The 116070-nt window shown below is 38.9% G+C and overlaps 1 protein-coding gene and 1 pseudogene across 3 annotated transcripts; one reads left to right on the forward strand and one right to left on the reverse strand.

Annotated features, from left to right (window-relative positions):
- Positions 1-54995: 54995 nt before the first annotated feature.
- On the reverse strand, positions 54996-57146 carry LOC101334432 (centrosomal protein of 72 kDa-like; annotated as a pseudogene).
- FREM3 (FRAS1 related extracellular matrix 3) lies at positions 56906-114781 on the forward strand. 3 transcript variants are annotated; one of them, XR_002174657.3, is made up of 6 exons: positions 56919-57113; positions 91135-91261; positions 101127-101378; positions 109716-109850; positions 112968-113290; positions 113992-114781. XR_002174657.3 is itself a non-coding variant. In XM_019926525.3 (5 exons), the coding sequence occupies exons 3-5, from the start codon at positions 101312-101314 to the stop codon at positions 113207-113209; spliced, it is 444 nt and encodes a 147-aa protein (XP_019782084.1). In that variant the 5' UTR covers positions 56919-57113; positions 91135-91261; positions 101127-101311; the 3' UTR covers positions 113210-114781. The 3 variants fall into 3 exon arrangements, 1 of the variants encoding a protein (XP_019782084.1); XR_012332154.1 differs by lacking the exon at positions 91135-91261 and having other exon boundaries at positions 56906-57113; XM_019926525.3 differs by having other exon boundaries at positions 112968-114781.
- Positions 114782-116070: the final 1289 nt, after the last annotated feature.

The raw sequence follows: 116070 nt of genomic DNA on the forward strand, positions 1-116070 counted from the left end.
GGGGGCGGGAGGGAAGCTGATTAGAAAACGTCATCCTTCAGGCCTGGGTGTTTGTTTGCCTAAGTGTGAGCAAAGGATCTACAGTAGGGAGAAAATGAATGGAGAAAAGGGAGAGATGCTTGAAGGCAGAACATGGGGAGGCGAGGAATGACGTGGTTAAAGGGTTATTGTAATGATACCCATAATAGTAATTGAGGGAGAGCCTTCCGATTTATTCTAAGCATTATCAAATTTTGCAAATTTCATACAAGAAACTCCTAAGAGCCAAATGTCACTTAAACAAAAATCAGTACAAAATTCTGCCCAGTATCATGCATAAGCCCCTTATTATGTCAACATAGTTCTAATGAATCTGTGCCCTCAGCTCTATTTAGCTGGACTATGTCTACTGGCAACTGATAAAAGATTTTCAGCCTCTAGCTTTAAACAAGTGCTCTGAATTCTCATGTGTTGCTTGTACTATTATTTGGGTTCCATCCCCTACTTAACTGGGTGTCATTGAAAGCAGGGACTTTTCATTCGTTTTTGTAATTCCTGTGAGGCTTGATAAAACTCGCTGCTTATTTCATGACGCTTTTCTTAATATTTAAAATGCCATTATACATAGTGATATCTTGAAAGTTTCACATGGCATGATATGGAAAGAGAATCGATCTTAGAGCCAGAGTTTGAACCCTTGCTTATTTATTCACATAATTTCTGTTTCCTTATCTGTAATGTGAGGATGAGAATAACCACCTTGCAAAAATGTCTTGAGATTTACTCAAAATGAAGTGCAAAGGGTGGTCAGCACCAAGGGAGCGCTTGTGTCCTCTGAACACTACGGAAGTCTGACTCTCACTTGGGAATCTAAACAATAGATGCCCCAGTCCTGCTCCGACAGTGCAGCCAGGACAGGTAGTGATGCTGGGGACGACAAGCATTCCTAAATTTGGTGGGGAGGGGCCAACGGGAAAAAGACTTTCCTATGGGCTTTCTATGGGTTCTGGGTTGTGCGGGACTGTTGGGCATATCAGACATGAATTCCTAGAGGAGGGACTAGCTTTAAATAGAAAGTAGAAGTGCTGCCAGATACCTTAGGACTGAAGAAGATGGAGACAACCAACTGAGACAAAGATGGATTTACAGAAGCCAAGAGAATAGTAGGTGAGCGGTCCCCAGTGATGGGAACGTTTTGCAGAACCCACAAAAGCACCTACAAAAGAAAGATTTGAATGGAAATCTCTGCCAAGAGTAGAAAGCTGGGCCGCTGTGAAGATATTGGTCTAGTCAGAACTTTCCTACCCCCTTACCCAATTTTTCCCTTACTGTGTTCGTATGAGAGAGGGGTCAGAAACTTTGGGTAGCAAGATGCAGGAAGAGGAGTGAAAGCTCTAGGTGGGGTGAGGGAAGGAATTTGACCATCTCTTTCCTGATCTTAGGTGGGAGAAGGAGTAAAAATATTAATTTAAAATCAGAATGGAAATTTTGATTATTGCATTGGTATAAATTTAAAAAAATTTTTTTTAGTTTTTGTACAATTTTTAAAGGTTACCCTCCATTTACAGTTGTTAGAAAATACTGGCTGTACTCCTCATGCTGTACAATATATCCCTGTAGCCTATCTTACACCCAATAGTTAGTATCTCCCACTCCCCCACCCTTATATTGCCCCTCCCCCACACTGATAACCACTATTTTCTTCTCTCTATCTGTGAGTCTGCTTCTCTTTTTTTGGTGTATTCACTAGTCTGTTGTATTTTTTAGATTCCACATATAAGTGATATCATATAGTATCTGTCTTTCTCTGTCCAACTTATTTCCAAGGCCATCCATGTTGCTGCAAATGGCAAAATTTTGTTCTTTCTTATGGCTGAATAGTGTTCCATTGTATATATACACCACATCTTCTTTATCCATTCATCTACTGATGGACACTTAGTTCACTTCCATATCTTAGTGATTGTAAATAATGTTGCTATGAACACTGGGGTGCATATATCTTTTTGAATTAGTGTTTCTGGTTTTTTCGGTTATATACCTAGTAGCGGAATTGCTGGGTCATATGGTATAGATATCTTAATTACTAACTGGAGGACTATTTGTATTACTTAATAGTGACCAGAATAGTAATGGAGTCTACCCAGGTTTTGACAGAAGAACAGTGGAAGAACCAGTTCCACAGAATACATTTTAAATGACACAGGAGACATAACTAAAGTTATTTTTAATTTTCTTCTGTGAGTCTTATTCATTCAATTTAAGCATTATACTGATAGAATTATTAACATAGGAAAACCATTTGTTGATGAAAATAGATAAGGCATAAGGATAAGAACACATACATTATCAGTATAACTCTCTAAATTGACTCAGAAACAGTAGAAAAATGTATCCCCAAATTTACAAATTTGCCCATACATTTTGGCTCAGTATTTCCATTTTGAAGAAGGTACTCCAGTAAAAAATAGAAGAGCAATTTGTAATTTATTATCTTGTAATTTATTACAAAATAACATATACTCATAGCAATGGCTAATAACATGAATAAAGAAAATAGCACAAATGTCCAACAACTCAGTACTGTCTGTATGTCAGTCATATTTTTCTTGTTAGTATCTTAACAAAATAGACTGTTCCATAGCCATGAAAAGTTACAAGTATGTTGACTCTGTTTCCATGTGAAAATGTGTGTATAAATTACTTTTTAAGTGAAAAGGTAGAAAACATAGCCTGTTTACTCTGAACAAATCAGAAGTACAGGTGCATAAATGAACAAGTTCAGAAAAAAATGGGCAACAATATTCAATAGTTTCTTTCTTCCTGTTGTTGTTTAAGAACTAGTGCCACTAGTTTAAAAGTAAAATGCTACCAGTGTTTGTGGGTTCTTGCTGAATATCTTTAAGCGAGAGCTCTATTTCAAAACTGAACACCAGAGACATTTTGGCATACCATTACCCGTATCTCATGAAACATGTTTTTGGGTGTGATTGAAATGTGTGGTGACTCTGCAAAAATAGTTCTTGAAAGTTGAAAGAGAAATATTTCAAAAAAGGGTGAAACAGAAAGATTTTGTTTCCTAGTTCATCAATAAGATAACTTAGTCTGTACACCTTAGGAGGAATGTGATCCTATTTTTTTAATGTGCTGTAGTCTTAAAAACTATTTTTTTCATATTAAGATGTATATCTGTTTGTTGTAATGTTAGCAACCAGTGTGTATATGATATTTCAACAACTTAACAAATTTTACCTCATTCAAATCCTAGTTTAAAAGAATCAAATGAAATAATGTCATCTGCAGCAACATGGATAGACCTAGAGATTATTATACTAGGTGAGGTAAGTCAGAAAGAGAAAGACAAATATCACTTATATGTGGAATCTAAAATATGATACAAATCAACATATCTATGAAACAGAAACAGACTCACAGATATAGAGAATAGACTTGTGGTTGCCAAGGGGAAGGGTCTAGGGGAGGGAAGGATGGGAGTTTGGGATTAGCAGAGGCAAAATATTATATATAGGATGGATAAATAACAAGGTCTTACTGATATATTCGATATCTTGTGACAAATCATAATGGAAAAGAACATGAAAAAGAATATACATGTATGTATAACTGAGTCACTTTGCTGTACAGCAGTAATTAACAAAACACTATAAATCAACTATACTTCAATAAATGTTTTAAAAATTAAAAAAAAGAGAAGAATCAGGCTACTTTTTCCTCTTAGAAATCCAAAGAAACAACAGCAATGTCACTCCAGCAACAGAAGGCAGAAAACTGTGTCTGTTTCCCCTTCCAACAAGTCAACTCCAGAACAGTGTTTATTTCTAGTTATCTAATGGCCACCTCACATAGCAGTAACCATGGTTCCCACAGAGGCTTACAAAGAAAACACAAAAGGAAAGCAAATGAACCCCTCATCTCTCTCACTGGGATCATGCGACCAAAAGATATAGGAGTTTGTGTTCCCCATTGCTCCTGACATGTAATAGTTCTTGTTCACTTCTAAAGCTAAACACAATCCTCTAAGAAATGATAACCTGTAATAATTTCAAAACCCTTTAATAATTTGTTTTGATTTACTTACCGCGAGGTTTTCACAAAACTTCCAGTATATTGGAGGTAAAAGTTCCCAGCGTTCTTCCTCATTCCTATTTAATACAGCTACACAGCATGAACTTCTAGCATCATGTGATTTGCCTATTCTTTCTTCCATGAGAGTCTCAAGGCAACGACAGAGCATCTTCCCATCCTAACTTCTTCACTGTTCCTAGAACAGAGCCCACCAAAATGGTACATTATTACATAGATGACTCGTAACTCTTTTTGAAATCGCAACTAAGACAGACCAGGAGTTCATGTACTTTTTTCTCAAATATTCTATAGGTAGATAGGGAAATACAACTAGTACTGTGTTTCCTTGTAGTTTAAAAAATTTCTTAAAGCAAAGTGATTGATACTTTATTCATATTCTTTTCCATTCTGGTCTAGTACAAGATATTGAATATAGTTCCCTTTTCTACACAATAGGACCTTGTTCTGTACCTATTTTATATATAGTGCTGTGTATATGTTAATCCCAAACTCCTAATTTATCCCTCCCCACCTTTCCCCTTTGGTAACTGTAAGTTCGTCTTCTATGACTGTGAGTCTATTTCTGTTTTGTAAGTCTGTTTTCATTTGTATCATATTTTAGATTCCACATAAAAGTGATATCATATGATATTTGTCCTTCTCTGTCTGACTTACTTCAAAAAGTGGTCAATATTGATTTAAAAAATGGTTTATGAAATCCTGGCTTGGGGTCTCTTCCCTCTGCTGTCACTGAACTTCCCCAGAGCCCGAGGGGAGGGCGGCCTCACTGAGGCTGCTGGCTCTGGAGGTGTCCCAGCAGCCAAAGCCGTGACACTCCTGGGGACAGCGGGCCGGTTGTTTCAACAAGTAACTTAAAGACAAAAATGGAAAAACAAGGAGGTTTGTGCCTGAGATCATGTTGATGTGAACCCAGGGATGGCCACCTTGTGCCAGACGTCAGGGCTGTGCCTCTGAGGTGGGAGAGCCAAGTTCAGGACACTGGTCCACCAGAGACCTCCCAGCTCCACGTAATATCAAACGGCAAAAATCTCCCAGAGATCTCCATCTCAACACCAAGACCCAGCTTCACTCAATGACCAGCAAGCTACAGTGCTGGACACCCTATACCAAACAACTAGCAAGACAGGAATACAACCCCACCCATTAGCAGAGAGGCTGCATAAAATCATAATAAGGTCACAGACACTGCAAAACACACCACCAGATGTGGACCTGCCCACCAGAATGACAAGATCCAGCCTCATCCATCATAACACAGGCACTAGTCCCCTCAACCAGGAAGCCCACACAACCCACTGAATCAAACTTAGCCACTGGGGACAGACACCAAAAACAACGGGAACTACGAACAGGCAGCCTGCAAAAAGGAGACCCCAAACACAGTAAGATAAGCAAAATGAGAAGACAAAGAAACACACAGCAGATGAAGGAGCAAGGTAAAAACCCACCAGACCTAACAAATGAAGAGGAAATAGGCAGTCTACCTGAAAAAGAATTCAGAATAATGATAGTAAAGATGATCCAAAATCTTGGAAATAGAAGAGAGAAAATGCAAGAAACACTTAACGAGGACCTAGAAGAATTAAAGAGCAAACAAACAATCATGAACAACACAATAAATGAAATTAAAAATTCTCTAGAAGGGATCAATAGCAGAATAACTGAGGCAGAAGAACAGATAAGTGACCTGGAAGATAAAATAGTGGAAATAACTACTGCAGAACAGAAAAAAGAAAAAAGAATGAAAAGAATTGAAGACAGTCTCAGAGACCTCTGGGACAATATTAAATGGACCAACATTCTAATTATAGGGGTTCCAGAAGAAGAAGAGAAAAAGAAAGGGACTGAGAAGTTATTTGAAGAGATTATAATTGAAAACTTCCCTAATATGGGAAAGGAAACAGTTAATCAAGTCCAGGAAGCACAGAGAGTCTCATACAGGATAAATCCAAGGAGAAACACACCAAGACACATATTAATCAAACTATCAAAAATTAAATACAAAGAAAACATATTAAAAGCAGCAAGGGAAAAACAACAAATAACATAGAAGGGAATCCCATTATGGTTAACAGCTGATCTTTCAGCAGAACTCTGCAAGCCAGAAGGGACTGGCAGGACATATTTAAAGTGATGAAAGGGAAAAACCTACAGCAAAGATTACTCTACACAGCAAAGATTTCATTCAGATTACATGGAGAAATTGAAACCTTTACAGACAAGCAAAAGCTAAGAGAATTCAGCACCACCAAACCAGCTTTACAACAAATGCCAAAGGAACCTCTCTAGGCAGGAAGCACAAGAGAAGGAAAAGACCTACAATAACAAACCCAAAACAGTTTAGAAAATGGTAATAGGAACATACATATTGATAATTACCTTAAATGTAAATGGATTAAATGCTCCAACCAAAAGACATAGACTGGCTGAATGGATGCAAACACAAGACCGTATATATGCTGTCTATAAGAGACCCACTTCAGACCTAGGGACACATACAGACTGAAAGTGAGGGGATGGAAATGGAAATTCCATTTCCATGCAAATGGAAATCAAAAGAAAGCTGGAGTAGCAATTCTCATATCAGACAAAATAGACTTTAAAACAAAGAATATTACAAGAGACAAAGAAGGACACTACATAGTGATCAAGGGATCAATCCAAGAAGAGGATATAACAATTGTAAATATTTATGCACTCAACATAGGAGCACCTCAATACATAAGGCAAATGCTAACAGCCATAAAAGGGGAAATCGACAGTAACACAAGCATAGTAGCGGGCTTTAACACCCCACTTTCACCAATGGACCAATCATCCAAAATGAAAATAAATAGGGAAACACAAGCTTTAAATGATACATTAAACAAGATGGACTTAATTGATATTTATATGACATTTCATCCAGAAACAACAGAATACATTTTCTCCTCAAGTGCTCATGGAACATTCTCCAGGATAGATCATATCTTGGGTCACAAATCAAGCCTTGTTAAAGTTAAGAATATTGAAATTGTATAAGTATCTTTTCTTACAACAATGCTATGAGACTAGATATCAATTAGAGGGAACAATCTGTAAAAAATACAAACACATGGAGGCTAAACAATACATTACTTAATAACCAAGAGATCACTGAAGAAATCAAAGAGGAATACAAAAAATACCTAGAGACAAATGACAATGAAAACACGATGACCCAAAACCTATGTGATGCAGCAAAAGCAGTTCTAAGAGGGAAGTTTATAGCAATACAATCCTACCTTAAGAAACAAGAAACATCTCAAATAAACACCCTAACTTACATCTAAAGCAACTAGAGAAAGAAGAACCAAAAAACCCCAAAGGTAGCAGAAGGAAAGAAATCATAAAGATCAGATCAGAAATAAATGAAAAAGAAATGAAGGAAATGATAGCAAAGATCAATAAAGCTAAAAGATGGTTCTTTGAGCAGATAAACAAAATTGATAAACCATTAGCCAGACTCATCAAGAAAAAAAAGGGAGAAGACTCAAATAAATAGAATTAGAAATGAAAAAAGGGAAGTAACAACTGACACTGCAGAAATACAAAAGATTATGAGAGATTACTACAAGCAACTATACACCAATAAAATGGATAACCTGGAGAAGTGGACAAATTCTTAGAAATGCACAACCTTCCAACACTGAACCAGGAAGAAATAGAAAATATGAACAGACCAATTACAAGCACTGCAATTGAAACTATGATTAAAAATCTTCCAACAAACAAAAGACCAGGACCACATGGCTTCACAGGCGAATTCTATCAAACATTTAGAGAAGAGCTAACACCTATCCTTCTCAAAGTCTTCCAAAATATAGCAGAGAGAGGGACACTCCCAAACTCATTCTACGAGGCCACCATCACCCTGATACCAAAACCAGACAAAGATGTCACAAAAAAAGAAAACTACAGACCAATATCACTGATGAACATCATAGATGCAAAAATCCTCAACAAAATACTAGCAAACAGAATCCAACAGCACACTAAAAGAATCATACACTATGATCAAGTGGGGTTTATCCCAGGAATGCAAGGATTCCTCAATATATGCAAATCAATCAATGTGATACACCATATTAACAAACTGAAGGAGAAAAACCATATGATCATCTCAATAGATGCAGAAAAAGCTTTTGACAAAATTCAACACCCATTTATGATAAAAACCCTCCAGAAAGTAGGCATAGAGGGAACTTTCCTCAACATTATAAAGGCCATATATGACAAACCCACAGCCAACATCATCCTCAATGGTGAAAAACTGAAACCATTTCCACTAAGATCAGGAACAAGACAAGGTTGCCTACTCTCAACACTATTATTCAACATAATTTTGGAAGTTTTAGCCACAGCATTCAGAGAATAAAAAGAAGTAAAAGGAATCCAAATGGGAAAAGAAGAATTAAAGCTGTTACTGCAGATGACAAGATACTATATGTAGAGAATCCTAAAGATGCTACCAGAAAACTGCTAGACCTAATCAATGAATTTGGTAAAGTAGCAGGATACAATATTAATGCACAGAACTCTCTCGCATTCTTATACACTAATGATGAAAAATCTGAAAGTGAAATTAAGAAAACACTCCCATTTACCATTGCAACAGAAAGAATAAAATACCTAGGAATAAACCTACCCAAGGAGACAAAAGACCTGTATGCAGAAAAGTATATGACATTGATGAAAGAAATTAAAGAGGATACAAATAGATGGAGAGATATACAAGAGTGTTCTTGGACTGGAAGAATGAACATAGTGAAAATGACTATACTACCCAAAGCAATCTACAGATTCAATGTAATCCCTATCAAACTACCAGTGGCATTTTTCACAGAACTAGAACAAAAATTTTCACAATTTGTATGGAAAAACAAAAACCCCCGAATATCTAAAGAAATCTTGAGAAAGAAAAAAGGAGCTGGAGGAATCAGGCTCCTGGACTTCAGACTATACTACAAAGCTACAGTAATCAAGACAGTATGGTATGGGTGCAAAAATAGAAATATAGATAAATGGAACAGGATAGAAAGCCCAGAGATAAACCCATGCACATATGGTCACCTTATCTTTGATAAAGGAGGCAAGAATTTACAATGGAGAAAAGACAGTTCTTCAATAAGTGGTGGTGGGAAAATTGGAGAGCTACATGTAAAAGAATGAAATTGGAACACTCCCTAACACCATACACAAAAATAAGCTCAAAATGGATTAAAGACCTAAATGTAAGGCCAGACACTATCAAACTCTTAGAGGAAAACATAGGGAGAACACTCTATGACATAAATCACAGCATGATCCTTTGTGACCCACCTCCTAGAGAAAAGGAAATAAAAACAAAAATAAACAAATGGGACCTAATGAAACTTCAAAGCTTTTGCACAGCAAAGGAAACCATAAACAAGACGAAAAGACAACCCTCAGAATGGGAGAAAATATTTGCAAATGAAGCAACTGACAAAGGATTACTCTCCAAAATTTACAAGCAGCTCATGCAGCTCAATAACAAAAAAACAAACTACCCAATCCAAAAATGGGCAGAAGACCTTAATAGACATTTCTCCAAAGAAGATATACAGATTGCCAACAAACACATGAAAGAATGCTCAACATCATTAATCATTAGAGAAATGCAATTCAAATCTCACACCAGTCAGAATGGCCATCATCAAAAAATCTACAAACAATAAGTGCTGGAGAGGGTGTGGAGAAAAGTGAACCCTCATACACTGTTGGTGGGAATGTAAATTGATACAGTCACTATGGAGAACAGTATGGAGGTTCCTTAAAAACTACAAATAGAACTACCATATGACCCAGCAATCTCACTACTGGGTATATACCCTGAGAAAACCATAATTGAAAAAGAGTCATGTACCACAATGTTCGTTGCAGCTCTATTTACAATAGCCAGGACAAGGAAGCAACCTAAGTGTCCATTGGCAGATGAATGGATAAAGAAGAGGTGGCACATATATACAATGAATACTACTCAGCCATAAAAAGAAACAAAATTGAGTTATTTGTAGTGAGGTGGATGGACCTAGTCTGTCATACAGAGTGAAGTCAGAAAGAGAAAAACAAATACCATATGCTAACATGTATATACAGAATCTAAAAAAGAAAAAATAAGGTCATGAAGCACCTAGGGGCACGACGGGAATAAAGACGCAGACCTACTAGAGAATGGACTTGAGGACATGGGGAGGGGGAAGCGTAGCTCGGACAAAGTGAGAGAGTGGTAGAGTATATATGGACATATATACACTACCAAATGTAAAATAGACAGCTAGTGGGAAGCAGTCGCATAGCACAGGGAGATCAGCTCAGTTCTTTGTGACCAGCTAGAAGGGTGGGATAGGGAGGGTTGGAGGGAGGGAGACACAAGAGGGAAGAGATATGGGGATATATGTACATGTATAACTGATTCACTTTGTTATAAAGTAGAAACCAACACACCACTGTAAAGCAATTATACTCTAATAAAAATGTTAAGAAAAAAAAAGGCTTATCCCATAATTCCTCTACCAGGTTTGGAAAATGAACTTCAATCCTAACTCTTTTGTCTGGTTTCTGACCACTTGGATAGCCCTCGTCTTGTGAGTAGATATTTCTCTGTATCCTCAGGCCCTGATGACATTGTGGGCCCAAACCTACTTAGTCTGTTTGCTGTCACCCATTTGAGTTGGTGTATTTTCACTGCTTGAGATTACTGCTAAAATATCCCATGGACTTGATTGTATATGGTATTAATTAGGGCAGCTTAAAACCCAACTTATAACGGTGCTAACACAAAAGTTGATTTCTTGCTCAGGTAATGGTACAGAAATATTCCAGGTCAGCAGGGAATAGAGATTATCTTTCATGTAGCCATTCATGCATCTAAGCCAATGGCACCTCTGCCATCTTCAACACATGGTTTCCAAAGTTACCCTGGGCATCATTATTCCAGTCAAGAGGGAAATAGTAAGAAGGAATACACATGGGAGGCTTAATCACTAAGAACTAAAAGGGAGTGGAGGGGGAAGTGGGGGAGAGGATATATCATCTTCACTCACATTCTGTTGATTAGTACTCAGTCTCATTCTTCACTTAACTGCAATGGAGTCTGGGAAAAATCAAGCCCTATGCCCAGTACTAAGGGTAGAATGGATTTTAGTGGACAGTTGACAGTCCCTGCCATGACCTCATGCTTCTGGTCATGAGATACTCGTGTACTTCCCTATTCTCACACAAAAATCACACTCTCCTCCTCTCCCCTCTAGCACTGCATGTAGCTGAAAGCCTAGGATCTCTTGGTGGTGAACGGTTTTCTCATGAGGTTAAAATGTAGTTCCTCATGGTCAAACAATCAAGAAACTAAGAAGACAAGCTATCTGTCCCTGCCACCCCCCATACACAATGGTGGAGCTGGGCTAGGATGTTAGCAGTAAAAATTTCCATGCAAAAAAAGAGATGAATGTGAAACACACGTCAGTCATTGGTGCAGAGCAATGAGAGAATCTTATGGACAAGAACTGTGAAGCCCAGGATGGAGAAGATGTGTCTATTGTTCTCCACAGCACTTGGCTTTGCACTTTGAAAGGCTCTTCCTGGTGATTAAATATCACAGTCACATTGAAGTGAGTTTTGAGCAGGGGGCCCTCCTTGAAAACTGTACACATTTTGCAACACATTTTCTAATGGTGCCAGGGTTGTTTTAGATAAGAAATAGGCAAAGGCCTTTTCAAGCCAGGCTCAGGGTTACTTTGGTAACACAAATCCCTTAGAAACTTAAGTGACTTCTAGTCAATTTGCTTTCAATCAGCTCCATCTGCCTGTAACTACACCCAAAGTTAGTTCTGAGACACAATTCCAAATCTCTTAATTTCTCTGTGTACTTGCATTAATCCTTGCCTCTAACTTAATGATAGCTCCTTCGAGACATCTTAAATAATGGGCTAAGATGAAAAGCAATATTCTTGATATAATCTTAGCCATAGGGATGGATTCTTTTGGTTAATGAGAAGCACTGATACATCTTTTTCCTCTAAGTTTTTTTCAGTCTTATCTTCTACTGTTTTAGGTCCAGAAGCGTTTGGTTTCTCCAGCATTCTGAGATCCTTCATTTCTTCTTAAAAATAAAAGCCAATTCTTTCCTGAACTAATTATTTTCTTAAAATATATTGCTAAAGGCAGTGTTTAAGGAAGGAGGGAATGAAAAGTGTCCACCAAGCTAAGAAGACATCTTGAGACCAAAACATGAGGCAGGCAGCTCCATATAATCAATAGATCAATTTATTATTGGGCAACTAACTCACAGGGTGGGATTGGGCAGACAATGATCCAGAAGCATTCGCAGCTGCACTCTGCACCAGTGAGGGGCCATAGGGACAATTTTACAGTTAACCGAGGTATGGGGTAGGTGCTTGGAAACAGGACAAGTATTCCTAAGTCAAGATTCATGAAAGGGTAACTAGTCTCATGGGATCCTGGAATACATCAGCAAAGGTTTTCATCATCATTTGGGGACTAACAGAGCATAGAGGCCACCTGATTCTGATTATTGTTAAACAATATCTATTAACTACAAAGCCCTTGATGACAGAGAAGTGATTTACTGCACAGTACAGTTCTGGGTAGAGTCAACGGAAGAAAAGGAAAAACTGTAAGTGCCCAAGATAGTGTCAGTTATGATAACAGCCATACAAGCAGTAAAAATTAACAAACACCAAAATTTGGGCTCTCTCTAACCACTCTCCTAAACTACAGATGCAGAAGGCACATTCCTTCTAAGTTATTGTAGATAACACTCACCAAATAATAATATCTAATTCTTTGTCTCCTGACACCAAAATACTAACCCAATGCCATATATTTCAGGGGGTCGCTATGGTAGCATCCCTATTTCTGTATTAGATAGGTTAAATGCTATAACAAAGAGGCCCCAACTTTAAGGGCTCAGCACAATTAAAGTTGGTAATTTTGCTCATATAAGTGTGCAGTGTGAATCTGGGTGGGGAGGAGAGAGATTTCTGCTCCACACAGTCATTCAGGGATCTAGGCTTAGTGCCTCTTCAATCTGCAAAGTTACCTAGCCAGGAGAAAGAATGGAGAAATGCTCAGATGAAGTTTTCTGGGCCAGACTGGCAAATGGAACAAGTGGTAACCTTCACTCACATGCAATTGGCCAGACTTAGATGCACAACCACAACTAAATGCCATGGAGGCTAAGACAGGTTGTTTTAGCCACTATGTCCAGTAATACATTATATAATGGCAGTGACAGTTGGCATCCTTCTTGCTCCTTTTCTTAAAGGGAGTATGTCTGAACTAAAGTTTCTTCATTAAGAATGATGTTTCCTAAAAGTTTTCAGTCTATAACCATTATTGTTTAAGAAGCTCATTCCTAGTTGTTAGGGGATTTTTTTTTTCATTGTAAGTAGTTATTAAACCCTACCAAGTGCTTTTTTTCCCACAGCTCTTGAGAACTTGTAAATTTAAATCTTCCTTTGTCTTGTAATTATTATTTGAACACAACTGCACCTGGTTTCAAGCCCAGGTTTCTTCCACTCCAAAAGCATCTGCCAACTACTCATAAGAAGCTTCTGTGCAATGTAGAAAGGAAATTATGAATAGGCATGATTATAATAAAGAGAAAACATGATGCACATCACTAGTGAAGTACCACAAGTGTTCCAGGAATTGAGATGGGGGAGAAAGATTATCTTCATCTGTGGGTTATACAATAAAAGTCATTAATGTTTTCAAAGTTAAAAAAAAAAATCATGACAAGACAGGTGCTAGAGCACATTTCCCTAATGGATAGACTGCATTAATCTGCATGGGGTTTTACTTATAACTGATAAAAACGGTCATCCAAATCTATGAGTTCTTTAACTCTGTTGCATGTCTAATATGTTTCAGAGACTGTTTAGCTGTGTCTTACTGAGAACTTAAGAGTAAGTTTAAATTAGACACAAGAATTTCATTTCCACAGTGGAGATCCAAAAAGTTCTTCAGTACAGATGGGTTTGGGAATAGAACTTGAGATGATGAACATCTGTTGAGTGGTTCCTATTTTCTTGAGTTTGGCCTTGAACTTATCTGCCCCTTAGAGTCATTCTTAGAATTGATCTCATGGCCAGGTCAATCATTTCACAATGAACATTATACAATTTCTCAAACTTCCCTTTTTCCAAGTTCTACGACTAGACTTCAACCTGAGTTCACATTATCAGTTAAAGAACATCACTCAGTGGAGCTTGTTAACTAGGGTTGTTGTCTCAGTTTGGGTCTCTTCCAAATGTTTTTGCCAGATGCTATCAGTGCATCATATATTAGGAGAATGTGTTATTTCAGCCTCTATTTAAGTTACTCATAGGATGCCCTTGACCCGTCTCATGGCTCTTTTCTCTTGTGGATGGTATTATTTGTAATAAGATGTGCTCTGAGGAAAGCTAATAAAGTAATTTTTAGACCTTCTGTTTTAACTGGAGTTGAGTAATTGTTTCAAATATTGCCAACTATATGAAAATTATTTCCATTCTCAATTGAAAGGTATCATCTTTAAATCGAAAGTAATCAGTTTAATGTAAGTCTTACTTAACCTAAATCAATGAACTTCATTCTAGGCCCACTCAAGCATAAAAGTGCTGAATATTTTAATTTCCTCAGGTCAAAGTACCCCTATCCCTAGGTATTTTGAAATTAAGAAAAGGGAGGGCACTGAAAAGTGACGAATATCATTTATTCCTACTGAAAAGAATAGGTGAGATTATCTGTATCAGCCCCACGTTTTGTCTTCCAGCCTCTACTCATGTTTCTTACACTCTCTCTGTCACAAAGCAATGAGAGTAATTTTTCTAGAATGTAAGTTAGATCATGTACTTCCCCTACTTAAAACGTTTAGTGGGCTTCCCATTACACCAGAGTAAACCCCACTCCTTAGCGTGCTCTTCAAGGATCTGACCAGCCTTATCTTCCCTGCCCCATCCCTCTCCAACCCTCTCCTTGTTCACCGGTCTCCAGCCAAACCCTTTCCCTGAAACGCCAACACAGTTCACTTGCTCCTTTCTCAGGAATTGTATTCTTTTTTTTTCTCCTTTTTACCTCATACCTTTGCTGGGCTGCCTCCTTCACATCATTCCTGCCTCACACCTTCAAAGAAGATTGTTGATTTTATTTTTTTGTCTACTTTGCTTACTACTATACCCCCAAACCTGGGAACAGTGAATGGAATACAGAAAAATTCAATAAAATGTTGTCGAATGAACTAGGTCTCCCCAGCCACGCCAAGGCAAAGCAGCTTCTTCTCTCCTCCTTCCATTCAATTCTACCTCTTTTCTTTCCTTTACTTTCTTCATAGCACTCAGTCCCTAGGACTATCCTCTTTATTTGTAAACTGGTTATTGAGAAGTCTCATTTCTTTAGAGTAAAAAAATTCAATCTTTTATTCACTTAGGCTATATGGAATATACCTTTCTTATTCCTTAGAGACATCTTGGAGAGTTAATAAACTTTCCAGTCCCTTTTGTTATTAAAATGATTCCAATTTCAAAATGCTAATCTCGTATCTAATTCAAAGCTCCATGGCTACCCTCTTCCTTCTAGGCTTTAGCTCCCCTCGGTTGGAAGCAGAGAACAAAAAGCAGAGAACGGACATCTTTTAATCTAACTGTATGTGGTTGTGGTCATTTGCTTAATGGTTGTAGCTGCTGACCTGGCTTACACAATCCAGCCGCCGGTGGACTCTGGGAGTCAAAGTTCAGTGCTGGATTATTAAAGAACATATATGAAACAAAAAATAAAATAAGATTAAAAAACAAATTTTGTTTGTTGGAAAGTTTACAAAAAAGGTCAGGGACTTCCCTAGTGGTCCAGTGGTAAAGAATCCACCTTCCAATGCAGAGGACGGGGGTTTTGATCCCTGGTTGGGATCAAACATAAGATCCCACATGCCTCAGGGCAACTAAGTCCACGTGCCACAACTACTGAGCTCGCACGCCTCAATGAGAGAGCCCACGTACCACAAACTACAGAGCCCACATGTCCTGGAACCCGCACGGCACAACTATAGAGAGACAACCCGCACACCACAACTAGAGAGAAGCCCACGTGCCACAACGAAGAGCCCGCATGCCGCAACAAAAAAAGATCCTGCATGCCACAACTAAGACCTGACACAGCCAAAAAAATAAAGAAAAATTTAAAATAAATATTTTAAAAAAATTTCAATGCTGGATTTCTCAAAGTCATAGAGGTAATCTCAGAGGGCTTTGCCATAACATGGGGATTCATGCCAGCTCTGCCTCTTCCATTCTTGTTCAATTCCCATCACCAAGTTCTTATCCCAAGGTTCTTACTGTTAGTGTCTCCTGGCTTAGGGGGCAGGCTTCTTGTGTAAGATACCAACAGGGTAATTCTTCAGCCACTTTCCACTTGATCCCTTGGCTATTCTGGCATCTTTACACACCAAATGGATGGTGCTCAGCCACTCAACCCCTGCCCTTCTCTGAGCCCTCTTGTCCAGCCCCAATTCTCTCCCCGCTACTCATGTAGCAATAGGAGCATCCTGGCAAAATGCTGCCCAAACAGCCTTCCAATATTAAACAGAATGTTAGTCTTGCCCACCTCTTCTGCAAGCATCACCAGTCTTTATAAGCTTTTCTTTCAGAGCTTCCTTCTGCCTTTTCCCACTTAGATTCTGGGAATGGGGTGGAGTGGGCCTCACCCTTTACCACACCAAGTCACTGACAGTGAAGCCCCAGTGAATCTCTTCTGTCTACTTTCCTCTTATATAGACTAGTCCAGTAGAAGGTCTGGTTCTATAAACTTTAAGAAAGCCCTGTGAGGAGGTCTGGCACCAGCAGTGAGACCACCGCAGTGCTTCCCTTTAGAAAGGGGTGGTTTTCAGTCATTCTTGTTTTCAGTTATGGATCTTAGTGGGCAATTCCAAGAGAATAGAATAGTCTCACAACATCCTGTAGCATTGGTTTCCCCACTTATTATATGCCACCTACATCCCTACAGACGCCAGCATGTAAGTTTCTCGAGGGCAATGACTGGGGGGACCTCTCTGTGCCTAGAATAGTGAGTAGAAAAGAGATATCATTACAAAAATTATTTGTGGAATCACTGATGGACTGACTAGAAAGTTTCAGACACTTCGGACAGGTAAAATTTGCTAGAGCAATTATCACATCTTATGAAAATATTTAACACTTCAATGTTGTTTTTCAAAACATCTAACTTGTTCCAAACTCATTCTACCTTCTGACCAATAAACTTTTATTCAACTTTTTAGGCACGCATATTTCAAAATTGCATTAATTTATTTTCAGCCTTGCTAATGTTTTAAAATGCAAATTAAAACAATAGGAAACTGCTTGATATCTATGAAACTGAAAGTGTTATTTTTAATATAATACCACATATGCAGAGGCTCTCATTGTTATAGTAAAGTAATTTGGAGCAGTCTTTTAGAAAAATGTTTAGAAATATCTTCCAGCATCTCCAAAATACCCATTAATTTTCCCCCTTTATAAACTCTGATAAGTATTAAAACTTTATAGGGCAGACATATGCTGTTGTATACTGATTACTTCTTCCTGTCTCACACCCTACACACACACCCATATGAAGTTTTTCATATAAGATTGATACATTTCCTCTATTTTTATACTAGTAGCTACAAGAGAACTGCCAACAAGCTGGAAATGAATTTACACATACAAAAGCAAGGAAAACATTTGGATAGGTCGATGGCAAATAAAAGAAAATAAATGCTGCTGTAACTATAAAGAAAAGTTACTAAGAGCAAAATGACTAAGAGATGAGTAGCAAGACCTCAGCTTTTGCCTGTATCAAAGCAATGTATGGGAGATGGAGATGGAGTTACAGGGCAAATAGAGGGGACTGCATGGTGCATACACTGGCCCCAGGCAGGAAAACATCATCCCAACATATCTATCCTCCTCAGATAACACAAAATGTTTAGTGATTTATTCTACCATCTTCAAGTATGAAAAAAAAAAGGCAATTAGTGTGTTTATATATCAGGTACATGGGGCTGCTTGCAAGAGGCAACCACAACTCTTTTTTTAAAAAGGGCTACTTCTATGTCCCTGTTTCTATCTTGTAAATAAATTCATTTGTAGTATTTTTTAGATTTCACATATAAGTGATATCATATAATATTTGTCTTTGTCTGACCTATTTCACTTAGTATGATGTTGTCTATGTCCATCCATGTTGCTGCAAATGGACTATATAAAATAAACAACAAAGATTTAATGTATAGCACAGGTCACTATATTCAATATCTTGTAATAACCTATAATGGAAAAGAATCTGAAAATATATGCATATAACTGAATCACTATGCTGTACACCTGAAACTAACACAATGTTATAAATCAACTGCACTTCAATTTTTTTTTAAAAAAGCTTTTTGCAGTTTAGTGTAAGGAGGGGAATAACAATTTTTATACCATTTTAGTTGTTTGTGGTAAATACCAAGGCAAGTGCCATGAGCTTGTAAGAAGCCAAAATAATTGCACAAAAGGTAAAAATCACAGTCCATTTTTGTACTAGTTCCCATTGACTTCCAACAAAACAGTTGTTTCCAATCCCAAATTCACTATTAACATCACCCCCTAATGAAAAAGGATAAAATAACAAATCATTTGGAAACCCCAAACATTAGCAGACTAATTAAAAACAGATGAAGAAAAAGAAAAATTTTAAGTAGTTCTGTAAAAAGCTGAACATGTCTAGAGAAGTTAGCAGTTTAAGAAAACACTCACAAAGTCCTTCTATTTGAAATGTGCTTGAATGAACCAAAAGAATAAAGAAAACTGTAGAATAAAAACGAATATTGTTCAAAATTAGGAAATAACCCCAACTTCATACTAGAAGCTCTGTAGACTATTTGCCTTGGACCAAACAGAGAGAGGGCACTGGCGTTGGCATAACATTTCTACCTGAGGGCACAGAGCAGAGCTTCAAGAAATAAACAGAGGAAATTGGAAGGACCCTACTTCTATTTTTCATTTATGTGTGCTGATTAAGAAAGAAGCACGACCCTATGAAAAAAGCTGTGAAACTACTGAGGAAGCTAGAAGAGAACTAGAATAATGGAAAGGCCATGTTTGGTTCTTTGAAAGGAGGTTGCAATGTCCCAAAGAGATCACTTCTGCCCCCAGATCAATTAATCCCCCAAATCAATGCAATTAAAATATCAATGATATATGATATCATGTATATGTAGAATCTAAATTATGATACAAACGAACTTAAATTTAGAAAACAGAAAAGACTTACAGACATAGAAAACAACCTTACGGTTACCAAAGGGGGGAGGAGGGGAGGGATAAATTAGAATATACATACTCCTATATTTAAAATAGACAAATAACAAGGTCCTACTGTATAGCACAGGGAACAATATTCAGTATCTTGTAATAACCTATAATGGAAAATAATCTGAAAAAGAATTATATATAATATATAATGTATATATATTTCATATTATAATGTATATATAAAATATATATGCATTATATATATATAAAACAATCACTTTGCTGTACACCAGAAACTAACACAACGCTGTAAGTCAACTATACTTCAATTAAAAAAATAAGATTACAAGAAAACCATAGCTAAAAAAATAAATAAAATAAAATATCAAAGATATATTTTGGAAAGTGAAAAACTGTAAGTTGATGTTTATTGAAAACTTACGACATTCCAGGCACTATATTCTGTGCATTTTATAAAAACAACTCAATTAATTCTCACTATAACCTGTCAGGTATATTAATTCCCATTTTACAGATGACAAAACCGAGACACACAGAGCCTGAGTAATTTTCCAAGAGTGTGAGTATGTAGCAGAGTCAGGGTTCAAGCCCAGGCAGCCTGACTCCACAGCCTGCACAGATAACCACTGTGTTCTGCTGTTCCTCTGACAAAATTATTACTAAGTTTAGTAGGCGGTGGTTCTCATACAGGCCAACTTCCCCCCTGGAGACATTTGGCAATGTCTGGAGACATTCTTGGCTGTCCCAACTGGTGGGGTGGGGCTACTGGCATCTAGTGGGTAAAGGTCAGGGATGCCATGAAACATCTACAATGCACAGGTCAGACACCCACAACAAAGAATCATCCAGCCCAAAATGTCAATAATGCTGAGGGTGAGAAATCCTGACCTAGAAGAATTAAAGTGTGCTAATAGCCAGGAAAATCCTGACACTAAAGAACAATGAATGGGAAATTCTCCAGGTGTGTATTATAACATAACATAAAGCTATGTTCATTAAATGTCAACTAAAAGAACATAGTGTAGGTAAAGAAATAGATATTCTGATAAATAGAATGTAACAGAGACTATAGCTCATGTATAGACACAAATGTACATAATAATTTAATGTGAAAGGAAAGTTGTTTTCAGATCAATAAAAAAGGTAGATTGTTCTTTGTATTAAGAAAACTTGTTAGAATCCTCAAGAAGAAAAAAAATGGATGTCTATTAATTATTCTTTACCACATTATACATTTAGCACGATTAAGTTGAAGATGCAAAAATAAAACCAGAAAAATACTAAAAGAAAATACGGATTGAGTCTTTTAGCATAAGCAGTTAAGGATACCCTTTGGCAGACACACAGAAATTCTCAATAAGTATTACAAACCTACTTTTACTCATGGGGGAGACCAGGGATGAAGGATGTTGCTGATATCTAGTGGCTTAGATTTTAACGTAATTTTATACAAATAAATAAATACATTTTATTGGTTGAATATAAATATCTATTTACTACAGTTTTGGGAAAAGTCACACATTGTTTAAAAGAAAAATCTTTCAAACTAACGACACAGAGGGGTTGAAAGTAAAGGGAATGAAAAAGATGTACACAGAAAATATCAACTGAAAAAAATGCTGGTGACTCTCTGGGATGCTTAGAAAAGTTCTCTCTCTTGATCCACGTGGTGTGTACATGGCTGTGTACTTAAGAAAAATTTCATCGAGCTCAACCCTTAAGATTAGCGCCCTCCATGCTCTTTGCTGTATGTGTATTAAATCTCAATAAGAACGTAAAGAAACTATAAAAATATAGAAAGCTGGTGCAGCTATATCAACATCAGATAAAATAGACTTATGGATAAAGCATTTTCAGAGATAAATAGGACCATCACATGATGAGAAAAAAATAATTTTCTAGTAAGTCATAACAATTATTAAATAGCTTACCAAAATATAAAGCAAAAAATAGGAAAACATTAAGCATTTTAAACCATTCAATACATCATTTAGAAAGACTAAAAGTTAACTAAATATGTTAACATATTTAGAAAAAGAACAACAGAATAACCAAAAGAAAGGAGAGGGAAGGAAATAATAAAGAGCAGAAGTTAATAAAACAGAAGGTGAACTGCCTGGATCAAACAGCTGGAGGGAAGACGGAGAAACAGGGGCGAGATTTATTCTCCTGCATGAAACAATGATACTAAATAAACAAGCTAACAAACAAAATATATGAAACAATGATTTTCAGACACTGGACATCAGGCAGCAGCAGGACAGTGACTCCCAAGAGAGGGGAAACAAACTCTTACAGCCTTACAGATGCATCTCCCAAGAGAGGGGAAACAAACTCTTACAGCCTTACGGATGCATTTCCAGAACCCCTGCTGGGACTCCACAAGATGAGGAGACAGCTGAGTCCAGGAAAAGCTGAAGCAGCTGCAGTTCACAGGGCAGGGGATCCCAGAGGAAAATCCTGCACAGAGAGCTCTAGAAATGTGCAGAGGTTCCCCTGAAGTCTTCAGTTGAGCACTGAATAGCACAAGCATTTGAGAACACTATGCATATGTTTCAAAACTTTTCTGACATCACAATGACCAATTGAAAAGTCTAGAGCCTCCTCTGGGTCTTAATTTTCTCATTTAGAATATACGGTAAGGGTGGAGTGACTGTCAGCACTAAAATGCTATGACCTTCCTGTAAGCTATTTCTTTAAATGGATTCCTTTTTGTTCTTTTGGGGGCATACACATTAATATTTTTTGCTCCTAATTCAGGTGAAAGAAAAACTCAGCCTCTCCCAAGATGCCTTTCAGTGTAACCCTACAGCTTTTCTACCTTTCATGTGTAATTCTGGATACAATCAAATTCTTCCAATCGTGAGAGAAAAGTGAGCCTCAGAGCATTAGCAAAGCTTTGTCCCTCCTGGAAACAAGTGTTTAAAGTCAAGAGCAGAAGGCATAAATGAAAGGGCATAGTAAATACAGACACCATTTTCAATGACTTAATAACTGTCTTTTACCCATGTTTTTCACTCAGTTCAATAAACCCAGAGGTCAAAACGCAGATGTTTTCTAAGTATTATTCTCCAGAAATGTTAGAAACTACAGGAACAAAGGAGAAATTTTAGAGGATACTAAGTCATTTTGTCCTTAATTAATTTGGTCACTGTCATTGGTAACAAAAGTGAGACTCTCAAGAATACATAAGAATGTGGATGAATGAAAACTCAGAGTTTCATTTCATTTTTCTGCCTCTGATTTCCAGCCTGTTCTAGAAGTGACCCTATCAAAGGAAAGGAAAAGTTGTACATGGAGATACAGATTTTTATAGATTAAAATTCAAAAAATTGCTGTGAACATGGAAAACAAATGAAATTTTAGAGATATCTCTTGAGCAAGCTGACTTTTTGAGCGCACTATTACATTGTTTAAATTTTAAGTACCACCTCTGAGTCAAGGAATGCAAATGGAAACAGGGAAAGCCGGTGGAATTTCAATTTTCCTGCCCACACTGACATTGCTATTTATAGCTGTGTGTTCTTGGAGCAGTGTCAGCAGATCTGGATTTAACTCCACCCAAAGGAGTTGAAAATTTATATCCACACAAAAACCTGCACTTGGATTTTCATAGCAGCTTCATTCTTAATCGCCAAAACTTGGAAACGACCAAGATGTTCCTCAGTAGGTGAATGGATAGATAAACCAAGGTACATCCAGACAATGGAATATTATTCAGCGCAAAGAAGAAATGAGCTATCAAGCCATAAAAAGACACTGAGAAACCTTAAATGCATATTACTAAGTGAAAGAATCCTTCTGAAAAGGCTACGTACCATACAATTCCAACTACATGACATTCTGGAAAAGGCAAAACTATGGAGACAGTGAAAAGATCAGCGGTTATCAAGGGTTGACGGGGGGAAGAATAGGTGGATCACACGGGATTTTAGGGCAATGAAAATAATCTGTATGAAATTATAATGATGAATACATGTCATTATACATTTTTGCAAACCTACAGAAATGTATAACATCAGGAGTAAAATCTAGGGTAAACCCTGAACTTTAGGTGATTATGATGTGTCAATGTAGGTTCATCAGTTGTAACAAATGTACCACTCTGTTAGGGGATATTGATAGTGGGCAAGATTATGCATGCGTGGAGACAGGAGAAATCTTTATACTTGCCTTCTGATTTTGCTGTGAACCTAAAGATGCTCTAAAAAATTAATTAATTTTAATTAAAATTAATTTTATAAATAAATTTTATTATAATTTTATAATAACATTAATCAATGTTACATTTTGACTTTTTTTGCACACCTGATTTTTGCTTACCAGTGTACTAACTGAGCATACAAGAGAACATCCAAGCATCTACACCTTATGAGGGCTTGTCTTAGTCTGCTCAGGCTGCTGTAAGAAAATACCACAGACTGCATGGCTTCAACAACAGAAATTTATGTTCTCACAGTTTTGGAGGCTGGAAAGTCCATGCTCAAGGTGCAACACAGTTCACTTCTTGGCTTGTATATGGCTGCCTTGTTGTTATGTCCTCATACGGTGGAGAGAGAGAGAGACAGAGCAAGCTCTCTGGTGTCTGTTCTTATAAGGACACTGATCCTATTGGATCAGGGTCCTACCCTTATAACCTCATTTAACCTTAATTACTTCCGTGAAGGCCCTATCTCCAAATAGTCACATTGGGAATTAGGTCTTCACATATGAATTTTGGAAGAACACAAACATTCAGTCCATAACATAGCCCAAGCCTGAAAAAAAAGAATGCATCTAAATATTGAATAATATGCTCTCGAGGAAGGATCTTGGGGGTAACTGAATATACAGCATTCAGTACCCCAAATTCACTCCAGGCGAGGCATGCCACTATCCAGATAGCAGCTAAGGTGTTACACAAGTCCACACATCACAGTAAACTTAGCTGATGTTAGTTAATAAGTCATTTTATCTAAGCCTTGATTTCCTTATCTGAAAAATAGGAATATTATTTACCTCAATATTAATCCTGTAAGGATTAAACAAAATTAGAATATGAATACTAACTAAAGAGCTTGCACATAAACTTGATAAATATTAGTAGAAATGAAGGAATGACAACTGTGTCAGATCACCTCAAAGAATATCCAGTTGCTTCTGTATCTGCTAAGATTTATTAAGGTGTCCTCCAGAGTTCCCACCAAGAACCAAGGAAAGAGCTAGATTTACTCCCCTATGACCATATACTGAACACTTGCTTACTCCACCCCAGGATCTGTACTAGGTGCCAGGTTCACTAAAGCATATTAGCTTAGGTAGAAACGATCAGATTTAAGGTGTTTAATTACAGCTAAAATAGAGTTAGGCATGCACACTGAAGGGCAGTGTCTACTGGTTACAGTCTTTTAGGGCCTTGGAGCTGCAAGTCACTTGTTCTAAGAAGTGAGTCACTCTTTTTAGTGGTTAGTAAACCCAACAACAGTGACCACACGTCCTGAGTGCGTCTCAGTTCTAGAGCTCATTCGCTTTTAGATGCCTCTGGTTAGTTGCTCATACCCGAGAAGGGGAGCTTCAGTAGCTATAAGACTGGAAATACCCCTTTATGACACCATCAGCAACATCATGAAAATTGTAGCTTTCCACTGAGCAATTCCCAAGTAACAGACTCTGAGCTAGGTTCCCTGCTTATGTTATCTCATTTAAGTCTCACAACTACAATCTTGAGAAGGAAAAATGGAGCTGGAGAAATCAAGCTCCCTAACTTCAGACTATACTTCAAAGTTACAGTAATCAAAACAGTATGGTACTCGCACAGAAACAGAAATATAGGTCAATGGAATAGGATAGAAAGCCCAGAAATAAACCCACACACTTATGGTCAATTAATCTACAACAAAGGAGGCAAGAATATACAATGGAGAAAAGACAGTCTCTTCAATAAGTGGTGCTGGGAAAACTGGACAGCTACATGCAAAAGAATAAAATTAGAACATTTTCTAACACCATACACAAAAATAAACTCAAAATGGATTAAAGACCTAAATGTAAAATCAGATACTATAAAACTCACAGGGAAAACATTGGCAGAACACTCTTTGACATAATCTCAACAATATATTTTTGGAACTGAATGGGACCTAAGTCTCACAACTCCATGAGGTTGGCATATTCATTATCCCATTCCATGGGTGAAGAAAAAAGCATGGCTTCAAAAGAGACCTGGTAAATTAAAACCACAAGTAAGGAGATGAGTAAAGTTTCAACCCCAAATATGAGCAATTCCAAAGACCATGAGTAAGTCTACCACAGGTTGGTCTGGGAGGAGCAACCTAAAATCCAGAAAGACTGACAATTTAGAATTCTAAATTGCTGGCAAAGACATCTCCTTTCATAACTTTCATAAAGACTTAGAGCTGGACTATATCATACTACTCCAACTTTGTATCAGAGCTGTGACAGGAATGACATAAAACAACTATTACAGGCAGAGTGTGGAAAAAAAAACGAGAAAATTGACTCTTCAGAGCTATTTATTTTCACCCAGAGATGGAACCAATATTAAACTCTTGTTTATATTGGGTAAGGATTCACACTTATAGTTGAGATCTGTACTTCAGTATAAACAGAATAATTCTGAACCTGATTTAAAAACAAAAGACTTTTTTAAAACTACCTGCAAGGGGAAATTATAATTTTTTTTTGGTCGCTTTCTTCTTTATTGGTGAGCATTTTTGCATTTTCAAAGACATCGAAGTAACTTCTTTAAGGCTCAACTCACAGGTGACTTGTGCTATATCTTTCAATGCTGCCGAAAGGCTGTATGATAACAAAGCCTATCTCCTTTGGTGGGAGGTTGGTCAAAGTAGAATCACTGGGCTTGAAAAGAAGGCAGAATTTTGTGGTGTGCTGAAGATAGCCCATGTTTTTCTCTAGGGAATGTAAAAGTTGTAAAGGTGAAAAATAAATGATTGGGAGAAAAAGGATGAAGGAAGAGTGCTTTTTTTGTTAATATGTAAACATTTAAAAACAAATTCTATCCTGAAATATGAATCATACAAGAAAATTAATGTCGTACTACTAGCAAGATCATCCACTTTATGGCTCACTCTTTTCCATAAAGCTTTCCCAAGTTTGGAGAACAGGAAGAATATTATTTGGAAAAATAGATGAGATAACTTCATAAATACTTTTCAAATATCCCTTTGCCACCAGAATTTAAAACAGATCTGCCTACCATGGCCTCAGCGAAGTTAATGAGCGTTACCCTTTCCCCTTCTAGTGATTCTCACAGACTTCTACATCTTTTTAAACCAAGAAGTCACAATTCATCTGCCTGAACAAAATATATACAGCTATCTCAAAGGCACATCTTCCAAGAAAATGACGTTAAAAATGGAACTCCTTTAAGATAAAAATTTATTGACTTTTTTTTTCTTCAGGCTTTCACCTATGTTCTTCAAGTCCATTTTAACATCCTCTAGGTCTTAGGATAATGGGTACATTAAACCAATAGATTTTGTTCACATATTTAAAGAAAATGTGTAGCCTAAAAAAAAGCAAAGAGAGGATATAAGAGTAAATTTTATGCACAGATGCAGGATAGAGTCAATTTTATGCACTGGTACAGATGTCATCTACAGGAGTAGATATAGCCCTTCTTTCATGACTGCTTTTGATTGTGCGTTATAGGCATCTTATACTCAGTGTAACACAAGGTAGCACTCGTCACTGACAAAAGTGTATTCCAGGACATCTTCATGATGCCAGCTAGAAAAAGGGATCTGGGCTTAGTTCTCTTTGTTCTGTGTAATTATAGCCCTGAGTCTCTCCACCTACCACTTTTCACTTATTTTATTGAAATTTCAGTGTTATGAGCAACTAAATCCTGGCTAAGATAAATATTTCTTCCTTCTTCTTCGACATACCCAGTTCCCAATTTAATCTCAAACTCTGATTAAATTGCACACTGTAAACTTAATTCTTTAAGACTTACAATGTCCTAAACTTTCTTTAATTAGACTTTCAAATCCTAGGGAGACCCAAAGATAATTACTTTTAAAATCTTTATAACTCTCCTCACAGCCATGTGCAAATAGATGCTCTGTTATCAAGAAATAGCTAGATTAATGCCCAGGAGCTGTCAGCCTATCTTTTGAGCAGGGGAAGCAAAGCACCATAGTGATTAGTTTGAGTGGCAAGCTGTCTAATTTATTTCTGCTGAGTGAAATTTATTCATTTGCCAGGAATAATAGTAACACAAAATAAAAAGGCCATGCAAATGCCAAGAAATTAAGCATGGGAATAGAATTACATCATGCTGCTCTGTGGGGTTCAGGTTTCAGTACAAGGATAGGAAATTGATTTTTATTATCTAGATGATCATGTCTTCATATGTCTTATACTACCAAGTTGAAATATTTTGATCTTCTTTGTTTTTTCCTAAGATTAAGGCAGCTGAAGGACACATTCTTTTACATTTACATGTATCGTCTGTCAATGTACAGAAATTTTCTTGTCATCCAGAGATACAACAATAATATAAAACACTGAAGTTTCTCTGCCCTATAGAATTACCTTAAATATTTGACTGATAAGTTTTCAAATTAAAAATCAGACCACCAAGACTCTATTATCTATCCATATTCTAAGCAGAAATTGCAAAACATGTTGTTACAGGGATAAAAAATAGAAAAATAAGGACCCAGTTTACAGAAAATAGTGATTGACTCTATCCTGTTCTTATATCCTTCATACCCTTTAGAATTGTTAGTACTTTTATGGGTGGGAACATGGAGATATTTAGAAATGTGTTCTTTAAGGAAAGCAGCTCAACAGGGCACACATCTCTTAAAAAGGCAATAATATCTTGGTGTCTTGGCCCCAGTTAAAATGATAATTACTCACACATTATATTCTGCTGGGTCTCCTACTCTCCCATCCTCCCACATACCCCCATCCCATAAAATGATAGCCCATCAAGAGGTATTGTGTGTATATGGAATACTTGTCCTCTTTTAATTTTATTTTGCCTTCTAAATAAAAGGTATAAACATTTATGTAGAATTGTATGTGAAAATAGAATATGGAGTTTGTACAACTCTCTTAGTAGCTTCAGTAATGGAGCAACAAAATTTTGCTAAGGAATAAATAAGCAAGTTCCCACAGATCATCGATCCGGTCTAGTGAGAAAATACAATAGGTGATTGCTATGTCTGTGTTCCCTATCCTAGAGAAAAAACAGATTTGATCCCTCATAATGTCATAAACCTAAAGTGCAGAAGTCCATCTTCTCCTTTCTTACCCTTCTACTGTTCACAGAAGGAAAAAAAAAAATGTCCTCACTGGCAAGAAATTTCTAGTGCCAGGATCTAGAGCCTACAAGCCTTAATATTTTCACATTGAGGTATGTCACTTTGCAGACAATGTATTTCATTGTTTGCTTTATTTAGAAAGTGGAGTTTTCTACAGATAGCAATCAATGTGTGTTTCCCAGCTAACCCAGGGATCACCTCCAGTTGTTGTTAACAGGCTACAGCAGGAATGAGAAAAACATTTCTCAGTATTTTACTACTGTTTAGAATAACACTGATTTATTAGATTAATTTGTTTCCTTTTTTTTTTTTCTGAGTGGAAGAAGAGCCGTGTTCATATTTCTTACCTAAGTACTAGTTTAAGGTTAAATGAAGAATCAATACACCAAAGATATCTTTACAGGAGTAAGGGAGGCAGTGTAGAAATTGGAGAACGTGTAATCACATTTTGACACAACCTTATGAATCCAGAATCAACACATTTAAATAGAGCCAGTCCATTAGTTTCATTTGGAAACTTGGGCTTAACTACCTGACTTAGAAGAAATTCAATATTCTATTTTGGCTCTGAAGCAGCATAATATAAACAACAATTTCATTAAAGCAGCTGAGTGTCAAACCATACAATTTTACAAAGCAAGACCTTTCTGTCCCCAAAGTTTTTGCATTAGTCTCAACATTTCCTACCTTCCCACAGAAAAGTTAAAATTGGAAATGGCACAAAATTATTCAGTATTACTTGAAATCAAGCTCCATTTTGTGAGCACTTGAAAATTGAGTGTGTGGCTATTGGGGAAAACGAGTTCCATCGATGTTGGTGTTTTTGTTCCTTGGACAGTATGGTGAGATTTGCCTGGTGGCCCAATACATTGCTCTTTATCAATGTACTTAAACTATCTACATTTTTTCCCTTGGACAAAACTCCACATGTATATATAACTGCTGTTCGCTCAACTGGCTATGGGGCTGACTCATATCATCAGTTTGGTGGGCAACTGGCCCTTATCTCCTTCCCTGAAGTCCCTTTACGTTTTCCTCAATTAGAGTTGAGACAACTTGTGTTTCCTGGGAACTAGAAGATAAGAGAGTCTCAGAATTACTTCCCTAGCAAGGAAATGTTTACTCATCTAGAATGACATTTCCCAATTTATAGGACCCTCCCCTCTGAGCCAGAATCCTCTCCCATTTCCAGCTCTCTCCCACCCAGAATCCCAGAGAATATTGGAGATATCGGACAGTGAAATGACCCACAGTGAACACTCGGATCCACATCAGGGTTGAGTCAGTTCCAAATTAGTATTTTTTTAGAATAGCTCTGACTGGATTAAATATATTTAGTAATGTTTTAAAGAAAACGTGATGCCATTTTCTGAATGCCACCTGTTTATAACTTGATCACTGATGATAATTTTATCACTGATTATAACTAATCACAATTCTTAAGGACAGGAAAGCTGAGTGATGTATGGGAAAAGCACTGGATTAGGAAATTTGGCTTCTCACGCCATTCTTACAAATTGTGTGCTGGGTTTCCGTAGTTAATTATCTTAACTTCTCTGTGCCTCATACCCTCATTGGTAAGCAGAGAATGATGATAACTATCCCACCTACTACATACAGTTCTTAGGAAGATTAAACAAGATAAGAGATTCCAAAGTGATTTGAAAACTATAAAACACTGTGTAAATTCAAAAAATTACTTTTAATAACCTCAGAGACATATAACCTACCAAAATTTTTAAGCCAATGGTAACTAAAGGAAAAACATGCTATTGAGAAGCAGCTACATACTTCTCATTTACTACCTTATAGTTTGTGATTTAAATATGTTTTTCTATGTGGATTGGATATGTGAAAGGAAAAATTGTTTTTTCATCAATCATATCTCCCCTTGGGTTAAAAACATCACAAGCTATTCAAATGACTTCAAAGTCAGCTTTGTGTCCTCTTTCTCCCACAGCCTCCACGTCTAGCCAATCGAGTCGTCAATTCCTCTTGATCCTCTTCCTGAGAGGTCTTTACATCCTCCCCTCACACCCACTGGTACTCTCCATGTCATCAGGCCTATTTTAGCTGCAAGCGGCTTGAGGAGAAAAAGAATGAACTGATTTACCTATCCAAAACTTTCAGAAGGAAACCTAGCTTCAGGCACATTTGGATTCAGGAGATCAGATGATATTGTCCTGACTCTGCTGCCTCCATCAAAGGGCTCTGCTTGCCCCAATGTCACTCACAGGCCCTACACTTGCAAGGGCAAAAAGGCCACCAGCAGCTCGGGCTTATACTCCCAGCTGAGCAACTTCAGTGGAAACACTACCTCTCTCCCAGTAATTTTTTTTTTTTTTTTTTTGGCCACCACGCAGCTTGCAGGATCTCAATTCCCCAACCAGGGATTGAACCTGGGTCACAGGCAATGAAAGCCCAGAATCCTAACCACTAGGCCAGCAGGGAACTTCTCCCAGTAATTTTGATAGAAGTCCAGCACTGACTTTCTTTGTGCTGACTTGGTTCCTTTTCTATCCCAGAACCAAGTCCTCTGACCAGAGAGATGGAACAACTCATTGGTCAGCCTGGATCACATGCCTGCCACAGACACTCACCTCCAAATATCAGGCCCCAGGGGCTGCGTCAGTTCCACCCCCAATCACATGGACTGAGAGTGTACAGGAAGTGGCTTTCCATATAATAAAAATGATAAAATAATCAGAGGAAGAAGAAGAGCAGAGGCTGGTCAAGCAAAACATATGTGCGTTATACTCTCCTAGCCTACGGTCTCATAATATACTATCCACCTGCAGGTTTAATAAAACCGACCTAAGGTTACTCTTTGGTAATATTAATTTTAAAAGAATTTTTAAATATATTTTTTAATTTTCAAAAATATTAAATTTATTTTTTTTAATTTTTAAATCAAAAGAAGCCACATGTATGTATTATCCCCAAAGTTATCTAACCATGCTGCGTCCATCTATATATTGCTACAAAACCACAATCCTGGTTGCATTGTTTCCTTGTGTTTCCTCTCCTCAGGTTCCCAATCAATTCCTCCTTCAGCACTGGATAACCCTAATACAAATTCTTTTTTCTTTTCAAGTGTGTACACATCATATTTTACTTCTGTGGTCAAGATTATGCAAAAGTCCAGACACTTTCCTTTAAAACTTATAGACATTATTTGGAGTTAAACTGACCCATCTGCTTTTTTCTACCGTTTTGCTTCCTTAGGCTCTTTTTTTTGATGCAAGATTGTTTTTTTTCATATTTATGAGTCTATTTGTTCTAAAATATTATTTGAATTTGAACAAATGCATCCATGTTATGTTAAAATTCCCTCGTCCTTCTTCACTTCCTGTGTTGAGTATCTTTTGTTGTCTTACAACCTCTAGGCCTATCATTTTTCTCCAGAGATTGCTATACTAACCAGTTGCAAACAGGTGTAGTCTGACCCCTCATTTCATCTGGGCCCCATTTCTCTTGCTTTCTTCCTGGCGCTTCTCTTCCTCCTCGGTGTACAGTGGCTACAGGAACACACTGAGCCATGCTGGTCTGTACAAAAACCTGAAGGTGTAAGAATTTAATCCCCTTTGGGTCAATACTTGATTAATGAGGGCAAGAGCCAGTGGACATATATTCCCCTCTTGCACACTTTGAGCAAGCAATACCAAGAGACATTTTCCATGGTTCCCCAGAGGAACCCCAGTGGAATTGAACGAACCCCAGTTGTCCACACCAGTAACCCAATTTAGTACATTCCCTTGAATTTGCTTTCCTTCTTTCCCTATTTAACTATTCTCAGTGCCCCGTCTCCAATTTCCCAGTATTACCAAACCCCCCAATAGTCTACCTGCACCCAAATCACTAAACAGTGCTCAATTTGGGGGCTTATGGGAGCATCCCAAGTAAGATACTCCAATTACAGTTCTTATCTCCCCTAACAAATATGAACCCTTGATGCCAGAAATTATACTTTATTCATCCTTATAACTCTGACATTTAATACAATATTTGGAATATAGCAAGTATTCAATAAATATTTGTTTCAACAGTAAATAATCAGTTGAATAAGTATGATCACTTTTACCTGCAATGAAAGTTGCTTGTTGCAGACCATTCTTCATGCCAAGAACAATAAGAAATCCCAACTAAAAAGAACTTTTTTTAAGTTATTTGTTTGAAGGCACTGGAGAGCTGCCAAGGCAGCCAGAACTTGAGATGTCAAGATCCTAGTGAGAAGAGAAGTGCAGAAAGGTGAGATGACAGTTCTAGAAAGATATAGGCTTAGAACTCGATTCTGTTTTTTTGACTATCTAATTCCTCAGTTGGAAACCAGGATGACTGAAGGCTGGTGGGGCAGGTTTTCTGTAGTTGAAGGAATTATACACATGCAGACATTAAATATCTATGCAACACACTGTCTAGAGGCATAAATCAACAGTGATTCACATGAAAATAAAGATTTAGACTTTAAAAAAGAAAAAGAAAGGTGAGATGAATTCTGAATGCTACTTGCACCTCAGGGCATTTGCCAATTCTAGATTTCAGCGGATAGGTTTAGAATGCTTAGCCACTGCTATAAAGTAGATAATGTTAGGGAGTTTTTGGTAATCTCACAAGGCTTGAGAAACAGCAATTGGAGTTTGCTGCTGTCAAGGCAGCCAAGATTTGAGAGTACTGACTGGAGGGAAGAGAGGTGTAAAAAGATAAATATGATACTCAGCTGGTTTTCCTGTCAAGACATTTTCTGAATTAAGCTGATTAGGGCAAGAAACTAAGAAGCCAAACATAAAGCCACTGAAAATAAAAACAGATTAAAAAAAAATCTTTTAGTGTTAAGAAGACATAATTGGAGGCCATGATCCACCAAGGGAGATTCACTCTAGTGACTACTTCATGCACTCATTTGAAAACTTCAGGATGCTGTACCAATCAAGAAGGAGGTTAAATCTTCAGAAGACTGAAATCCAGATTCCGTCTTCCAAGTTCACTTGATTAAGGTGATTTGCCTCCACTAGAGCTACCTAGCAGAGGATAGAGTAAACTCTCTTTAGATAGAGATAACACAATCCAGATCACCTCCAATTCTTCATATGCAGTGCCTGGTAGTTAATAAAAATATACCAGGTATGCAAAACAAAACAACATCACAATAACAAACAGGAACAAGAGAATAGGAATAGGAATAGAATCAGAGATAGGATAGAAAAGAATAGAAAAGAACAGAGAAGAATAGAATAGAATAGAAAAGAATCAGAGATGATTCAGATAAACTTCCTCCCTCTAGGGTTTGCAAATATCCCAAGTCGTGGCCTAGAGTCAGACCTAGGTAGGAATGGGGAGTTTCATACTCCCCATCACACCACCATTGCAACCTCTTGGAAACAAACCAAGGATGTATTGGCAGAGAACCATTGTCATTTTGTTAGTTGGAGGGTTCATTTCTGATTATTTATGTTCCTTCAAACTAATAAAAATCAGTGTCTAACAGTTGACAAACCAACAAGAGAAAGGGCAGGCTGCCCAGGGAATATAATCTAAGAAAGGAGATTGAAATAGTTAAGACATTCCAAATTCAACAGTGGGCAGTTATTAAAGAGAACCCTGGGGCAAAGCACTTATCAGAAATATATCTTAGTCTCTGTCTCAACACTAAAACCCAGCTACAACCAACGGCCAGCAAGCACCAGTGCTGGACGCCCCATGCCAAACAACTAGCAAGACAGGAGCACAACCCCACACATTAGCAGAGAGGCTGCCTAAAATCATATTAAGTTCACAGACACCCCAAAACACACCACCAGACACAGCCCTGCCCCCCAGAAAGACAAGATCCAGCCCCACCAACCATAATACAGGCACCAGTCCCCTCCACCAGGAAGCATACACAAGCCACTGAACCAATCTTACCCACTGGGGGCAGACACCAAAAACAACAGGAACTATGAACTTGCAGCCTGCAAAAAGGAGTCTACAAACACAGTAAGCTAAGCAAAATGGGAAGACAGAGAAATATGCAGCAGATGAAGGAGCAAGGTAAAAACTCACCAGACCAAACAAATGAAGAAATAGGCAGTCTACCTGAAAGAGTATTGAGAGTAATGATAGTAAAGATGATCCAAAATCTTGGAAATAGAATGGAGAAAATACAAGAAACGTTTAAAACGGACCTAGAATAACTAAAGAGCAAACAAACAATCATGAACAACACAATAAATGAAATTAAAAATTCTCTAGAAGGGATCAATAGCAGAATAACTGAGGCAGAAGAACAGATAAGTGACCTGGAAGATAAAATAGTGGAAATAACTACCGCAGAGCAGAATAAAGAAAAAAGAATGCAAAGAATTGAGGAGAGTCTCAGAGACCTCTGGGACAACATTAAATGTACCATCATTCTAATTATAGGGGTTCCAGAAGAAGAAGAGAAAAAGAAAGGGTCTGAGAAAATATTTGAAAAGATTATAGTTGAAAACTTCCCTAACATGGGAAAGGAAATATTCACTCAAGTCCAGGAAGGGCAGAAAGTCCATACAGGATAAATCCAAGGAGGAACACAACAAGACACATATTAATCAAACTATCAAAAATTAAATACAAAGAAAAAATATTAAAAGCAGCAAGGGGAAAGCAACAAATAACATACAAGGGAATCCCCATGAGGTTAACAGCTGATCTTTCAGCAGAAACTCTGCAAGCCAGAAGAGAGTGGCAGGACATATTTAAAGTGATGAAAGGGAAAAACCTACAACCAAGATTACTCGACCCAGCAAGGACCTCATTCAGATTCGACAGAGAAATTAAAACCTTTACAGACAAGCAAAAGCTAAGAGAATTCAGCATCATCAAACCAGCTTAACAACAAATGCAAAAGGAACTTCTTTAGGCAGGAAACACAAAAGAAGGAAAAGACGTACAATAACAAACCCAAAGCAATTAAGAGAATGGTAATAGGAACATACATATCGATAATTACCTTAACTGTAATGGATTAAATGCTCCAACCAAAAGACATAGACTGGCTGAATGGATACAAAAACAAGACCCATATATATGCTGTCTACAAGAGACCCACTTCAGACCTAGGGACACATACGGGCTTAAAGTGAGGGGATGGAAAAAGATATTCCATGCAAATGGAAATCAAAAGAAAGCTGGAGTAGCAATTCTCGTATCAGACAAAATAGACTTTAAAATAAAGACTATTACAAGAGACAAAGGACATACATAATGATCAAGGGATCAATCCAAGAAGAAGATATAACAATTGTAAATATTTATGCACTCAACATAGGAGCACCTCAATACATAAGGCAAATGCTAACAGCCATAAAAAGGGAAATCGACAGTAACACAATCATAGTAGGGGACTTTAACACCCCACTTTCATCAATGGACAGATCATCCAAAATGAAAATAAATAAGGAAACACAAGCTTTAAATGACACATTAAACAAAATGTACTTAATTGACATTTATAGGACATTCCATCCAAAAACAAAAGAATACACTTTCTTCTCAAGTGCTCATGGAACATTCTCCAGGATAGATCATATCTTGGGTCACAAATCAAGCCTTGGTAAATTTAAGAAAGTTGAAATCATATCAAGTATCTTTTCCGCCCACAACACTATGAGACTAGATATCAATTACAGGAAAAAACTGGAAAAAATAAAAACAGATGGAAGCTAAACAATAGGCTACTAAATAAGCAAGAAAGAGAAATCAAAGAGGAAATCAAAAAATGCCTAGAAACAAATGTCAATGAAAACACGATGACCCAAAACCTATGGGATGCAGCAAAAGCAGTTCTAAGAGGGAAGTTTATAGCAATACAATCTTACCTCAAGAAACAAGAAAAATCTCAAAAAACAACCTAATCTTACACCTAAAGCAATTAGAGAAAGAAGAGCAAAAAAAACCCCAAAGTTAGCAGAAGGAAAGAAATCATAAAGATCAGTTCAGAAATAAATGAAAAAGAAATGAAGGAAACGATAGCAAAGATCAATAAAAGTAAAAGCTGGTTCTTTGAGAAGATAATTAATTTGTTGATCACTCCTGACCTGAGAAGTTACCCCTCATACATGTAAACAGCTCCAAGCCCTGCTATTGGCCCTGCACACATCACACTCTTTTTTAGGAATCAAATATCTTAATTTCCCAAGTATAACCCCTGGCTTACAATTACTGGCAACACTACAGGTCAGAAAGACAGACTGCTCTTCTAACCTCAACTTGCAAAATTCCTTTTTGATCTCTATAGCCAGAGGCAATAGAGTTAATAAGTTTCAAACACCATAAGTTCCAGAGATGCTAGTTTTCCTCTTTCTTACTGAGAAAAGCAAGTGTGAGATAAATATAAGTATAAAAATCCTACCATGGAAATAGTTACATTTCTGGCCCAGAATATTTCCAAATACTTAATATTAATAATAATACTTAAATAAAACCAAAGAATTACATTGGCTAGCAAATGAGACCAGGCCCATGTCTTTTGGCTCTTTCCACTGCTGCCTCATTTGACTAGATGTTTTGGTTACTACAAAGATCATTACTATCCTAAATAATTTCTGTAAAAAGTTAATAAACAGAAACCTCAATTAAATTGAATTAGACACTAGAAGAGAGAACTCTCATACTTTGCAATGATACCACAGCCCAACAGGAAAAAGACTCCTCTTGTTTCTTGGCAATAACTCAGCCAATGAAAACCCATGGACTCTTTATTTACTCCAGCCCTTCCAACTTCCTTTTCCCTTGATAAGAGTTCTCCATTCTTCACTGTGCTGGGACTTGCACGTGACTCACCATGGTCACAGACCCCAAATTACAATTCTCTGCTGATCCCAAATAAACCCATTTTTGCTGGAGAAATAACTGGCCACCTATTTATTTTAGGTCAGCTTTTCAAAGTAAGTTTCTTCAATATTGAGATCCTGTAAATTACTATTTAAAATAAAAATTTGGGGGCTTCCCTGGTGGCACAGTGGATAAGAATCCACCTGCCAAAGCAGGGGACACAGGTTCCAGCCCTGGTCCGGGAAGATCCCATATGCCGCAGAACAACTAAGCCCGTGCACCACAACTACTGAGCCTGTGCTCTAGAGCCCACAAGCCACAACTACTGAGCCCATGTGCCACAACTACTGAAGCCCATGTGCCTAGAGCCCGTGCTCTGCAACAAGAGAAGCCACCGCAATGAGAAGCCCGTGCACTGCAACGAAGAGTAGCCCCCACTCGCTGCAACTAGAGAAAAGCCCGCGCAGCAACGAAGAGCCAACGCAGCCAAAAATAAATAAATTAAATAAATAAATTTAAATAAATAAATAAAATAAAAATTTCGGAGGAAAAAAGCATGTTACAAACAGCTTTCAATATGATCTCATATTTGGAATTGGCTTTAAGTCTAACACAATTGACAATTGAACCAATTATATTTCTATTAAGTTGAAGACACTTCACAGTTAATTGACTGAAAACATGATTAAATTCAAACAGAAGGGAAGCCAATAGTCCATTATGATCTTTGAAGAATACGGATAATCAATTGCTTTTTATCAAACATTTTAAATCAACCCATACCAGGCAGATCATTTAAAAGGGCTGCCGAGATCTCACAGTTTGTTTCAAAATTTGCAAGCATCAAGTGTCAATCAAAACTAAAGATGAGGGACTTCCCTGGTGGTCCAGTGGCTAAGACTTCAAGCTCCCAATGCTTGGGAGTGCCCGGGTTCAATCCCTGGTCAGGGAACTAGATCCCACATGCCGCAACTAAAGATCCTACATGCCGCAACTAAAGAGCCCGCATGCCGCAACTAAGACGTGGCACCGCCAAATAAATAAATAAATAAATAAATATTACCAAAAAAACCCTTAAGGTGAAATACTAATGAATGTTGAATTCTCATGCTTTAGGTGTACTTCCTTTTTAGATTTTTTGGTTCTCTGCTATTTCTACCTTACTATTTCATTTAAATTTCCTACACACTAACTTTGTGCGATTGAAATAAAATTGCAGTATATACAAAAAAAAAAAAAGGGCTGCTGAGTAAGAATCACCAAATAATATTCTGAAATTGAACGAGTGGGATTATTGTCTGACAAATTACTATTTAAGTTAATATAACCTTTATCTTTAAAGTAACTGAGAAATTCTAGAACACTTGAAATAAAAAGGTTTTGAAAGAACTTTCAATGTTTAGGCAAAACCACATCTAAACCAAGCTAGTGGTATGTGTTGTTTATTTATTTGGGACAGGGATAGTTAATCACTTGGACCACATAATTCCAATCAATCAGAATGAATGCTGACTGACATAACAGTGCAGGCTAGCTAATTATCAGTCCTAGTTTTAGGTAAAATTAGTAAAATGAGTAAACAATAAGGGGCCGTATGCTTTTTTCCCCTAAATCTTTAATACAAATGCTTAAAAAGGTAAGAAAGCATGTTCTTTAACTGGTTGTACTGAGAAATGTTCTAACATCGATGAGGCAAACCAGTGGGGCATTTCTGGTCTGAGGGCAAGTTTTGCCTGGTTTAATGTGAATTAATTGACAACATTTTGTAATAAGTAGACTTCACATAAAAGGTTTTGGTTTCTCTTGAAATAGCAAAAGTCTATGAATTAACTATCCCACAACCCCTCATGACAACAATGATTAGCTGCTGCTGCCTTCAGAAAGGGCATGCTTCCTACGTGGATGCACTTGCCACCAGCCTTGTTCTACCCTTTTAAGGAACCTGCCTTGTGCCTATAGACAGTTGAGTTTGGAAGCTGTTTAGGGTCAATTAGTCAAACAACAGAGAACAGACTCAAGCTTCCTGTGAATTTAAGTTACCTAAAGTTCCCCTAGCCTATGTTTCCTTCCACAAAGCAAACAAATGGTTGGCATGAGTAAGTACAGTTTCAAAGATAAATAAATGACTTGGGAATTAATATAAATAGTATGAACAGGCTGTCCACAAACAAAGCAGGATAGAGAATATTCTGTGACTTTGCAAAAGAATAGTGTTTCTCTGCGGCTGCTTCCCACTAGCTTCTACCTTACGTTTGGTAGTGTATATATGTCCATGCCCCTCTCTCGCTTTGTCACAGCTTACCCTTCCCCCTCCCCATATCCTCAAGTCCATTCTCTAGTAGCTCTGTGTCTTTATTCCTGTCTTACCCCTAGGTTCTTCATGACATTTTTTTTTCTTAAATTCCATATATATGTGTTAGCATACGGTATTTGTCTTTCTCTTTCTGACTTACTTCACTCTGTATGACAGACTCTAGGTCTATCCACCTCATTACAAATAGCTCAATTTCGTTTCTTTTTATGGCTGAGTAATATTCCATTGTATATATGTGCCACATCTTCTTTATCCATTCATCTGATCATGGACACTTAGGTTGTTTCCATCTCTGGGCTATTGTAAATAGAGCTGCAATGAACATTTTGGTACATGACTCTTTTTGAATTATGGTTTTCTCAGGGTATATGCCCAGTAGTGGGATCGCTGGGTCATGTGGTAGTTCTATCTGTAGTTTTTTAAGGAAACTCCATACTGTTCTCCATAGTGGCTGTACCAATTCACATTCCCACCAGCAGTGCAAGAGTGTTCCCTTTTCTCCACACCCTCTCCAGCATTTATTGTTTCTAGATTTTTTGATGATGGCCATTCTGACTAAGCCATTTATTTTTTCATTGTAGATGGACTCTACAATGTAGATGGATTATTTAAAATTAGTTTAAATTATAATATATCTTCAATAGGGTTTATACGTATCCAGGATTAGAAGAATTCATTTCTGTCTTGTTCCTCTTTCCTCTATTATTCATCCTGAATGGATGTGGGAGGAAAAAGAGCAGGAAAGTAGATGTAGAAGCCATAGTTCTCTTGAGCCAAGCCATCCACAGGTAAAGAGCACTTGGCTTTGATTCTCCACTAGGACAAGCTGCCTGACACAATCATTCTTTGCTCTCACTTTCTGCCTGTGATTTTGTTCTATAGTTTCTGTCCTTTTCAGAAAAAGCAAAACACAAAAGAAATTCCACCAAACCTAGCATCTTTTCACTGTCCACAAGCTGGAGTTCTATGCTCAAGGCACCACTGAAGGTTTTCTCTCAGACATGGACCCCAGAGGACAGGGACTGCATCTAACTCCTCCATCACTGTCTCCCGGTTCTTATTTCATTGTAGACACAAATGCTTCCAAAATTGAAATTTCCCTTTCATGTCTTTTTTTAAACTTTAATTCTCTGCTCTATTTGCTACTGTCCCAAATGAGAACCCTGTGGCCAAAAAACAAATTTTAATTTAATTTTAAAATAAAATAAGTTTTAAACTAAAAGTTATTAAAAAGAAAAGAAAAGAAAGAACCATTAGTGTCAAATAAGATTTTTAAAGCACCTCTATGTGCCAGGAATTCTAAAAAAAAAAGGTGAGTATATGCGAATGCCTGCCTCAGTAACTAGAAGTCACAAGAGTAGCAAAACCAAGAATTTGACCAATGAGTGAAATGGTGGATAGTGGTTGCTGTTCTCGTCTCATCTAGTGAAATTCTGAAGAACTATACTGCGTCCTCGTTCATCAGCATGGTATATACCTATCCTGGACAGATGGCCACAGCTCTAGAAAGCTGGCCAAAGCTTCTTTTTTTTTATTTTTTCCCTTTTTCTTAGCTTTGATGTTTTTCTTTCTTTTTTTGAATTTTTATTTTATATTGGAGTATAGTTGATTTACAATGCTGTGTTAGTTTCAGGGGTACAACAAAGTGATTTAGTTATACATATACATATATCTATTCTTTTTCAGATTCTTTTCCCATATAGGTTATTATAGAGTATTGAGTAGAGTTCCCTGTGCTGTACAGTAGGTCCTTGTTGATTACCTATTTTATATATAGTAGTGTGTATATGTTAATCCCAATTCTGAGACCTCTGACACTACTGTAACCAGATAATATTTTTGAGATTCAACCTATGTTTCCTTTTCTCCCTTCCATTCAAGCATATAGACAGTCATGTATTTCTTGCCTCAGAGGAGTAAACTAGTAGGAAAAAAAAGAGCAGAATTTATCCTAAATTTCTCTAGTCTTTGGATTCCAGGGAAGGAAGACTATATCATGTCAACAAAATATTTTTAAGAAGCAGGAGGGAGAGAGCTAACAGCCCCACCAGAAAGGCTCTCCAGGCTACAGGAAGTGAAAAGATAGGGGTTCACTGCTTGCCTTCTGCACAGACAAGGAAGTGGCAAGATCCCAGGGGGAAAATGGTTCCTGTACACCTTGGAAACAGAACATATCGTAGGTATAGCAGAAGCCAGCGGACCTCGAGGGCTATGCTGAAACACAAAAGGGGTGTCTTAGTGCTCATTTGTGTGGGTGAATCAATAACCAGACATCAATCCCTGAGTTCTTAGCACTGGATAAATTTTTACAACTATGACACAAATATTCTTGGGAGATAAGAAAATCCTCCAAAAGACTAGAGTTTAAATTTCCTGCCTTTCTGAAGGTACAGAGGCCCAAAATAAGACTTATGATGAATTTTAGAAAAATAAAGTTCTTCCTCCCCACCTGCAGTGTTCCCCCAACCAGGGTAGATGGGGATACGTGATTTCACTTTAATCAGCACATTGCCATATAAGGTTGCACCGTATTTCCTGAAGCTTTCAAGAACCTCTTTGCTCCAAATCCGTCCCAGTAGCTCATGGTTCTCCCCATCTCTGCAAAGAACAAAGGCGATTCTACATTTTTCAGCTATTTAACCATGAGGCACCTATTCTACTTGGGATTTGCAAATACTTAACCTATTTTAATGAGAACTTTTAGACACTAATTCCCATCTCAACTGTAGTGTCTTGATTCTTCCTTAGGATATGGTTCCTACAAAATACACATCGAGCTTCCTTACTTTATCCTGTATTTTTTACCCTTCACACTCCAACAGGCTGCACAAATCCCTGTAAGAACTACCTCTGCAGCCTTGAATAGGTGAGGAAAATGTTTTCTACAGCAGCTTCTTCGTAGACACTTTTGTACAGCAACAAGAAATTAGCTTCTGCATGGATTCAACCACATGAGTGAGTGACAACAGCACAAAGAGTATTTATCTCAGTCTGTTTCTATTGTCTGACAGCAAGGCTGGTCAATACCTATTGCAAAGTTTCATGGGTTCAATCAATGTCTCCATCTTTTCCTCCCCCTCTTACAATGGGACCTGATGTTTCACCTTATCAATAACCCAGCAAATGCTGGTGACAAGGAATTTTATTCCAGACCACAGTTGAGAATCCATTTTAGTTTTTTCCCCACTTGAAGATTCAGAGCAAGTGCAGATCATTGTCTCTTGCCAGTGTTGTTGCCTTTTTGATGGCATCTTCACAATGGAAAGTCATCTACCTGCCTGGCACAGACTATGTGCTCCATAAATGTTGATTAATAATAGTAGCTTTTGTTGGTGTGATAGTAATGAAAAGTCAAAGTAAGGACAGAAGGGTTGATCCCAGGGTCTGGCTCAGGACATAGATTGCCTCCATGTGGCCAAAGACAAGATAAGAAGGCATAGAGTCTATAGAAGCAAATGGCAGGATGAAAAGGAAAAACTGGAGAGAGAAAGAAGAAAGAGCCATATACACAAGGACACTACCCCTGGGGGACTATTGCTGCAAAGGGCTGACATCAGGTCGATAGCATTGGAATTGTCTCCAAAACGTACATAACCATAATTAATATTTTCATCCAGTCATTGGCTAAATTTCCAGACCCAAAAGCATACTTTAGCATAATTTAAATGTCCATTTTCATTGTTTTTAAAACATTACATATATTACTAATTCTGATACTGTCTGTTCAGATCTATATTAGACACAAGAATTCTGAAAATACTCAGAGACAAAAGTAGTTTTCTGAAAGCTACATTATAAGTCCTAGGAGCTTGTAATAGAGAAGCTTCCTGTCTTTCTGGCTACTGTGAGGTATGGCCTTGCATCTTGATGGTGTCCTTTTGATATATAATGTGCAAGTCTAGGGGTTATCTGAAATACCTCTCTTATCTACATAAAAGCAATCCATTTTTGGTATAGGGTGAACAGTTTGGAGGATTTCTGCAGTTCTGCTGCTCTAATAAGCCTGAACATTTCTAAAAATAACCACCTTATATTTGGATGTTGTTATGGATTGAAGTGTGTCCCTCCACAATCCCTATGTTAAAGACCTAACCCCCAGTATCTTAGAATATGATTTTACTTGGAAATAAGGTCATTGCAGATATAATTAGTTGAAATAAGGTCATACTGGAGTGCCCTGATCCAATATGACTTGTGTCTTTATAAGATTTGGACACAGGCCTACACAGAGAGAACACCATGTGAAGACTTAAGTAGAGATTCACCAAAGATTGCCAGCAAACCACCAGAAGCTAGGAAAGAGGCATGGAACAGATTGCCCCTCATATGCCTCAGAGTAACCAACCTTGATCTCAGACTGCTAGCCTCTAGAACTGTGAGACAATAGCTATCTGTTGTTTAAGCCACCCAGTCTGTGGTTATTTGTTACAGCAGCTCTAGCATACAAATACAGGTGTCTTTAAGGGGCAAAGATATCTGTTGATGCAAAGGACCTAGAAATCGAGGGGGAGATGTTTCTAAAGGATGAAGTATGGCGAATTACCACATAAACATTTTTTTTCCTAATGTTCCTTTCTTTCATTGTAGTTTCTATCCTTCTTTCCTATTTTTTTCAACATACTTAATTTGCAGCCTCTTTCAGATTACTCTAATATCTGCAGTTCTTAGAGTGCTTTTGTAAGAGGAAATGTTTGTGTACTTGCTGATTCTTCCTCAGGGTGCTTTTTTCACTGTCTCCTTTATGTTTTATTATGAGTTCATGTTCAGTGCGCTTATATTGTTCCCCAAGAATCCTGATTGTCCTGAGATGTGCAAGTTTTCCTACAAAATCTCTCTCCAGAGCCCATCCTGACTTTGAGTTCTTTACTTATGGCATTTAAATATTTCTCTTTCTTTTTGTCAAGTTTGTCCATGATCATTTTTGGTTTTGCTGTTTGTTAGTTTATCCAGTATTTTCAAGTGTTTTCAACAGGTATGAGCCCCTTCTGCATCAGCTTATTCAGCCAATTGCCCAAAATTTCAATTTCATAGACTCCCAAAAACATTTCTATGCAACTAATAATAATAACAACAATAGGAGAATGATCACTTATCTGCCGTTTTATAGTATCTCAAAAATTTTTCTCTTTCTCTCACCTACCAAAATTAAACTGACAGAAGCTCTGTGGTGTTTCACCTGGACTGAGCCTTTTTTGTCTTTTGATACAAAAAACCCAGAAAATTCTAAAGCACGTCCTGAAAATTATTCTAGAAAAATTCATATCTCCAGAAGCTTGCTAAAATGTAAACTTTGCAAGACCAATAAAGAGAAATATAGTAGTCTCAGATGCTTTAAAACACTTGTCATAAAATTCTAGTTCAAACTTCCAAGACTGAAGGAAATTAGAACTGCCTTTCATTTGTCCTACCAAATGTCAGAGATGTTAAAAGCATTATCAGTTTCATTCTCACGAAGTGCCTTTAGATGTTTATCCCCACTAGGCATATGAGGAATCCAAGACTCAGAGAGTTAATTAAGGTTCCTGAGCTACTTCTTAGAGCACGTGGGATGTATGTGCAGCCCCTCCCCTTTCTAGGGGTTTTTGTTTGCGACTGTATCATGCTATTTTTCATTACACAAAATTTTATCCTTTTGGTTGTGTATATATATTATGAGGGGCTTCAGTCCTTCTATTTTTGATGAAAATGCTTCATGTTTTATCTTAGAAATCATTTTAAGTAGAGGATTTAATCTTACTTTATCACAAAAGAAAACCAATCTATTCCTAGTCTAACACCACCAAGCTGGATCAAATGTCATAAAACATTCTAATTTCATGGAATTTGTGTGGATTTTAACCACACTAATTGAAAAGCAGAATGTTAGCCTTTATTCTGAATGCGTACATCAAACTCTTTCAAGATGAAGCACAACTAGTAATAGCCACGTACCTTAATACGGATCCTGCAGGTTTAGGGGAAATAGATGCATTTATAACATGCTATTACAATGAGTTTACTAGGAATCTATTAAGAAGATTAGGGATTGTTATTCTGACAAAGGCTTGTGTTACAGGAACCCCAGTTTGAAATTGGACTCTACTATTGATATCTACTATTGACACAAGGCTGTGCTGACTTTTGGCCTTTGGGATTATCTTTAGTTACATAGAGCAAACTGGAGAGACAGCTGTTTGAAACAATGACATTTGCATAAGTTTATCTGTATAAGGACTTTGCATTTGGATAAAAAGGAGACGACGAAGATTTCAGAAAAGGACTTGAAGTACAAGAAGAGGAAATGAAAGAAGGAGATGCTGTGGGGACTGATTGGAAGGACTCTGTGAGATTCAAGGTATAATCTTTGTTAGGTTCCTAAGCGATAAAGTAAAAAACCCACTTGAGAAGGTGAAACAAGTACCTTATACACCTTGAGGGCTGATGGTTTTGGGAACATCAGACAATAATCTGCATAGCTTTGACACTGTTACTCTAAGGCAAGCATAGGAAGTATGGCAGTAATGAGGCATCATGCAGTTTCATAGAGCATCAGCAAGGGGGTGGAAGCAAAGACTGGGGCAAACAAACCACCTATGGTGACCAAAGCTGGCAGACCAGTTTGTGCTGGAAGACACTCTAGGTGACACTGTATCCCCTCCTTCCAAGTGAGACCTTATTCTCAGACCTGGAGTATGTGCCTATATCTTCCTTTAAAATAAACCCTTTCCATTTTTTTTAATGTTTATTTTTAAAATTGGGGTATAGTTGCTTTACAGTGTTGTGCTAGCTCCTGCTGCACAGCAAGGTGAACCAGCCATAGGTATACACATATCCCCTCACTTTTGGATTTTCCCTCCCATCCAGGTCACCACAGAGCACCGAGTAGAGTTCCCTGTGCTACAGCAGGTCCTCACTACATATCTATTTCATACACAGTGGAGTATATATGTCAATCCCAATCTCCCAATTCATCCCACTCTACTTTCCCCACCCTGCTGTCCACATGTTTATTCTCTACATCTATGCAAATAGGTTCATCTGTACCATTTTTCTAGATTCCACGTATATGTGTTAATATACAATATTTGTTTTTCTCTTTCTGGCTTACTTCACTCTGTATGACAGTCTCTAGGTCCATCCACATCACTACAAATGAAAAAAAAAAAGAACTTGGCAGCTAGATCAGGAATGTGACCAGATAAAGATAAAACTTGGTACTCAAGATGCAAAAGCATGCAAGAGGGTTAGAACAGTAGAACAAGGACGGTGACCCAAGACATAGATATAAATACCATTAAGGAATGGCTTATAGAAATGTTTTTATTTTCTCAGGCATTGCAAAACTGTTGGCAAATCTATAAATGTTTAATAAAAATTATTTAAGAAATAAAAACTAAAATAAACCCTTTCCACATAGGTAGAAAGCTCTTTGACATAAATCGCAGCAATATCTTTTTTGAGCCATCCCCTAGAGTAGCAAAAATAAACAAATGGAACCTAATTAAACTCAAAAGCTTTTGCACATCAAAGGAAGCCATAAACAAAACAAAAAGACCACCCACAGAATGGGAGAAAATATTTACAGACGATGCAACCAACAAGGGATTCGTCTCCAAACTTTACAAACGGCTCATGTGGCTCAATATCAAAAAAACAAACAACCCAATCAAAAAATGGGCAGAAGACCTAAATAGACATTTCTCCAAAGAAGACATATAAATGACCAAGAGGCACATGAAAAGATGCTTGACACTGCTAAGTATTAGAGAAATGCAAATCAAAACTGCAATGAGATATCACCTCACACCAGTCAGAATGGCCATCATCAAAAAAACTACAAACAATAAATGCCAAAGAGGGTGTGGAGAAAAAAGGAATCCTCCTACACTGTTGGTGGGAATGTAAATTGGTGCAGCCACTATGGAGAACAGTGTGGAGGTTCCTTGAAAAACTAAAAATAGAGCTACCATATGATCCAGCAATCCCAGTCCTGGGCATATATCTGGAGAAAACCATAATTCGAAAAGATACATGCACCCCAATGTTCATTGCAGCACTGTTTGCAATAGCCAAGACATGGAAGCAACCTAAATGTCCATTGACAGATGAATGGGTAAAGAAGGTGTGGTACATATATACAATGGAATATTACTCAGCCATTAAAAAGAATGAAATAATGCCATTTGCAGCAACATGGATAGACCTGGAGATTATCATACTACGTGAAGTAAGTCAGACAGAGAAAGACAAATATCATATGATATCGCTTATATGTGGAATCTTAAAAAATGATACAAATAAACTTATTTACAAAACAGAAACAGATTCACAGGCTTAGAGAATGAACTTATGGTTACCAGGTGGGGGCAGGGCTTGGGGTAGAGATAGATTGCGAGCTTGGGATTGACATGGACACACAGCTATATTTAAAATAGATAATCAAAAGGCATCTACTGTTTAGCACAGGGAACTCTGCTCAATACTCTGTAATCACCTAAATGGGAAAAGAATTTGAAAGAGTATAGATACATGTATATGTATAACTGAATCACTTTGCTGTACACCTGAAACTAATACAACATTGTTAATCAACTAGACTCCAATATAAAATAAATTTTTTTAATATAATAAAATAAACCCTTTCCCAGGAGACTTCTCAATCCTTCCTGAAGATTGTAGGCCATCTCCTCCAGGTATGTCTGCATCCTGAGATGAACACAGCTTCAGCCAAGCTGAGACCACACAATTTATATTTAATCTATATTTCCCTATAATTAATGTTCCACATTTTTCGAGATTCTGTTACAAAATTCATATTCAAGAATACCTAGAAATGGGGATCAATGAATTCAGCGATTCTGTTCTAGGCACTGGTAAGCAGTTGGTGGCTCTGGCCATTAGCATTTATGACCCAGCAGGGGATGAGAAAAATCACAGAATTCCTGTGTCTTACTGTTCGCGGAGAAGAAAGATTGTTCTGGGCTTGCTGAGGTCTCCCTTGCCTACTTCTACCTCCGCCCCAGACATTCCTCCTCCCCCCACATTAACCATTTCCAGAAGAACTTTTCCCTAAGCCTCCCAGATCAATCACGCTACACCTCCAGCCCCCCAGCCTTGGCCTTGTACCTAAAAAACTGACAGTATAAGGACCTGCATGGTCTGGGTTAACCTTGCCTTCTTCTGACAGACGAGGCATCTAGGAAAGCCTGGAGAACCATTCAGTTCATTCCAGCCCCTTTCCTTAGCTCCCACTTCCTGAGCTAGTCTGTGGGTAACAAAAAAAAGCAGAGGAGTGTGTCCTCAGTTACTTTCCAAGATGTAAAGATAAGATCCTTACAATTGGGAGATTTTCTTGAGGCTATTGCCTACCTGCAGCCCACATCACCTTCTTCCCCTCTGATTGCTCACCTAGACAGACTTTCCTGTGGCTGCAGGTTTAACACAGGGCATTAGATGGCAGTCCCAAAAGCATCTTTCCTGAGAACAAAAGCTAAAATTTCTTTTCTGCTTCCTTTCTTACCAGGAAGTGTTTGATGTAATATTAAATTTACTGGAGAGCTAGAAGGAGTTAATCAATACTTTCAATAAAATACCAAGGAAATTTTTTTTTTTTTTTTTGGCCTCGCCACCCGGCATGCAGGATCTTAATTCCCAGACCAGGGATCCAACCCACGCTCCCTGCAGTGGAAGCGCGGAGTCCCAACCGCTGGACCACCGGGGAAGTCCCACAAGGAAATTTTTTTTCTTGATGGGGTGACTTTTACTCAGTGAAGAATGTAGTCTATGAAGTTACCTTGGGACTATGTGACATGAATAACTGGAACCAGGCCACGTTTCAACAGCCTAGTGAAAGAAATGAAAATTGTCTCCTGTTGCTGCAGGTAGTTTTGACATGTTAGATTTGGAAGTAAGAGACTGTAAAATAAACCCACAAAAAGCTTCCTGACATTAAACCAAACATGCAAACTCTGTAGTATAAACATGAGATTCTTAACCCTTATAAAATTGTGTAAGCGTAAAGAAATATCCCCCAACTGGAACATTAAATAATATTCTTTACAGAGAGAGTTTTGAATTTTAGGTAAGGAAATGTAAAGAGGGAATCATACATATCACCTGGGTGACTACTATATGACTCATTTTATAATGTCAAAGGTAATTCTGTTTGATATATTGGAGTTGGAGTAAAGTATTATTTTTCTTTTAGTATTCAGATTAAATCTCATTGTACAGAAATGGAGCAAAGCAGCTATCCCTCATGGTTCACAAATGATTACTGTGATTTTCTGAAAGGTTGTACCTACAAAAATTCCTCAAGTGGGGCTTCCCTGGTGGCGCAGTGGTTGAGAGTCCGCCTGCCGATGCAGGGGGCGCGGGTTCGTGCCCCGGTCCGGGAAGATCCCACGTGCCGCGCAGCGGCTGGGCCCGTGAGCCATGGCCGCTGGGCCTGCGCGTCCGGAGACTGCTCCGCAACGGGAGGGGCCGCAGCAGTGAGAGGCCCGCGTACCGCAAAAAAAAAAAAAATTCCTCAAGTAATAAAAAACTAGACTTTCTTGCTTAGGATAAAAGGATGGATTTCGATTTATGTTTCCTAATATTTAAACATCCTCTTTTATGTATCATGAAAATAAACTAAGGATTCTTGGGCCTGTCCTGTAGGTAAAAAATCTTAACAGTGAATACACAGAGGTACACCGTTATCTGTGTACACAGAGGTACACAGTTATCCACAATTTCACAAAATAGATAATAAAATGTAAGTATGTAAAAAAATTTATCTCAAATATGCAATGCTTTTAGCACACCACTCATCACATAACAGAAATTCAATAAATATTCCTTCTTTCTTTTATTTCTATTTTCCTTCCTCAGATGTTTCTGGTACTAGGAAAGGTCAAGGACACCATTTCAACCCAAAGAATTAAAAAAGAAATTCAACAAACAGGATACGGAAATGACCTGTATTTTTTCACTACCTGGAATAGCTTTGTGCAGACCAATCCTCCCACGGAAAACAATTATTAAATCAGATACTCCGTTAGGAATATCCATTTGAAGGCATCAGAGAGCTAATAGGGCAGCAGGACTGAGGGGCCAAGATTCTGGAAAGAAGGCGTGTGCAGAGAGGTGAGCCCAACGTTTAATTTCACTTTTCCTTGAGACATTTTCCAACTCCTAAAATGAAGACACTGAGGAAGTGTTCTAGGAGTTTTATGGGGCTGAGGGATGAAATTGAAGTCAGGCACAATAAAAAGCAGACAAAATAGCCCAGGATGTCAGCTGGAACCCCAAATGGGTTTCATCTTAGGAATAAGAGTGAATCAGAAACCAAATGACTCTCATGAAGATTCAAGCCCTTCTAATCAACTCAATCCCAGGCTGGATTACATTATCTGCCCCTGCCCTTTCAACTAGAAGAAAATAAATCCTCTGGAAGTAACACCGTTTAAAGCCTGAAAGTAGGTCTAAAATTTTTCACACACAATGTCCTGAATTTAATAAAAAATGGCCAGGCATACCAAAAAACAAAACCAAATGATCAAAAACCAAGCAAAAATGTATATATATTCAAATAGAAGAAACACAACCTACAGATCTAGATCATGAAGGAATCGGACAGGGACTTTTAAACTACCGTGATTAGTATGTTCAATAACTTTGCTGATAGTATGAATGATTTCAGGAGAACTGAAAATGTTAGAGAAGAATCAAATGGAAGTTCTGGAACTGAAAATTATAATAACAGCAATTAAGACATCTATAGATGGGATTAACAGCTGAAGAGATTAGAAAATAAATCAGAAAAAAATTTCCTGACTGAAGTACAAGAAGAAAAAAAAGATGAGAAATCACAGAAAAAAAATATTTATATATATATATATAAAATATAGTGAAAAGATCTAAAGTACATGAAATTGTATTCCCAGATGGAGAGGTAATAGGGAATGAAGCAGAAGCAGTATGTGAAGAGATAATAGTGAAAATTTTCCAAAATGGTATGACACCAAGTCACAGATTCATGAAGTACTATAGTGCCCAACTAGGATAACTTCAAAGAAAATCAAATCTTGACACATAAAAGATAAGATGTTGAAAAAGACAAAGAAAAAATCTTAGACTGTTGAGGAAAAAAGAAACTTTTAAAGATGATAGACTTTTGGATAAAATGACAGTGCTTTTATAACTCTTTCTTTACAACTATAAAATCATTTACTTATATTTGTATTTACATAAGACTTTCTAATTAATCAAAACTTTTGGTTATTACCGTGTACAGTACCTATGAATTAGAATCATAGCATCTTATAATGGTAAGGAGTTTTAGTAGACATTGATTTTTACTTTCTATTCAAAGCATGAATACTGTTCACATCACCCTTAAGAGATGATCAGTTTTCACCCTCTATCTAGATGTTTCCAGTGACAAGGAACTTTATACATTTTAAGTTGATCCAATACATTGTTGATAGCTCTAGTTATTAGGAAGTTATGCCCTTTATAGAATCCATGTTAAGGAATTTGAATTTTATCCTAAGAGTGAAAGTAAACTACTAGAAGGATTTATGTTTTAAAATATGCACTGAAGTACAAAGAATGAAATAGAGCTTTTAAAAAAATCAGCTAAGAGGCTGTTACAGATACTCAGGGAAAATTTTTTGATGGTGATCTAGACAAAGCTGGCATAGAAATAAAAATTCTAGAAGTTTTTTAGGAGATAAAAAAATAATAGTAGTTATTTGGATTTAGAGGGAAAGGGAGATGAAAAGAATAACACCCAGGTTTCCGAATGGATAGTGAGAACTTTCAATGAAATAAGAGCTCAGAAAGATGAGCAGATTTGGAGATCATATTGCATTTGTGGTGGGTCTAGGGAAGACAAGAAATCCAGACTCAAAACATATATTTTCAGAATCTTAAGAATAAAAATGTAAATGAATCCATAAAAGTGGATGAGATAGCAATTCAATAATAAAAGGACAAACAACCCAACTTTAAAAAGGGCGAAGAATATGAATATACATTTCTCCAAAGATGAAATACAAATGACCAATAATCACACGAAAAGATGTTCAATATCATTAGCCGTCAGGGAAAAGCAAATCAAAATGACAGAGATACTATTTCACACTCACTAGCATGGTTATAATCAAAAAGACAGATAAGAATAAGTGTTGGCGGGCTTCCCTGGTGGCGCAGTGGTTGAGGGTCCGCCTGCCGATGCAGAGGACACGGGTTCGGGCCCCGGTCCGGGACGATCCCACATGCCGCGGAGCGGCTGGGCCCGTGAGCCATGGCCGCTGAGCCTGCGCGTCCGGAGCCTGTGCTCCTCAACGCGAGAGGCCACAACAGTGAGAGGCCCGCGTACCGCAAAGAAAAAAAAAAAAAAGAAAAGGAGATTTAATTATTCACAGGTAGCTGAGCAATCCTTGTGTATCTTTTCTTAAGAAATTCTGCAAAGCCAATATTAGAACTCTGTAATTTGGTTACCTTGCTTTACAAATTATGTCTCTAATCAATTAATTTTTTAAAATAGATTGAATGATGTCAAGAAATATGCCTACTGCTATCAGTATGTGGCAGAATAGAAATTTGTTAAACCTGCTAAAATCTTTGAAGATGTCAGCTGAATCTTTTCTTTGATAATTTAATCTACATTATATGTGAATTATTATAAATTTAACATGATTCTGTGACTGCTTTCATCTGTTTGTTGAGTGTAAGAAGTGAAAATGTTCCAGAGTAATTTTTTAAGTTTTACCTTAATAAGATTAATTTTAGTAAATATTCCAGGTGTTCAGTGTAAACATTTTAATCCTGATGTACTCTAAGTAAAATGAATCATTTACTCTGGACATGCTAGTCTCTCAGGTAGATAATATAAGATGTTCATATAACAATATCTGTTCAGGAGGGTGAAAACATTCACCTTCTTAGTTGTTGGCACCTCTTTTTGAATTGAATATTAGAAAACATTTTTTGGGTGGAAATATATCTCAGAATTATGTTCTCCTTTACCTGCAGAGTCTGGCTGTAGAAATGTTAGTATTTCCATATATGCCTGGAATAGATATGATTATTTAATGCTATCAAAATCTGTAGTAATGTTTCTGTATGTTAAATATGATCATTTAAATTACTAGTTTCAGTTTAAAAATTTTTCTATGTCCAATTGTTTCTAAACAATTTTTTTTCACAGCACGATACTTATTCTACCAGTATGTAACGCTATAGGATAAGCAACTAGGCAGTGGTCAGTTCACCAAAATTGAAGTTCAAATTATTTAAGTTTAAAGTATTATAAGAAGAGATCTATATTTATACTGGAGTATTTTTAAATCTTGAATATCCTCAGTCTTAAGGTTTGAGGCAGAAGAAAATTACAGTCAGGAAGAGCATCACTTCCTGTCTGTGCTGCTCCAAGCCCACGTCCAGTGGCTGAGAGCTCAGGGCAGGCTGAGGTGTCCCTCTAAGTGCCAAGTGGACAGAGGCTCACACACCCAAGCCCTGGGCCTGCTCAGTCACTGGTGTCATGAACCAAGTTGTAAGGGCACATGGTCCCACTGTGCCCTTCTCATCGTCTGTAGCTGCTTTTGCAGCTACGTTGGTGGTGGGGAGAAGATGGGTCACAGACACCATGGCCCCAAAACCTGTAACAGTCACCGCCTGGTCCTTTACAGGGAAGGCCGCTGGTGCTGGCCCTGCCCGGAGGACACAGTGGGCTCTCTTCTCCCTGCGGTGTTCCTGCACAAGCTGGCACACCCCAACCTGCCCGCCCCCCCAGATGGGGACACCATCGTCACTTGTTCCATACGGCACAGGTTGACAACTCAGCTGTAGTGTGACGTCACCACGAGGCTAGAATGTCCTTAGAACTCTGACCCTGAATAGCTTCCCTGCACTGATTGACTACTGAATGCTCTGAAATCCCCTGGCTCAGGTGTGTGGCCTTTGTCCACAGCCACGTGGAGAGTGCCACCAGTGGTGGCCCCAGGCAGTCCCGGGAGGTGCTTGCCCTGCACCTGGAGATGCTTTTGTTAACTCTCTCTCTGTTCCCCAAACCAAGCCAAAGAACAAAGGAAACACACATAACTCAAACTTGAAAGGGATAATACGCTACTAGTTCGCACTAAGTTTTTTTGGGGAAAGGGAAATAAATGTATGTATAGATGCGATCTATTGTTGCACTTACTGTTAGGGAATGATGAGGGCATCACCTTGTCAGTGCGATGGGACAAGTAGTGCTGATGTCACAGGTGCTCTGACTCAGAACCACACTCACCAGGAACTCTGGGGGTGTCTGTGGGGCTGCGGCACGGTGTCACCCATCAGTCGCTGCCCAGGCCTGGCTTGCAAACGTGTGGCTCTCCTGCAGCAGCTGGGTGAGCTCCTGGATCCTGTAGCGCTCCAGAGGCTGCTTTAGTTCCACCATCTTGCCAGAAAGGCTCTTCACGCTTGTTTGAAGTCCAGTGATCTGCAAGTTCAACAACTGGAGTGTCGGCATTTCTCGCTTCTTTCTTCATGCGGAACAGAAGAGACTTCCAGCTCCTGCTGTCCTCCAGAGGCCTTTCGAGATGCTGCCTCGGGCAATCCATCTTCTTCCCAGTGTCAGCGAGTTCCTATACCACCTCACTCATTATCACGCCATACTGCTGCTGTAGCTCAGCAAGGTGACTGCAAAGATTTCTTTTCCAGAGTCAGGTAGCGAATTTCTTCATTCACAACTGTTGAACAGTCCTGAGTGGCTGTAGATTTGGGGGGGGAGTGGGCAGGAGGTGGTGGTTGGCTGTGTTCCAATAAAGCTTTATTTACAAAACAGGTGGTGGGCTGGATTTGGCAGGTGGCCTATAGTTTGCTGCCCTTTGCCCTAAGTGATATAACAACTCCATGGGACAGAGAGGGATGAGGAAACTGGATAGTTAGGACTAGAAAACGAGCTAATGATTTGATAAACTCTGATAAACCAGAACGTTTTGAATTAGGAATTAGGAGACCAGCTTCCAGAGCCTGCTTGGCCATTAAGTTACTATGTGGCCTTAAATAGGTCTTTTAACCCCTCTGGGTCCAGTTTTCTCCACTGGCAACTTGGGCGTTGGATTGGCTGTAAATTCTTGAACAGATGGCAACACGTGTCTTGCCTGGGCGAGGAACACTTCGTCGCTGTGCAGGGGCCGGCAGCCACTCCAGTACCTGCCCATCAGGTTGAGGAGAGCTGCCAGGAGCCTCACCTCCAGGGCGGCCTTCTTCACGGGCGGGCGGCGCAGCCGGGTACAGGTTGGGACACACCTCGCTCACACCAGGGGGGGGGCCTCTGCTCTCACGCTCCAACGAGCTCCACCGTGGGCCAGGGCGCCTCGCTCCAGCCCTCCAAACCATTCCTCCGGCTCAGACCCTCCTTCAGGCAGCTCAGACACTACTGGTCTGAAGGCACCCGGAACCTCCCGCCTGGCATCCTTCACTTCCTGTACTTTTTTGGGAGCGGGCAAGGGATGTAACACCTTTTGGGTCAACAAATTCGACTCCAAAGAAGGGACTGCGTCCTCAAGGTCGGTGGAGGCTGAGGGAGGGGCGAAGAGCTGGGGGGGGGGGCGGGAGAGGGGGACGCCCGCCAACTCGCTGTCCTGCAGCCCCGGCTCTGCACAAACGGCCCTCGCACGCCCGCACGCTCCTCTTCTTCTCGGGGGCCCTGCCACCGGGAGTCCCCACACTGGTGCTGTACTGCCTGAGGACTCGGCAGGGGCTGCGATTCTTGGGAGCTCTGGAAGCCGGCCTCTCACTCCTTCCAGCTGGAGCTCGCACTCCCCGGAGGGTTGCTCAAGTCCCGCTTGCACTTGGCAATGAGGTTCAGGACCACCTCGTCATCTGCGTCCATGACCGAGCACTTCTTGGCCGAGGGGGCAGTGCACTTGGCTCTGGAGTGGCGCGGTCTTTCGACGCTGAAAACGGCTGGGAAGCTCTGCTTTGAGGCCATTGATTCCTCATCGAAGTAAAATGTAGCCGGGACGCTTACTGCTCGCTCCTCCCTCACAGGGCGGTCGTCCAGCACCAACCCCCGCCCCCAGCCTCGCTCCCGCGCAGCCTATCCCCGGGCGCATGCGCACGACGAAGAGGCGGGAGTCAGACTCGCTCTTCACCGCCGGGTTCAGCCGGAAGTCAAGCAGCAGAGGCGGAACACTTCCACCGGGGAGGAGATACGCTGGTAGCAGAGGTTGAGGCTCTCCGGAGACTCAGGACCTCGATACCCTCCAGACTAACCAAGGAGTTTCGTGAGAGATCTAGAGATTTGAGACCTGTTAAGCTCACCAAAGAATTTCCTAGGTGAGTCATCTTTTCTTGGTAAATTCCAGGAATAGATCATGACCGAAATCAAATGGTGCGCACCTGCCCGCTGCTGCGCCTCTTAGCAAATAATTAACTTATTGGAATGTTCTGGGCCTCTGTTTGTTATTAAATAGTGATTTTTATTACCAGTTTTCTAAACAAATGTAGCAAGTTTATCATACTTGGGGCCAAAGAAATATCAGATTAATTATTTTTACTTCTAACTTAATTTTGGTTTCATATTTTAGTTTGGTTCCTTGTCTTTAGAGTGACAGCTAATGATGCATGTAAGTTCAGAGAAATATGTGGAGGTGACTAAAAGGATTCAGTAAGGAACATTTAGGACAAAATGTGAATTAAGCAGAAATACAGCAGAAGGGCTTATGTGGTTTTATTTTGTCTTGCCTTGTTTTTAAGTGTATTTTTTATTTTGTTTGGGGATGAAAGGGAGGCAGTTATTTATATGGAAGGAAGTTGGATATCTATCCTTTGGGATTGATAAGTATCAGGTTTCAAAAATTGCTGTGTAGAGTTTAGTAGTGATATTTAACTTTGCTTTGAAAATTAGTCTGACAAGGCTTGCGCTTTGGTCATATAAGTGCCCATGCACAAAATTGGCTTAACGGATCTGCGTATTCAAAATATGCAGCCACAAATTTATTCTCTGAGAAATCTTATGGGGAGTTAGCTCTATTATTCCAGGTGCCTTATATTCTCAGACAAGTGCTTTAAAATACTTGGAATTATTTCAAGATGTTTAACGCTAATGTAAGTAAAAACAGCTAAAGGCCATTTTAAATGGCAAATTCTAGTTACATATATAGAATCTTAAAGTCTGTTTGTATCCATAACAGTGTTAGACCAGGATTTGTTTTCTGCCTCCCCAATGTTATAAATGTTCACTTTTGCTTTTATGAACTGTATTACTCTAAAATCAATAGATTTTGCCTAGTTGATTAGATAAATGGAACCACTTAAACAATTAATTTTTTAAAGTGTTAGGGTGAACTCAAAAGTGTGTTTTTGTGGAATTTTCATCTATAGTTGGAACATTTTTATAGAACTATCAAGGATATGTAATACTCTATATTTATTTAGCTTACCAACCTCTTAAAGTACAACAGTATATCTTGGAGAACTATGGGAGGAAAGAAGATCATTTTTTGATCTTACTCCATATTCTTACTTCCAAGCATTTTGAATGGAGATTCACTGAGCCATTGCCGGAAGACTGTGCACAGCTGCTCGCTGTGGCGCTATTGCAGATTTTCAGAGAGATTTGTGTAGAAGTGAATGTAACGGGGAATAAGGGCTGTCACTGTAGCCGTACGTGTATGCAGTGGATGATAGGAACAAAGTAAGATGTTTACGATATTGCCCCCACTCTTTGGTGAGACTTGGGGTGTTTTTGGTGTTGAGATACTCTTACTTCCCATACAGGTTTTGGGATCATGGTACAAGTCAGTAATAGGGTTCCAAATTGCTTCTCTTTATATGGACCATTTAAGAGCTTCTAAATGAAGGTTAAGTCTCAACAGTGTTTTTTAAGTACCCTTCTAGTTTGTTTTCTGTCTTGCTGAGATGCCTGTTACCTTTTTATGTTAAGCAAAAGAAATTGAATGGTTTAGCTAATAATTGAACTGATAGGATACCCAATTTGTAAATATGAAAATGGCTGTTACAAGTGGTGTTCATATACGTTCAGTGGTAGTCCATGGATCACAGTGGATGCTTTAACAAGCAAAATTCAACAATTTTTTTTCCCTCTTTTTACCTTATATGCTTGTCTGCTCTTACCTGACCAGTGGTATATATTTTTTTCTCCTAATCCCATGCTTCCACCATTTTCTGTTGGAAAATCAAAGAGATGTGGTAGTAAATGATCATCTGAGATCAACATGAGTACAAAACTCATCAACTAGGATGTATATAAAACAATGTAAATAAAAATTTGTAAATTAGCGTGAATTTTATCTTACATAGGAGAGTGTGATAAGAGTGTATATCGTTTCTCATTCTCTTTCCTTTGGTAGAAACTTGTGTGCCAGGAAATCATCTAGCTCTTTGGTTTTGGACTAGAAATAGTCAGCAGTGCTGACTGCACAGTGGGATAACAGAGGAACTGGAAATAGGGTTTATCAGTTATGTTAATGACAGTTCTTATTTATATAGTCTTTCAGTGCCTGATATGACTTTAATTCTTTAGTTGGACATTAGTTTTTTTAAGTTTAGATTCTTGGAAGCAGTAAGTTAATACACTGTTATATTAACAGAACTCCATTGTTTGATTCTAAGTCAAAAAGGTTAAAAATATGACTTATTGATTGCAAACTGAAGTCTTGCCCTTTCCTATTTTCAGGGTTATTATTAACCTTTTCCTACCAAAAAAGAAGAAAAAGCCCTGAAATTGTATATATCTCAATGTGACTCTAAACCCCATGTGTATGAGATATGATAAATAATAGCTCTTAGTTCAATTTAAGCATATCTCAGTTGGCTTCTGTAAATAAAGTTGTTCATTATGGATTGTAAAAGATAGAAAAGACATAAGTAATCTTTTAATTACAGCTATTTCCATTTTTGCTCTACTAAAACATTTATCTGAACTTCATTTCAGCTTCATAAATGTGTGTTAATAAGCCTTCCGGATTTAAAGAAAAGAAAGTTTCCCCAAATATTCTGAATTAAAAGTCAGAAACCTCCACTTTTTAAATTACAGACATTTCTTTTAGATTACACACAAGGCCCTGTACCATTTTATGAATTCCTTACTTTATAATGTAAACAAGAATACTATCTAATAGTTTGCTTTTCTGCTTTAAATTGCTTTTAGTAAGCATTTTCTATTACATTCAAAAGTGATACAGACTTAATATTAATCAGTCATTTAGTTGATAGAGAAAGTTAACAATGTTTTATGCTAGGAGGAAAGTTTCGTCATTGGCAGCAACTTGTACCACTCCACAGAAAAGGAGGCAAGTGCTGGTAATTATTATGCACAGAGAAAAAAGAATTAGAAATATTTGGTAAAGCAGCTTTATCTTTATTTTCGAATAGATTTACTCTGATTTTTCTTCTTCAGCCTATTAGATTTTAGAATGGAGTTTGGCTGGGCACATATTAAGAAAATATGTTTTATTTGTTTTGTTTTTGTTTTTTTAAAGAAGACGTTCATTATATTGAACCATTTTTTTCTTTTCTGTTGCATACCACTTTTGTGATTATAATGTTATTTCTTGGTTTTGATATCTTTGGACAGAAAAGTATATCCATTATCTTAAATTAATCTTTTCTTATCTTTGAAGCTCAGTCTATAAATGTGTTATTAAAAAAGAAATTACTTGGGTTTTCATTACTTAAATACTTGAAAACGGAAATTAATAACGTATAAGATGAATTAGATTTTTCTGAACGGATTTTTTTACATGAAAAATTTTCGTTTCTGGATGATCTATAGAAAACCTACAGCTAATGTCATACTTAATAGTGAAATACTGAGTAATTTCTCCCTGAGATAGAAGCAGGGCAGGAATGCCCACTCTTTCTACCTCCACTCCACATTATACTGGTTGTCCTAACCCTTCCAGTAAGGCAAGAAAAAGACATAAATTCATAAACATGCAAAAGGAAGAAATAAAACTCTCTATTTTCAGATTACTTAATTGCTTGCATAAAAAATGATAAGAAATATAAAAATAACTACTAGAATTAATCAATCCTAGCACAGCCCAAGGTACAAGGTTATTTTACAAAAGTCAGCAAAAATGTCCTGTATTATCTGCATAAAGCAGTTATCAGTTTTGCGTTGAAGAGTTTTTAGCAAGCCCCAAGCCTTATTATTAGGTGGATATTATATTCAAATTCACATCATATTCACATATGAACAATTATTCACATATGAACAAAAACACATTATTAATTACGTTTGAGTTTTGAAATAAATGGACAGGTAAGGAAAATCGATAAAGATAAGGTGGCTGGGTCCAGACTGCAATTGCTTAATGCAGAGACGTACTCAGATGCTACCTCTCAGAAATATTTACAATATTTTTTTTTCTTTAGAGTTTTGAAAGTACACTTCAAGAAAGGCCTTCTGATATCTATTCCCAATCCTCACTTAGCTACACTATTACAACCAAAACTGGGAATAGAATTCTACTCTACAGGAAATAAGCTATCCTACAATAAAGATCTTAATAAACTGCACTTCATGATTTTCCTTAGTATTCTAAATAGCAAGTTTACATCTGTGTTACCATGCATGCATCACATGGTTCTTTTATTTTGCTGGTCATGGTGTTGTATTTTATACTCTGTATTTTGGCTGTATTTACCTGAGGCACATTTCTAGCTGATTTCTTATTGAGAGAGAGCACAGCTACCCTTTGGAGCTGGTCTGAACCATTGCTTCCATTTCCTCATCCTGCAAATTAGGGTTCTTTTCTAGAGCTCATGAAAGTCTTAGCTCTTCTGGGAGCCTTGGATTTCAAGGTCAGAGATTTACCCCACTGTCTGAACGGGAAGTGAAGAGATTGTCTGGACCCAGATAGAGTCTGACCTGAATTTGCTCCTCACAGGCTCGTAATTTACACTTGTTCTCCCTGACTTTGCTTTCTCCTGAGTTTTCCATTTATCTAGAAAGAACTTCCTGTGGCCTAACCTATTAAACACTAGATGGGCTGAGGACTATGTGCTCCAATCAAAAGAGGCATTCAATAAATATTTGTTTAATACAGCCTATTCAACAAATTATCTTAGAAGTTCCAACTTCTTACCCCAATGGAGAGTCTAACACTTGAGAAATAACTGCTGCTAGGAAACTTTTAAAAGCAAAGAAGAAACCAAATTCCGTATTAAATTTTAAATGTTTAATATTTAATAATATTTCTTATCCAGGTGCTGTACTGTATAATAATGGCATAGTTCTCCACCACAAGAAATAGGTGGGAAACATAAGATGACTTGATTATCTCAGTTCTCCTTTTATCCTTATAGTTTTATGATTATATAATATTCACCATTTTAATTTCGCATACATTATCACCTCCTTCAATTCTAATCATGAATAAACATATTTCAAGGTGTACCATAGAATGTAGGACAAACTTTAATAGGCTATTATGAGGTGTATATATATATATATATATATATATATATACATACATACATACACACTTGACATTGCATTGTATATCTCTACTTTCAAACTTTTTCATATTAACATTACTTTCTTTTTCTTAGTTAGGGACTATTTTCTTACTATCAACAGAACTCAATGAATTAAGTTCAAGTGAAAGAAAAAAATGTAAGAATGTCTCATAAAACTCAATGGTAGGAGACACAGTCAGGTCTCAAAAAGAACTGGAACCAGGGACTGAAAGTCAGTAAATGAGGTTATTTGCTCCCTCTCTTCTGTTGTTGGAGGGTGGTAGAATTAAAATGGAAAAAAGGGGGGGAATTGAGAGAAATAAATAGGAAATTCCTTTCTATATCAGCTAAATGTTTATCCTCTAAACCAGGGTTTCTCACCCTCAGCACCGTTGGCACTTTGAGCTCAGGAACCCTTTGTAGTGGGAGGCCATCCTGTGCATTGCAGGATGTTTAGCAGCGTCCTGGACCTTTACACTAGATGCCAGTAGCATCCCTCACTCATCCATTCCTCCCCACCCATGTGGCAACTGACAATATCTCCAGACACTACCAAATGTCCCACTGCAGGAAGACTGTCCCTGCTTGAGAACCACTGCTCTAAACTTACCCTGAAAGCACTTTTAAATAAATTATAAATAATTTAAATAGAATCACATATGTGTACGTATGTAAGCAGGCATGTATGTATTAGAATTATCTCAGAGAACCTTAGGCCAGTAGATCTAATAAACTAAACCGGTAGTTCTTAAAATTTTCCCTCAAATTATATTTTATTTATTCGTTTGTTTATTTATATTCCCATCTCTCCCTTCCACAATTAGATCCCCAAATCCCTGTGTCCCATGGTAAATCACAAAAAGATACTCCATTACAACCAATAAACAGCTGGACTATCACCATGACTCTTGTTTTGATCAATTCTAATGTGATAGTAAAAGAAATTATACACACAGTAAGCACAGAAAATATTTTAACTTGTTTTAGTCAGTTGCATCGGTTTCTGCCAGCACCTTAATAAAAGTGTTTTTAAAATTACTAAGTTGAAAGATTTCACATCATGTACTATGAAACTTTGATTGTGATATGCTTCGGGTAGTAAATTCAAAGCTAAAGTATTTGTGAGCTGGGATGTGGGGACCCAAGTGCATGAATAATCAGCCGCTGAATCATACATACAAGCTTCTCTTTCTAGGAAAAGGCAATAAATAAAAGCTAGAGAAACATAACAGTACATTCATAAATATTGTGTACATTCTCTGTGTTCTGTTCTCTTCCCTGTGAATTGTAAAATTTGTTTTCAGGAACCCAGATTGTATGAACATAATCACACCCTTTAGACTAAGAGATTTTTCTATGAGGACATAGAAAAACATTTCAACAGCTCTGGAGAAAAAAATCCAGAAATTTAGGGCTCTGTCCCCTGCCCAGGAAGCTGGCAAACCCCACACAAAAGAGAGGCAGCAAATTGCAAAGAGTAATTCTGCTCCTATAAAATTTGTGCTTGAGTTGACCCTGCTCCGTACCTTCCCCACACCTCTGCCCACTCTGTATGTAACCCCAGCTTGTGATTGAATCCTGCTGTTTATTTTAACTTGGAAATTTCCAATATCAATTTCTTGGTTGACCTGCTTCTCCATTCTTCAGCCCACAACTTTGCTTCTTAGCTCACAGTCATTCTTTCAAGAAGTGCTCTCTATTATCTCAAACGATGGGGATCCAATGAAAAAGGGAAGGATGGTCTACCTGGGAAGGTGAACATTGAATAATTACAATATGGAGTGATGAGTACTGTGAAAAGGAAATTATGGGGGAGTCTTCTGGGTTGAACTATACCCCCAAAAAAGATATATTGAAGTTCTAACCCCCAGTACCTGTGAATGCCACCTTATTTGGAAATAGAGTCTTTGCAGATGCAATCAAGTTAAGTTGAGGTCATGAAGGTGGGCCCTAATCCAATATGATTGGTATCCTTGTAAGAAAAGGAAAATGCCATATGAACACAGAGACACAGAGAGGCCATGTGATGACAGAGGCAGAGATTAGAGTGATGCGGCTACAAGCCAAGGAATGCCAACTATGCTGGCCACTTCCAGAAGCTAGGAAGAGGCCAGGAAGGTTTCTACCCAGAGTCTAGAGAGAGCATGGCCCTGCTGACATCTTGATTTTGGACTTCTAGCCTCCAGAACTGTGAGAAAATAAATTTCTGTTGTTTTAAGTCATGCGGTTTGTCGTACGTGGTTATGGCAGCTCTAGGAAACTGGAACAGGGGGTTATAGGAGCATAGAGCAGTGGGGGTGAATCTAATCTGAAATTCAGGCAAAACTCCCAAGGAATTTGTATTTAAGCTAAAATCTGAAGGTTGAGGAAGAATCTACTAGCAAAGAAGAGGAGGGGGAAACACCTCAGACAAAGGGAATGGTGTATGGAAAGGCCTGAAGGCAAGAAAAACAAGATCTCATTAAACAACTGAAAAAAAATTCAACATGGCTAATGGCCAAGTGTGACTGGAAGGGTGGACAGAAATCAGTCTGGAAATATGCACTGGATCCAAGTCAGGGAAGGCTCTGAATGACATGTTAAGGAATATTCACCCTATCCTGAAGACGATGGAAAGTCATTGAAAATACTTGAGTAGAGAAGCAGTATCCTCAGGAATCATGTTTGATTTAATAGAACACTGCAGCTACAGCATGAAGAATGGACTCGATGGGGGCAAGACTGCAGGAGAGGAGGACAGTTCAAGAGCTGCTGCAGTCATTTATGTGAGATGCTGCTAGCCCTAGCTAGGGTGGTAGCTGTAGGATGGAAATAAATGGACAGGTATAAAGAATTAAGAAGTATTTCGAGAACTGAATCAATAAGGGTTGATGACTGACTGGACATGGAAATGAGGAAAAGGGAAGAGGACTTACTGATGAGTCCAAACTTTCTGCTTGGTTAAGACAGTGGATGGTGGTGCCATTTACTGAGAAAGAATACAAAAGGGGAAGCATAATGTCCTTATTGACTTTGATGTGTCCATAATGGCAGTTAGATGAATTGGGCTCAGGAAAGAGGATTAGGATGGAAATATAGATTTGGGACTCATTAGTACATAGCTGAGGACTGAACCTATGCTATAGGATAAAGTAGACTAGAAAGGAGACATAAAATGAGATGAAAAGAAAACCAAGGATAGACACAGAAGACATCAAATTTTAATGGCATACAAATAAAGAGGAAACTGTGAAAAAGAACTAATAGTGGATAGTCACAGGGTAAGGGGAGAAGAGGTTAGAAAGTGATGTCCTAGAGGACAGAGGAGCACTTCCAGAATGATTCACAGTGTCAAATAAGTAAGATCAAGATTGTCAAAGTCACTAAAATTGTCAACATGGAGCTAGAGAGAGGCAGAGTGGAGGCTAAGATTTCAGTGGGTTAAGGAAAGAATCAGGGAGAAGTGAAATGCACTAATTCTTTTTAAAAACTTGGGAGGGAAAGGAAAGCTACAGATGGAGCTTAGCTCAAGAAAGATGCAGGATTGATGTACATTTTTAATATAAAAGAGACTGTAGAATCTTTGCTGGTAGGAAGGAGAGAACAATACTGAGGGAGCATCAGTGATGCAGGAGATAGAATAGAGAAGTGATGGTTTTTGGAGGAAAGTTTCAGAGAAGAGAGAGTTTGGATTTTAGACCATATACACGAGAGTCATCTCATCATCTGAGGAGAGGAAAGGAGATAAGGGAGGTAAGGGAGTGTTTAGGTGAGGGTTTCCAATATACAATAGGGAGAAATGTCAATTGGGAGAGTTTCAGCTTGATGGCCTTAGTTTTCTCTGTTCAGAGTAGAAGGAACGGCGATTGGAAAACTGAAAAGAGTGGTTGAATTTGGAAATGACAGCTCTATAGAATCAGAAGGTGTCATCGAAGTTACATAAAAAGATGAGAGACTTTGAGAGCAAGTAGTTTTAAAAGTTACCCCAACAGCACCAATAGTAAAATATCCAGACATTACCCTACTAGGAGGAAAAAACTAATGTCTATTGTGTACCTACTACATACTCTGGGATGTTTAGATATTATCTCATGTAATCCTCATAACACTAATTAATTAGGTATTAAATTATTATTCCCACTTTACAACAGAGGAGACAGAATCTCAGAGCCATTAATATTGGATGACAGGTGATCAGGTAAAAAAACATTGCAGGCTAAAAAGTTAGTGACATTTGTTATTCTGTACAAGCAGTTGGTGAAACTGTCATCTACAGTATTTAAGGTGGCATGCCACCCATACCCATGAAAACCGTGCATTCCATGAGAAGAGGTTAGGAAAAGCCAGCAGGTCAGTGTGAGGTTTCTGTTGCTTTCAGAAAGACGCTGTGGGGCTTCCGTGGTGGCGCAGTGGTTGAGAGTCCGCCTGCCGATGCAGGGGACACGGGTTCATGCCCCGGCCCGAGAGGATCCCACATGCCGCGGAGCGGCTGGGCCCGTTAACCATGGACGCTGAGCCTGTGCGTCCGGAGCCTGTGCTCCGCAATGGGAGAGGCTACAACAGTGAGAGGCCCGCGTACCGCAGAAAAAAAAAAAAATTGTGAGTCACTATGTTGTACACCTAAAACTTATGTAATATTGTACATCAACTATACCTCAATTAAATTTTTTTAATTTTTAAAGAAATTTTAAAATAATGATCAAATTGCAGATGATTTGGAAGGAGACTTTTTATAAGTAAATAAACGTATTGTAGACTTTATGATCCACAACAGAGAGCCTCAAAGAAAAATAGCTTGGTCTCTTTATCTTTGAGTATTGCATGAAAGCATTTTTGTTCAAAGTTTCTCCCCATAAAATAAAACACGAGTTTATTTTTTTTACCATAGTTTATTTTTTTAAACCATGCAGTTGCACACATAAAAATAGAAAGCTAGTTTGAGCATGCAATAACCTAAGAAAGTTCTGGTACAAGAAAATAATCACACTTCACAAAGATGATTAATGAAAGGAGAAAACATTTTTGAAAGAAAAGAAATACTATGAATGATGGTCTTTTAATATTCTCTACTAGTAAATCAATACTTGCTATACTTGGGGAGTGTGTGATTTAGATCACATTGTTGTGTATCTCTTGCTTTTCATTTTCCAGTTGCTAAATATCCAGATTTCCACACACATCAATTTAAGAAATGTTTTATTGCTTGAAAAGAGAATTTATTGCTTGAAAGAGTCAAGGCTGTTCTTGTCTTGCATTATGCAAGCAGGCTCTTAAATAATCACTCCAGGGATAAATTTAAAATGAAACTTTATAACCTCAGGATTAAGTCTTAAATTCCATTTACATATATATAGATAATAAGTAGATAATTATAAATAAATAGTTTGTGTGTCTACACACATATATATGTGTGTTTTAGTTTATGATATATAATGTACATAGAACTCAAGAAAGAAAAAGATTTTGACTCATTTGGAATGGCTGGTTACAATGTATCTATATTCTTGAAGATGAGATAAAATACTTCAGTTTCAAATTCAGGTTCTGTGTTTATTGAAAACTCTCTTGTCCCAGGTATCATGCTAGACCTTTAAATACCTTACTTCTCGCATAATCTCCACAATCATGAGATAGATATTATTCCTCATTTTATGGATAAAGAAGGTAAAAACCTTGATGACATTGAGTGAAATGGTTATTATTACTGAAGTTATTAGCACTTGAACATTCAAAGGGAGTCACGTGGAAAGATAAGAAAATCACAAAATCCTAATCCTTCTGGAATTGTCACCATTAAAATTATCCTTAAATGTATTGATCTAGTCTTTGTTCAAAAATTACATGTTTCTCTGGAATGAGAAAACATTTAATTTATAAGAAAAATTACAGGCTAACACCTGGAGGCTGATGTTTATACACAATACAGGCATAAAACAGATCCTTTAGTAAGAGGACGGCAAAGAGCACAAATGCCTGAATGATGCTATTGCCACTTTCAGGACCCAGCGATCACAGTGGGTTGGATGACCTGTCTATAGTCTAGAATGACTGGAGCCACTGAAGACAATATTTTTAATAGAAAAGTTATCTACAGATTGCATTCTGACTGACCTTCAAAGTAATCGAGCTGCTGGGCATTTTGCTCATCATTCTTCATCAGGACCCAGACACACTGGGTTGTCTCCATGTATGACAATGACTCAGACTCTTCTAAAGTGATCTATAGAAAGTAGGAATGAATATGTGTATATCCATCTGCACAGTTTCTGTCAGCCTAAATTGATGAGAAACTGGCAGAGAAATAAAATATATGTAAGAAGCACAGAATGGATATCAAACCCTGGCTTCATTAACCGGAGACCATATAGTAAAATATGCAAAATAGACCTGGTGCTTTAACCTACTCAGGTTTCCAGAGGCCAGTGCCCTTGCAATAGCACAAAACTAGAAAGTCAGTAGCAATGTGATTTCAGCCCACTGATAAAAGCTCAAGCCAACATTAAAGGTAAGGGATAACTGATTAAGTGATCAGGCATCACAGTGTTTTGTCATTAGCTGTGTTATTAAAAGTAGGACATGCAGGTAGAATGTTCTGCTTTTGCTTTTGTTTCTTGACAATCACTTGAGAAAGTGAATACAAGAAGGTATTGTTATGCAGTGCGGCATAATCAGAGGTCTCCTTGGGGCTCCAGATCATTGTTAGTGACACTCTCAGTTTCCAGTTCTTGGGTTTTAACTGTCTTCTTTTTTCTACCTCTCCGTCTATTCTCTATCCTCATTTTCTCCCTCACTTGCTTTTACTTTCTTCAGCCCAGCTGGTAGAATGAGCTCTGGATGTGCATTTTGTTCATTCTGTTCTTGGTTTTGTTCCCTGGTTCTTGGTTCTCTTTCCAGCCCCATCAATACTCCACCTGTGACTTTGTTTACATTACTCAATCCTACTTATGCCTGATTTTCCATTCTGCAAAATGGTTTTTAGGAAATAGAACATCCTTTGGTGTATTTATTAAAAAGTATTTGTATAAAGCTAACAATTCTATAATTAAAGTAATCCTTACATTCTATAATAAACAGCTATCTGACCTTAGCCATATCTATTAAATATGCTGAGGAAGGTGCGCAATTTATTATTTTTAGAAGTAAAAATTCTCTGAAACAATGCGTTGTCATGATGTTTAAAAAAGCCAAGAACATTAGAAAACTCTACTAGAAAATAAAGTCCTAGGAAAGAAAGGAAAATTGAACTCTCTTTGAGATTGGTAGTAAGATGTTTCACTTGCACGGTGCTCTTCAAGCAGCTGGACATCCTGTATTTAGGAATCAAGGAAGACACTAAGCCGTACTCAGGGCAGGCCCTTGGGAGAGCTGGCAGTATTACAGCTGGAAGCTTCTCTGCTCTGGTGTGCCAATTGAGTTACTCAGTTGAAAAAGTGACGGTAGACTGAAAATGGCCTTTGGTCTTTGCTTCCTGTGATGAGAGAAAAGTGGAATATGCACCAGTTGGCAAGGAATTGGGGGAAAAGAAAATGGGTTTCTTGAGACAATGACTTTCTAGGTTTTTTAAATGACTGGATATAACTACTAGAGTTAAATGACTATTTGGGGGAAGACTTGTAACAGATTACCATTAATATTCCATTGCGTGTGTATAAATTGTGTTTTGTTTATCCATTCCCCTGTTGATGGATACTTGGGTTGTTTCCACCTTTTAGCTATTGTGAATAATGCTGTAATGAACACTGGCGTACACGTGTCTGTTCAAATCCCTGCTTTCATTTCCTTTGGGTATATACTTAAGTGTGAAATTGCTGGGTCTCATATGCTTGTTTTATGTTTACTTTTTTTTAACAACTGCCAAACTGTCTTCCATAGCAGCTGCAGAAATTTCTCTTTTAATATTCTGATAATCGCATTACAATATAATTGGTTTTTACCTAATCCTATGTATTTTCTTGTATGCATTTGGAGACATTGTTCTAAGGAGGGCCTCAGAGGTTTCCCCAGACTGCCAAAGGGTCTCTGTGGCCCCAAAATGTCCAGAACCTCTGCACAATGCCTTCTCTTTCATCTAAGGCAAAATAATTTAAATCTATAAAATCCTGGCAGGTGTTCGGTGTCAGGAACTAAAATGAATAATAATTACAAAATTAGTGATTTTGCATTATCTTGCAAGTTCAGTACAGATCATCTAGACAAATAGCATTAAAATATTTTCCTGTTTGGTAACATAATAAGCATCTTTACAAACAAACATATGCTGAGAAAACATAATATGCAATTCAGTGGGTAAATATAAATTCAGGCCTTTAAATATACCAGAGCATAAGGGCCAGTTAAATGAATATACTTTGCAAAGCCAGAAAGTGCCTGAAATGTGGTTGATTTAATCAGTCAGTTCTACTGGAGTTCTAAAAAGAGCGCAAAAAATATGGAGCTTTTCAACAATTTGCATCTCTTGTGTAGAACTGCAGTCAATGTAAAACATTATGAAACATTCATTCGTGATGTGCAACCATCACCCTGTAACCATTAAACAGTATCTTAGTGTTAGCGTTACTGCCTCATCTCTATAGGTTTCATCTAACTTCTGTGTTTAAATGAGAGAACTTCTCTAACCACTTCCTTAATTTCAGTGTTCAGGATTCAGAATATGATTGTCATCAAGTATGGGAAGAAACACGTAGCTAGAACTTGGACTTAAATTTCAGAGCAGGCACGGTCCTGTTCTGACTTGACTATAACATTGTTCATTCAATTAACAAGTTTATTGAGTACCTGCTGTATTCCAGGCACATTGGGATAAGACCAAAAAAAAAAAGACATAGTCCCTGCTTACAAAGAACTTACAGTCTAATGGGGGTAAGTTAAAAGGCTGGGTAAATGCTATATTAAAAGTGAGCTTAGACTATTAACAATAACCAAGACATGGAAAAAACCCAAAGGGCCCATCAACAGATGATTGGTTTAATAAGATGTGGTGTGTGTGTATATATATATATAATGGAATATTACTCAGCCATAAAAAAATAATGAAATACTGCCATTTGCAGCAATATGGATGGACCTAGAGATTATCATACTAAACGAATGTCAGACAAAGACAAATATTATATATCATTTATATGTGTGGAATCTAAAAAACAATACAAATGAATCTATATACGAAACAGGAACAGACTCACAGATACAGAAAACAAACTTATGGTTACCAAGAAGGAGAAGGGGGGGATAAATTAGGAGTTATGAGATTAACAGATAAAAACTACTATACATACAACAGATATGCAACAAAGATTCACTGTATAGCACAGGGAACAATATTCAATATTTGTAATGACCTATAACAGAAAACAATCTGAAATATATACATATATATATATACTCTGTGTGTATATATATAACTGAAAAAAATGTTTAATTTTAAAAAGATAATTTTTTTTTTTTTTAAAAAGAGTCAGCTTAGGGCTTCCCTGGTGGCGCAGTGGTTGAGAGTCTGCCTGCCGATGCAGGGAACACGGGTTCGTGCCCCGGTCTGGGAAGATCCCACATGCCGCGGAGCGGCTGGGCCCGTGAGCCATGCCCACTGAGCCTGCGCGTCCGGAGCCTGTGCTCCGCAATGGGAGAGGCCACAACAGTGAGAGGCCCGCGCACCGAAAAAAAAGAGTCAGCTTAGGCTGACAAGTAGGTGAGGCATCTTATCCAGTGGGAGGGCTCAAGGAAGGCTTCTCAAGAAAGTGACATCTCAGCTGAGCCCTGAATGAGGAGAAGTTAGCCAGGTGAAGGAAAAAGAAAAAGAACAGTGGAGAGGCATAAAGGGAGAAAGAGCTGAGGAAATCTGGAGAGCTTCTGAGTTCACTCTGACCGAATAGACCAGCATACAGAAGCTGCAGCAGGAGCTGAAGCAGTGAGCAGGCTCCAGACCATGAAGGAGGCTCTAAATGTGTCGATGGACTTCATCCTGAGAGCGATGAAGAAAGGGTACAGGTGCAGAGAGGGTGGTGACATGATCACCGTGTGCTCTGCACACCTACCTTTGCAGTGCAGAGACTAAATTGCAGGTAAAGACAAAATTGGAAAGGGGGAGATTGCAGGTAAGTAAGTGAAAAATGATGTTGGTCTAAACTTATGTGGTGGCAATAAAGGTGGAGAGAAGTGGATAGACTTTTTTTTAATTTGTAGGAACAGTTCTTGAATTTGAGGGAATAAAAAGAGGAAGAGTGATGCCCATTAAATCAGACAGAGAAAAACAAATATGTACGATATCACTTATATGTGGAATCTAAAAAATACAACAAACTTGTGAATATAACAAAAAAGAAGCAAACTCACAGAGAACAAACTAGTGGTTACCAGTGGAGAGTGGGAGGGGGGAGAGGTGATTTACAGTAGGGGATTAAGAGATACAACTATAAATAAGCTACAAGGATATATTGTACAACATGGGGAATATAGCCAATATTTTATAATAACTATAAATAGAGTATAACCTTTAAAAATTGTGAACCTTTAAAAATTGTGAATCACTATACTGTACACTTGTAACATATAATATTGTACAGCAACTATCCTTCAAGAAAAATTAAAAAATTTTTTTTAAATAAAAAAATTTCTTAAATTTTAAAAAAAGAGTGATGCCCAGGTTTCTGGCATGGGTAACTGGGTGACATGATGGCAAGGAATAATGAGTTCTTGGAAAATGTTGAACGTGAAGTTCTCATTCCAGACCCAGTGCTTGCCAGCCCTGTGGCTTTGAGAAAATCGTGTAACCATTTTGAGCCTCATTCTGAGATGCTGACTCCTGCCTGGTTCGTAGGGTGTGAGGAGTCTCCAATAAAATTATCTATGTGGAAGCTCTATAAACTGTCAACCATTGTACAACTGAAAAGTACTGTGATTGATATTGGTGCTCCAATAACCGATTAAGACCGTATTCATTATCATCATTGCTATGGTGAATTATCTTCTGGAGACAGGCTTAGTGAGAAAGTGTGAGCCTGGGAATCAGGAAACCTGAGTGTGAGTCCAGCTGTGCTGCCTACCAGCTCTGTGTGGTGCAGGGCTGGTCCTCCACTGATGTATGAATAGGTTGAACGGCTCATCTGGAAAGGCCCTTCCAGCCCTAGAAGTCTAAGAATGCTATCAACCATTCTATGAAATTTTCTTGAATATTTAGCTTGAGCCCAGTAGGTCTAACTGGATTTTTTTTTTTTTTTTGCCGTACGCGGGCCTTTCACTGTTGGGGCCTCTCCCGTTGCGGAGCACAGGCTTCGGACGCACAGGCTCAGCGGCCATGGCTCACGGGCCCAGCCGCTCCGCGGCATGTGGAATCCTCCCGGACCGGGGCACAAACCCGTGTCCCCTGCATTGGCAGGCGGACTCTCAACCACTGCACCACCAGGGAAGCCCTGGATTATTTTTATAAAAACATCTCAAGAAAATTTTCAGTATAAGCCTACTTTATGGAAAAAAGGCTTAAGCTGTTGAGAAACCATTAGTATACAAACAAGTACATAATGTGACTAATATGTTACTTGATAAATGCAAGTGTGTTGCAGAAACAGTATAATTGAGTATAACTAAAGGATGGTATTGAATAAAATGTGATACATTTGCTGCAATGAACTGTCAAAAAGTAGTTCTTGTTCAATTTCATTTGGTGGATGTGACTACATAAAGCTTGGTTTTTCCTTGTGCTTTTAATTGCAGAAAGCAGAAAGTTTGTAAAGCCCTAAACAATTCCCTTCTAGATCATTTTATGTTCTCTATTGTGGAATATAAATAATCAGCCACTCCTGGGGCTTCACCTTCCTCTTAGTTTTTGTTTTGTTTTTTACAAAATCTATTTATTTACAATTACAAATGCAATTTCATGTAATGTTTACAATGTAATGTGTGAAAATGTACAATATTTTAAATCTTATTATATTAAATTATTAATAGCTTACTTATTAATATAGTGCTCATTTATTATTTATATTATAGTAACATATTAATAAATTAATAGGATTTACATAATTAACATATACAACTCAGTGGTTTTTAGTATATTCACAGTATATGCAGCCATCACCACAAATTTTAAAACATTTTCATCCCCCCAGAAAGAAACTCATACCTATTAGCAGTCACTTTCTTTTTTTCCTCTGTTTTGGCCACGCCATGTGGCTTGTGGGATCTTAGTTCCCCGACCAGGGATCAAACCCAGGCCCTCAGCAGTGACAGCTCGGAGTTCTAACCACTCGACCACCTGGGAATTCCCAGCAGTCACTTTCATTTCCTCCTACCCCACCTCCTCACTCTAGGCCCAGGCAACCACTAATCTACTTTCCATCTCTATAAATTTGCCTATTAAGGACCCTTCATATAAACAGAACCATGTACTATGTGGTCTTTATTTGGGCTTCTGCCACTTAACATAGTGTTTTCAAGGCTCTTCCCGGTTGTAGTATGTATCAGTATTTCATTGCCTTTTTTTTTTTTTAATCTTTATTGGGGTATAATTGCTTTACAATGGTGTGTTAGTTTCTGCTTCATAACAAAGTGAATCAGTTATACATATACATATGTTCCCATATCTCTTCCCTCTTGCATCTCCCTCCCTCCCAACCTCCCTATCCCACCCCTCTAGGTGGTCACAAAGCACTGAGCTGATCTCCCTGTGCTATGCGGCTGCTTCCCACTAGCTATCTATTTTACATTTGGTAATATATATGTGTCCATGGCACTCTCTCACTTCGTCCCAGCTTACCCTTCCCCCTCCCCGTGTCCTCAAGTCCATTCTCTAGTAGCTCTGTGTCTTTATTCCTGTCTTACCCCTAGGTTCTTCATGACATTTTTTTTCTTAAATTCCATATATATGTGTTAGCATACAGTATTTGTCTTTCTCTTTCTGATTTACTTCACTCTGTATGACAGACTCTAGGTCTGTCCACCTCATTACAAATAGCTCAATTTCGTTTCTTTTTATGGCTGAGTAATATTCCATTCTATATATGTGCCACATCTTCTTTATCCATTCATTTGTTGATGGACACTTAGGTTGCTTCCATGTCCTGGCTATTGTAAATAGAGCTGCAATGAACATTTTGGTACATGACTCTTTTTGAATTATGGTTTTCTCAGGGTATATGCCCAATAGTGGGATTGCTGGATCGTATGGTAGTTCTATTTGTAGTTTTTTAAGGAACCTCCATACTGTTCTCCATAGTGGCTGTACCAATTCACATTCCCACCAGCAGTGCAAGAGTATTCCCTTTTCTCCAATTGCCTTTATGGACAAATAATGTTCCATTGTACGGATACGCCGCTTTTTATATATCTGTTCATTAGCTGATGGACATTTGGATTGCTTCCACTTTGGGCCTACTATGTATAATACTGTCAGGAACATTCATGAACAAGTTTTCATGTGGTCATATGTTTTCATTTCTCTTGGGTATATACCTAGGAGTGGAAGCCTTCCCCTCAGCTTTGAGAACTCAGGGCTTCTTGATATCTGCTCTCATTGATGCCTTGGGGAACCCTTTTTATTCAGTAGGAAGAATAATAATGATTGTCAACTGATAGGAAAGCAATTGAATTTCTTTTTTTTTTTTTTTTGGCCATGCCGCATGGCATGCAGGATCTTAGCTCCCTGACCAGGGATCGAACCCACGCCTCCTGCATTGGAAGCATGGAGTCTTAACCACTGGACTGCCAGGAAAGTCCCTGAATTTATTTAGAAAACACATCTAGATCTGGGCATTTTCTGAGTATGCACAAATCAGTTATTTTATAATTACAATGGGCTGAGATATTTGTAGTGCAATACATTAGAGAGGTTCGGTTACCTAAGATTGTGATCTTTTTTCTTAAGAGAATTCAAAGCTTCGATAACACTTGTTGCAAGTGATATTGGTCATTAATACAGGGGTTGTGTCCATGAGTGTGGATGTGTGGGAAGACTCAGTAAAGTTGGCACAAATCCACCGAGCAGAGTTTTACTTTTCTTTACATACAAGTGCTTATATTATGAATTAGAATACAAAATTCATAGGGAATTTTGAAAGGTATCTCTGAGACTTCAAAGCTCATAGCCTGTAGCTGTGCCTCAGGTCCCATTCCTTGCACCTCTTCAGGACAGGTTCATTGTCATATGCCCTGAGGGATATTCTGGTTTTGAGAAGCACTGATGGAAAGAATCTATTTTCTTCAGGTAGTTTTGACATGACTTCAAAATAATTTAAATGTTATTTCCTGAATGGAGTCCTGTAGAACTAGTAGTTAAAAGGGGTTACATTAAAGGAAAAAAAGAAATCCTGTGTTTAAATATATTTAAGAAATAATCGGTTTATCAAATGTATAGTTTCTTTAATTTAAAACTTCTCAGACGGCAGAATTCTCTTAGCTCTTGCTCAAAACAAAAGATCTAGAACTACCCGGTACAGTCTTCAAACTGTGATCCCTGTCAGTGGCCCACAAGCCTGTAGAGCACTTCACCAAAGTTACACCCTTGCCTTTTTTTGTTGTTGCTGTTTATAACATTATATATAACATTATGTAAGTTTTATATGTACAATATTGTATTTCTGCTTCTGTATACACTACAATGTGCTCACTACCAAAAGCTTAGTTTCCATTTGCAAATCTCTTCTCCCATTCAGTAGTTTTCTTTTCATTTTACTGATGGTTTCCTTTGCTGTGCGGAAGCTTTTTAGTTTGATGTAGTCTCATTTGTTTATTTTTGCTTTTGCTTCCCCTGCCTGAGGATACATCCAGAAAGATGTAAAACCAATGTCAAAGAATGTACTGCTTATGCTTTCTTCTAGGAGTTTTATGCTTTATGTTCAGGTCTTACATCCAAGTCTTTAATCTATTTTGAGTTGACTTTTTGTGCATGGTATGAGATAGCGGTCTAGTTTCACTTTTTTGCATGTGACTGTCCAGTTTTCCCAACACCATTTATTGAAGAGACTATCCTTTCTACATTGTGTGGTCATTTCTCTTTTGTTGTAAATTAATTGTCCATGTATATGTGGATTTATTTCTGGGCTCTCAGTTCTGTTCCATTGGTCTATGTGTCTGTTTTTCTGCCAATACCATGCTGTTTTGATTACTATAGCTTTTAATATAATGTGAATATATTACATTGTGATACCTCCAACTTTGTTCTTTTTTCTCAGGATTGTTTTGACTATTCAGGGTCTTTTGTCGTTCCATATAAATTTTCGGACTTTTTGTTCTATTTTTGTGAAAAATGTCATTGAGATTTTGATGGAGATTGCATTGAATCTGTAGATTGCTCTAGGTAATATGGACATTTAACAATGTTAATTCTTCCATTCCACAAGCACAGAATATCTTTCCATTTCTTTGTGTCATCTTCAGTGTCTTTCAGCAATGTCTTACAGTTTTCACTGTACAGGTCTTCACCTCCTTGGTTAAATTTATTCCTAGGTATTTTATTCTTTTTTTGCAATTGTAAATGGAGTTGTTTTCTTAATTTACACCTTTGCCTTTTATTTCAAAAGTTAAGTTGACTGAAAAATTAGTTAGAAATCATCCCAAATGTTAATTTGGGTGCACTGAGAAGAGATTCATGGAAAAAGTACTCTCTAGATGTAAAACACTACAATGTTATGAACCTCTGGATACAGTTTTGTTGGTCTGCAGTGTTTCTCTTCTCTCATTTTGTCATTTGTGACAGAGTTGGACTTGGTAATGCCCTTTCCTTTAACTGTTCCACCTGGGCTATTTTCTGATAAAATAGCCTCATGCTGGCAGACACATTTTCTTTGATTCATTAAGCATGAAAGCGTGATATTTTTCTACATAATTTCACCTTTCATGCTGTTCATTGATTTCCCTTTGCAGCTTCGATTTTTCTCTCCCTTGAATTCATTTGTTAAGACGAAGAGTTTTAAGTTCTCCTAAGTTGGAAAGTGCTGGTACATGGTATGATGGGGATATCTGGAAGGGATCTGACAGTCAGATTTCTACAGAGACTGTAGGTCCTAGCCACAGCCTTACACCCCGAGGACTCACTTACCTGCCTGAACCACCTGATGTGGAAATGGAGAGAACAGCTGCACTGTGACTATTCCCTCCAGCCATTGGCTCCTTGTAATCTCTCTCTAACTCTAACCTGTTTCCTTACCCAGCCCAAAATACTCTCTGCACAGTTTACTGCAAAGTAGCATGGCATAGTAGAAAGAACACAGGTTTGGAAATACTGTTTCAAGAGTTATTGTTTGGCAGTTCAGGAAAGTGGAATCTTCCTTTTCTTTGAACAGGAATTCCAAATATCAAGGAAAACGGGGCCAGTCCAGATTAGTGGATGGCATTGCTTTAGTCACAGCTGTTTAGGAAGAACCTGGTGTATACATCATACAGAAAAATCTATGAACCACATTTAATGGGAAGCAAGTATAGCTAGAAGATTGGAAGGAATTAGATTTACTCAAAGTTATCTCTTCCTTTTATCTTCACTAACAACCTGAGGGATCTGATGCTATTTCCCGGTAGATAGTGTCAGAACTGAGTCGAATGTTTGGACACCTAGCTAGGGTCGAAGGATTGCTTGGTGGTGCTGGGAAAAACATACACTGGAATTGGTATCAGAATCATAACAAGCATGCATGGTCTTTACCTCAATCTTTCCAACTCACAAGATCCAAAGGGACTGAATGGGCTTTATTTCTATATTCCATTTCATCTGCCAGCTTCATTTTCTGTTCATTATGGCCTTTAGAACTCTTATGTTTTATTATTTTCTTCTAAAGGCAGAAAAAAAGCACATTTGAATGAATAGCTTAGTTATTTTTAAAATTATGTCTTTAGGGCACACCAGAAAAACCAAATAAACAGGGAGGAAATTGGCAACATTTAAAATTAAGCACAAAATGGTGAGATGCTATACACAGCTGGAGACTTACACAGAAATATAAAACATGGAAAAAATTTAAATTGTTTGTTTCTCAGAGACTAAAAAAAGAAAAAACGTGGCTCCAAGAACTGGTCCATTGAAATGAAAATATTCATGCTATTAAATAAGTACACAATTTCATTCAGCATTCAACTGATTCTTCTGTATGAAAGCAACCTGTGTCATCTTTACCTCTCTCTCCCCCTTCATCCTCTAAGAGGTATAGAGAGAAACTACTTTCTCACAGGTCAAAATATTTTCTGATGTTCTCCTTGGGTAGACACAGTTCCAATTAATGTAGAAGCTAGATCCTGTCAAGGGTCTGATCAACTCGGTAATAAAGTAAACAGATTTATAGCAGTTTATTTGACCACTTTACTAATCAATAACCACTGAAATGAAAGCCAAATTACACCCTGGTAGCAAATGAATCCTAACCACCCCCTACCCCTTCCACTCCCCCCCCCCCACCCCACCCCCCGCCGCAGCATTCCGTTCTGTGCCTCTGCGTTTCCATGTCTCCATCAAGGACATTGGGGTTGCTTACTGGTGAAACTCTGGACTGTCTTATCTGAAGTCACTGAGTATTTGAGAATTAGGATGTTGGTCTTTTGTCATGTATCTCCGCCCATCCTCTGAGCTTTTATTGAATTCATAGGAAACCAAAAGTCTGTACCTTGCTCGATTCATGTACAGCAAGCCAAATGCTTGAAGAGAGTTAGCAAAACAATAATTACAGAAACCATCTAATAGATGAACATTAACTATTTGCTTGTAGAGTCTATGACAATTAGAGCAAAACTAGCAACAGTTTAAAACAGGAAAATGGGATGTATTTTTAAAACCACTCAAGGGATCTGTTGTTTCTTAAGTCCTGGTTTAACAGTGTGGACTTACTTATCTGTGCTCTGGCAAAAACCAGATAGGATTAGCTCCTGTTTAAATAGTGAGTAATATAGAAACATACAAATATTATTAAAAGAAATGCTTAGACCACTGCAGTGATTAAAAAAAAAAGAGAGAGCACTGAGTTGATAGACTTGCCGGGAAAGGAAATAAATACTAGTGAAGAAATTCAGCGAGGTTCACAGAGAGGAGGATCTGTAGGATCTTTGAATGAATATTAGGTATATTTTATATAAAAACACTCTTAAGCCTTTGTATTATATTTCTAATCTTTCCTAGCATTTTCAAGCAATTCTAAATGTTCCGTAGGTTTTAGAAACACAGATTTATCTTTCTTTTCCATCCATTATGTTTTCTTTTATGATTAATCTGGGTTTAAAGCATCCTGATAGTTCTCTGGCAAATTCAGTAGCATTAAAGTGTTTTCTCTCTCTCACTGGGGAAGGAGAAGACTTCTCCCTACAGAGAGTTTCTCTGCAAAGTCTATGTGCTAAATACTTCTGACTGGATTAAAACAAGCAAATGAAACAGGAAGACAGGGTCTGAACATGTAAATACGATGAAAGGTAACTAGGGCAGGACGTGTTGGGAGGTGCCTACATCTAGGAAAGTTTCAGAGACGTTTAACATACCAGAGCAAAAGGAGGTGGAGGGGAGTATCGTGCTGACTGTATCAGTCAAGTGTCTCCAGAGAAACAGAACAGTGGGAGGGGTGTGTGTGTGTGTGAGAGAGACAGAGGGAGACAGAGAGAGACAGAAATTTTTTGACTCACACAGTTGTGGGACTGGTGAATCTGAAATTTGTAGGGCAGGCCAGCAGGCAGGAAACTCAGGCAGAGTTTCTGTGTTACAGCCTTGAGGTAGAATTGCTTCTTCCTGGGGAAACCTCAGTCTGCGCTCTTTTGGCCTTCAACTGATGAGATGAAATCCACCCACATTATGCTTTACCTAAAGTCAACTGAATAGCAGCACTATTTACAATGGCCAAGACATGGAAGCAACCTAACTGTCCATCGACAGATGAATGGATAAAGCAGATGTGGTACATATATACAATAGAATATTACCCAGCCATAAAAGAGAATGAAATAATGCCATTTGCAGCAACATGGACAGACCTAGAGATTATCATAGTAAGTGAAGTAAGTAGACATAGGGAGAGAAACACCATATGATATCACTTATATGTAGAATCTTTAAAAATAATACAAATAAACTTATTTACAGAATAGAAACAAACTCACAGACGTAGAGAACAAACTTATGGTTACCAAAGGGGAAGGGGGGAGGGATAAATTAGGAATTGGGGATTAACAGACACACACTACTATATATAAAATAGATATACAACAAGGACCTACTGTATAGCAGAGGGAACTATATTCAATATCTTGTAATAACCTATAATGGAAAAGAATCTGAAAAGTGTATATATATATGTGGGGGGGTGTGTGTATATATATATATATATATATATATATATATATATATATATATGCTGTACACCTGAAACATTATAAATCAAATATACTTCAATAAGTAAATAATTTTTTTTTTTTTTTTTTGGCCCTTTGGCATACGGGATCTTAGTTCCCCGACTGGGGATCAAACCCATGCCCCCGGCAGTGGAAGCGTGGAGTTTTAACCACTGGACTCCCAGGGAGGTCCCTAAATAAATGAAACTGAAAAAAAGAAAAAGTCAACTGATGTCTTCATCACATCTACAGAACCACAGCAACATCTAGACAAGTGTTCGACAAAACAACTGGGCATCATAGCCTTGCCAAGTTTACACAAAATTAACTATCACAGTGACGTTTCTGTCAAAAAGTTTTAGCCATTCCTGAAGCAAATAGAAGTACCCTCGATGAAAAGACATCAGGGTAAATCAGTGTCTTTTTTTTTTTTTTTTTTTTTTTAACCACATACAAACATTTATTGAATTCTTTAGATGAAGAAAGAAAACAGTTTACATAACCCATTCTAGCAGTTTGATAACGTCCCATCTCTTTTTTTTTCAGGCACTGACCTGATCTTGCATGAGTAGTTTACTTGAGGCAGGTACAATAATATTCTAAACGTGGAATCCTATACCTTAGAGATAGCTTATAATCATCCTCAACCAGTGAAAATCCTGCCAACAAATGGACAAAGAATTCTTTAAGGATAAAGTCCTAAGCACGCTTCTCAACTGCACAGGCTATAGGACCTGCTAGATGCATAACCTATTCAGTTAACGTGGAGAGTGTATCTATAATGTTATAGCAAATTTTCTTATCTTTATTTTCATTGATTTCACCAATGAGATTTTATTCCTGTCATTCATTATGCTAATTGACAAGCCACTAATTTCAGCAGTGAATCCCTGTATCAAAAATTGAATTGTGCAATATATGACCAGAAATAACGACAAATGAAATAATGAAGTACACATGTATCTCAGATGGATCTGCTTCTAAAATGGAGCTGTTCTGATTAAAGGACACGTGACAGTCCCTAGGATGTGAATCCCTGATTAGAGAAATTAACAACACCTAACATATAGCTAGCTTGAGTGTCTCTTTTTCTCAGGTTTCACTACTAGGGGCGTTTAGAAGAGCTGATAAACAGTTCCAGAGACCACTGAGCTCTTCACTCACCCCAGCAAAAGCCCAGTGTTTTCACTGGTCATCTCACCATCCTCCCAAAGCGCTGAGTTTCCCTCCTCTTGAGGCAGACTACAGATCCACCGTCAGGCCCTTCCGGAACCTCATGCACACGGGGTGCTTGAGAAAACAGTGTCATATGTCTCAAGAAGTACTTCTCCTCTTTTCCCCAGTGACACTTATTCCCAGTTTGTCATGTCACCCATTATTGATATGTAGAGTGAGGGCTAGTCTCTGGGAAATTATGAAAATAATAATTGTAGAAAGGGTAATCATGACGGAAATGGCATATTTTAATTCTTGATTCATGTCTTCTGCCTGTGCCTGCCTGGAGAAACCCCAAAGCCACCTACTCTATAGAACTATAGAACTACTCTACTATAACTGTGGAAACTCCATGCTGGGCAAACACAGGACCTTGGCTTAAGGGGCAGTCATATTTTTGTTCTATATCTTGGACTGTACAGTTCATATGCTTTTAGTGGGGAAATGTTTCTTTTCCTTACAGACACCAAGAAACACTTTTTAAAAGAAATTACATGCTTTTCAGATTGAGCTTTCATTTTTTTATTTAAAAAAGAGCAAAATTATAGAAACTATTATTGTTGTTATTATGATAATACTCACTTAGAATCACAGACCTAAAGACTAGAAATGACTTCGGAGATCATACCCATTTTTATTCCTTTGTTCAATGAAAGATGTAGGAGATTTACCTTGAGATTTTATCACAAACTTCAAGGGAACTACTAGGTTTAATTCCAACGGAAGGCTAAAGGCAAAGAATAAATTAAGAAACCTCTTTGTAGATGCTGCTTACTAAATAATCATTTCTTGTGTGTTTAAACTTTAAAAAGAGAGTGTATACAAAAATACTAACCAGTCTTCTAGAAGCTGGAAAGGGCTCTTGTTTACACAAAGAAATAAAAATACAGAAGGAGAGGCGGATACTTGGGAGGGGGGAAAGATAAAAGAAACAGAGGACAAGGGGCTTTGGCAAAGGAAACACACACACACACACACACACACACACACAAGGAAGGGAATAAGAGAGAAGGAAAGACACAGAAAGTCAGGAAGGCTCTTCTGTGTGTGTTTGGCCCCAGTTACAACATTTCTTTCCACTTTAAAAGTCCACTGATCATTATATAATAGTATCCCATGTCAAAGTATGCAGCAACGTAATTCGCAAAATAATGCATGTAATCCACAGTCATCAAAATGATTTTCATTTTAATAAAATACATCCTAAGTGATTTTCAAACTGAATTTTTCTTTACCATTAATACAGGCAGTATCTGGGGTTCAGTCCAGACTCTCAGGGACCTATGAGCTAAGACCTATTCTGCCATTTTTTAATTCTTGCCAATCTATAGCATAATTCAATTTCCATTTTCCTTAAGGGTCCATAAGATTTATGAATTTGACATTTGATCGCTTTAGTGGAACCCCCTGGGACCGTTTATAGCTTGTGCTATTAAAAAAAGGCATTTTACTTTCTAGAAAATGAATATTCTACCCAAGAGTTTGTAAGTTGAGTGGAAGCTTTTCATTTATCTAGCAACTGTTGATTTGTGGTCTGGCAGAAAGGAATTGCTGACACATGGAATGCTTCCCTTGGAAAGAAAAGCTCAGCTTATATTCTTCGCCTGATAAGTGCTTGCCAAGCACCAGGCTAATGACATCTGTTGGGCTCCCTGGCTTGACCGTTTTTGTAAAGCGCTGACTAACAATGGAGATGATTACTACAGAGCTGGGCTGTGGTTTACTTTAACTCCCAACCTTTCCTCCCTAATTATTGTTTTGTCAAACCTCAGGAAGAGCTCTCAACCAGAGGTCATCCTCCATTTGTTTAGAGGTTTGTTGGATGGTTCCAAGGTTTGGCCAAACCCACTTAAAATAGCATGTCGATACACTTGGCTCTAAAATCTGGCCTGTCATCAGTAGAACTTTATTTTTATGCCTCCACAAGGCTTCCTTTTGATCCCCTTTTCCTTCATGTGGACCTTCACGTGGCTCCTCCTTTCCTAATGTTTACGAATCAAATTGCTCTTGGAACTGTCTTATACATCCTTTGTACTACGTACATGAGCTGGGGTGGGATGTGACACGGATCTCTTTCTTCTTAGGAGAATAGGTGATCTAGGTATTATGCCCACTATTTCAGAGTCACTTGTCGCTGACATTAGCATAGCCACACTGGGGACTCTGTCCTGTTGTTGGATATCTATATGGAACTGCAGGGGCTTGGTTTGGTAAGGGATCATGTCTTCCTAAGGCATACAGTGCATTAGGGCTTTTCAGGAAATGGGCCTTTTCCTCTCTTTCTTTCCTCCCTTCCTTCCTCCCTTTCTTATACGATCTCATTTCTAATGCCAATCAAGCACAAACTTACATGACAAGTGTTACGGTATCAATTTCTAGAACATGAGAAGAATGCAGGACCATGGGGAAAAGGTTAAATAATAGGTACTCTGGAAATGCAAAGCATTGTTTTTATCATTTTTAAAAAGATTTCTCTAGAACAAGACCCTCAAACTTAAAGGTTGTTTCACACTCTGTACGCATAGTATTTTGTAGAAGAACAAGCTCTAAGCTAAGAATATAAAAGCCTGGCATGCAGGTCCTGGCTCTAACTAGACTATAACTACAGCTTTATATTATGATATTACTAGATTTTTTAAACCATCGTCTATATTCTTATGAAGTGAGGTAATAGAAGTAATACATTTACAGCTTGTAAATAGGTTAAATTATTAGCAGTGCTCAGTCTATTCTTTAAATCTATATTTAGGTCAGTTTTTATCCAGGAGGGATTTAGTCATATTCAACAGGTACTTAATGAGTCCTAATTAATCTCCGGGAACTGTGCTACGTGCTAGGGACTCCATGATGAAAAGCCACAAGCAATCAGCCCTTACCGCTCACATTTAATTTGTCAAGTTACACCAACTTAGACGAAGTAATATTATCATTTGTCCAAGCTGGGACATAATAAGTTAATATGTTTTCTCTATGGCTGTGAATCATGAAATGTTCAACCTGCAAAGGAACTCAGAAAGGTTCTAATTCTGCTCCCTCATTTGAGAGAAGAAGAAATGAGGTCCTGAGAAGGAAGTATTTCCTTAAGGGCTACACCTCTAGTTAGTGGTGCCCCTAAGACCATAGCCCAGGTCTCCTCACCCTGAGTCCGGTTCTCTTCCTACTGCATCCTGCCTCATCTCTACGTACCAAGTTGAACTACACAAAATTGCTGACATTTTTGATCTGAAGAAAACAGTCATTTCCTGTGGTTCGATCTATAGAAGGACTTGCTCAGCTGGCCAGCTTCCTGCCGAGATCCCACTCCCTCCGTGACGTCTGCCGGTGGAGAAGGCTCTCCCCACTCAGATCCCTGCAAACTTGGCTTTAGGGAAATTCAAACTTTGCCAAAACTTCCACATCCCTTATCACATTTGATCCTTATTACAATCTCAACACAGAGGGAAGAATCTCTGAAAGAAAAGTTATATTAAGATATAACCAAATAAATATTGTAGAAGTGAGCATAAGTTGTTTCACAGGGTCAGTAATCAGAAGCATGAATATGAAATAAGTGATACTAAGCACAGAGGATGAACCTGGGTGTGGTACTTACCGAGTCAGGCACTGACTGGCTCTCCGGGATACTGAGGGCCACGACCCCTCTTGCTGCCTGAACACCCCCATTAGTCTGGTGTGTGGAGCTGGAATTCACTGCTTCTGGTCTTCTCCCTAATGAAAAATCAAGACTCTGTCATGGGCAATTTATTTAAATTGCTAGATTGCTTAGGGAACAGAGACCCCTAGCATCCCTGGCCCTAAAGCATAGTAATCGAATATAGTCTCCACCTCCAATGGCGAGAGCAAAGAAAATAGAGTGAGATTTTTAAAAATTAGATTAAAAGATTCTTCCGTTAAATACATGAAATTACCCCATCACTTTGTCTGGATCTATCTAGATTGTATCCAGAAATGAGAATGATTATTCTGATTTCCAAATAGGAAGTTGCTATATTACATTACATTACATTACGTTCTCTGGAAGGAAGAATATGTTTCACATCTTGCTTGAATCCTATACACTCTAGAGAAGGAAGAAGGCATAATGTTTTCTCCCTTCCAGTTAACCCATATGGAGCCCTAACTCCCAAACAGAAATGGCCATTCGCAAATGGCCATTAAGTGTATTTCTACTTTCCTGCTGGTTGAAACTAGGAAACTGACACTGGTATACTGGGTTTGCATAGTTCTGTGTCATTTTATCACATGTATAGATTTGTGTAATCAAGTAATCAACATATAGAATCTTTTTAAAATTATTATTGTTCTCTAAAGTCTTGCTTTAAGAGTTTCTTGGGTAATTTTATTTTGTGTCAAAAGCAGCCAGTGGTGCCCCTACTGAGACTTACAGAAGAATCTAATAAAAGCTTGTGGTCTGTATTTTTTCACACCGCTTCCACTGAGTTTATATTGAAAAACTCTAAGAAGGAGGGAAAGGACACAGAAAACTTGTATTGTTATCCATAGCAGTAACATGTTGGGTTCATAGCCTTCGAAATGGAGAGCCAAATATATCATCAAGACAGTTTGGAGACATCTCCCAAAAGAATATACCAAACACTTCTTCTTAAAACACATTAGGGCTTCCCTGGTGCGCAGTGGTTAAGAAACCTGCCAATGCAGGGGACACAGATTCGATGCCTGGTCTGGGAAGATCCCACATGCCGCAGAGCAACTAAGCCCGTGCGCCACAACTACTGAGCGTGTGCTCTAGAGCCCGCGAGTTCCAACTACTGAGCCCACGTGCCACAACTACTGAAGCCTGTGCACCTAGAGCCCGTGCTCCGCAACAAGAGAAGCCACCGCAGTGAGAAGCCTGTGCACCACAACAAAGAATAACCCCTGCTCACCGCAACTAGAGGAAGCCCGCGTGCAGCAATGAAGACCCAACACAGCCAAAAATAAATAAAATAAATTAAAAAAATAATAAAAATAAAAAATAAAACACATTAAACCTGCCGCCCCCTGCTGCCCTCACCTGCCCACCAGGTGAGCACAAAGGCTTCTCCCTCCACCACCTGCTCTCACATTTCCAAAGACTGCAGAAGGGGATTTAGAAGCATGGGAGGAAGCTTGCTGTAGCTGAGGAGAGCACACGGAGAGAAATGACTGCAGATAGCTTATCTGTTTGCTCTGGGTTCCCGCCTTTCTGAAGAACCTGATGTGAGCCTACACAAAACAGCCTATTATTTCCCAAAAAGAGAATGGACATGACCCTTTGGGGTCGGAGACTCCAAGAGGAGACAGCTCTCCTCCACAGCCCCGGGACATGGGCGTTTGCACCCACTGAAGGCAGACAACCAGGCAGGCCAAGGAATCACAGAAGAGAAGTGAATTACACAAAAGAAATGGGAGTGGAATAATAAATATTCCTGTGCAGGAAGGGAATGTGGCATATTTCAACTAACAAAGCACATTTTTTAGATTGCTACCTACAGCTCCAAGATCAAAGGGAGACAGCTAGGGGAAGAAAATGGAGAATCTGTCTGATATGCAATTTGACTTTTTCTCTTACCCAATTTTCTAATTCTTCTATCTCAAGTTACTTACTTTTCCCTGAATGTACAACTCTATTTTTAAAAAAAACCATTATATTTATAATCTGTAGACATGCAGCTGGAGCTGTACACATCAAGCCACAATTCAGAGTAGCACATTTCCTCACGAGGAGGCACTGTGAATAGTTCTGGGTCCATTTCAGGCATTTATACCCCCCTCAAGCTCCATAAGCCACTGGACACGTTCAATCCCATTTAGAGTTTAAAGTTAAGTAAATCAGTCCAAGGCAGTAATTTTTCCTTTGTTCTTAGGATTTTCGAAAAGGGATATAGGTTTGCCAACCTTCCTTTAACAAATGCCCAAGTCCTCACTCTTAGTTCTCTGCACACTAAATACGGCGCGGCTTCGCCCCCAAATGGCTAATCCTCAGGACCCATTCCAGGCCACATCTTCTCACAATTTTCTGGGAGCTCCCCACTGGTTCAGGTGGAGACCTCATATATCCCTCGCCCTAGATGTGGCCATTGGGAACCAGCCAACTGATTCGTTTTTAGCATGTGTTCCACAAAGTTCTGTTACACCTGTGCATCACAGACTTGAATTCATCGGTTCATTCTGTTCATTTATTGGTTCATTCATTCAGCAATTATCTCCCCAGAGACATTAAAAAGGAAAAAAATTAGCGAGTGATCGTGCTATTTGTTGCCCCTTTTTGTGAAAGTAGAATAGTCCCTAAAAGAAGATTTTAGTATTCATATTTGAATGTTAATTAGACACATCGACTATCATGAGAGTTGAAATACTTCAGGGATCCCCTAGAAGTGCATGACTTAACTATCAGGAAAGAAGTCTTAGTTAAATGCCACAAGAATCTATGAAGAATCTCCTGTATCAGCAGGTCCCAAACTGCATAACAGAAAATAAAATAGAATTTCTACAACAGGGTCAGTAAGCTTTCCATGGCCCAAGTAAGTCTAGGAAACTTCAGATATCTCCCTTCCTTTGAAGCATCATAATTCACATTAGCTTATTAAGGCTCCTGAGAAATTCTCCTACAAAGAAACCTGTTTAAACTAACACAATATTGTAAATCAACTATATTTCAATAAAAAAAGAAAAGAGAAAAAACCTGTTTAACTTAGTTTATCTGGTTTTCTCAAATTAGACCATAGACCTTTTTTTTTTTTTAATTTGTTGTGCCCAAAGAATATCCTTTAAAATCTTTGGGTTCTAGTTTTCTTGAAACACAATTTGAGAAATACTGTTCTACATGCTTTGCACTCCGGCAGACAAAAATAGAGAACACTGCCCTCACCACCCAATGAATGAGGTAATCTGATCCGTTTTGTTGATAGCAACACTTAAACACCTGAATCAATGAGGAAAGCCAAATGTGAGGGTACATGGCCAAAACAGAGTTCTGAGCTAAGAAAGTGGAAAGATCACCATCATTCCAAACAATTAAGCTTTTTGGAGGAGGCAGAATTTGAGCTGACTCTTGAAGAATAAAATGGGATTTGGATTCCTAGATGGATATGAACAGGCTACCCAGAATGGGAAAATAGAGAACGTTACTGAATAACTCAGTCCTAACGTATCAGGTTTTTCACATGACATTAATAACTGTAATTCACTTTTAACTTCCTCCATGATGACAACCTTTTGAATCAATTGATGTCCAGACAGTAGACTACCAGAGGGGGATAAAATGGCAGAATGAAAATTATCACTGGTCTTTCTCCTCTGTAACTCGGGACCAGTGTTTTCCAAAGACTGATACCAGTATCTGCTGAGATCAATTTAGGCAGGAAAATAAAGAAGAAAAAAATTAACAAATGATCAGCTAGATAATTCAGCATTGAGTTCTGGGTAAACTCTTAGTAATAGTTCCAAAAGAAGAAAGGATGGTCTACTACAATATTTTTCCTCTTGCTTCCATTACTGAGAGGAAGAAGTTTTGTGCGTGTATATATATATGATACAGAGGAGAGATCTGAGTCTATTAAATGTGGTTTAATCCAGAGAATTACTTCAGTTCTCCACTTGACTCTGAGTAGGAACAACCCACTTCAAAATTTTATATTTTTAAACACACACATGTATTTTAACTACACAATGCATGCCTAATGAAAAGCCCCGCCCCCCCCAAAAATAGTACACATAATTCCATCAACAAGAGATGACCAGTATTCATACTCGTATTTCACTGACTGTTCTGATGATGCGTATGTGTATATTTTTATGCCCCAAACTGCATGACAGATTACAATAATATAACAGAAGTGCACACACGCATACCCACATACCCAGCTCAGGAAATTTCAGTGGAAATATTATTTTAAGAGTTAAAGGCAAGACGAGTAGCTTCTTTTTCTTAGCATACTAAGTGTCCAGCCTTGTGTCTTACACATGATATCTGCTCAATAAATGAATCAAATGTTTTGTTGAATGAAGCTGGAAAAGATTTTATGCATTAATGAATTATATTACCTGATTGTTAAAAGCATTAAAAGAACACACACACACTAAAAGTAAAGCAAGGGCAGAAATCTGAGGTCTTTATTGAGAAGACCTAAAATGTGACCTCAAAAAAAAAAAGACACAAAAGTGCTGTGCTAATTCTTTCCATTTTAGTGCTAGATAACCTTTCTAAGCTTTCAGAAGGGGTCTGCTAAACTCAATTTCACTGCCCCTCCAGCTCCACTTAATGATATATATTTCCTATTCTTACTGTATTTCATGCAGTTAATCATGTTGGAATATATAAGGGTCAAAGATTATGTATATTTCCACTCAGGTTAAAATACCACCAATCAAACTTAAGTCTTGCTAAAATGTCTTCTATCATCTTTTCTAGAATCAGCAGTTTATATTCCAGAGGCAGAATACAAAACAGAGGAGGACATTGGGGAGCTTTTGATCGCTGTAAGACGGTCTGGAGATACAAGCCAGGAACTCAGCGGTCATTTGCTCTACACATCAAGGTATGAGGCTTTGTGCGTACAGATGTCCAGGAATAGGGTCCTTAGTAGAGGACTGTGGTGATGCTGGGAGTGGCCGGATGGTGAGCCAAGCGCTTGAGGAGGGCAGGGAAGGGCTCAGTCCCACAAGACGGCCTCCACATCAGATGCCAATCTCAAGTCCAGGTGGTCACCTGTGCTTCTGACCGACAGGTTATAAATCAGAGGTTCCCACCACCCCCTCTTTGGGTTTGATACTTTTCTAGAACAGCTAACATAACTCGGGAAAACAGGTTACTTACTAGGTTACAGATTACTAGAAAGGATACAAATCAGGAAGAGCCAGAGGGAAGAAATGCATAGGCTAAAGTATGTGGGAAAGGACACAGAACTTCCATGCTCTCTCTGAGCAAGTCACCCTCCCAGCAACCTGGAAGCTCTCTGAACTCCTTTGGCTAGGATTATTTTATGGAGGCTTCATTACGTAGGCATGATTGATGAAATAATTGGCCATTGGTGAGTAACTCGACCTCTAACCCCTCTCCCTTCCCTGGAGGTTAGGGAGTGGGACCAAAATTTCCAACCTTCTGATCACCTGGTTGGTTTCCCTGGCAACCAGTCCCCATCCAGAGCCTCTGGGAGCCCCAGACACCAGTCATCTCATTAGCACACAAAAAAAACCACATCGCTTCAAAGACTCCAAGGGATTTAGGAGCTGGGTGACAGGAAACAGGGACAAAGACCAAAAGTGTATTATGTCACAGGCTAATTTACTGGGAGCTCACTATAGCAAGAGGACCAGCCACCATCACTTGCATCTGGCGGAGGCTCAAAGTCAAGCAGAGGAGTGGGAAGCTTTACAGTGATAAAGAGAGAAGGCTTGGACGTATATACACCACCAAGTGTAAAACCGATAGCTAGTGGGAAGCAGCCGCATAGCACAGGGAGATCAGCTCGGTGCTTTGTGACCACCTAGAGGGGTGGGATAGGGAGGGTGGGAGGGAGGGAGACGCAAGAGGGAAGAGATATGGGGATATATGTATATGTATGGCTGATTCACTTTGTTATAATACAGAAACTAACACACCATTGTAAAGCAATTATACTTCAATAAAGATGTTAAAAAGAGAGAGAGAGAGAGAGAGAAGGCTTCAAGATATGCCCTGACTGGGGGCTGTTGGCTTGGGGAAGCTGGAGGCACCTTTGTAATTGATTAGGGGAGCATATCTGGGTTTCTTTGGTTGCTCCTAAATTGGAAGTGAGGGCAAAAATCAGAGCAGCCGGGAGTTACTAAGTTCTGACCATTTGGAGTGGATTGTTAACAGAGGTTGTGGTTTGACTTCCTACACGAGTTACTGCAGATTGTGGGTCAGAGTTCTATTTTTACACATGATCTGACCACTCCCCTTGCATATACCTCATCTGTCAAAATCTATGCTCACACTTGCTAAACATCTGACAATGCACAGTGTAACCTCCACAATAAAGAATTATCTATCCAAAATATCAGTAGTGCCAAGACTGAGAAGAGGAATAAGAATAGATTCTCCTCTGCCCCAGACGACTAGGGATTTGGCAGTAAGCCAACAATTTATTTTGAGTTACTCAAAACCAACTTTAAGAACAGGCCTTGTAGAACATCTTTAAGATCTTCATGTGTGTGTTTGGCTATATGTTTAGGGTTGAGCAGCCCTATAGCCTGTTCTTTAAGTACAGCTCCCCTCTTGAAGGCACCAGATACTTCCAGCTACATCTAACTTCAACTCTTAAGTTTTACCCTGGTGTTACCTCATGCAGGAAAAGCAACAAGAAGAAATAACAAGGTGAAGTAGTCCTTGAGGTCTTCTTTGCCAGTTGATCCCTGGGAGGATGCGCCAGCTCTCTCTTCCAAGTCCACACAGGGCTCCCGTTGGAGTCTTACAAGGAACGAAGGCCTGGGCAAGCGGGGCAGTAGCCGCAGGTGGGCAGAGCAGCTGATGGAGAAATTGCCCTCATCCTCTGCTCTGTGATCCCAGCTGGGCTGCTTCCGGTACCAGTGGCATATTCTATGTCCACGAGCAGAGTGTCTGGAAGACAACGATTCTGTGAATGGGAGAAATGAAGTAGTAAACAGCCCAATTTGGAAGATTATGTATAATTGCTAAAATGGAAGGGACCATCCCTCTGCCTCTGGAAAGAGCTACCCTTGGGATGACAAGTAGAGGGAACCAGAAAACTCAGAGTGTCTGGCTGTGAGCCAGCTGGGATATGGGGATGCCTCCACCTCAAGTGGGAGAAGCTACACCCAAATTGGCCTCCACATAAGGTCTTCAGGTTCAAGAGAGCTGGTGTTCCCAGAAAACTTCCCGCATAGCTGACACACAGTTCAGAGTGCTTGACACCTGGGTTTGAACCTTTGATTCCTCACACAAAAGACGGTTCTCAGGCTTGCAGTAAAAATAAAAGAGAGAGAGTACACAGGGTGAGGGTCCTTCCCTGGAGCATGAAGCCAGGACGCACACAGCCACATCCGATTCTTGCATACCTCTGTGGAATTATAAGACAGCGAGAACTTACACAATTTTTATGCATATTCAAGCGTCGTGGTATTTGTCGTCACCACTCCCCACAGATACTTAAATATCTCAGTGGATAAAAGTTCAATTTGGTTATTTAAACCTTTCTGGAGGTCTTGTTAAAATAAATGTTTACCAGTTACTTATTTTCATGAATAAAATAAGCATAAGCTGATGTATAAATAGTTGAATGGAAAGGAGACTCACGCTCTGTACATTAATAATAATTCACAGATGATAAACATGTATTACACTTATAAGCAGGTGAAAGAAGTGACTAGTTTTATGCTGTGCTTTCATGGTGACCTCAAGGTCCCAAAATGTCTGTCGTCAGTATTCTCAGACAATAACATGTAGGTGTTGTATTAAAAAAGCATTGTCTGGGAGAGGAAGAAGAGCTGAGGAATAAACTCTCCTTCACTGGCTGAGAACTATTGCTCTATAGTAAAATGTTTAAGCTCAGGGATATGCTGGGAAAGGATGTGCAAATTAGATACTTCTTAACCCTGTCTTATTCTCAAAATAAATGTCATCTGTCTTTTTCTTCTTATTAGTCACTTTTTGTTGTTGTTGTTAGGAAATTGCTCCTATTGGAAAAACAGCCGATGAAGAGCAAACCACAGAACCTAAAACCAAGAGAACAGGAACAGTGTTGAGTCATCCTGTGGTTTTGCTCAACCCCAAGTCAAGTATGCTGAGGTTTTTTAAATAATCAGCTTTATCCAGTTAAAAGGGATTGTGTGGTAAACCACAGCCATGGGCCACCCCACTTCTCTGATTGGCTGTTTCTCGGGGTCAAGTTAAGGAGGAGGTGAAAAGCAGTTTCCAAGCACATCCAGCAAAAGACTTTCTCCTTTCTTTCCTTTAGGAAAAAAATCTGCTTATTTATTTGGTTATAGGAGTATATGTAAGTTTAGAAGTTATATCTTGCATCTCAGAGGGGTTCTTTGGATGATTTAGAAGCTCCTTGACTGTAGGTCTGCTGGGGGTACATGCTCTTGTATATCAGAACATGTCTTTATATCACCCTCAGTCTTGAAACTCTAGATTGACAGTTACTATCTCCCAGCATTTTGAAGTTATTATTCCATTGTCTTCCAGCTTCCATTGTCTTGTTAAGAAGTCTGCCCTTAGTCTAAAAGTTGTCTTTCTAATGATTTATCTTTTCTGTGCATTTAAGATATTCTCACATTTATTTGATCTGAATCTGTGAGAGGTCTGGGGGCTTTACTTGAAGAAGTTTTCCTCTAAGGAGAATTTGCATTGCTTCTTCTGGGATCGAGAGCTATGCTGACCCAGAAACACTCCTGATCCCCTGCGTCCCAGGCCAAATCCCAGAGTTTCAGACTCAGCTCCCTGATGGTGCCACAGGCTCATGGCCCAGTCTCCCCTGAAGTGCTGACTCTGAATCCCAGCTTGAGTGGAAGTATCTTCTCTAGCTCTAGGGGGGTTGGAGTTTGGGGCGTTTAGGGTATTGTTTTTGTTTTGTTTTGCCCCTTGATGATTTCCCTTACTTCCTGTGAGCACAGAAAAGACAGAATTATTATTTCTTCTAGATATTTTATAGTGGGAGAGTATCCCAGAATACCTAGCCAGCCAAGTTGCTGGGAACAGAAGTCCCAAACACTCCTCTAGACAGAAGCTTCCATGCTGCTCCAGCCCTGTCCCCTTCTCCTCTTCTCTCCACTCACTACCCCATCTCCCCCCAGTCATGGACCCTCCTGGACATGAAATGAACTGGGCCTGGGGATTCTGACTCTGTGTGCTTCAGTCAGGAATTAGATGCTGTGCTTTTAAAGAAGGGGATTTCTTGTCTTGCTGCCCTATTAAAATTATATATGAAAGGAAATTTGTATGCTTAAAAGAATGTATAATCATGTAATATAATAACTAAAGACAAAGTGAGGAGGTTAAAAATGCTCTATCTGGGCTTTCCTGGTGGCTCAGTGGTTGAGAACCTGCCTGCCCATGCAGGGGACACGGGTACGAGCCCTGGTCTGGGAAGATCCCACATGCCGCGGAGCAACTAAGCCTATGCGCCACAACTACTGTGCTCTAGAGCCCACAAGCCACAACTACTGAGCCCACATGCCACATGCCACAACTACTGAGGCCCACGTGCCTAGAGCCCGTGCTCTGCAACAAGGGAAACCACTGCAATGAGTAGCCCACGCACCACAGCGAAGTGTAGCCCCCACTCCCCGCAACTAGAGAAAGCCCACGTGCAGCAGCGAAGACCCAAAACAGCCAAAAATAAATAAATTAAATAAATAATTTTTTTTTTTAAATGCTCTATCAGGAAATGGGAATTTGACTCCTGGACAAGACACTGGGGTGTTCCCTGCCTCGATTTCCACATCGATAAAGTACCCTAGCCAGCTCATAAAGTTATCAAATGCCATAATATCGTGATTCAATTACCCTTTAATGTAGCTTCTTGATAGAACTTTCTCTCTGACTTTAAGCATCATTTATGGTTTTTACAAAGCAAACGTACTCTGAAGTTGCAAAGACTGAGCCATATATACCCTCTGGAAAGAAACAATTTTTAAAATAGTTTCAGAGATGTTCAGATTCCCAGTGATGTCCGAGACGGGCATGGGTGAGGGAAAATCCATGCCACTGTCAGCATGGATGGAGTGGCTTCCTGGATCCAGCCAGTAACTGCTCCTGAGAAACAAGTGGGTGCATCTCTTTCCAACACTGGATTCAGTGACTTCACATTGATAGTGAAACTGACTGTGGTACTTTTGTGTGTTTTGTTTTGTTTGTTAAACCTTTACCAACACAACATCATGCTCAGTCTGAGATGAATCCTTTGGTTCTAGCTTTAATTTTGGAGAATTAAACCCATACTCAGAAAAACATTCCATTCTGCCCCATAACCTACCTCTAATGTTCCTCATAAAGATGTTATAGCACAGCTACTGGGTAAGTTGCCCTAATAAGGCTTGAGGCCCAACTGCTAAAGCATCTTTATGAAAGCAGCCTGGAAATCACACATCAGTACTCCTTGGAGACTCTTCACTATTAAGTAAGGGATTTGTCCAGACCATCACCAGAGACCTCAGCTTATATCTCAAGTTCTTTTTGATGTTTTTGGAACAGAAGTTTGTATCTCTTGGGGATTCTTAACTTGCTTTCAATAAAATAGAGCTTTTTAAACTAAAATAAATACCAGTATTCCGTGTTCTTAATCAAATGGTTTCCCAAAGTAAAATTTCCAGACGCCTAGGAGGAATGGGCCATTTAGGTAATCTGAATTTTTTGATTATGTGAGCTGTAATTAAACCATCTTTGTTCTCCCCATGGACTCTCATTGTTAATAAAAGCTTGCTAAAATGTATTGTTTTGCTTTCTGTTTTAGCTCCACAGCCAAAGGATTTTCAGTAAGAGTTATATTTCAGTCTTTTATTTAACCCATAAATCTACCTACTTAAAGGTATGTCTGTTTCAATCAGTGGAGCAGTCAGCTGAAAAATAATCAACAGAAAAGGGGGAAATACCAATCACTTTTGCTTCGTGAACTGTGATAAATCAATATTTGACTATTCATTAGGTGAAATATATTGAGAAAGATATTTAATAAAGATTTATAAAGATAGTATTAAGGGGGCTTCCCTGGTGGCACAGTGGTTGAGAGTCCGCCTGCCGAAGCAGGGGACACGGGTTCGTGTCCCGGTCTGGGAAGATCCCACATGCCGCGGAGCGGCTGGGCCCGTGAGCCATGGCCGCTGAGCCTGCGCGTCCGGAGCGTGTGCTCCGCAACGTGAGAGGCCCGCGTACCGCAAAAAAAAAAAAAAAAAAGATAGTATTAGGTACTTACTATGCACGTCTAGTGTTTATCTGCTTTTGCCATTTATTCAGAGGGGTTAAATGCATAGTTTCTGACAAGGGTTGTTTTTTTTCTTAACACCACTGTCATGCCAACTTCCTGCATTCTAGATGCCTAGGGGGAAATAAAAAAGTGTATTCTCCAACGTGTAATTCTTTTTAAACCTCAGGCTCTTAAAAAATTTTTTCCAACAATTGCTTATTACTTAATCAGACTATTGTAAGAATTTACAACCTTTTTTCCTTTTTGTGTGTGTATCTTGGAGCATAAAAAATCTCTTTGACAGAGTTTCTCGTCTCTTCCTGAGGGCTTTCTAGATTGCTCGCCACTTACCTCCTCATTTACGTGGGGACTGCCTGTCGCTAGCACTTGATAGCGCTTGCCTCTCCTTCCTGATTTGAGCTCAGAGAGCTCTTTCATGCATAGATTTCCCAGGACTGAACAGGGAGGGAAAGTCATGGAGGAATAAAATTTCAAAGCACAGGCTGGCACTAGAACTTTGCTGGCTTCCCTACCACGTGAAAATCCCCCTGTAAGCCGTCTATTTCTAGCAGTTTCTCTCTCTGCCCTAGTCAACATGTTTTATGCTCATCAATTTCTCCATCTCTAACCTTTTTTAGGTTCCGGGAATTACAAAGCAGTCAATTTGTTGTTTCCTAGTAATTCTAAAACTTGTTCTATCAAAAAATCATCCTGAAACATTTTGTGAGTCACTGAACTTCAGAGCAAATCCTCTGAAGTCAATTTGGAAACAATGCTCATTTTTTAACAAGCTATATTTAATGCATACAGCACACACTAATAGACGTCAGCTTGTATTTGTGTTGATTCATATTAGCAAGAAGAAGGTGGATATTGGTGTCAGCATGCAGATATGCATATACCTTAGCTATGAGCAAGAGAGACCCTTGCAGAAATTAGTGTCCCGTCCAGAAGCTCACTGTCATATCCCATTGCTTGTTTGTTTGTTTTTTGGCCGCCCAACCAGGAATTAAATCTGGGCCACAGTAGTGAAAGTCTGGAATCCACTAGGCCACCAGGCAACTCCCTCACATTGCTTCTTACTAAGGAGAAGAGTGGTGGGAAATATTCATGCTTTACAAAAATTACTTATTTGGTGTATTTAGTTATTTTATACAGTTTTTGTCTCCTAAACCTGGTCTGTCTAAATCATTTCAGTTACCATGACTACTCTTTACTCTTTTAGGTCTAAACCTATGTGTTGCTATGTTTTCAACACTGCAAAAGAAAATACACTGAATTGCACTGTTGGTGGGATTATAAGACGGTACAACCGCTGTGGAAAGCAGTATAGAGGGTCCTCAAAAAATTAAAAATAGAACTACCATATGGTCCAGCAATCCCACATCTGGGTATATATCCAAAAGAATTGAAAGCAAGGTCCCAAAGAGATATTTGTACACCCAGGTTCAAAGCAACATTATTCCATTATAGCCAAGAGGGGAAACAATACAAGTATCCATGGCTGGTTGAATGGATAAACAAAATGTGGTTTGTGCAGAGACTTCCCTGGCGGTCCAGTGGTTGAGACTCCACGCTTCCACTGCAGAGGGCATGGGTTCTATCCCTGGTCGGGGAACTAAGATCCCACATACCGTGTGGCGTGACCAAAAAAAAAAAAAATGTGGTATGTTCATACAATGAAGTATTATTCAGCCTTAAGAAAGAAGGAATTCTGACACATTCTACAACATAGATGAAACTTGAGGACATTACGCTAAGTGAATTAAGCCAGTCACAAAAAGATGAATACTGTATGATTCCACTTACCTATAGTACCCAGAATAGACAAATTCATAGAGACAGAAAATAAAATGGTGGTTGCCAGAGACTTGGGGGAGGAAAAAGTGGGGAGTTGTTTAATGGGTACAGAGTTTCAGTTTTGCAAGATGGAAAAGTCCTGAAGATCTGCTTCCTAATGTGAACAGACAACCCTACTGAACTGTACATTCAAAAATAGTTAAAATGATAAATTTTAGGTTATGTTTATTTTACCACACTAAAAACAATGCACTAGATCCCAGAAACCTCACTTCTAAGTATTTACTCAAGAGAAATAAAATTACATATCGACTCAAAGACCTGAACTTGAATATGCATGGCAGCATTATTCGGCATAGCTAAAAACTGGGAAAAACCTAACCTATCAACTGGTAAACAGAAAAACAAATTGTGGTGTAGCCACACAATGGGGAACACTATTCAGGAATAAAAAGGAATAAAATCCTGATACGTCGATGAATCTTGAACGCATTGTGCTAAATGAAACAAATCAGACACAAAAGACTAAAAACTGCATGATTTCATGTACATGAAATTCTCATTAAAGCAAATAAATCTATAGTGACAGAAAATGGATGAGTGGTTTCCAGGGCTGGGAGACAGGGAAGGAGATGGATTACAAGGGGTACACACGTGGGTGGATGAAAATGTTCTATATTATGCTTATGGTAATGGTTACATGATTGTATGTATTTGTCAAAACTCATCAAATAGTGCATTTAAATTGGGGAATTTTTTTTTTTACAAATTTATTTATTTATTTGTTTTTATTTTTGGCTGTGTTTGGTCTTCTTTGCTGTGCGCAGGCTTTCTCTAGTTGCAGCGAGCGGGGGCGACTACGTTGTGGTGCACGGGCTTCTCATTGCGGCAGCTCCTCTTGTTGCAGAGCACGGGCTCTAGGCACGCGGGCTTCAGTAGTTGTGGCATGTGGGCTCAGTAGTTGTGGCTCGCGGGCTCTAGAGCACAGGCTCAGTAGTTGTGGCGCACGGGCTTGGTTGCTCTGCGGCATGTGGAATCTTCCTGGACCAGGGATCAAACCCGTGTCCCCTGCATTGGCAGGCGGATTCTTAACCACTGCGCCACCAGGGAAGCCCCTGGGGAATCTTATGTAAATTATTATAATAAAATTTTAAATGCACTGCCTGTAAACTGAAATCCTCCAATCAATCCTGTACTCCTTGTAAAATAACAAGTAATTTCATGGCTGTATTTCAGTGTCGTTGCAAAGAACTCTAGTCAGGGCATGAGGGTTAGGTTACCAAATGCTGCTTACAGCTGTGCCACTATGGGAAGGGCAAGGGGCAGGGGCAAATCTATACCATAATCATAGTATAGATTCTCTGGTCATAATTTATCTGTACCTCAGTTTTCCAATCTATAACGTGAACAAATTAAGCTAAACCAGACCCACCACCCTATGATCCATCAGTTTATTTAGCCCCTAATCTAAACAAACCTTATTCAATATATACCCTATTTAAAGACCACTAACTATGAACCATGTCAAAATACCAGGGTCTGTTCTAAAAACCTTCTACTAACGATACTAATATTTGTGACTGTAAGAGATGTGTGCCTTATAATTCTGATAGCTATTGTCTAAAAAGAGTTTGAAGAAGACCCAGGTGGGGAACAGTTATCCTGTTTAGAATTCCATTTCTTCTCACCTTCTCTGTTCCATCTCCTACTTCCTCAGGTCCTGCCACAGGCACCGTTTCTTCCACAGCATTGTCTTTCTCTGACTACATCTCCCGTCCAAAAGATCACACCAGCATCCTCCGCTTTGACAAGGATGAGGCTGAGAACACCTGCCGGATCCTGATCATCAATGACTCTCTTTATGAAGAGGAGGGATCCTTCAGCGTTTCACTGAGCCTGCCAATGGGAGGACAACTGCGGGCCAAATTCCCCACCGCCAAGGGGATTATCCTGGCTGACCCTGATGATGGTAAGTCCATTTCCTGCTCTCCACTCTTGTCAATAGCTGCCTTCTTCTCGTACTTTCCCTCAACAGTTGAAAGACAAATCAAACTTAAAAGGTCTGTTAAAGGAATTGTTGATGTTTCTCCTTCTCCAAAGGCTCTGAGTGGCTTTTCAAATACATAGGTATCACCAACACCAAGGACAACACAGCAATGCAGGAAGATTAACTATTTGTGTATGAGTTTATTAAAATTTTTTAAAAAGCGCGTCCCAAGGAGGTGACCTAAGACTTATAAGGAAGCTGAGGAGAGGACCTAGGTTAAGTGATCGCCCAACCAGGACCGCCCCACAAAGACACTCATCTTAGCAGCCCAACAAAGGCCTCCCTCACAGAAAGTACATGAGTCTACAGATGGTACCAGGGTACCATGGGGCTCCCACGTGTAAGCATCCAGATCTCTCTTCCTAGCCCCACCTGGCGGGGAGTTTGGCTCTACTCCCAGCTGAAACTCAGAGCCAGAAAAGAATAGGGGGCTCCTCACCTCTCAGAACCAACCCCTCCCACCCCCAGACTCGATAAGCATCAAGCCCAGTGTTACTTTTTTAGGCCTCAGTTGTCCTTTCCACAAGAGGCACTTTCAAGAGAAAATGTTGATAAAGACAGGGACGGGATCAGACTATTTTATTGCGAGTCTCAAATTAGTTTGACCGCTTCATCTCTCAAATACGCCTCTGTCAGGATTTGAGTGGCTGTGGGTTGCTGTGTTCAGATCTAGACAGGACTAGACTGGGCTGCTGTTACAGACCCCAAATTGGTGTGAATTTATAGATACAGCACAGAGCTTCCATGAAACTGAGCTATGTCAAGCGATAAACCAGATGGAGCAGAGGTTGAAGAGTGTATATGCTCTTTAGTTGGGGATGGCAAATTTATGTATTATATTGTTCTAGAACAAAGAAAAATATGAATGAGATTAAAAGTTGGTTTGGTTTTTGTTAGTTTGGTCTCCTAAATGGGTTTGTTTGTTGATATCCCACCCTGTGGACAAGATCTCAGAATGGTACGATAGGCCAGTTTTGCTCCACTAAGAAAAAGAAGTTGCTGGGACTTCCCTCGTGGTCCAGTGGTAAAGAATCTGCCTTCCAGTGCAGGGGACCCAGTTTCGATCCCTGGTCAGGGAACTAAGATCCCACATGCCGCAGGGCAACTAAGCACACGTGCCACAACTACTGAGTGCGCGTGCGCCTCAACTAGAGAGAGAAAACCCGCACGCAACAACTAGAGAGAAGCCCATGCACTGCAATAACAACAACAAAAAGATTCCCCATGCCTCGAATGAAGATCCCGTGTGCCGCAACTAAGACCCAATGCAGCCAAATAAATAAATAAAGGGGGGAAAAGAGGCTAGCCATCAAAGCCTTGGAAAAAAAAAAAAGAAATTGCCAAGGACTAAGTTCAGTTCCTAAATATATTTTCGCATGTCTCAAGGGCTAAGAATAAGTGTAGACTCTGAAGTCTATGCATTCTTCATTGTGTAATTTCTTTTCAAAAATTGACCCCTTAGAATTAAGATAACTATTTTTTTCTTAAAATAATCTGTATGATAGGGCTTCCCTGGTGAGTCCGCCTGCCGATGCAGGGGACGCGGGTTCGTGCCCCGGTCCGGGAAGATCCCACGTGCCGTGGAGCGGCTGGGCCCGTGAGCCATGGCCGCTGGGCCTGCGTGTCCGGAGCCTGTGCTCCGCAACGGGAGAGGCCACAGCAGTGAGAGGTCCGCGTACTGCAAAAAAAAAAAAAAAAAAAAAAAATGTGTATGACAGCTCAATATCAAACAAACAACCCAATCAAAAAACAGGCAGAAGATCTAAAAAAACACTTCTCCAAAGAAGACATACAGATGGCCAACAGGCATATGAAAAAATGCTCAACATCACTAATTATTAGAGAAATGCAAATCAAAACTGCAGTGAGGTATCATCTCACTCCAGTCACAATGACTATCTTCAAAAAGTCTACAACTAATAAATGCTGGAGGGCTTCCCTGGTGGCACAGTGGTTGAGAGTCCGCCTGCCAATGCAGGGGATGCGGGTTCGTGCCCCGGTCCAGGAAGATCCCACATGCCGTGGAGCAGCTGGGCCCGTGAGCCATGGCCGCTGAGCTTGTGCGTCCGGAGCCTGTGCTCCGCAATGGGAGAGGCCACAACAGTGAGAGGCCCGTGTACCGCAAAAAAAATAAAATAAAATCAATATCAGGGTTCTGATTAGCATTATAGCTAGAGCACCTATCTCTTACTGAGAGGTTGGGACAGGTTTGCCTGAACCAAGTTCTCGAGGCCCAGAAGTTGTTTGCCGGGCAAAATGAGAGAGAAAGAAGCAAAGTTATGGATGTAAGGACTTCTTTTACATTGTTCTACATACTCTGCTTCATAGTAGCTCTTTCTTTTCATAACCAGTTCTCAGTTTTCTAGGGTGATGAGGAATTAACATGAAAAAGTTGAAATCGGTATACCTATAGCTTTCACTTCCTTTTATCTTCACTGCCATACCTTTTCCTGTAGCCGAAGAGTGATGCCAGCACAGTAGCCGTGCTCACTCTCTGCTGGACCTAATTAGTGGTCAAGGTGCACAAGGAAAGAAATGGGAGAAGAAAAAAAGAAGAGAATGGGGAAGTGAAATGATAGAGTGAGAAAAGCCAGGACTGGGGGCTTGAAGACTTGGCTTCTGAGTCTGGGATACCGCTACCTTCCCACGTAACCTCGGGCAAGTGGAGCTATTGGGGCTCAGTTTCCCAATCCATAAAACGAGGCTATGGGCTTCCCTGGTGGCGCAGTGGTTGAGAGTCTGCCTGCCAATGCAGGGGACACGGGTTTGAGCCCTGGTCTGGGAGGATCCCACATGCTGCGGAGCGACTGGGCCTGTGAGCCACAACTGCTGAGCCTGCGCGTCTGGAGCTTGTGCTCCGTGACAAGAGAGGCCGTGACAGTGAGAGGCCCGCACACCGCGATGAAGAGTGGCCCCCGCTCGCCGCAACTAGAGAAAGCCCACGCACAGAAAACCCAGCACAGCCAAAAATAAATAAATAAATGAAATTTTAAAAAAAACGAGGCTAACACAAGAGTGTAAATCAACTATACTCCAACAAAAATTAATTTAAAAAAAAACAGAACAGACTTGTGGTTGCCAAGCAGTGGACGGGTTGCAGGGGCAGTGGTGATGGAAGGATGGCTTGGGAGTTTGGGACTAGCAGATGCAAACTATTATATATAGGATGGATAAACAACAGGGTCCTACTGTAGAGCATGGGGAACTATATACAATATCCTGTGATAAACCATAGTGGAAAAGAATATGAAAAAGTATATATGTGTATGACTTTGCTGTACAGCAGAAATTAACACATTGTAAATCAACTATACTTGGATAAAATTAATTAAAAAAAAAAAAACCTAAAGGCAGGAACACCTGAAATGAATTGTTAGTGCCACAGTATTATATGAACTACAAAGTCATTATGTGAACAACAAAATAAGTAAGATGAGCTAAATCGGACTAACCTGTAGGAAGAGCTAAATGCAGGAATGTACAAAAATAAATATGTCTTAAGATCTATTTCTTGAGGACATATTTCCTCCTTGAGCCCTGCCATACCACCACTTACTTTTTACTTTAAAACCTTAGTTGTTTTAAATCTTCCTACGTTCAGAAGTTGCAGACATTTCCAATGCCAAATAGAAAAAGGAAGAAAAAAAATACAGCAAATAAAGGAAGAAAATTAACACAGAATTCAATGTACGACCCAATTGATTACTTCCAATATTGTTTGAAATGGCTTTAGTAGATTTTTAACAAGCAACTCAAGAAACATTCATAGTGTCGTACCGTGCGCTTAGTATAGGACCCAAAGTCAAATAAGCTCTTTTCCCTGCCTTCTATTACATCTGACTTGATCCTTAATTATTCTCAAACTCGTGAAGGCTTTTCAATGGGAGAAAAAAAATCATGTACAGAAATAGTGATGGAAGAGTCTTTGTTCAGTGTAAACAAACTTAGTTGCTGCATACTGTTCTGAGAAAGTCACTGTTCATAGTTATTGGATCCAGGGAGCTTGCCTTCAGATTCTGTAACATTTATTGAGGATCGAGCACTTTGCTAAGCTTAGGAAAAACCAGCATCTTCTGCTTGATACCCTCTCCTTAAAGGGCCGATGAGTATGGGAATGGGATCCTAGCAACGCCATCAAGCCAATAGAACCACCACTAGCTTGGCCAAAAATAATTGTTGAAGGTCCTAGACCCTCAAGGTCCATAGTGAAAATATTCTTTCTCTTAACATGGCTGAAAGCAGGCAGCCCATTTTTGAAATTCTTTTGGCTGCTTTATCTTTCCTCGGTTCTATGCTGAGCGAACTTGAGCTGAAATGGTTGGTTGTGCTATAGACGTGATCATACTAACCCAGCCCCACTCTCCTGAAGCTGCGAGTGCAGGGCATCCTAGAAGCTACCTGCATCCAATCACTGGATGCTGCTCAGGACACATTACATCCATCTCTTCCACTCCATCCCTAGTACCAGTGCATAGTGCAAACCATCCTCTGTCTCACATGGATAATTGCAAGAGCTTCCTGATCAGTAGCCCTAACTCTTCCTTCAATCTGTGGCCCACACCGAAGTTGGACAGATGTACAGAAAACGAAAAACCAACCACGTTTCCACTGCTTAAAATTGGTCCCCACATTCTGTGGAGAGTCTAGAAAGTGAAGTCCCATCTACTTTGAATGGATCCAAGTCTCTGCAGGATCTGGCTTCTACCTTCCTCTCTAAACTCATTCCCTCATTCATCTCTTCTCACCTTACACGTTTCTAAGAAACACAAACGCTAGGCTGTGTCATGCCCCTGTGCCTTTTTTCATATTAGCCACTCCATTGGGAACATTCTTCCCCCCTTTCTGATGGATCGGTTGTCATTCATTCTTTGACTCTAGTACAGCATTATTTCTCCCAAGACTCCTCCCTCAGAGCCTTGAGGTTGGTTCCTTCTTTTGTCAAAGCACTCAGGGTTTAGCTGATGGGCATCGGTGTGGCTGCCCTATCACACCGGAAATAACCTCAACCACGAGAACGCACATCTCTTTACATCCCCAGTAACTAGCACATTTAGAACACATAGAGGATGTCCAATAGATGTCTGTTTAACTAAAAAAAAAAAAAAATTAAATTTGATTTCATGAAACTAGATGATAAAGAACTGATATTAACTCATAAGCATAACCTCTTTCTTATCCAAACATTCGGAAACTGTTTAAATAAGCTGTCCCAGACTTTTTCTAGCGATCAGACATACCAGCTTGTTTCCAGAATCTATTCTCTCTTCTGAGGTAACTGAAAAAACATTTTCCAGTCTTCCATCTTTTGGCATCTATCCTGTTTCGGGTAGTTTGTCAAAGTTTACCGACAGTATTTCTGTCACTTCAGCTGCAAGTCCTCTTTGGATCTTGGCACGAAATTTCTCTGAATCTGGACGTTGAACTCATTTTTAAAGGATGGTCACATCTCTTTTGAAAGCTTTACCTTGTCATATTTCTCTTTCTTATTTCCATTTAAAGAACGTTCTCTCTTACAGGAGGTAAAAACACACCTATGGCATCCATTTAACGTAAGTATGATGTGGTCAAAACATAGTCTCATAATTGCCCGCCCTTAAGAATTATTGCCAGCACCTCAGTTTTTTTAGACAGAGCTAGGGTGGAGACGACTTGGAGATAATGCTCTCTTCTCTATTTCAACAAATTTCCTGATGTTCAATCTACAGAGCATCTCAGAAGAGTTTCATGATATTTCTTCTAAGTGACACTTGTGCTCCTCTTACATCGTGTATCTTACTGTACTCAGAGAGGCTTGATTCTTACATTTTTTCTCTGAACAGTAATATAACTCAAAAAAATTTTTTTTATCTTTCTTACCTCTCTCCCTTCCGCAATACCACACAGAATAATTTCTGTGCTAAAAAAGATCACTTGGTCCCAACTTAAAAAAAAAAAACTTTTGTAATAAGTTCAAAGTATATCAGAAGTGAGTTAAAATTATCCACTCGACAAATTCTTGAGTACTTATAATATACCAGCCGATGTGCTTCTAAGGGTATAAAGACATAAAGACATGTGGAATGTGGTCCCTGATCTTGAGATGCTTCTAGAGCTCTGATAAAAACACAGAACAGTGTATAAGAATGGTGGCTTTAATATTTAGCTTTTCAAAGAGGTGCTGAATCACAAGACCATTTGGGGAGTGTAATGCGTGTCACCTACACTGTGGCGGATACAGAGAACTGGGGTCTGGCTCTACCTGGAAAGTCTCAGTGTAGGAGATAAGCTGATTGGCTGCTTTGATGGATGAGCGAAAAAGGGGGAGTGCATTGGGATTAGGCAGTATTCCTAGGGTTTATCAAGGCAAAGGATGCAGGAGGGTTGCCATGGACCAGATGTGAGCCATGCACGCAATAGAGAGCCAGAATGGAACCATCTTAGGTCTTGTCCAAAAGCGCCATCTAGAGGGATGAACAATCCCCAGCACAAGCACTGCCGAATGCTGATGGTTGAGGAAGAATTAAGTGACCAGCCAGGATAGGGGTGTGGTCATCCTCATCAAGGGAACTGCAGATGAGAAATACCCAACTATGGGAACAAGAACTCTCCAAAGAACACACAAAAGTGCCCATGAGAAACAGAATCTGCTTTCTTCCATCTTCTAAGATCCGAGAATGTGATCACCGTGATAAAACCCATCAAGAAAGACCTTTCCTGCTCCCCTTGCCTCTCTTCCCTCTTTCTTGTCCCAGGCTTGGAGGTATCTGAAACATCTATTAGCAACAGTGGGGAGATGGAGTGAAACTTCTGGGTCAAATGAGAGGATGATCACCCCACCCTTCTCTGAGTGCAGGCTCCTACCTGCAGTGCACCTGAAGACAGCAACTAGCAAGTGTGACCCATCACTGCAGTTATAGAGCAATGCAAACTGTCAGGGGAGCACGGGGTAAGGAACAACTAACCTCTTAAGGGCAGATATGGCCTCCCAAAGCAGGTAACTCAATCAAAGTCTTACAGAAGAACTGTGTGAAATTCACATGTTGGGAAGGGAGTTTCAGCTCAGAGAACATCACCAGCGAAGATGGAGGCCATGACCACGTGCCGTGCTGGCTCATGGAGAGCTAGTGTAACTGGAACACAGGGCACAGGGTCAGGGGTCGTACACTATGACTCCAGAAAGAATGGACTCAAGTCAGATTATGGGAGCTCTTATACACCATGGTCAAAGTTTTGGTAAAACTCTCCACAGCACGAAGAGATCTACTAAAATACATCCTGAGCAAATAGTACTTATTACATTGGATTTCCACCTTCCAAAATCTAATAAACTTCATTCCAATATGCTTCTGCGTTGCATTGTGTTTCCCAAGGTATCATCTCTGTAATGTTGATTTTTCCATTTACTGTCTCAGGAGTCATGCCTCCGTGGTGAAGCTGCTGCCTGGTGTTTACATTTGTTTGCCTCTGGATTTCACAGTCCAAAGAAGAACATTCATTTCCAAACCTTTTTCATGACAGTCTATCTAGTGTAACAGCTAAACCTTGTGTAAGCTTTGAAGAGTCAGCTAAGTTCATAGGCTGCTTTTCAGAACTGGGGGAACTGGAGATGGATGGGTTCGTCTGCTTGGCCGAATCTTGACTTTCTCATTGTCAAACTTTTCCTGCCATTAGATGTGCTGTCCCCTTCCACGTACCCTCAGAGTCTGATGCCCGCCCCAGCTGCCTTAAGCCTTCTCTTTCTAGGGGGGGCCCTTTTCTGCCTCTGGGGGTAGCATTTCTGGCATCTCAGCTAACAGGATCCCCAGAATTTCTATCTATCTTTGTAATAAGCAAATGTTATGGTAAAAGGCACAGCCGCAGCCCCCAAATTCAGACCCCTGGCTGAACTGCCCCTCAACATGAAGGGCACGTCTCTCCTGAGAAAAAGCCTCCTGAATTCCCCACCATCTTTTCCCAAACAATAGCTGACTTTACCTGGGTTACAAGCTAGTTGGCCAGTTTTTCCCAATTGGGAAGTTTCTTTGTGCCACAGCTATCTCTTAAAGCAGAAAAATGAATACAATTCTAACTGATGTTATCTCACTGCACTTCCTGGAATCAAAGCCATGGCATGTGACTCCTTGATGTGTTTTTTTATGTGTGTTTTGCTTGTTTTTTGTCGAGCCTGTGGGAACTGTCTTGTCTGATGATTGTGACAAACACCCAGGCTCCCACGGGGCCAGAGGAGAAGAGGCCTGGGAGGCTGAAGCAGTCTCAGTTTGTCCTTTTGTGTCTCCCTAGAGCCTGCCCTGCACTTTGGTGTTGATGAAAGTGCTGGCTCCATGGAGGTTTGTGTCTGGAGAACAGGCACTGACCTTTCCCGGGCGTCCTCTGTCACCGTGCACTCCAGGAAGACAGGGCCGGCACCAGCAGAAGGTGAGCGGACCATTTTAAAATGTATCATTATCATGACATGCGTACAGGGCAAGGTCTAGTCTGTCAGCGTAGCATGCCTAGTCTTTGTGGATGGGCTCTGATTTAAAGTTTCTCCTACCTGGGCACATAGAATGACTTCTGCTGTTTATAAAATAAATAGAATATTCATTCAGCAACCTTTATGATTTGTTCATTAACCACTTGCCTGGGACCAAATTAATTTTCCAAAGTTGAGAACATTTGTAGATACCATAAGCTGCTCATAAACACTATTTCAGATCAAGGCATACCTGTGATGGCTGAGCAGGTCCCAACTCCTGGGAGAATGCAGGCACCTGTTAGCTCCTAGGAGGGTAGGAGGGTCTCACTTCTGATTCTTGGACATTTTCCTTGGCTTCAAGCAGCATGTCCTCATGTCCCACTCCCTTTTGCCTTTCTTGACGTTGGCAGTGGAGCTAAATGTTTCTGAACACCACTTCCTCTGGTGAGCCTGTCAGCTGCTTTACCAGGAAAAAAAAAAAACCATTAAAAGCACAGTAGGATTCAGGAAAAGAAAGGGAAATTTCCATCTACGTTGATACCCACATTTTTTCATTTGGTAACAGGGACCTTTTAGTCTCCTGGGATGTGGACAGGCAGCAGAGTTAAGGATTAGCATCATACACAGCCAAGACGCATGAGAATATGTAAAGATAAAAACTAAGTAAAAGCACAAATCCTGCAAATAAAACTCAGCAGTCTAAAACCTACATGAACGGACAAGACAAAAAGAGAAAATGTATCTATGAAAATGTGAACCCAGTTGCAGCATGTACCCCAGAAACAGTTAAGGAAACTAAAGACAGCTTTACAGCCCAGAGCTTGCTCTTGGGAGAATTAACGTGTTATAACACTTCAGGGAATATATCACATACTGTACAGGACACCAGTGATGATCCTTAAAGTTCTTTTGTTGTTGTTTTGCTCTTTTTTTATTTTTCTTGCTTTCCTTTCTTTCTTGTAATTTTCAGACAGAGCTATTTCTCACTCTATATGTATTTGTGAAACCAAAAGTGAATAGACCAGTTGGCTCCTTGGGCTTTTTTGTTTATGGTTGGGAAAAGACATTAACATTCATTTAGATAAATCTCCTTGCATACAAATAATGAATGACCCATCTGCTAGCTCTCAGGTAGGGATGGACTAATCCATGCTTGAGGTGGTGATTCATGGGAGATATGCAGAGATAGCAGTTTAGACTTGATAATCTCCAGAATCTAGTAAATACCTGACATCAGCTCAGGTTGGTTAATTAACAGTAATAATTATGCATATGTATTTATATTATCATTATTATATGCCAGACTCTGTGCTAGCATCTTTGCTGTATTATCTCTAATCTTCACAACTACCTTTGTAAAGTAGCAATAATTATCCCCATTTTGCAGTTAAAGAAATTGAGACTCAAACAGATGAAATAGTTTGTACAAGTAAACAGTGGAATTAAGATCTGAACCAAAGTGCGTAAGATCCCAAATCCCCTTTCCCTTACTTTCTTGACTTGGTACTTTTCACCGTAATCTCATTTTGGTTTTTTCTTAATGTAATTATTTAATGGCTTTAAAATTTTTTACACAATCTCAAACTTATAGAAAAGTGACAAGTCCAGTAAAAACATTTTTTTTCCTGAACCATAGGTTGCCAGTAAATCTGGACCCATCTCTTCAAAAACTTAGAATGCAACTCCTACAGAGACATTCTCCTCTATACTCACTGTACAAGCATAAAATCAGGTAATTAACTGATACATTACTACAATCTCATCTTCAGACCTCATTCAAGTTCCACCCGTTGTCCCCCAAATCATAGCAAAACAATCCAGTTCAGAGTCACACGTTGTATTTAGTCATCATGTCGTTCAGTTTTCTTCCATCTGGACAGTTCCTTGTCTTTCCTTGACTTTCATGACTTTGATATTTTTCAAGATTACAAACCAGGGGGAAGGGATAAATTAGGAGTTTGGGATTAACATAGACACACTACTCTATATAAAATAGATAACCAACAAGGGCCTACTCTGTAGCCCAGGGAACTCAGTATTCTATAATAACAGATATGGGAAAAGAATCTGAAAAAAAACAGATATATGTATATGTACAACTGAATCACTTTGCTGTACACCTGAAACTAACACAACATTGTAAATAAACTATGCTCCAATATAAACTAAAAATTTAAAAAAAAAAAAGATTACAAACCAGTTTTGTAAAATATCCCCCAGTTTGGGCTTGTCTGATGTTTCCTCATAATCAGATTCACGCTATGAATCTGCAGCAGGAATATCACAGAGATGGTACTGCATTCTCATTGCATTCTACCCAGTGGCACCCAATTTCAATTTACCCCACTGTTGGTGGTATTAACTTTGACCACTTGGTTAAAGTGGTACCTGCCAGGTTTCTTTACTATAAAGTTACTTTTCTTCCTTTGCAATTAAGAAGACTTTTATGGAGAGATACTTTAAGACAATGTAAATATTCTATTCCTCCATTTATTTATATAGTTATCTATATCACTCAGGGTTTCCTATTTTATTCTCTTGATTATAATTTGTCATGACATTGGATGATTTTTTAAATAAGTAGCAAAGAAGCGATACGATCAGGTGAGCCAGCTTGCAAAATGATTAATAACCCAGAAAATAGCAGAGCCTTCATGGCGGAGTAAATTGAGCGGAATGTTGTAAGGTTAAACCAGAGGTCTGGCAAAGGTGAATGAGTGAAACCTAGTCAAAATAAAAGTCATGATCATCATCTTAACAGTTCCAAATAGAAAAGGGAAACGCTTTCATTACAAATTGAATTTGCCTTCAGACAGCCGTCAGTCTATAGGTGGGATTTTTGTGGAAGTGCTTGGAAGGTGATGGAGAGCATGTGGTGACAGATCACTGGCTATTGCGGCATTTGGTAGAACATGGAAATTTCCCCTTTCTGAGGATCAAGCCAAAAAAATATGCATCTGAAAGTGCTGTGTACATAGAAGAATGCTACAGACAGTCTCTGAATTTTTTTTTTCTCTGAAGGAAAACTTCTGGCAATGAATTCTGCAGTCTCACTCTTGGCTTTCCTTTCCCACTAGCTGGGCTAGACTATGTTGGCATCAGCCCAAAACTGGTCTTCGCTCCAGGAGTATGTGTTGAGATGTTCCAATTGACAATCCTTGATGACCTGGGACAGCCCATCTCAGAGGGTGCAGAGAGGTTTGAATTACTTCTCCAGATGCCTCTGGACACAGCAATTGGAGAACCCAGTAAAACCACCATTTTCATCAATGACATCGTCACTGACTCTAAACAGAGTGCTTGTCGTTCTTTTGATTGAAAGACTTCAAGGGAGAGGAAACAGCCAAAACACATCTCCTAACCACAGTTTCCAGATCTTAGCAACTCCAGGATATCAATGGTATTGAACTGACATTGGTGTTACATATATTCTAGTGATATGTGCAAATCTAGTTTATGTAACTGTATGAATATGTACAAACAGAGAAAGGATCCAGCCGACAAAGGATTGTTAGACCGTGCTCTTTGTTTTTTTCTATTTTCTTTTACTTTGTTACCAAGGCCAGTGAAACCCACTGTCCTCAATTAAATCAACAGTTAAGAACAAAAGGGTCGACATTTCTTTGCTGATTCATGCTGGACAGGAAGCACTTTTCAACTGTAGAGAGACCCTCATCCTCTGTCAGTTTTTCTGGTTATAGTGCTGAGTGCCCTTACTGAGATTTGCATATAAGCCTAAACCTCCTTTTTGCCCGTTGCTCAGTTTTCCTCCACAAGTCTTTATCAGGGCTACTTAGAAGGGAAATCCTTTCATCAACTCTCCGTTCTTTTGCAAACTCCTTTATAAAAGAAGATAATAAACAATAAAGTGTAAAAATGCAAGTATCACAAGAGAGAACAAAGAAAATTTAAAGAATTGTAAAATCTTCAAACTGCCAATTCTTTACTCATTTTAAGCTGACAATATAAATCACCATTATTGTGCCTCAGCTAATATTACATAAATTAGAGTTTCCAAACTATTTTGAAAACCACATCTTTGTGCCCCATCATTATCTTTTAGGTATTTCTTGTAAAAACATTTTTAAATTTGTATTACAGACATGACTTAACGTATTCTCAAGCCAACATGGCACATGACAGAAGCCATTTCAAGAAGTCATCTCCTGGTACCAGCTCACACCGGTCAGAATGGCCATCATCAAAAAGTCTACCAATAACAAATGCTGGAGAGGTGTGGAGAAGAGGGAACTCTCCTACACTGTTGGTGGGAATGTAAATTGGTGCAGCCACTGTGGAGAACAGTATGGAGGTTCCTCAGAAAACTAAAAATAGAGTTGCCATATGATCCAGCAATCCTACTCCTGGGCATATATCCAGACAAAACTGTAATTCGAAAAGATACCTGCACTCCAGTGTTCATAGCAGCACTACTCACAATAGCCAAGACATGGAAACAACCTAAATGTCCATCAGCAAATGAATGGATAAAGAAGATGTGGTACATATACACAATGGAATAGTACTCAGCCATACAAAAGAATGAAATAATGCCATTTGCAGCAACATGAATGGACCTAAAGATTATCATACTAAGTGAAGTTAAGTCAGAAAGAGAAAAATACCGTGTGATATCACTTATATGTGGAATCTAAAATATGACACAAATGAACTTATTTACAAAACAGAAACAGACTCACAGACATAGAGAACAGACCTGTGGCTACCAAGGGGGAGGGTGGGTAGGGGAGGGATGGATTGGGAGTTTGGGGTTAGCAGATGTAAACTATTATATATAGGGTGGATAAACAACAAGATCTTACTGTATAACACAGGGAACTATATTCAATATGCTATAATAAACCATAATGGAAAAGAATTTGAAAAAGAATATATATGTGTGTATATATATATGTATAAATGAATCGCTTTGCTGTACACCAGAAAGTAACACAATATTGTATTATTTGATAAAAAATAAATTTAAAAAACTACAAATGCAAAAAAAAAAAGAAAAGAAGAAGAAGCCATCTCCCAAAATATTGGGCAAGGATAAGAAGGCTCTTGACTACCATGGGGTCTGCATATATAAGTAGAGAAGTCCTTCTCTCCCATCAGCCCAGGTTGTGCTTCATTGCTAGACAACATCAGCTTCCCCAACCAGAGAGGAGATTTCTCCAAACTACTTCACAACTCTTCACCTCACTTCTCCCTCTGTAAAATGAGAAGTTTGCACTCCATTTCTGTTAAGATCCCTTTCAGTTCTAATTCCTGTCTGAGTAAGTATCTACCAACAGAAAGTCACCCTCCCTCATCTTCCAATTTTCCCAACCACCACAATCAAAAATCTTTTAAACTCAGTTAAATTCAACAAACACTTACTGGCCTTCTCCAGCATGTCAGAGAGATATGGATCCTTCATAAATGTTTAAAAAAATAATAATAATGAGAAAACTACATCTTGGCCAGGATAACTCTCAGATACACCCAACAGGTCCTACTGTTGCCCTGACTTAGTCTCCAAATGAAGCAACCAATTTGACCTTCCCACTGAGTACTTCTGTGCCCAGGAGAAATTCACATTATCAGCCTTGTTAAAAAAAAAAAAGCCAAGGAGGATTCTATTTTGCACCTGAAATTAATCCTAGCCTTTCCGTGTTTTGCAGAAAATCACTCTCTTTCTCTCTCTTATTCTGTCTTTTGTTAAGGAATTACATTCAGATGAATGCAGTGCTTATGCATACATCTTTTTTTCTGGGTGACGTTACCCACGGCGATTTCTATGAAGTTTATCTGTTACATTCCCAGTTTCCTCCCAGTCAGACATGCCAGGGAAGCAAAACTAAGTTTTTTAGGCTTCTAGGATAAAACCTAGTGTATTCTAGATACAACCTACGGTGTATTCGGTAGCTGGGTTATGAAAATGATCTAATGGCTTAAGAGAGTGAAAAATGCCTCATTTCCTACTAAGAATGGAGCTACACACTATGGAAAATTGGGCTTATTTTCACTCTTCACATATTCTTCCCGAGGGATAACATTTTTATGGAGAAAAAGCATATACATTTTTCCTGATTTAATATTTTAGTTTTCTTAGGGATTTGGAAGGCATAATGGAGATATACCAGATGCCCATGACATCACTGTTACTGTGTAAACTATGAATGGAAAGATGTTGTA

The sequence above is a fragment of the Tursiops truncatus genome, chromosome 5 (assembly GCF_011762595.2).
Source record: "Tursiops truncatus isolate mTurTru1 chromosome 5, mTurTru1.mat.Y, whole genome shotgun sequence".
Taxonomy (NCBI): Eukaryota; Metazoa; Chordata; class Mammalia; order Artiodactyla; family Delphinidae; genus Tursiops; species Tursiops truncatus.

Bases quoted from the DNA above. Each gene is read 5' to 3' on its own strand.
- FREM3 (XM_019926525.3), top strand. From the start codon at position 101,312: ATGGGAGGACAACTGCGGGCCAAATTCCCCACCGCCAAGGGGATTATC. The intron at 101,379-109,715 runs GTAAGTCCATTT...GTGTCTCCCTAG, and splicing joins CCTGGCTGACCCTGATGATG to AGCCTGCCCTGCACTTTGGT. The intron at 109,851-112,967 runs GTGAGCGGACCA...CTTTCCCACTAG, and splicing joins AGGGCCGGCACCAGCAGAAG to CTGGGCTAGACTATGTTGGC.